At 44.5% G+C, this 144,179-nt stretch overlaps 4 protein-coding genes across 11 annotated transcripts; 2 read left to right on the top strand and 2 right to left on the bottom strand.

Moving 5' to 3' along the window:
* Positions 1 to 43,177: 43,177 nt before the first annotated feature.
* On the bottom strand, positions 43,178 to 44,007 carry LOC123049595 (uncharacterized). Its single transcript, XM_044472488.1, has one exon. It carries the CDS (start codon positions 43,926 to 43,928, stop codon positions 43,464 to 43,466), a length of 465 nt encoding a protein of 154 aa, XP_044328423.1. The 5' UTR covers positions 43,929 to 44,007; the 3' UTR covers positions 43,178 to 43,463.
* Positions 44,008 to 51,919: 7,912 nt separating this feature from the next.
* On the top strand, positions 51,920 to 78,671 carry LOC123053878 (endoribonuclease Dicer homolog 4). 7 transcript variants are annotated; one of them, XM_044477465.1, is made up of 25 exons: positions 51,920 to 52,198; positions 53,127 to 53,304; positions 53,476 to 53,586; positions 53,902 to 54,042; positions 58,671 to 58,743; positions 63,717 to 63,781; positions 64,001 to 64,057; positions 64,250 to 64,378; positions 65,547 to 65,685; positions 66,660 to 66,750; positions 67,058 to 67,250; positions 68,006 to 68,166; positions 68,271 to 68,477; positions 68,570 to 68,835; positions 68,909 to 69,183; positions 69,271 to 69,698; positions 70,182 to 70,282; positions 70,895 to 71,103; positions 71,191 to 71,400; positions 73,247 to 73,690; positions 73,785 to 74,057; positions 74,470 to 74,799; positions 76,334 to 76,688; positions 77,190 to 77,304; positions 78,151 to 78,671. In XM_044477465.1, exons 1-25 carry the CDS (start codon positions 52,119 to 52,121, stop codon positions 78,317 to 78,319), a joined length of 4,800 nt encoding a protein of 1,599 aa, XP_044333400.1. In that variant the 5' UTR covers positions 51,920 to 52,118; the 3' UTR covers positions 78,320 to 78,671. The 7 variants fall into 7 exon arrangements, with proteins under 7 accessions (XP_044333400.1, XP_044333399.1, XP_044333398.1 ...); XM_044477464.1 differs by having other exon boundaries at positions 64,001 to 64,135; positions 70,898 to 71,103; XM_044477463.1 differs by having other exon boundaries at positions 64,001 to 64,135.
* A 713-nt stretch (positions 78,672 to 79,384) lies between these two features.
* Positions 79,385 to 86,512, top strand: LOC123053876 (coiled-coil domain-containing protein 115). The gene is made up of 6 exons (XM_044477462.1): positions 79,385 to 79,670; positions 79,927 to 80,059; positions 80,226 to 80,351; positions 80,434 to 80,498; positions 86,031 to 86,118; positions 86,192 to 86,512. Exons 1-6 carry the CDS (start codon positions 79,482 to 79,484, stop codon positions 86,269 to 86,271), a joined length of 681 nt encoding a protein of 226 aa, XP_044333397.1. The 5' UTR covers positions 79,385 to 79,481; the 3' UTR covers positions 86,272 to 86,512.
* A 909-nt stretch (positions 86,513 to 87,421) lies between these two features.
* LOC123053875 (uncharacterized) lies at positions 87,422 to 95,269 on the bottom strand. 2 transcript variants are annotated; one of them, XM_044477460.1, is made up of 19 exons: positions 94,904 to 95,269; positions 94,738 to 94,796; positions 94,520 to 94,601; positions 94,104 to 94,171; positions 93,857 to 93,926; positions 93,306 to 93,387; positions 92,495 to 92,565; positions 90,992 to 92,041; positions 90,841 to 90,903; positions 90,684 to 90,730; positions 90,504 to 90,549; positions 90,339 to 90,418; positions 89,941 to 90,057; positions 89,405 to 89,486; positions 89,094 to 89,219; positions 88,870 to 88,944; positions 88,504 to 88,629; positions 88,253 to 88,382; positions 87,422 to 88,084 (listed from the first exon to the last, which is right to left on the bottom strand). In XM_044477460.1, exons 1-18 carry the CDS (start codon positions 95,195 to 95,197, stop codon positions 88,335 to 88,337), a joined length of 2,586 nt encoding a protein of 861 aa, XP_044333395.1. In that variant the 5' UTR covers positions 95,198 to 95,269; the 3' UTR covers positions 87,422 to 88,084; positions 88,253 to 88,334. The 2 variants fall into 2 exon arrangements, with proteins under 2 accessions (XP_044333395.1, XP_044333396.1); XM_044477461.1 differs by lacking the exon at positions 94,904 to 95,269 and having other exon boundaries at positions 94,500 to 94,601; positions 94,738 to 94,782.
* Between the last annotated feature and the right edge of the window lie 48,910 nt (positions 95,270 to 144,179).

Raw genomic sequence — 144,179 nt, 5'->3', positions numbered from 1 at the left:
TCTCACTCTCCCTCTCTCTCAACATTCATGTTCCTTTAGGAAGTTCTGTGTTCTGGCCTCTTTTAGTTCCATGACCATTCATCTTCTTTTCCTCCTATTTTTAAGGGGAATATCAACCTTTATTCTTTGAACGAAACGGCCGAACACATCTGACACAAGAGATTGTCCAAGGAATTCTGGCATCGTACCTAGATACTCAACCGGGTCACCCACTGAACATCAAACTTTGCATGATGGAACACATCTTCGAAGAGGTAGACTACGACTCCATTTCTAGGGTCCCACATGTCTAAGATGTTCTATTGTCTTCGGCCTTTGTAACCACTTGCATAGGTGCAACCAAAAATATTTTCCACCATTGTCTAACACTGTAGGGTTTTCATTTGGTTTTTCTTTCAACCGTGGATTTACTTTTGAGGGATGACGTTTGTACCTGCAAGTTTTTGAAACATATACCGATCTATAGGCTACATAATTGTTAAGGTGTTGTTTTCAAGCTCCCAACTTCATTTCCTATGGACCAGGGAATTAAAAAGTATCAAATTTTTGGTTACAAACTTAACCCAGAGAACCACAACATGCAAAGATGCATAACCTTCTACTTAGTGGCAGAGCTACAATAGAATTCCTTGGGGGGGGGGGCACAAAATGTGAACATTTGAGAGGGCAAAATACTTCTTCCAGCTAGGCCCTCTACTTAATATTTTCTTCACAAAATTGTCCAAAGTTGGGGGGGGGGGGGGGGGGGGGGGGGGGGGGAGGGAGGGCATAGCCCCCTATCAGTATATATACTAAGCTTCACCACTGCTTGTACTGCTCAACCCATCTACTCCATGGGAGGCCGGCCGAGTATTTTTAAGAGTCGCGGCCACTGCAAAGTAATTTAATTTCCTACTAAATGTTTTAAGAGCTCGGTTAGGTGCCGGTTAAAAAGAAAAATGGAATTTATCCTCCTTTAATACCGGATGGGGGATCATTAGAAATGCTCTATTTGTGGTATGGGAATTAAAAGTTGATGTCTGCTGAAAACGAACTATCGGTTAGAAGGTTAGTGGGGTGGTTCAGCGGGAGGGGATGTTGGTGAGGCATTTATTAGTGTCTTTGTCATTCTTGAAGCTCCACAACTTATATCTTTACTTGGCTACTATTCTCTAATATAAGATGTTATTACAACTGATATGTCCAGATGGAGGGAGTAATTTATTGCTACTGAGGCTAAATGCAACACAAGGTCTCTTATAGTGTAAGATATACTCCCAATTGAGTAACACAGTAATACTAGTTTTTTATGTTTACTGAATCATGCTGGCGTCCCAATTGAGAAATAATCCCATCATGTATCAATCATTCGATTGGATTCACCACCATATCCCAATTTGAACACAGAAGATTCAAATATGTATGTGACGTAATTGAAGAGGACTTTTGGTGTGAAACAAAATATGTCACGCGAAACGAATCCTGTCCACAAACACCTGTATTTGTAGTCTGTTCTTTTTTGCTCCGGTCAACTGTACAGTGCTCTCTGTTTCATTTGTTTATTCTGGAATCCAGTCTCGCTGCGTTTTTGTTTGTTTGTTTTGTCTGTATATATAAAAGACAAAGCATTTGCAGTCGAGCAATCTCGTTGGCGGATAATCTATTCATCTGGTCCGTTCAAGTACGCAACGGACGTGCAAAACCGGCGGCCGCACAATCCTGCTTCTAGGAGCTTCTCTATCCCTTTCTTGTTTGTTATTATGCATAGCAAATTTATTCCGTTGCTTATTCCTCTACAGACACACTTCAGATTTAGTACAAGTGTTTGCTGCTGTCTCTGATTCATAGTCATCTTCCTCGATCGGACCCGTGTTTAAAACTGGTCTTGTTCCGGCCGCAAACCACGCGACACTGATCATGTAGCCCAGCTTGATGATAAGACCCCGCGATGCAATATCAGTTTAGAGTAATCATGGTTGTCAACTGTTTACATGTTACCGGCAGCCACTAGTTTACGGCGAAAATCATGTTACCGGCAACTAGCAACCACCTAGATCGCCGTAAGCTCCCTGCCGGGGTGGCAGCCACAGGAGGGCGCGTAGAGAAAGGATCCCCAAATGCAGCAAGCAACTCCCGTGGAAACCCGACGCAGTCGGATCGATCCATCGCAAGGTCAGCGCCCAACATGGCGACTTTGTTTATGCACCTACCAATCACACTCGCATCTGACGCTATCAGAGACCAAATTAAACCCGTCGCCTGCGAGAATAGACTAAGTCATCCCTGCTCTTCGAGAAAACAGTGTGCAGCCTGGAGCGTATATTCAGAGTAAGAGAGGCCACCTGTCGCATCTCCGGTTGCGAAATTCGACTTTTGTTGGCAGTTCGCATGATCCGGTGCGCTGGGTTTCTTCTCTTTCTTTTTCCGTTATCTGAACCATGTTGTGTTTTGTTTATATGATATATGATCGCGCGTAGAACCGTCTGTCCGTTCGAGGAGATCGCTGACTTTGCTTTAGTGGTTCAGCAGGTTTCCGTTAGAATAGAGCGCAGCGCCGGCGATGGCATCTTGCCTCCGGAATATATATTGTACGAGACGAGTTCCTCTTTTGGCCTCCTCATCCATTCGCTAGAGCTTTTATGTTACAGAAGATGAGTGTGCCATGTGAACTGAGACTGTACATTTCAGCTCCGTTCCTGCCTGCATTGTTTGCACGCCGCCGTCGTCGTACCTTAGATGATGCTCGGTCACTAATTAAAGACAAGTGGCCCTTAATGACGAATCACCCCAATTACATCTTCTTCAACGGTATCCTAATGTACGCATCCCGGCATGGGCTGTCCGTTCGACCGTTCCTTGTTTATACCCTGACAGACACAACCAGCAGTTGAATGCATGCTTGTCTGAAGCCTTTGCTGCTACTCCCCAGCTGCTATTCCAATTTTTTATTTTCACATTTTCCGATTAGTTTCCGCAACTTGGATGCTCGACATTACTGAATGCTCCAATTAGTTTCTGCAACTTGGATGCTCGACATTATTGAATTCATGCTCCAGCCAACTCATCCAAAAGTCCGAACTGATAGAGGGAGGCAGGCAATATATATATTTCAACACTCCCCCTCACGTTTAGTCTATTTTAGTCCGTCCAAACTATGGGAGAGGGCAGGACATTATACTCCAACCACCCCCCCACCAGTCCAGTTTATGCACCAAACCAGTTCACCCATCAGTCCGAACTGATGGAGGGAGGCGGGCAATATATATATTTCAACAGACATTACTGAATGCTGAATAGAACCTCATTGGTATAATGGTATGGTGTTGCTGTATCCCTGCAATTGGCAAATGTAGTTATGTTAATGCCAAGTCAACACGGCTTTGCTGTGCAAAACTCTGAGCAATTGCCAGAATAATAATGATATTAATAGCCAACAGGGGCCGCAACCCTACTACGAATGATTCATCAAGATTCTTGAGAATGCAGTACCTAAGATGCACCGGGTATACAAATGCTGAGAATCTGAGATACCTAAAGAAACACATTCAAAGTGCCTAGCAAGGAGAAAACGATCGGTCGATTGTCCAAGAGCAGTAGCTGTGATGCCAACCTCCTCCTGTTTGTCAAAAGATACCATCAACTGATTCAGAAACAGTTCATCTGGCCAGAACTCTGCATCAGGCTGCATGTAAAAGTATTCAAGGCTGAGCTAATTGGTCTATTAAAATTAAGACAACACATGGTGTCGCCCTCGGCCTACTGGCAGTGTTTCCTATTTCGAGACTTGTCAGTGCATATTGGCTGGGTTAGCAATTTGGATTCAGTTAAAAGGGACGTAATCGCTAGTATATAGATGCAAAGTCAGACCGATGGAGCGAACGGCGTCGCTAACTGGTCTGACGTTGTCATGTTCAATTGATGACAATGTTGAAAGACGCTTAACAAAGGGAACCTTTTCTTCTCATTGTTTTTCCAAAAATAACAATATCCTCTTCAGAAGTAAAAGAAACTCGTCTTCCATATGAATCCACGGCGCCAGCACAACGAATCTTTCCCTGCATAAGTACTTATTAACAGACGTGTTTACCCGACCTATATATAGCTACAAAAAAAGCCGTCGATAGCGATTCATTTCCGATTCGATGATCTCATAAAATGGATGAACTCTTAAAATGTACTCCTACTACCATATGCTGCGGTCCTGTCGTCCGTTATAGAACAGGGCTCGAGAAAGCGGCAGTTCATCTCTATTTGGCATCCGGGCTCAGTCGCCGGATTAGCCAAAGTACGCGGGTGACAGGGATCCGCATTGATTCCTGCGCGTCATACGGGTAGAAAACCTGGGGCTAACATTATGACCTGAACAGCGGAGACATGGAGCTGCCGCCCAATTTCCTCGCCGGTCCATTTCATGCTGTACGTAACCCTGCGCGTGGCCATGGATGATGGATAGCTTCCTGGAGCTTCAGCAGTTGACCTTTGTGTTGGGAAAACAATGGCGCGAGAGTCAAGGCCGAAACTTGCCACGGGTTTACGCCGCCGGCATGATATTTATGTTTAGTCAGAGCTCAGAGCGGAGGCCGCTGCAGTCTTCCCTCCGAGTCGTTGATGTTCACACTTCACGCTGGGATGAACCTGTCAGAGTTACCTCGCCGGGATTTTTGTGCTGAAGCTGTATGTGGAACTCTGGCTTTTTTTTTTGAGCGATTATTGAGCTGGAGCCTTGGCGGACGCAACTTTATTTTCTTCTTTTTCTTAAGTGTGAGTGGGCTGTGTTCGGTGCCCGGCTGATTGTAATGAGTTGGGGCCCGGCCCGAGTGCCGGAGCTATATCTCGCTTGGGAGGTCCTATTCCGCGCGCAGAGCGCTGGGAAAAGGGTGCAGCGCACACCTCCTCAGGTCCACGCACAGTGCGCGCCAAAATAGGATCTGCCATCTCGCTTGCTGCCAGACATATCCTTCTCTCTCTCTTTTTTTTTTGCGGGGTGAGACATATCCTTCTCTCGCCTGAAGGACTTTCTGGTCAGTACAGGGCCGGCCCAGTATTATAGAACCATTCTTCCACTGGGTTCACTGTTTTGCTTTATTTTTTGGGCTTTTTTTCTTCTTCTGTTTTTCTTGTTTCCTTTGTCTTTCTTTGGTTTTCGTTTGTTTCTGATCTTTTTATAGGTTTTCAAATGGTTTCACAATTTTGCATCGCTTTCTTTGGTGTTTCTTCTTACATTCTCTTTTTCGCTTCGGTGGTATTTGCTTCTTTCCTGATATTCTTCAGGTTTCATTTTTCACTATGTTGCACTGCTTTTTTTTTGCGTGGATATGTTGCACTGCTTTTGACAGGCTTCTTCTTTTTTCCAATTTTCTTTTTTTCTCTTCAGTTTTCTTTGTTTCTTTCTGATTACCCATGATTTTTTACATTTTTACTTACACACTGTAAAAATTTCATATATGGAAGGAAATATATTTTTATACATAGTTATTTATCAATTTTAAAATACATGATTGATTTTTTAAAAAAATATAAATTTTGATGTCTACTTTTTTCATATATACATCGTTATTTATCAATTTATGCTTCTGTTTGTCAAGAGATACTATCAACTGCTTCAGAAACAGTTCATCTGGCCAAAACTCTGCATCAGGCTCGGTGTAAAAGTATTCAATGCGGGGCTAATGAGTCGATTAAAATTAAGACAAGACATGGTCCGTTGGTCCTCGGCCCTCCGATCCAAATCGCATGTGTACGTCAAAATCCTCTGATACACAAGATATGTCCGCCCTGAAGCAGTCGGTTGTGACGCTCCTTCAGCCTTGCCACTCGGATCGTGATGCGCCTTCGTGCGGGGTTCCCTGGGGGCCTCATAGGATGGAGATGACTCGGCCTCCTCCCCATCCTCCATACTCCCGTCCTCGTCGTCATCGTCGTCGTCTTCATCCTCCTCTGAGTAGCGGCGCTCAGAATCACTCACTGCATCCTCGGGCGACCGGTCTACCACCGGGATCTTGGAGATCAGCTTCGAGAAATCCTGAAGGGCAAATTCGTCTCAGCGATTTGAGTTGGACACACGGAAAATAGTACATACATGAACCGACTGACGTCGCATACATACCTCTAAAGGCTGCAAATCTTTGGAGTACGGGGGCACCCTCCTGGGCCCCCTCGGGTTGTCTCGTGCGCAGGTGATGGCCTTGATCTTGGCCCCCACGTCCTTCTCGGCGAGCTCCTCGGGGTGCACTCGGGTGGGGTCACTCGGCCCCTCACACATCCACATCGGGTGGGCCCTGGCTTGCAGCGGCTGTATCCGCCGAGTGAAGAACGTCTCCAGCAAATCCATCCCGTTGACGTCGGCATTCACGACTCCGATGAGGGCAGTGGATAGGGTGTGGACATCCGCCTTCTCCTCTTTCGCCGCTGAGAGAGACGAAGGAGCCCTCACCCTCTCTGAGGAGTACGACGGGAGGCCTGACCGACTGTTAGCGCTGGGGACATCTCTGCAGTAAAACCAGGTTCCCTACCACCCCTTGACGGAGTTGGGGAAGCTCATCTTTGGGAAGGACCTCCCCCCACGAACCTGGATACCCAGACCCCCACATAGCTGGGTGACGTGGGTCTTCTCACCAGTCGATGAGTCTTTCTTGACGGTCATCGACCGGCAAGTGAAGATATACTTGAAGAGGCCCCAATGGGCGGACAACCCAAGAAGTTCTCGCAAAGGGAGACAAAAGCCGAGAGATAGATGATGGCGTTGGGAGGAAGGTGATGGAGTTGCGCGCCGAAGTAGTCGAGGAACACTTGGAAAAATGGGTGGGGAGGCATTGAGAAGCCCTGCTCAACGTGGGTGACGAGCAGGACTCGCTCGTCCTCCTGTGGCGCTGGCTCGACCTCACCCGCACCCGAGCAGTGCCGCCTGTCGCGCGGGATGATCCCCTCCTCCGCAATTTCTTCAAGTCGGCAAGAAGTGACTCGCGACGGGATCTAGTCCTCCGACGCGCCTCCGGCCACCGCACCAGAGCCGGAGGAGGAAGCCTTCCCCGCGTCCTTCGCTTTCTCTGCCTTGGCCGTGGAATCCCTCGCCATCGCTGCGCACTCGAGAAGAGGAAGGAAGCAGAGGAGTCGGAGTGAGGGAGAGGGGATCTGAGGGCCGGACCTCTGCCCCCAAATCTTTTATATCGCCAGACCAAAGCTCCAACCAGATCTCTCGCCGCAGATCCCTGGATCGACGGCCGCGCGACAGGGCTATGCGCAAAGCAGGCGTGGCACGTGGCGAAAGTCGTGCACGAAAATCGAGGGGCCACGCCCCCACTTTCCCACTAACGCACAACATTACCGCTTCCGTGCGCGAACACGCGAGTTCAAATCCCGAGATTTCCGGAACGAGCCAGTCCGATTGATCACCCCGATTCCTTTCCTAAAGGATGCATGTCAGTCCGACTGACCACCCTCCACGGGGACCCTTGCACTCGGCCATGTTAAACACCCGACTGAAGTCCCCTTCAGGACCGTAATGTGGCGAGCTTGACGCCCCTCTGCGGGTTCACTTGGTCCTCTCGGTAGGCTCCAAGGCGCATGACTCGAAACTGGACTCGTAGAAGGCATGCGCCGACGTTCCCCTAGGATAAGGAGTGGCGTCTCTCAGGAGAGTCAGACCACGCACCGGCGTCGCCACTCGAGTTGTAACAGCATGCTCTCACTCGGGCCCCTAGTCTATTTCCTCCGAGAGACAAAATGAATGCCACCGGGTTTTTTCTCAATGATCGACAACACCCGGTCATCTGGGTACCTAAATTCCGAAATCCGTTGCGTTTTCGTACAAGGAACAACGAACCACAATTCGGAAACATATCCCGAGTGCTCCCGCAGCGCTCGGACTAAACCGAAAGATCGGTTTGTTTGTCCTACGAAACCTCAACCGATTCGGGGGCTAATGATGTGGTCATCTATTTCAGGTAGGGTCAATGACCCATTATTTGGGACCCACATAGGGCCCATCACCATCATGGGTAGGTCCCTGGACCAACCTAACATTCGGATGCATACATCAAGAGGTTCGCTCGGACAGCTCAACGGCACTCGGACGATCACATGTCACTCGGCTGATGGATCACCACTCGGACAGAAGAGGGCAAGAGGGCATCCCGGGAGCTGCAACGATCGAAGAATCCTAAGTCATCCACTAAATAGAGTTATAGCTATTGTTACCTGTAACTGTTGTAGTAGAGGCTCATTACACTAGTAACTAACTCATTCAATGTCATTAACTGCCTCGACGGCGTGGGAGACATGGGGCTGTGGCGCACTCTATATAAGCCGCACCCCTCTCCATAGCCAGGGGCAAGTAATCTTTGTAACCATACCCATCAAATCAAAGCAAGCCTCAGGGCACGAGACGTAGGGCTTTTACCTCCACCGAGAGGGGTCTGAACTCGTTAAACACCGAGTGTTACACCTGCACCATAGGTAGGGTCTGCCCCTTATTCGTATCCCTAGTACTCATTGTCAGGATCATAACCCCGACAGTCGCGCCTATGCAAAACGCAAAGGCAAAATGTCGAACTCCCAGTGGGACTTTGTTCCAAAGACCAATGCTAGCACGCGACATATTTGGGTCAAACAAGGCATTCTCATGATGGAATAAAAAGACGTCGCACAACACAATATGACAAGTCAAAATAAAATTAAACAACCTTACATCTAAAATTGTTCAAGTTTTGCTAATTCAAGCCTGAGACCGATGGCGCTGGAACAATTTGTCCTGCTCTTGCTGTTCTGCAGCCTGCCGTGTCGATTTGGTTTCGCTACTACTTCATTCATTTTCTTTATGATTCATGCCGCTTTTGTGTGCTTCCTTGATTTTGCGATTGATGATTGCTAATTTCACCATGTCTCTTTGGCAAATGAATATGATCCAGTGGATCCAAATGGGAAAATCACCATCAACTGGGATTTCCCGTCCATCAATAGTAATGTGTACGTGGTGTGCATAGTTGGGATAGTTTTTCTTCTGAAACACAATGCTCCTCACAGAAATTGTGATTTTCTACCATATCTAAATAATTTTCAAAAAATGTGATATGTAGAACATAACGTGAACACTATTATGGGGTGGGCAGGGGGGCAAAGCCCCCCCCCCCCCGGTGACACACTTCATCATGTTGTATTTATTTAATAGTTGTTTATAGTTTAGTGCATGTATCTTATAATCATCTTTTGCATCGTATAGTCAAAAAATTACACTTTTATGTTTATGCCTTCATATTCATGATATGCAACATATACTAGTAAAATATTTATATTACTGTGTTGTAGTTGGTATGTCCACTGTACCTCATCGCACGAGGACCTCCATAACACTAGGACCAGGCCTGTGACTAGAATTTGGTGGTGCGGAACCCCAACCTCTAGAGCCTGATGCAGCTCTTTAGCTTCAACTACCAACCCCTCATGAGTACTGCATCCATCAGTAAGCACACAATCTTTGACAGGGTTAACTAGTAGTATAATACTATGAAGAAATAGTGTGTAAGAAATGTGTGGTTTGCAGATGACATGAAGATGTTCTAGGGGATCAATAACTACAACACGAAGCTGTTGGGGGGATGGGAATGTGTAGATGGAGATGATACTGGAGAAAGACCCAAGCGACTTCGCCTTATCGGGGGCTAGGCGTTCCTGAGGAGGGTCTACTTTGATGGACACGAGTGCGTCCTGCCACTATCAGATCAGTACCCTTCGCTGGCCAACACCTGGGTGTGCATGTCTTAACCGTGCAGTGGTGGCTGGTCTCTGGCTCTTGCATGCCCTTGCTATCTCTGTTCCTTCTCGTGTAAAGGATACTACCTCCCTTCTGGTTTATAAGACTTAATTTAAAAATCTCACCAACCAAGGTAGATGGTGAGTGGTGGAATAGTTTTTGTAGTTTGTAGAAGTACTCAATTAATGGGCTCGTTTTACTCATATTTTTTACCAATGTATTAATTGCAATGTGTGCATGCGTGACCAATAATTGACCAAAAACTTTTACATTTTATGAGTTTTCTCTTAATCCTTGCATTCATGGATTTAGTGCACCTTGAAATCTGAACATGTGAATGAGAGCAACAAGATTTGGACTTGTAAAATGAGAAAAATTTAGATGCGCCCTAAACCGGAAGGGGGGAGGACCTGACTAACCGTGATGTTGGGCATAGTGTGAGTAACTTAGCTAGTAACATAACACACCCCAAGAAAAATTTGCATGTGTGACAAATAGTTAATGAGGAGAGAGATGTTTGTGGTAACAAAATATGTTACTATAACATAACGCTTCCCAAAAGAAAATGAGTTTACAAGCTAATAAATGAATCCATCTATGACACTACTACTATGATACTTTGCACTATGATGATAGCAACTTAGATTAGTCTCATATGCATGACACTAGTATAAGTTACTCCCCACTATGACCAGCCCGTGGATATGGGGTTTGAGTCTCAGTTTAATTCTATCCGTGTAGTACAACTAAACCAACATATACCTCTTCTTTTAGCGGCTATAGATTAACTATTGCTCAGCAACACATAGTCCCAGCAAAAGGAAATCATAGAAACTTTATATTTGAAAGAATGTCTTTCCCCCAACAATTACATGGTCCTTTGATGCTTGCACGAAGTGCAAGCTAGAGATGGCTTCTTTTTAATTGTTCTTTTTGGTGCGACAATCAACTATCCCTGCTCTATTTAATTTTGTCGTTGACAAGTTCTACTCAATCTAATCTCAATTCAGTCAAGTAATTGGTTGCTAGTACTAAAACATGTTCTACCTATAACTGCATTGGATGAACAAGTCAATCTCCTCAACATCCTATCAAGTTGCCGGCCACACGATGAAGATAGCTCTAAAGCAAGCTCCGTGCCAGGTAAACCTACATGCTACTCACCTTCGGAGGGGCCAATTGGGTTGTTGCACCTTAAATATGGCAGCCTATAATCCCTAGAGCATCTCCAACAGATGATGTAAAAGTTGATGCACTAAAAATGGTTCTAGGTGAGAAGAGAGAAGGGTTTTGGCCATCAACTGTTTTTTTGCCTTTTCTGATGCCCTAAAACTAGTGTACTAATATTTAGAAAGCAATTGAAATGTGAGATCAATGAGTGTCATTACGATTTGGAGGCTGGGAGGCAGAATCTCAATTCCACATGGCTCATTACGGAAGCCGAGTTCTGAAATACCAGAGGTTTCGCTGACTTGGCTAAATAGTGATGTATTGTTGATTGTGAGTGTGACTATGGGTTGGACTTTGTCGCAATCATGGAATCTGGCATACACGACTTCTCGGTGCATGTCGTCGAACCTCTTTGGTGGTTTCAACTTCACCTTGCACTTTCTACCTTCGCGCGATGGATTTGTTAGCATTTTTGGTCGAAAAGTTTCATCTCTAAAATAGATCCGACAATTTTATGTGGAGTTTAGAAGTGGTCTATGGGGTTGCCCGAGATGAGCATAAACCTACTTTGTTCATGAACTGGTTAACCTTGTTAAGAAGAACTCATACCCAATACTTAGGGGGGGGGGGGGGTCTCAATATCCTACGATACCAGCAAGAGAAAAATAATATCCACTTTGACACTCATTGACCTTTCTTATTCAACCCTATCATGAACAGTTCGAGGTTCCTAAAGGCTAAATTTTCTGGTCGTTGGTTGACCTAGGCTAATAATCAAACTTTGCTAACTTTTGAAAAGCTTGATCATGTGTTAATGAATATCGAATGGTAACAACAATTTCCTCATAGTACAGTACACATGTTAGAGCGTATAGAGGTGCTCTATGACCATGTGCCAATTATTCTTTACTCTAGTTCTGCAAATAGCTCCCCCTGCACATCAATCTTTCAAGTTCACACTGGGATGATTGCGTGATGATGATTTTGTGGACTTAGTCAAGAAGTGTGAGAAAGGCATGCGATTAGTTGATCTCTCGTCCAAAGGTGGAATTATAAGATTCAAGCTCTGCGGCATTGATACGTCTGAAACACACACACAATGTTACTATTTATCACCCAGGATGCATAATAAGTTATTATTTACCTGAGGTAATCTTACGATCGTTTCATAAATAAATTATATTTGAAATACAAATAGTTACATTCATGGTGATTCACTACGTAAAATTTGGCATAAAAAACAAAAATATATATCATAAGACGAGAAAAACAACAATTTATGTATATTTTACACTATGTTTTTATGTTTGTAATTTTATATAATATAAAATATTTTTTACGGTGATTATATATTCTCTTACGTTTTCTTTTTATATCTAAAATAAGACAAAATTTACAGAACGTAAAATTATAGTATATTAACGTTAAAATAGAGAGGTGAAGAATAACTATTTCTCAATCAGAATGACAAATAGTCAATCCCTCGTGTATATATATATAACACTATTACGATCACATGGTCATAATATAGTATTATGATCACAACGCCCCCTATATAGAGCCGGCGGGATGTTCCACCACCTCCCGACCCCCCACGACCCATCCCGCGCGGCCGCCGGCCTCCCACTCTCCGGCGAACTGCCTCCCCTCCGCCGCCCATTGCATCCGGCAACCGGCGCCGCCCCTGGCCACGCGCAGAGACCGCTCGCCTCTTCCCGACCACGCCCCCAGGAGGAGGTCCTCCCGAACCCCCAACCGCTGCAGGCCTTCCCCGAACCCCCCGCCGGATCCGTCGCGCGCCGCCCTCCCTGGAACCCCCGCCGCGTGCAACCTCCCCCGCTGCTAGCGCGCCTCCTTCCCCGCTGCCGGTGCGCCTCCTCCCCCGCTGTTGGTTCTTCCTCCTTCATTGTGACCCCCGCCGCCCCCTTCCTTCTTCCTTGTGCCCAACGCCCTCCGCCGTCCTCGCATCGCGCTACTGGCCTAACCCCCCACTACCTCCTGACCATGTGCGCTGCTTCCCATCAAGAGCGCCGACCGCCGACGTGCCCCGCCCTCCGTCCGCCGACGCCGGGGACCCAGCCGTAGACCTCGCCACCACAGCCCCTATTGCTCCTTCGTCGACCAGGACCCCTGTCGCCGCTCGATTTATCCACCTCTGCCCGATTTCTCGCTGCTCTCCACCACAGCAGCTCTCAGGCCATTCGACGCTGCCAAATCCGGCCGTTCAACGATGCAGCACCAAGACGTTCCGCACCTTAGCCACCGGCATCCTGACGGGCCCAATCCCCGTTGGTGCACCATCCCGCGCGACGCCCGTCCTCCTGCGCTTTGGCTGGTGCAGCTTCCAGTGCCCATGCGGCTCCTGCGCCGTCCAACTACGGCCGTCGCGCAGTCCAACCTCGTCTTATACTGCAGGTTGTCCGTCGCTCGCGTGGAGCAAGGGCGTGTGTGATGTGTGCGGTCGTGCGTGCTACCTGCATCTGTCGTTTAGGATGCAGGCAAAGCACTCTTTTTGAAAGGAGTATGGGTTGTTCACACGAAAAGAACTCTTGAATGGATGTAAAATCCTGCCCGGCAGTGATTAGACCCCTAAAATCAGTAATTTCTTGCAATATTAGTCCCTTCAGGAAGTTGAAAGTGTTATTTGGGGAGGACAAATAAGTCCTATTGGAACAGACTGTGGCAGGTTGAGGAACGCGAGATCCAAGCAGAGTGAGGTTTGCTTCATTATGATTTGGCCAAAATAGCCGCATCAAAGGATTTTCTTTTGCTCACTGTTGTCCATGACAGTTGTTCTTCTCGCTCCAAATTCAGATCATAATGTAAAATTATTGATGATTGCTTCTGTACGGGAACTTGGTGGCCCTGATACTCATGAGCCGCCGTCGCAGAATGATTGGAAGGTCAGATGCAAAAACCAATGAAGTTCAAAGATAACATACGGGAATAAAAAAAGGGGAGAACTCTGCAATCAATAGTATTTGAACAGCAGTTCTGTTGCATATGCATAGTTGAATAAATAAAGAATCAGTTTTGCTACGTCTCAGTCGACTTAGACTTCGTTATGTCTCAGTCGATGTTATATTCCATTGATCTTGCATTAAGATTCGTACAAAAATTTCTTTCAGTTTTTTTTTCTTCTCATATACTATATCATTTGAGTGAGACTTGGTTAAGTCTCAGTCGACTGAGACCTAGACACACCATAAAAAATAGACAAACACTGAAAGTGTGTGTGCGATGCAGGCAGAATGCTAGGCCGCCGAGTACTAGCTGTACTCCCTCCGTTTTTATTTACTCCGCATATTAGCTTTGGTTAAAGTCAAGCTTCGTAAACTTAAAAAAAAATTATAGACAAAAATATTAACATATACAATAACAAATCAATACATTTGGATTCATTATTGGATGTACTTCCACATCATATAGATTTGTTATGGTAAAATATTTATATTCTTTTCTATAAACATGCTCAAATTTTAGAAAGTTTGACTTCAGTCAACTCTAATATGCGAAGTAAATAAAAACGGAGGGAGTATTTGGGGGGGGGGGGGATTGAGAGTACTAGTTTGGTGGGGCATGTACTAAGTTGGGACATCTACTGTAGAAGGATTTTTTGTTTTCCTTTATTTCCTTTTCTCAGAGAACTAGTGCTCCACTGACGTCTGTCTGAAACCCCATGACGTCCATCTGGAAATTTTCAAAAAGTTCAAATTTAAAAAAATGAAGTTCAAAAAACTGAAGCAAGTTAATGTATCATGTTACAATCTTTTCTCCATTCATGGGTTGCCAATAAAATGTACACATAATTATTTACCATGGGGCACTAGACCCAATGTTTGAAGATAAAAATTACAAAGTAGTTCAAAAAGGTAAACAAAAATGAATTTTGCCCATTTTTTAAAAAACTAGTAGTTCAAATCTAAATAATAAAGTGGTTCGATGTTTATTACAAAACTCGGATTTCTCCTGTTATTAAAGAATGTACCAGGAAGTTCAAATTAAAAAACTGAGTGGTTCGTTGTTTATATACCAAAGAAGAAAACAAACGTCACCTAGAAAATATTAACTCTCAAAGTTAAAATTTAATAAGTTAGAGAGTTCAAAGAAAATGTTATGGGTGTACAAAAAAATTTCCCATGGATTTTCCTGTTATCGAAAAAAGATACTCAAAAAGTTTGAATTAAAATAACAGAGTCCTTCAATAGTAGAGGCGGCTGGGTGACGGATCTTGTACGAGCCCCTCCGGCCAGGAGGCTGCCGAGCTGCTGGGTCGACGGCCACCAGCAGCAGCAGGTCGTCTTTCCACACCTCCCTGTACAGAATGCTGACGACGCCAAGCTTCTCAGCCCCTCTGCCCTCCTCCAGTGTTCCTTTGCAGAAAACGAGTTCTGGTCCCAACAAGCTAGGAGAGGTTCGTGTATTGTTGCTCACGAGGGAAGTTTATCTAAGTTGACGCAAAAAAGTTCGTTTTGTAATTCATCGAAGTTTGATGCCTATGCTTGTGAGACTGAAACTGTTTTCATTTCATGAAAGCCAAAAAGAAAATTGTGGATGTGTTGTGGGTGTGTGTGTGCGCGCGTGCACGTATTACACTAAATTTTAAAACTATTTTTTGTCATGTTTGTTTTCCATATTGTTTTTATAGTGTCAGTTTTTTGTGTTCATGGAGTAAAAAATTAGGAAGTTCAATTTTGAGAAAGCACAAGTTCAACCAATACGGAAACAATAAAAAATACATTGAATAGAAACTTTTTTAGTGAGGTTCAAATTGGAAAGACATGATAAAAAAATTGTTTCTCTGTTCTTTATAGTAAAATATGTATCATGTATTGCTTGGTTTCCCCAACTAGTTGCTCTCTCACACACATTATGTTGCTGATTTCCTTCTCCTTCATGAAACTGTTACAAAAAAATAGAGCATAGAAGTTCAATATTAAAAGCAAAAAACAAGCGAGCATTTCTTGATGACAAAAAAAAGGTTGATGCAAAGTTCATATTCTCTGCCGTGGATAGTTCAATATATTCGCTTACGGCAAAACACACACATTGGGTATCCAAAAATAAAGAGGCGAACACACAAAAAATCCACGAAGTTCAAATTTCAAAAATAGAGAAGTCTGAAGTTTATTACAAAAAGAAAAACAATTATTTGTTTCTAAAAAATAAAATAAAATGTTCAGGTTTAAATACCACAACAGCTGGATGTCCATTAAAATACTCCTAGCAAAAATAAAAACTAGGAAGTTCAATTTTAAATAATAGAATAGCTTGATGTATATTAAAACCTTGGATTTTTCTCCTTATTAAAAGAATAAAATCAAGAAGTTCAAACTAAAATAACTGAGTAGTTCAACGTATATAAAAAACTCAGATTTTCCCCATTACTAAAACAATAAACCCAAGAAGTTTAATTTATAATATTAGAGTGGTTTGATGTTTTTTTACAAAACTCGGATTTCTCCCATTACTAAAGAATAAACCAAGAAGTTCAATTTATAATAACAGAGTTCAAAATTCAAATAACTCGGTTTTCTATACATAAGCTTTTACAAGCGGTATTATCATACCCCGGCCGCCGGCCCGTGCGCCACCGGCTGTGGGCCCCGTCTAGGCTACACCGCGCCGCCACCTTGCACCTCAGGGCGCCGAATATGGTAAGGATCCACTAAAACTTTGAAACAAAAGCAGAGAGAAGTTCAAAGTGAAAGCAACCGGCGGTTCAACTACTACATGGAGTGTGTTTCATATAAGAAAAAAAGAATAAAAAGACAAGGTCTAAAAACACTTTAGCTAGAAGTTCACGTAGTCGGCCCAGGAAGTTCAAATATTCTTGTCAAGGAGGTTCACCATCTATTTACTTGTGCAAAAACACACACAAAACATTGTGCAACTCTGACGAATGATTGAGGAATTACGACCAAATTTACGTGACCGAAGTTCAATGTGAAAACAACGAGCATTTCAACTATTATACAGAATGTGTTCTCAGTTGAGAATAAAAAGAATACAAAACTAAAAGCCTAAAATGTTTGTAGCGAGAAGTTCACGTGCTCCTCCCTGCATGGTTAAAAAAAGGAAACCGATGTTGTTTTCGCCATTTTATGCTCTCAAACGACAACGAATTTGTAAAACGTGTCTACATGAAAAATTTACTGAAGAATAAAACCAAGAAGTTCAATTTTTAAAAGCAGAACAATTTGATATTTATTTGAAAACTCGGATTTTTCGGTTACTAAAGAATAAGACCAATAAGTTCTATTCGAAATAACGAAGAAGTTCGATGTTTCTAACAAAACTCCAATTTTCACATTTCTAATAAACACACAAAGAATTTCAAATAAAAAGATTAGAGCGGTTCGATGTATATAAAAAACTAAAAAAATTCACATTACTAAAGTGAAACAGAGAGAAGTTTAAAGTGATAACAGCCAGAAGTTCACGTACTACGTGGTGTGTGTTTCATACGAGAAAAAAGAGTAAAAAGGCGAAGTCTAAATTTTTTGTTGCTAGAAGTTCAAGTGCTCCTCCCGCGGAAGTTCAAAAATTCTTGTTAGAGAGGTTCAACGCGAGTTTACATGTTAACAAAACACAAAAAAGATGTGGTGTCTCTTGTTTTAAAATAATTCTCTTAATCCATTACAATTTTTGAACAAAAATACTCTGCATGAAAAAAGTTCTTTTCTATTCGACGACTTTCCAAGGGGTATATTGTATGCTCTATTCAAAAAATAAATGGTTAAAATAAATTGGTGTGTGTTATTCGAAAAGAAAAGTTTAACCATACTAAAAAAGTTGCGTCTTTTCAACAAGTTTATAACGATTTATCATTTGTGGAACTCCGAGGAACGGGTGAGGAATTACACACAAAAAACGTGGCCGAAGTTGAATATGAAAATAATGAGTAGTTCAACTACTATACGAAATGTGTTTCAGATGAGAATAAAAGAATACAAAAGTAAAAGACTAAAATGTTTGTTGCAAGAATTTCACGTGCACCACCCTACATGGTTCAAAAATTATATTACGAGACTCCGACCTTCAATTACATGTTAAAAAAGAGAGACAAAAACAACATCGTGTTTGCCATTTCTTAAACTCCTCTCAAACGGCAATGAATTTGTAACATTTGACTACATAAAAAAGTTGCTCCTATTCATAAGCTTTCCAACCGTATATTATATGCTACATTCCGATGAATGGTTTAAATTTTTTCATGAATATCATTTAAAACACGTTTTTATGTATTTAAAAAATTCTTTTGAACCGTCGCGAGCATGAAAAACTGATCAACACAGAAAAGTTGCGTGTTTTCAACAGCTTTCCATCGGTATATCATTTGCTCAATTCCGTTAAGTGGTTTGGGAGTACATGCAAAAAACAGCACGTCAAAAACAGAGTAAAGTTCAAACAGACATGCCCTAGAAGTTCAACTACTTCACACAGTGCATTTCCATTCGCGATGAAGGTAGAAATCATGATCTCGTCATTCTAAATTACTTAAAAACAGCAGGGAATTAGAGAAAACTTTATATACAAAAAAGTTTTGCATTTTCAGTAGCTTTCCAAGGGTATATTATTTGCCCCATTCCAACAAAAAGGCAAAAATTACGGCCAAAAAAGTTTTGAACCATTTTCAAAATTGACTTAAAACCGTAAAGAATTGGGAGAAGCATTATATACCAAAATGTTTTGCATTTCTTCAAGGTTTTCAATGCCATATCATTTGCTAGATTCTTACGGGCGGTTAAAAATTAACTTGAAAATACGAATTCGGTGGAACTTTGACCTTTTTTAAATTACACTTAAACCGTTCAAAATTAGAAAAAACTTTGTACATGAAAAGGATCCGGCGCCTCTGGCCGCCGTCGCCCCGCCCCGGCATGCTTCCCACCGCTGGCCCCAATCCCTCGAGGCGCCTCTCGCCGCCGTCATCGCGGAGCCGGCGTGCCTCCCACCATCGGCCCCCATCCCCCGACGCGCCTCTGGCAGCCGTCGCCCCGGCCACGGCATGCCTCCCACCGCCGACCCCCATCCCCCGACGCGCCTCTCGCCATCGTCGCCCCAGCCCGGCACGCAATTACTTGGGCGGCGCCTCCCGCCCATGGATCCACGGCGGCGGCGGCCTCCCTCCCCCTTGATCCATGGCGGAGGCGGCCTCCTCTGCTTCCAACGCGAACATTCTACTGCATGCCATAACTTCGTCCAGTGCCGTCCACCTTCTCTCCATCTTGCAGTTTGATTTGATTCTGCCCAACATGTGTGATGCTCGCGCACGCCTCGACCCACCGCTACCAGTGACGGCCACCGCTTAGACCTTCCTCTGCAGGTGTGTTTGAACTACAACATAGGGTATTTGAGCCGCCGCCGGCCGTCGAGGTACGGAGAGGCGTCCGACCCAGGCTTCGTGCCCGACCACCCCAAACCGCCATTTTTCTCACCCCACAACGTCTGCCATCTTCCTCTCCTCGTGCGCCGGCCGCTGCCTATCTCCCGCTCGACGCTGCTTCCTAACCTTCCTCATAGTAGTTTCCTTCATCAAGGCTCCTCCCCGGCGGTGGTGAGCCTCCTCCTCCAATGCGTGTGTCAAATTGGTCCAAAAATAGAAAAGCCCCATTTTGGGAGAAATTGCTTGGTGTCCTGAACTACTCTGTTTATTTATCCTCTCAATTTGTATTGATTTCTGGTGCTTTTGGGAGTAATTAGTCAATTTTGTTTTTGGCTGGATGTAATTTCTAGTAGATATAGCTAGTTTTCTATAGTTGAATGTCTACTTGTTCATTCATATGCTCAAGAAAAATAGTATGGCTGCACACGGTCAACTATTCTTCACCATTTTGTGGAGTAATTAGTATGGCTGACCATTTTCAGCAGTAATTAGCATGACTGCAGTCCACTGTGTCGATTGTCAGCAGGCCAACTTGATTAATGCTAGTGCAACTTAACTTCCACTATCATGGTGACATGTCGTGCGAGTGCAGACATCTTCAGTTAAGTATGCAGTGTTGCTCAACATGTGTGGACTGTAGTGCTGCATGCTCCTGTGTGTTGTTGTTAGGTGCACCATGCGAGCCAGCTCCAATCCCCAAAACATGAGGAGCGTCGCCGCCAGGAGCATGCTCACGCAGCTGCCTGTCAAAGCTGACGAGGTCACAAATTCACTCGATTTTATTTGAAGAAAATGCATACTGCATGCGTCAAGAAGTTCCTATGGAGCTGTAGTATTATTCTTCAGAGTTCATATAACTTAATTTTGGGCCGCTAGAACCTGATGGCCTCGAGCTTGTAAAAGGATATTCAGAAGTTCAAAGTAGACTTAAACAGAAGTTCAAAAATCAAAAGAAGAAGAGTGTTATGTACTCCTGCGTCTGTCCTAAGTCTGGTGTCTCATATGTCTGTGCGTGTGCTCACTGTGTGGGTACTTCGTGTGTCTCGTGTGCTCCCATGTGTGCATGCTCTATTATGTGTGTCGAGTGTGCTCTCATATATACTCCCGTTTGTGTTTGTGTTTGTGTTTGTGTTTGTGTGTTCTAAAAGCCTATGTAATATTTTCTTCAGTCTTCATGTCTTGGTGTTAAACATTGTTTTTCTTTTCACAAGCGAAAAAAAGATTCATGTAAATTCACACAAAAAGTTATGTATGTGTAATAAAACAAAAGTATACAAGCGATAACAAATTACATTTTAAAAAGGGTCCGCTGAAGTACATATTCTCGATTTCGGAAAGTTCATATTTCACCATCCCGAGCAGTGCAACACAAAGGAGCTCATTCAAAAACAAAGTAACAAAAATGAAAAAAAAATCGAGGCCCGTCCGATAAGAAACTTTTTTTATTTCTAGAAAAATAAAACTAAGAAGGTCAAATTAAAATAACATAGCAGTTCAATATTCATAATTTATCTAGAATTTTCTCATTTCTAAAAGATAAAACAGAGAATAAAAACCCGATTTTCCCATTTCAAAAAAATAAAACCAAGAAGTTCAATTTTTTCTAAAAAAAGAGAACTGTATGATGTGTATCAAAACCTAGCATTTTCCCCATAAAAACAATAAGTGAGGTTGGGGAGTTACAGGCCTGGTCTCTATCCATCGCGTGCGGCTTGCCCTTGCATCTCTAATTGAACTTCCGCAGCTCCTCTCTCGCTGCTGCTGCACACACGACATCCAAGTTTTGTATTCATGTGTGATGATCAATTGGAAGACCAGTACACCCATGCAAAATATATGTGTTTATATCTACTTTGTATAAATCAAAATTTTAGATTTGTCTACTTATGTGGATACATTACTTGAGAAATTCGTATGATACTGGAGAATAAACCAAGAAGTCCAAATTGAAAAAACCAAGAAGTTCAATTTTTAAAAATAGAATTGTTCAATGTATATGAAAAACCCAAATTTTCCTCGTTACTAAATAATAACCCAAGAAGTTCAATTTCAAAAAAATGGAGCAGTTCACTATTTATTACAAAAACTCGAATTTTCTTGTTACTAATGAATAAACCAAGAAGTTCAGTTTGAAATAACCAAGAAATTGTACAAATGTTTATTACAAAACTAGGATTTTTTTCCATTACAGATGAATAATACCAAGAAGTCCAAATTGAAAAAACCAAGAAGTTCAATTTTAAAAAATAGAATTGTTCAATGTATATGAAAACACAGATTTTCCTTAGGAAAATAACCCAAGAAGTTCAATTTAAATAATGGTGCAGTTCGATATTTATTGCAAAAACTTGAATTTTTCGCGTTAGTAACGATTAACCAAGAAGTTCAGTTTGAAATAAGAAGAGGTTCATCATTTATTAAAAAACTCCAATTTTTTTATTTCTAAAAATACACAAAGAGGTTCAAGAATTGAAAAACGGAGCGGTTTGATCTCTATAAAAATTTCAGATTTTATTCCTTTGCTAAAGGGTAGCGTCATTTACTGCATTTAAAAGACATTTGGAGCAATTTGATTTTAAAAAAGTAATCAATAATTTCATATTAAACAAACATAATAGTTTGATGTATACAACAAACTCAAATTCTTCTTGTTTCTATGCAAAATTAACGTATGAAGTTCAATTTAAAAAAGGTTGTATGATGTTTACTTAAAATCATTTTTTTTCTTTTATAAGAATAAAACTAAGAAGTTCAAATTTTAAAAACTGAGAAGTTCAAAAATTATAAAAACCTAGGATTTACATGCTCAATTTTGATGAGTGCTTTAGCAATTAGGGCAAAAAAAGTAGAGAACAGTTCAAATAGATAACAGCCAGAAGTTCACGTACTACATGGCGTGTGTTTCATATGAGAAAAAGTTGAATAAAAAGGCAAAGTCCAAAAAATTTGTTGCTAGAAGTTCAAGTCCTTGGCCGGAGAAAGATAAAAAATTCTTGTGAGAGAGGTTGAACAAAAATACGTGACAGAAGTTCAAGGTGAAAACAGCGGGAAGTTCAACTACTATACGGCTGCGTTTCGGATAAGAATATAAGAATAGAAAACTAAAAGCTTAAAATGTTTGTTGCAATAAGTTCACATGCTCCTCCTAGCAAAGTTCAAAATTCATGTGCGAGACGTCCGTCGTTCATTTACATGTTGGAAAAAAAGGCAAAAACGACAGTATTTTTACCATTATAAAAACTGCTCGCAAACGACAACTAATTTGTAACAATTGTCCACAAGAAAAAGTTGCTACTATTCATTAGCTTTCCAATGGTATATTATATGCTACACTGTGATCTACGATTTAAAAGTATCATGTATATCGTTAGAAACACATTTTTACATATTCAAAAAATCTTTCAAAACCGTTGCGAGTACGAAAAAATGGTCAACACAGGAAAGTTGCGTGTTTTCAACAGCTTTCCATTGGTATATCATTTGCTCAATTCCGATAAGTGGTTGGGGAGTTACGGACAAAAAACAGCACATGAAAAACAGAGTGGAGTTTAAACAAAACTGCTCCAGAAGTTCAACCTCTTCACTCCATGCATTTTCGGAGACTCTGTTTTTGCGATGAAGGCAAAACGCATGATCTCGCCGTTTTCAAAATTATGTAAAACCGGTTGGGAATCAGAGAAAAGTTACTATGCGAAAAAAAATCGCATTTTATATAGCTATCCATGGGTATATTATATGCCCCATTCCGATAAAGTTTGCACAAATTATGGCCAAATACGATTTCAACCATTTTCAAAATTGACTTAAAACTGTAAGGAACTGGGAGAAACATTATATACATAAAAGTTTTGCATTTTTCCAAGCTTTCGAACGCCATATTGTTTGCTGCGTTCCGACAAACGATTAAAAATTAACTCGAAAATACGAACTCGGTGGAACTTTGACCGTTTTCTAAATAACGTTTAAACCGTTGAAAATTATAAAAAACTTTCTAAATGAAAAAGAAACGCATTTTCATAGGTTTTCCAACACCATATAATTGGCCTCAATCTGATTAGCCATTTATAAATGGCCTTGAAAATATGAACTTGGCTGTTCGGTTTGTGAAATTCTACAATTTTTCAAATTAGTCTTTAACCATAGGGAATTAAAAAAAGTTCTGCGATGAACTGTTTTTAATTCCCTAATGTTAGAAACAGTTCGCTATAGGGAATTAAATACTAAACATACTTTCATGCTGTTTCTAACCCGCGACACGTTTCAAATTAGTCTTTAGCCATAGGGAATTAAAAATAGTTCATCCCAGTAGACTTGCTTGTAGGCCCCGAGTCTGTCTCCAACAAGTCTGTTTTTTTTCAAATATCTTCAATTCATAAGTTTAGTTTGTGGACAAACGAATGCTATCTTGGCCCTGGATAAACGAGTTGCGTGCAATGTTCTTTTTTAAACTCCTTATGCATCATCATTATAATATTTTCTTCGTCGATCTGAAAGACATGCAAAAAAATTGCTACATTTTAGACATGTACACACGACAAAACATTCAAGGTATGCAGTAAATCCTCATTTCATTGCAATAACAAATTGAGAAATAGAAGGTATCACCAGGTGTAACAGGGAAATCAACGTAAACAACATTTAGAAATTGTATATGCAGCAACGGGAAAAACACATTTACAACATATAAACAATGGCGCGAGAGTCAAGGCCGAAACGTGCCGCAGGTTTGTGCCGTCAGCTTGATATTTATGTTTTTTTTCGCGAATACGCTAAGGATGTGTATCTTTCCATTGATAGAAGGAGAGTGTTTACAGCATGGGATTAGGACGACACACTATGCCATGTACACAAAAGAAAGGCATGGAAGTGGACGTCGAGCAAACAGACGGGGTTGCTCATCCCCAAGAAAAACCCTACCCTAGCGCTCTGGGATGATGTTGGTGATCGCAGCGGCGCCGGCTTGGGCCCAAAGGCGCGCTTCGTCCTTGATGGTGGAGCACAGGTGGGAGACAGAGGGTCGGTCCCCGTCGAAGGTGCAGCTGTTCCGATGCTTCCAGATCCACCAAGCGGTGAGGATGATGAGGGAGGATAGGCCTTTTCGTGTGGCAGCGGGCGCGAGATCGCAAGAAGAAGCCCACCAAGCAAGGAAGTCGAAGTCTCCGGTCGACAAATCTGTAGGGTGATACGTCTCCAACGTATCTATAATTTTTGATTGTTCCATGCTATTATATTATCCATCTTGGATGTTTTATGGGCTTTACTATGCACTTTTATATTATTTTTGGGACTAACCTATTGACCCAGAGCCTAGTGCCAGTTCCTGTTTTTCCCTTGTTTCAGTGTTTCGAAGAAAAGGAATATCAAACGGAGTCGAAACGGAATGAAACCTTCTGGAGAAGTTATTTTTGGAAGGAAAGCAACCCGGGAGACTTGGAGTGCACGTCAGGAAAGCAACGAGGGAGGCACAAGGCAGGGGGGGCACCCACCCCCTGGGCGCGCCCTCCACCATTGTGGGACCCTCCTAGCTCCCCTGACGTACTTCTTTCACCTATATATACCCATATACCCTAAAACCTTCGGGGAACAGAATACATCGGGAGTTCCGCCGCCGCAAGCCTCTGTAGCCACCAAAAATCAATCGGGACCCTGTTCCGGCACCCTGCCGGAGGGGGGAACCCTCACCGGTGGCCATCTTCATCATCCCGGCGCTCTCCATGACGAGGAGGGAGTAGTTCACCCTCGGGGCTGAGGGTATGTACCAGTAGCTATGTGTTTGATCTCTCTCTCTCTCTCTCGTGTTCTTGATTCGGCATGATCTTGATGTATCGCGAGCTTTGCTATTATAGTTGGATCTTATGATGTTTCTCCCCCTCTACTCTCTTGTAATGGATTGAGTTTCCCTTTGAAGTTATCTTATCGGATTGAGTCTTTAATGATTTGAGAACACTTGATGTATGTCTTGCGTGGGATACCGTGGTGACAATGGGGTATTCTATTGATTCACTTGATGTATGTTTTGGTGATCAACTTGCGGGTTCCGCCCATGAACCTATGCATAGGGGTTGGCACACGTTTTCGTCTTGATTCTCCGGTAGAAACTTTGGGGCACTCTTTGAGGTTCTATGTGTTGGTTGAATAGATGAATCTGAGATTGTGTGATGCATATCGTATAATCATACCCACGGATACTTGAGGTGACATTGGAGTATCTAGGTGACATTAGGGTTTTGGTTGATGTGTGTCTTAAGGTGTTATTTTAGTACGAACTCTAGGGCTGTTTGTGACACTTATAGGAATAGCCCAATGGATTGATCGGAAAGAATAACTTTGAGGTGGTTTCGTACCCTACCATAATCTCTTCGTTTGTTCTCCGCTATTAGTGACTTTGGAGTGACTCTTTGTTGCATGTTGAGGGATAGTTATATGATCCAATTATGTTATTATTGTTGAGAGAACTTGCACTAGTGAAAGTATGAACCCTAGGCCTTGTTTCCTAGCATTGCAATACCGTTTACGCTCACTTTTATCATTAGTTACCTTGCTTTTTTTATATTTTCAGATTACAAAAACCTATATCTACCATCCATATTGCACTTGTATCACCATCTCTTCGCCGAACTAGTGCACCTATACAATTTACCATTGTATTGGGTGTGTTGGGGACACAAGAGACTCTTTGTTATTTGGTTGCAGGGTTGCTTGAGAGAGACCATCTTCATCCTACGCCTCCCACGGATTGATAAACCTTAGGTCATCCACTTGAGGGAAATTTGCTACTGTCCTACAAACCTCTGCACCTGGAGGCCCAACAACGTCTACAAGAAGAAAGTTGCGTAGTAGACATCAAGATTTTTCTGGCGCCGTTGCCGGGGAGGCTAGGTAAGCGGCACTCACACCCCGTCAACCAAGCTTTTTCTGGCGCCGTTGCCGGGGAGGTGAGTGCTTGAAGGTATATCTTTAGATCTTGCAATCGAATCTTTTTGTTTCTTGTTTTAGCACTAGTTTAGTTTATAAAAGAAAACTACCAAAAAATGGAATTGAGTTTGTCTCATACGCTTCATCTTTTTAATATCTTTCGTGAGAATGATGGAAATGAAAATTGTGCCAAAGTGTTAGAAGAAGAATGCATTAAAATGTTTGGCACTAAATCTTTGAATGATGAGCATGATTACAATGTTGTTAGTATGAACTCCTTGAATATCCATAGTACTAATGATGATTGCACTAGTCATGATGAAAATATCTCTTATAAGCATGTCAATTTTTGTGGAGTGCATTTGGTTTGCAAGTACACACCAAATAGGGAAGATAGATATTGCAAGAGGCATAAGCATTTAGAAACTAAATGGTTGCAAGAAAGGTTAGATGCTTGTGCTAAAAATTTAAATTTCCTTAGCCGTACTTGTGAACTTTGCAATGAACATGATCATTTCAGTACCCAATGCAAATTGTTTCATGATCATATCGTGTCCAAAAATTGTGATGACTTGATTTCCCTTGCACATCATAATGAACTTAGTTTGCTCTTGGGTTATGAAGAAATGAAACGTATAACTAAGGACATTCCAGAATTTGCCCTTGATAGAGTTCTTCATTTTGATCTAGAAGAAATTTATATGTATTGTGCGGTGAATTGCATTGAAAATCCTTATATTGCCAATTACATAAAGAAAAGAAAACAAATAGAAGATGAAGAGAATACTAATGAAAGGGAAGAGACTTCCCAATATCCTCCTATTATTTCTTATGATGAATCAGGTAACGAGGAGGAGCCTTCTATTCAACCAATCTCATTAATAAGGAGCTCCAAAAAGAGGATTGAACCCACACATGATGTGGTGAAGAAGAAGAAAAGAAAAAGGAAGAGAGGTAAAAATATATCTCTCCCAAATAATGTTGCTCCTATTATTGTTGTGCCTCATGAAAATGAATCAAAAATAATTGTGGAAGATGATGCACTTGATGATGATCTCGTTATGCCTATTGCTTGTTGTGATGATTATGATTGGGAAGATAATGATACTTCTTATGATCTTGAAAATCTTTTTGGCACTTGCTTGGAAGAATATGATAATTGCTATACTATTGGTGCTATCCATACTATTAATGATGAGAGTGATTATGCTTATGATATGAAAAGGCCCAAGCTTGGGGATGCTATGTTTGATGAAGATGATGTTTTTGAGAATATATTTGCTGCAATTAATGTTTGTCCCAAGCTTGGGGATGCTACGTTTAATGAAGATGATATTTTTAGTCTCCCAAGTTTTGATATGCAAATTTATAATGATGATAGCATGCCTCCTACTTATGATGATTATATTGATGAAAGTGGGTTTGGAAGAGTGTCAACTTTAGGAAGTAATGATCCCACTATTTTGGAGGATGTTGAATCTTATAATATTTATGAAAGTGGATTTGGAGAGGTCATGACTTTATTTAGTGATGAGTCCACTATCTTGGAAGAGGTTTCAATCGATTATGATGAGAACAAAGTTGCTACTTATGATGATTATTGTGATGAAACTTATGCTATAAAAAGTAGTGATGATTATATTTATAAAACTTGTCATGATTATGATTACCCTTTTTCTGAACATTACTCTTTTAATGTGGAAACAATTTATAGTATTCAAGTCTCTTATGATACTCCCACTATTCCGAATGAGAAGAATTTTGCTTATGTGGAGAGTAGTAAAATTTCTATGCTTGTAGATCATGAAAAGAATGCTTTAGGTGCTGGTTATATTGTTGAATTCATTCATGATGCTACTGAAAATTATTATGAGGGAGGAATATATGCTTGTAGGAATTGCAATAATATCAAGTTTCCTTTCTATGTGCTTAAAGTTTTGAAGTTATGTTTGTTTTGCCTTCCTATGCTAGTTGATTATTGTTCCCATAAGTTGTTTGCTCACAAAATCCCTATGCATAGGAAGTGGGTTAGACTTAAATGTGCTAGTCATATTCTTCATGATTCTCTTTATATGTTTCAATTCTTATCTTTTATGTGAGCATCATTGAAATCATCATGCCTAGTTAGGGGCGTTAAACGTTAGCGCTTGTTGGGAGGCAACCCAATTTTATTTTAGTTTCTTGATTTTTGGTTCTGTTTAGGAATAAATAATCCATCTACCTTCTGTTGAGATGTGGTTTTATGTTTTAATTAGTGTTTGTGCCAAGTAGAACCTTTTGGAATACTGGGGTGAAGTCTTTATGATCATGCTGTAAAAAACAGAAACTTTAGCGTTCACGAGATTAGCTTCAACTTTTTACTGGAGAGTGCTATTTAGTTGATTATTTTGGCAGATGATTACTAGACAAATTCCTCAGGTCCACCAATTTATTTTAGAATTTTTTGGAGTTCCAGAAGTTTGCGTTAGTTACAGATTACTACAGACTGTTCTGTTTTTGACAGATTCTGTTTTTCGTGTGTTGTTTGCTTATTTTGATGAATCTATGGCTAGTAAAATAGTTTATAAACCATAGAGAAGTTGGAATAAGGTAGGTTTAACACCAATATAAATAAAGAATGAGTTCATTACAGTACCATGAAGTGGTGTTTTGTTTTCTTTCGCTAACGGAGCCCACGAATTTTCTGTTAAGTTTTGTGTTGTGAAGTTTTCAAGTTTTGGGTAAAGATTCGATGGACTATGGAATAAGGAGTGGCAAGAGCCTAAGCTTGGGGATGCCCAAGGCACCTCAAGGTAATATTCAAGGATAACCAAGCGTCTAAGCTTGGGGATGCCCCGGAAGGCATCCCCTCTTTCGTCTTTGTTCATCGGTAACTTTACTTGGAGCTATATTTTTATTCACCACATGATATGTGTTTTGCTTGGAGCGTCGTTTTATTTTCTTTAGTTTTTCTTGATGTTTGAATAAAGTACCAAGATCTGAAATTCTTAAATATTAGGGAGTCTTCACATAGTTGCGTAATTATTTGACTACTCATTGATCTTCACTTATATCTTTCGGAGTAGTTTGTCATTTGCTCTAGTGCTTCACTTATATCCTTTTAGAGCACAATGGTGGTTTTATTTTGAAGAAATAGATGAACTCTCATGCTTCACTTATATTATTTTGAGAGTCTTAAATAGCATGGTAATTTGCTTAATCCTAATATGCTAGGTATTCAAGACTAGTAAAAACTTTCTTATGAGTGTGTTGAATACTAAGAGAAGTTTGATGCTTGATGATTGTTTTGAGATATGGAGGTAGTGATATCAAAGTTGTGCTAGTTGAGTAGTTGTGAATTTGAGAAATACTTGTGTTGAAGTTTGCAAGTCCCGTAGCATGCACGTATGGTAAACGTTATGTAACAAATTTGAAACATGAGGTGTTCTTTGATTGTCCTCCTTATGAGTGGCGGTCGGGGACGAGCGATGGTCTTTTCCTACCAATCTATCCCCCTAGGAGCATGCGCGTAGTGCTTGGTTTTTGATGACTTGTAGATTTTTGCAATAAGTATGTGAGTTCTTTATGACTAATGTTGAGTCCATGGATTATATGCACTCTCACCTTTCGACCATTGCTAGCCTCTTCGGTACCGTGCATTGCCCTTTCTCACATTGAGAGTTGGTGCAAACTTCGCCGGTGCATCCAAACCCCGTGATATGATACGCTCTTTCACACATAAACCTCCTTATATCTTCCTCAAAACAGCCACCATACCTACCTATTATGGCATTTCCATAGCCATTCCGAGATATATTGCCATGCAACTTTCCACCATTCCGTTTATCATGACACGTTCATCATTGTCATATTGCTTTGCATGATCATGTAGTTGACATAGTATTTGTGGCAAAGCCACCATTCATAATTCTTTCATACATGTCACTCTTGGTTCATTGCATATCCCGGTACACCGCCGGAGGCATTCATATAGAGTCATACTTTGTTCTAGTATCGAGTTGTAATCATTGAGTTGTAAATAAATAGAAGTGTGATGATCATCATTTTCTAGAGCATTGTCCCAAGTGAGGAATAAAAAAAAGAGAAAGGCCATAAAAAAGAGAAGGCCCAAAAAAATGAGAGAAAAAGAGAGAAGGGACAATGTTACTATCCTTTTACCACACTTGTGCTTCAAAGTAGCACCATGATCTTCATGATAGAGAGTCTCTTGTTTTGTCACTTTCATATACTAGTGGGAATTTTTCATTATAGAACTTGGCTTGTATATTCCAACAATGGGCCTCCTCAAGTGCCCTAGGTCTTCGTGAGCAAGCAAGTTGGATGCACACCCACTTAGTTTCTTTTGTTGAGCTTTCATATATTTATAGCTCTAGTGCATCCGTTGCATGGCAATCCCTACTCCTTGCATTAACATCAATCGATGGGCATCTCCATAGCTCATTGATTAGCCTCGTTGATGTGAGACTTTCTCCTTTTTTGTCTTCTCCACATAACCCCCATCATTATATTCTATTCCACCCATAGTGCTATATCCATGGCTCACGCTCATGTATTGCGTGAAGGTTGAAAAAGTTTGAGATTACTAAAGTATGAAACAATTGCTTGGCTTGTCATCGGGGTTGTGCATGATGAGAGCATTCTTGTGTGACGAAAATGGAGCATGACTAAACTATATGATTTTGTAGGGATGAACTTTCTTTGGCCATGTTATTTTGAGAGGACATAATTGCTTAGTTAGTATGCTTGAAGTATTATTACTTTTATGTCAATATGAACTTTTATCTTGAATCTTTCGGATCTGAATATTCATACCACAATTAAGAAGAATTACATTGAAATTATGCCAAGTAGCATTCCACATCAAAAATTCTGTTTTTATCATTTACCTACTCGAGGACGAGCAGGAATTAAGCTTGGGGATGCTGATACGTCTCCAACGTATCTATAATTTTTGATTGTTCCATGCTATTATATTATCCATCTTGGATGTTTTATGGGCTTTACTATGCACTTTTATATTATTTTTGGGACTAACCTATTGACCCAGAGCCCAGTGCCAGTTCCTGTTTTTTCCCTTGTTTCAGTGTTTCGAAGAAAAGGAATATCAAACGGAGTCGAAACGGAATGAAACCTTCTGGAGAAGTTATTTTTGGAAGGAAAGCAACCCGGGAGACTTGGAGTGCACGTCAGGAAAGCAACGAGGGAGGCACGAGGCAGGGGGCGCGCCCACCCCCCTGGGCGCGCCCTCCACCCTCGTGGGCCCCTCGTGGCTCCCCTGACGTACTTCTTTCACCTATATATACCCATATACCCTAAAACCTTCGGGGAACAGAATAGATCGGGAGTTCCGCCGCCGCAAGCCTCTGTAGCCACCAAAAACCAATCGGAACCCTGTTCTGGCACCCTGCCAGAGGGGGGAACCCTCACCGGTGGCCATCTTCATCATCCCGGCGCTCTCCATGACGAGGAGGGAGTAGTTCACCCTCGGGGCTGAGGGTATGTACCAGTAGCTATGTGTTTGATCTCTGTCTCTCGTGTTCTTGATTTGGCAAGATCTTGATGTATCGCGAGCTTTGCTATTATAGTTGGATCTTATGATGTTTCTCCCCCTCTACTCTCTTGTAATGGATTGAGTTTCCCCTTTGAAGTTATCTTATCGGATTGAGTCTTTTAACGATTTGAGAACACTTGGTGTATGTCCTGCGTGGGATACCCGTGGTGACAATGGGGTATTCTATTGATCCACTTGATGTATGTTTTGGTGATCAACTTGCGGGTTCCGCCCATGAACCTATGCATAGGGGTTGGCACACGTTTTCGTCTTGATTCTCCGGTAGAAACTTTGGGGCACTCTTTGAGGTTCTATGTGTTGGTTGAATATATGAATCTGAGATTGTGTGATGCATATCGTATAATCATACCCACGGATACTTGAGGTGACATTGGAGTATCTAGGTGACATTAGGGTTTTGGTTGATGTGTGTCTTAAGGTGTTATTTTAATACGAACTCTAGGGCTGTTTGTGACACATATAGGAATAGCCCAATGGATTGATCGGAAAGAATAACTTTGAGGTGGTTTCGTACCCTACCATAATCTCTTCGTTTGTTCTCCGCTATTAGTGACTTTGGAGTGACTCTTTGTTGCATGTTGAGGGATAGTTATATGATCCAATTATGTTATTATTGTTGAGAGAACTTGCACTAGTGAAAGTATGAACCCTAGGCCTTGTTTCCTAGCATTGCAATACCGTTTACGCTCACTTTTATCATTAGTTACCTTGCTGTTTTTATATTTTCAGATTACAAAAACCTATATCTACCATCCATATTGCACGTGTATCACCATCTCTTCGCCGAACTAGTGCACCTATACAATTTACCATTGTATTGGGTGTGTTGGGGACACAAGAGACTCTTTGTTATTTGGTTGCAGGGTTGCTTGAGAGAGACCATCTTCATCCTACGCCTCCCACGGATTGATAAACCTTAGGTCATCCACTTGAGGGAAATTTGCTACTGTCCTACAAACCTCTGCACTTGGAGGCCCAACAACGTCTACAAGAAGAAGGTTGCGTAGTAGACATCATAGGGGAGCGAGCCCAAGCAAGAATATCATACCACACCTGGCGGGAGAAGGAGCAGCCAGCCAGCAGGTGTTGCATCGTTTCATCTTCCTGGTCGCAGAGGGCGCAAGCGGGCTCATGGGGCAGGCCATGTCTTGCGAGACGCTCGGCCGTCCAGCACCTATCTTGAAGAGCAAGCCACATGAAGAACTTGATGCGAAGCGGTGCCCAAGATTTCCACTTGAGCTTCCAGTGTGGTTCCTCGCAGGCACCAAGGAAGAGGGCCTGGTAGCAAGAGCTGGCAGAGTAGGTGCCTGAAGAGGTCCAGCACCATCGGATGGTGTCCGGAGAGTCGGTAAGCTGAAAGTGCCGAAGCGCCCGCCATAGCTTCACGTACTGCACCATGGCCTCCGGGCCGAGAGCACCGTGGATGTCTTGCACCCAAGAGCGCTGGGAGAGTACATCCCGGACTGTGCGAACCTTACGCCGTCTCTTCGGGATCAGTTGGAAGAGTTGAGGAGCGATCTCGGACACCGAACGACCGTCAATCCAGTGGTCAGTCCAAAACATGCACTTGTCGCCAACGCTCCAGGTGGCCAAGGCGCGGAAGATGGCGCTGACATTGGCATCATGCGGGATATGTAAGTGGCTCCAGGGGCGCGAGGGATCAGTGCACTGAAGCCAAAGCCAGCGAGCACGAAGAGCGATGGCCGTGAGGAAGTGAGTAGGGATGGCACATAGGACGTGGCGAATGAGAGCCAGCCGGTCACCACGAGAGAGCATGGAGGCGCGCCATGTAGACAGCTTCCGCTCGAGCTTGAGCACGATGGGCAACAGGCTGGAAGAAGACGGCTTGCGGATGGAGAGAGGTAGGCCTAGGTACTGCACAGGGAACTCGTCACGGGGCAGTGCATTTCGTCAGCGATGAGGGCCGTGTGCGCGTCGGTGCACCTGATCGGAGTGGCGGAGCATTTGGCGAAGTTAGTCCGCAGGCCGGACGCGACGCCGAAAACGCGCAGGATCTCCCTGATAGCCGTCATGTCTTGGCGATCGGGGTGGCAGAAGATGACGACGTCATCGGCATAGAGCGAGATGCTGGAACTGGCATGTCTAGGCGTGAGGCATTGGAGGAGCCCGAGATCGACCGCGCGAAGAAGCATGGAGTTGAGGACGTCGATGACGATAGTGAATAGCATGGGTGAGACCGGATCTCCCTGCCGAAGCCCGCAAGCGTGGTCGATGGGCGGCCCTGGTTGTCCGTTGATCAAAACCCTAGTGGAGGCGCTAGAGAGAAGGATCGAGATCCAGTCCCTCCAGCGGCGCCCGAAGCCAAGGTGTCGCATCGTCTCCAGAAGGAAAGGCCACGAGACGCTATCGAAGGCCCTAGCAATGTCGAGCTTGAGCAGCATGCGCGGTGACTTGAGGTTGTGGAGGAGGCGGGCCGTCTACTGAACCAGGAGGAAATTGTCATGGATGCATCTCCCGGCGATGAAAGCGCTTTGGTTAGTCGAAACCATGGCGCCGAGCTTCGGTGCAAGGCGAAGCGAGAGAACCTTCGCAAAGAGTTTGGCGATGAGGTGGATGAGGCTAATGGGGCGATAATCTGAGAGCACGGCTGCGTCCGCACGCTCGGGTAGCAGGGTGAGGAGTGCCTGGTTAAGCTTTTGGAAGCCACGCCCGTTGGCGGTGTAGAACTTGTTGAACGCGCCATAAATATCTTGCTTTGCCGGAAGAAACTCGGCCGTGAAGCCATCAGGTCCTGGCGCTTTGCTGGAAGGTAAGCACTTAACCGCGCGCCAGATTTCCTCCTCGGAGAAAGGCTCGTCGAGGTCATCAAGGGGGGAGGCGTACTACCGGAGGAGTGATTGGTCGATGGAGAACTCCCGCACCTCAGTCGTGCCAAGGACGCCCGAGATGTGGTGGAAGGCGGCCTCGGCCATGGCGTCGTGGCTAGTGACAATCAACCCTCCAACTTGGAGGGAGGTAATGGCGGTCCGTTGTTTCCTATGAGAGGCGTGGATCTTGAGGTAGGAGACGGCCACGTCGTCGCCGCGAAGCCAGGCGAGACGGACGCGCTGACGCGCGATGGAACGCTCGAGGGAGGCCAGCCCGAGGTAGGAACACTTAAGCTTCCGCCGTAGCCATGCCTCGTCGTGGCTGAGCGGCCGGAAATCTTGGGCGGCGTCAAGTCTAGCGATGATCTCACGAGCCACCTTGAGTTGGAGGGAGACGTTGCCAATGGTGCGCGCACTCCACGATTGGAGGCGACGAGCGGTGACCTTGAGGCGCGCCACGATGCGCCGGTAGGGGTCGGGGTCTGGATGGCCGAAGTTCCACGCCTCGGAGACCACGTGGTGGAACCCGTCGAGTTTCGGCCAGAAGCGCTCGAAGTGGAAGCGGCGAGCGCCGGGCGGGCGAGAGACACAATCCACGAGCAGGGGGCAGTGATTGGAGGCCGCGGAGGAAAGACATTGGAGCAAGCAGTTGGGATGGGTGATCTCCCAACCGGATGTGCAAAGCACGCGATCGATGCGGACAAGCGTCGGAGTGTGACGCTCGCTAGACCAGGTATAACGGCGGCCATGGAGGTAAAGGTCATGAAGCTCCTCGTCGGCAATGAATCGCCGGAATCTGTTCGTGCAACGATGATTGACATGCGGGTTGTTCTTCTCGTAGGGCGCAACAATCATGTTGAAGTCTCCCCCAAGAAGCCACGGACCGATGCGGGAATCACGCACGTCGCGTAGATCGTTGAGGAAGTCGAGCTTGGCCGCGTCCTCCTGCGAGCCATAAACCCCGGTAAGCCACCAATGGCCGCTGCCATCTGACGGGGTGACGAGAGCCGTGATGTGGTGATCTCCAATGTGTGGGTTCGAGATGGAAACGTCGGGGCTACGCCAAGCGAGGATGATGCCGCCACGAGTGCCATCTGTAGGCAGGGAGTAGAACTCCTCATAGAGAGGGGCCGAGAGTGTCTAGAACAAGAGAATCGGTGATGGCCGCAAGCTTGGTTTCTTGCAGGCACACGATAGAGGACTAGGCAGCAGTGATCACGCTACGGACAGCTGTGCGTTTGGCGCCATTGTTCAAACCATACACATTCCATAAAAGAATCTTTTGGTTACACTCCATAAAGAGGGATGGGGGGCGGTGTGCTCCGATGCAGAACGAAGCATCCTATGCCTCGATGCGGCAAGGCGTGGAGGGGGAGCCGGGCACCGCGGACGACGAGGGCTGAGGCAAGCTCCAACCGAAGATATCGGCGAACGCCTCGATGACGTCTTCGGCGAGAGGCCGCTCGAAGAGTTGTGCGTACTTGGCAAGCATCTCTTCGGAGATCGGTGCGCTATCATCGCTGATCAGCCCAAGGCGACGGAGGATCACTCTCTTGGCTTTCAACTCAGATCCCAACCCTCGGTCGGCCTTCGCAATTCGGAAACTGTGGCGAGGGGTGAAATTGGCGGGGATCTCCTTCCGGCGACGGCGAGCCGGAGGTGCGGGTAGGATGGGCTGGGTACGGACTACCAACACATCGACAAACTCGGTCAGGGCGCCCCGATCGGCATCAGCACGAAGGGCCGGGCCTGAGCTGATTACCAGATCAGTGCAAACAGGGGTTTGCATGCTACCAACGTGCGGGGGAGGAGGGGAGGTGAAGATGTGTGCATGGCGTTGCAACTCACGCCAACAGGGGCGGTCGCCACGATTGGCGGGATCGGTGCCACATGCACCAGCTTAGTGGGGCCAGCCAGATGTCCAGCATCCAGAGGCAGGTGGGGGCTGGCGCTGGCGGAGAGGTGGAGGGCCCCTCGGGCAACGGATCCGAGGCGACAACTGGAGAAGAAGGTGGCCCCAGGAGCATCGGATCTGGTGAGGTAGCAGTTTGGGGGGGGGCGCTATCGGCTCGCTATTGGCTGGAGCAGGAGAGTGTCCTGGGAGGGGGTTCGGGACAGCGACAGGGGTGGCATCAGCGGTAGGACCCGATGGAGAGTTGTTGCTATCGACAAGCTGCTCTCCGCGCGCCTCGGGCAGAGGGAGGAGCAGGGCATCAGCGTGTGGCTCAGAAGCAGCCACGTCGACGGCGACCACGTTTGAATTCGAAGCCTGGGCGATCACAGGCGCGGGGGCGGTTGGCGGGGAAGAACGCGTCAAAATGGTCTCCGAAGCGGTGACGAGGGGTGGCACAGCTTTATCCAAAGCGTGCAGAGAGGACGGGCCCATGCGCTCCTTTGCAGGGATCCGGTCGGCAGCAACGGCACCCGGGTGGGGCCCGAGGATGCCCTCCCAGGCGCGGCACGTGGGCGGGGCGTGTGTGCGGCGGCGGTGGCGCCGGCGACCAGCACGGCCAACCGGCGGGTCACGCGGCGATGGGGCAGCAGGAGGGAAATCATGGTGTTGCGGCCAACGTGGGGGAGCGGGGGCGAGTCCAGGTCCGGGCCGGCATCCTCACCGGCCGGAGGCGGCGGAGGAGGCGGCGGAGGGCGGCGGAAGTCATCGCACATCGCGTTGTGGATGCGGACGGGGAAGCGCGCGAGCCCGAGGGTGAGCCGCTCGGCGCGATCCGGGCCGGCGTCGGGGGAGACCGCATCGTCGTCGGGGACGAGCAGCTTGGAGGAGCGCGGAATGGCGTCCGGGTTGGTGGTCCAGGCGGTGACCTTGAAGACCGACATGTCCGCCATGGACCGAGTCTCCGGCGCGAGATTCTCGACCCTGCAGAACGGCGAGAGCACGAACTTGGCGGAGGAGCGATGCCACGCATGGTCGGGGATGCCATAGAGCTCGATGGAGAGGAGGAACGGAGCCGCCACCGGCTCGGAGCCCGCCGTCCGGCCCCAAGGGTGGAAGATGAGACAAAATCGGGGAGTACGCGCCCGGCCCACAGTAGCAACACGCGCGCGAAGCTCTGAGCTCGAGAAACGGATGAGGAACTCCTCGGGAGCATGCTTGTGCACGGAGAAACCGCGTGCAGGCAGATCGAACTTGGCGCGAAGGACGGCAGCCACGTCATCGCAGGAGATGCCAGAGCGGCAGCCGGCCACCGTGACGAGGAGGGCGAGGCCCAACGCTCGCTCCGCAGCAATCATCTCCTCATAGCGAGGGAGGTAGCAGATGGCGACCGCTGGGCGGCGCGCAGGGTGCCCAGAGAACGGTGTGGCGTGTGATACGTCTCCAACATATCTATAATTTTTTATTGTTCCATGCTAATATATATTCTGTTTTGGATGTTTAATGGGTTTTATTATACACTTTTATATTATTTTTGGGACTAACCTATTAACCAGAGGCCCAACCTAAATTGCTTTTTTTTGCCTATTTCAGTGTTTCCAAGGAAAAGGATATCAAACGGAGTCCAAACGGAATGAAACCTTCGGGAACGTGATTTTTGGAACAAACGTGATCTAGAGGACTTGGAGTGGGCATCAACAAACGAACGAGGAGGCCACGAGGCGGGGAGGCGCACCTGCCCCCCTGGGCGCGCCCCCACCCTCGTGGGCCCCTCGTAGCTCTCCTGACCGACCTCTTTCGCCTATATATACTCATATACCCTGGAAACATCAGATACGGAGCAAAAACCCTATTTCCACCGCCGCAACCTTCTGTACCCGTGAGATCCCATCTTGGGGCCTTTTCCGGCGCTCCGCCGGAGGGGGCATCGATCACGGAGGACTTCTACATCAACAACATAGCCTCTCCGATGATGTGTGAGTAGTTTACTTCAGACCTTCGGGTCCATAGTTATTAGCTAGATGACTTCTTCTCTCTCTTTGGATCTCAATACAAAGTTCTCCTTGATTCTCTTGGAGATCTATTCGATGTAATCTTCTTTTGCAGTGTGTTTGTCGAGATCCGATGAATTGTGGGTTTATGATCAAGTTTATCTATAAACAATATTTGAATCTCCTCTGAATTCTTTTATGTATGATTGGTTATCTTTGCAAGTCTCTTCGAATTATCAGTTTGCTTTGGCCTACTAGATTGATCTTTCTTGCAATGGGAGAAGTGCTTAGCTTTGGGTTCAATCTTGCGGTGCTCGATCCCAGTGACAGTAGGGGAAACGACACGTATTGTATTGTTGCCATCGAGGATAAAAAGATGGGATTTATATCATATTGCATGAGTTTATCCCTCTACATCATGTCATCTTGCTTGAAGCGTTACTCCGTTCTTATGAAGTTAATACTCTAGATGCATGCTGGATAGCGGTCGATGTGTGAAGTAATCGTAGTAGATGCAGGCAGGAGTCGGTCTACTTGTCACGGACGTGATGCCTATATACATGATCATACCTAGATATTCTCATAACTATGCTCAATTCTATCAATTGCTCGACAGTAATTCGTTTACCCACCGTAATACTTATGCTCTTGAGAGAAGCCACTAGTGAAACCTATGGCCCCCGGGTCTATTTTCCATCATATTAATCTCCCGTTATTTTTATTACCGTTTACCTTGCAATCTTTACTTTTACTCTTTATCATAAAAATACCAAAAATATTATCTTATCATCTCTATCAGATCTCACTCTCGTAAGTGACCGTGAAGGGATTGACAACCCCTTTATCGCGTTGGTTGCGAGGTTCTTATTTGTTTGTATAGGTGCGTGGGACTTGAGCGTGGTCTCCTACTGGATTGATACCTTGGTTCTCAAACTGAGGGAAATACTTACGGTACTTTACTGCATCACCCTTTCCTCTTTAAGGGAAAACCAACGCAGTGCTCAAGAGGTAGCAGCGTGCGAGAAGGCCGAGCCTGTTGGAGACACGGAGCGCGAGGAGGTCGCCGGCCTGGAGGACACTGGCGCGGCGGGGCTGGAGCTCGCCCGAAACACATCAGTTGCCAGCCCGACGGACACGGGCGTCGGCGAACCAGTGGCTGAGCGAGTGGAGGCCGCGAATCCAGAGGACCCGGGCGTCGGGAGGTCGGGGGTGGAGCGAGTGGAGGCAAAGGAGTGCGCGCCAAGGGCGCCAACCGGCGAACGAACACGGCGACGCAGAGGAGGCGGGGACGAGCTGTCCGACGAGGCGGAGAGCCTGGCAGTGCACTGCTTGGCCTTATGGCCGAAGAAGCAGCAGCGCGCACAGTAGATCTCACGGCGGCACTCGGAGCGTGGGTGGGCGGTGCTGAAGCACCGAGGCACTCCCCGTCGCGGAGCCAGGAGGGACGCTGGCGAGGGCCGTCGCCGAGCCCACGCCGCAGGCGGCGGGGCGCACGTTGGCGGGGCCGCTTCCGCCCGCGAGCAACCTGCCAGGCCGGCTGCTGGGCAGGGAGCTCGTCCGCCGAGCGGCAGATCTCGGAGCGGATGGCAGGTCGTGCGGGCGGAGATGAGGACGCGGCGGGGGACGGAGAGGGGCCGAAGCTGGCCGGGGAGGCAACCAGAGAGGGCGCCGGGGACCGGCAGAGGGCCTCGCGGTAGCTGGCGGGCAGGGAGCCGGCCGAGCCGCCGGAGGAGGGGCTGGACTCCAACCAGCGGGTCTCGCGCGAGCGACCCACGGTCGACGAAGGGGGGAGGACATGGCTGTGGGTGGTCGGCGGGGCCGGAGTGGCCTGCGCTGGGCTGGGGTGGCCGCCGGGGGCCAGAGTGGCCGCCGGCGCGGGGTGGGGGAGGGGCTAGGTGCGGGATCGATATTTATGTTTAGTCACAGCTCAGAGGGAAAGCCGCTGCAGTCTTCCCTCCGAGTCGTTGATGCTCACGCTTTCATGCTGGGATGAACTGTTAGAGTTACCTCTCAAGGATTTTTGTGATGAAGCTGCATGTATAACTCTGACTTGGCTTGAGCGATTATTGAGCTGGAGCCTTGGCGGACACAACTTTTTTTTTTTGAAGTGTGAGTGGGCTGTGCTCGGTGCCCGGCTGATTGTAATGTGTGGCGGCCCGGCCTGAGCGCAAGAGCTATATCTCGCTTGGGAGCTCCTATTATGCGTGCTGAGCGCTGGGAAAAGGGTGCAGCGCGCACACCCTCACTCCCACGTGCAGTGTCCAGCGTTCTCAAAAAAAAAAAAACGTGCAGTGTCCAGCGGCGGGTGCGCGCGGTCGTTAAGCAGCGACTGTCGTGCCAAATAGGATCTACCATCTCGCTTGCTGCGAGATATATGCTTCTCTCGCCTAAAGGACTTTCTGGTAGCCAAAAATAGGGCCAACCCAGTACTATAGAACCATTCTTTCACTGCGTTCACTGTTTTGCTTTATTTTTTTCGGGTTCTTTTTTATTCGTGTTTTTCCTTTTTGCTTTGGCTTTTTTGGTTTTCTTTTGTTTCCGTTTCATTTTATTGGGTTTCTCAATTTTCACATTATTTCACTATTTTGCATTGGCTTCTTTGTTTTTTTTTGTTTTTTCATCCTCTTTCTCGCTTCGGTAGTATTTGCTTCTTTCTTGGTTTTCTTCAGGGTTTCATTTTTCACTATGTTGCACTTCTTTCGATTGGTTTCTTCTTTTTTTCTATTTTTTTTCTTTCTCTTTTTCTTTTTTCCTCTTTGGTTTGCTTTGTTTCTTTCCTATTAGCCTTGATTTTTACGTCTTTTCTTACACAATCTAAAAATATATATATGCAAGGAAATATTTTTTTATACATCTTCATCAATTTTAAAATACATGATAGATTAAAACAAATATGTGTTTAGGTCTACTTTTCTTTCATACATATTGTAGGAACAGTTTTTATACTCATTGTGACATTTTTCAAAAACATAATTAACATTTTTTTCAGATATATGTTTTGGAGTCTACTTTTTTTCATACATATTGTATATTTTACATATACTTGAGATTTGTTTTTCTTATTCAGGTTCAACATTTTCCAAGTACATGATTAACCTTTTTCAGAATTGTTTTTGATGTCTACTATTTTTCATTCGGATTGTACATTTTTTGTGCACATAAGCATTTTGTTTGTACAAGTTTACAGTTTGCCAGTATAGGATTGACATTTTTCTCTATTCAGTTTTATGTCTACACTTTTAAACATATATTGTACTTTTTTTATACATCAGGAATATTTTCTTATACATGTTTACGAACTTTTTTTATACACTGTTAACAATTTTTAGGTACATGATTAACATTTCTCATATATATTTTTTATTTCTATTTTTTTCATAAGCATTTGTACATTTTGTGTATGCATTCAAAATATTTTTCTATACACATTTAAGAAAATTCAAATACTTGATTAACGTTTTTCAAGTACTTGACTAATTGTTTTTCAAATGCTTGATTAATAGTTTTTAAATACATGAACAACTTGTTCATACACATTGTATGTTTTTTGTGTATAATTTTCATATACATGAGAAACATTTTTCCATACACATTTAGCATTTCTCAAATGCTTGATTAAGAATTTCAAAAATATTTTAGTTAAAGTGTTTTTTATAAGATATATATTTAGAATATTTGGAAGTACAAGCAAAAGTAAAAAAGAAAGCAAAGTACGTGAAAAGAAACAGAAAAAGCGAGGTTGTGTCATGTGGCCTGTGGCCTGTCGCGCGCTGGGCAGGGTCATTCCAGTCCTTCTCCAATGAGTCTCCTTTTTTCCCAAATATATTCAATTCCTAAGTTTAGTCTGTTGATAAACGAATGTTGTCTTGGCCCTGGATACACGTGTTGCGTGCAATATTTTTTTTAAACTCCCTATGCATCATCATTGTAATATTTTCAGTAGCGATCTGAAAGACATGCAAAAAATTTGCAACATTTTAGACATGTACACACGACAAATCATTCGAGGTATGCAGTAAATCCTCATTTCATTGCAACAAAAAATTGAGACATAGAAGGTATCAATAGATGCAACCAGGAAATCAACGTAAGCAACATTTAGAAATGGTATATGCAGCAATGAAATAAACATACAACATAGAAACAGCCCTCTCGAAACGCAATGAGAAAACATAGCAACATAAACCCCATGCATTCACAAAGAACACCATACACCCCCCCCCCCCCCCCCTCCCTGAGATGGGGCACACACCATAAATAAAAAACATAAATCCGCTTATCTCGCACCTCCAACATTGGAGGCATTAGCGATCACTGGTTTCGACTCCTTGCTGATCAATATGTCTTCGATCTCTCGCCGCTAACATTGGACGCATTAGCGCTCGTGGATTTTGGATTTTAGCTCAATGGCGACCATTATCTCAATGATCGTCAACATTGGAAGCATTACCTCCCACAAGTTAGAGCTTGTTGGTGATCAGTCTGGCTCGCTAGAGCACTGCTGGATTCGGATCACCCATCCTTTGCAGTATTGACGTCTTCTAGAGATTGATGGTGCAAACCAGAGCTCCACCATGAAATCAACCATCCATGACACGAGCTCCTCGACCATAGAAAGTGAAGGTACCAGATGGTAAAAACAATATCCTAGTGCAACTAAATGAACTTAGTATTTACAGCAGAAAATGTAAATGTACTCACCGTGCGGTCCTTATATGTTTAAAATTAGATCAAGTGACCATCAGACAAAACGGAATACATAGCACAACCATTTAATACAAGCTGAATCAAACAAATCAACTACTCTAGACCAATGATTCAAAAAGGATGATGAAGAAAAAATGATTGCTGCCGATATAGTGAATTTTTTTTATTGCGCTATAGGAGCGCTCATACTATTGAATCCATCGTTTACCAGACTGACGATTTATTCGAAAGCACTGCCGATCGAGATCAGGGACAGTCTGATAATGTGCTCGTTCAGTTGAGCTTCCTTACGGTTACGGTGCTTCCGGTCCTGGGCGAGGGCGAGCCCATCTCCACACGGGCGTTGCTGGCTCCTGCTTCGTCGTCGTCGCTGACCTCGCGCTCGACGTAGCCCTTTGCGTAGTACTCCTTGGCGATCTCGTCTCTCTCTTTCTGGAAGTCATCCTCGATCGCGTTCACCTCCCGGATCATGTTGGTGACGTAGTCGTCCAGGTCGTCCGGGGACACCGGGAGGCTGCCGAGGTCGTCGAGGTTGGTGAGGGCCAGCCTCAGCTTGCTCGCCCTGCGGACGGAGTCGACGGGGATGCGCACGCCCTTGTACCGGATGTAGCTGTCGATCTCCTCCTGCGTCATCCTCCTCGTTTTCCCCTTTGGTTTGCCGCCGGCCACCGTAATCTTACCTCGCTCCGGCAGATCCGCCGCTGCAGGGGAAGGCGCCTTCTCCGACGAACTCGCCATCTGCGGTTTGATTGATTCCGAAAAACTTTTCTATCCGGTACCTGGCGCACGGATCAGGCGAAGATATATATCAGGAAGACTGATTCCTCCGAGAGCCTCACTTCAGAGGGCCCCCGTAAATGGGCTATACGGGTCTTCTTTTTTCGTTTCTCTTTTTCCTAATTTCTTTTCTTTTATATAATCCGATTATATATATTTATTTATTTCAAAAATAAATTTAATACATTTTTTAGCAACGTACATTAAAAATATCTTGAAAATTCCAAAAAAAAGACGTCTGTGTCATTTATAAAATGTTCACACGCTTAAAAATGTTCATGAAGATGTAAACTTTGGTCGTGTAATTTAAAAAAAATGTTCATACCACTAAAAAAATCATGATAGTTAAAAGATGTCCACACATTTTAAAGAATGTTCATAGCATCTTTAAAAAATGTTAATGAATGTAAAAATGTGTTCGCGCAATTTTTCATAAATGTTCATAACGTACAGAAAATGTCTATGTCATTTTTTAAAACGTGTTCACGCAATTTTTTTGATTATACCAAAATTTATCATGAAAACTTACAAGATATTGCTTTACGTGTGTCTTATGAACCATTGTCACCTCTGCAAGGAATGCTGACAACATCTCGCAAAAAGGAAGGAATACTGACAACTCTGGTGGCCTACGAATGATCTACCTGACCTTCGGCTCAAATTTCAGCTATTAAGTTAGTTTTTTTTTTGAATATTTACTGTGAGGCAAAGCCCCACAGCCCTTTATTAAAGAAAGCAGAACTGTACAAACAAATTACAGACTATACAAGGAAGGAAAAAGGAAAAGAGTCTACCTATGGCTAAACAACTCTACCTGCTTTACAACAAAGAAGCAACCCAAGCCAAGAGTTTTGGTTTTGTACAATCCTTCACCCTATGAGCAAGCAAAGAGATATCATGGATGAATTTACACTTCCAAGCACTGAAAGTAGCTCTCTCAGCTCTGAAGGTTCTGCTATTTCTCAAAATCCAAATATTCCATGCATGAAGCTGTGAGCATAACTTCAACGAAGAAAGGGTGCGTGAAGCTGGACCTAGCATGCAGGATACATTGCAGAATATCTGAGCCTCTAGACCAATCAATGCCCAAGTAGCTCCAGACTCTACAGCTGAAGGTGCAGTTAAAAAACAGATGGATTCTATCCTCATACGCCAGCTCACTGCAAATGAGGCATAGATTGTCATCCTGATTTGAGCGCCAGTGTCTCCTAACCAGCATATCCTTGGTGTTAAGTCTGTCAAAGAATAATAGCCAGCCGAACACCTTGATCTTCATGGTGCACTTACTCTGCCATAGCCATTTGCAAGGTTGTATTGTAGGTAGGTGTGAGTGCATGATCATGTAAAAACTTTTGGCAGTGTATCCTCCTGATTGACCAGGCCATATCCAAACATCAGGTATAGTGGGGTCTCTGTCTAACTGCATGATCCAACCTTCTAGCATGTGTAACTCAGCAGCAGCCTCATGAGAAAGAGGCAAATAAAACATAGAGTACAGATCCGGGGAGTGAAGAAATTCCCGCACAGAGATCCTGTCATTATTGACAAAAGAAAACAACCTTGGCAATCTCCAACATAGGGGTCCAGCAGAGCCCCCAATGTGCCAAGAATCTGTCCAGAACAGAGCAGAATCACCCATGTTGATATGAGCTGAGGCTATAGCAAGTTAAGAATCTCCAACATAGGGGTCTAGCTATTAAGTTAGTTAACGCCTATATCAGAAAAATTTTACGGTTAAATTTTTAGCTTCCTCAAAGAAATATATTTCCTTTCAGAAAGATGAATATTCCTCCGACCAATGATCATTCGCACACTACAAATCTAAATTAACAAATATCACTTCTTGGCATAATCTTGAGAGCTCAACATACCTATTCTAGATGCGCTACAAGAAAAGCTAGCATTTGAGAGCCTTGACTTGAGGACATTAGTACTAAAAAAATCTATTTCTTGATTTTGACAACAACCCTTGTTAAAAAAGAAAAAGGAAATAATTACTTAATCACTTAACTTTGACAACGTACATAGAGAAACTTTGGCTAAAGCTGAAGAGGTATGGATATCAAAATATACTAGATAACTGAGCTGGTGTTACGTTGTATGAGTATGTCCTTTCTTGCTTACCACTTGCAGAGTAGACAATGATATGCCTTTGGGCAACAACCTTTATCGGTAAGCTAGATGGATAGCATCATTAGGTTTATCAACCTTAGCCCAACCCACCAGGCCGGGAGTCGACATGAGAAGCCCCTTAGCCGGGAGACCGTCATAAGGTATTATTTTGCTCGGTGTGAGCAGACATAAAGGTTTTGAGGGTGTGTTCAAGAGTTAGACGATTATTGTTGCTCGCTCCATTATAATTGTTTGATCCTCCTTGACTACTAGGATATAGTGTTCTAGGAAAATTAGAAGCATAATTCTGGCTCTTCCAACCAAGATTGTAATTGTCATGAGCAATAAAATTAACATCGCCAGTCTCAACATTAAATAACGTTTATAGAAATTTCTTCTTTACCTTTGATCATACATGTAAGTTCATCAACCTTCACCATAAGCTCTTCATTCTTTTCTTTGGTGACTGAATTTACCTTTCATGTAGCGGATCTTACAGCATGCCACTCGCATGGTTTTCTTGCATGTCATCTAGAAGTTTCTTAGCACCATCAATTGGCTTTCCACTTCTTGTTGCCTTTAATGACTGGACCAACACATCGGGTGTTTAATGACTGCATCGTATGTACACCGAGAGAATAGTTTTCAACTACCATACAAATCTTATTGACAACAAAGTTTGGCATGGCCTTCCACTCCTGTTTGCACTTAACCTCTCCTTGATCGATCCTTGGTGTCCCGGGTACCCGCAAGGCCTTACGACTAGGTAGAGGTACAAGGGACAAAACCATTGCACAACACATTGAAAGAACACTATTACTCAAAATAAACCAACAATCCCATTGCACAACACATGAGCCAGCGATTTTGAGTAATAGTGTTCTTTCAAAGTATCCACTGCTGCCTCATGATACTCCAGCACCCTACTACTTGTGAGTTGCGTTGGGATTTTCCCCAGAGCGGAAGGAAGAAACAATATAGTAGCGGATAGTATTTCCCTCAGTAGAGAACCAAGGTTATCGAACCAATAGGAGATTCATGCAAACAACTATCGACAACACCTACACACACAAGAGCAAATACTTGCACCCAACACGGGCAAGAGGGTTGTCAATTTCCTTATACTCGTTAATTGCAAGGATCAAATCTGATAGGTGTAGATAGATAAATTGCAAAGTAAAATAAAAGTAAATAAAATGTAGCAAGGTAGTTAGGGTTTTAGTATATGATTAAAATAGACCTGGGGCCATAATTTTCACTAGAGGCATCTCTCTCATGAGCATGACATACGGCGAGTAGACAAATTACCGTTGAGCAATTGATAGAAAAGCACATAGTTATGACGTTATTCATGGCAATGATCATGTATATAAGCATTACGTCCATCGACAAGTAGACCGACTCCTGCCTGCATCTACTACTATTACTCCACTTCGCGAGGGCTTTTATGCTTGCCTCTCTACATATTAAGTTCATAACAAACAAAGTAATGCATGAAGTATGATGACATAATGTAGACAGAATAAAATCAAGCAATATGACTTAACCCTGTCATTTTATCCTTAGTAGCAATAATACAAATACGTGCCTCGCTACTCCTCCTGTCATAGAGTGAGGACACCGCAAGATTAAACCTACTACTATGCACCACTTCCACCGAAGACCTAATCATCAACTTGGCCAAAGAAAACTCATATATCAAAAAGCATTACATAGCTATGACAATCACACATAATAAAATTCAGAATATGACCCAATTTAGTTTCAATGAATAATCTGATCATAAGCCCACAATTCATCATATCCCAACAAATGCACTGCATAAAAGTATTACATCATATCGATCTCCGAAGAGAACATTATATTGAAGATCAAAGAGATAGAGAGCCATCTAGCTAATCACTATGGACCCATATGTCATGTAGGAACTACTCACACATCATCAAAAAGGGCAGCAAGGTTGATGTAGAAGCCCCCCCCCCCCCGGGCAGAGTACCAGCGGAGGCCTCTAGATGGGATCACGAAAGAACGGAGGCTTGCGGCGGCAGAATAATTGTTTTTGGGTCTCACTCTGGTGGATTTGGGATTTTAGGGAATTTATATAAGTGGAATTGGGTCAGAAGGAGCTATGAGGGACCCACAAGCTCAGATGGTGCCCCCACTGGGGGCGTGCTGTGTGAGCTTGTGGCCCTCTCGTATATCTTCTGCCCTTCCCCCGAAGCTTCTAGGGTCCCTTCTGGTCCAGAAAAAATTACTGTAAAGTTTGATTGTCCTTGGACTTCGTTTGGTATTGTTTTTCTGTGAAATAATAAAATAGGGGAAAACAGGATCTGGCACTGGGCATAGGTTAGTTCCTAAAAATAATATAAAATTGGATATAAAGTATGTAAGATTGATAAAATAATAGCATAAAACAATCAAAAAATATAGATACGTCGGAGACGTATCACGCCTCGCGCACCCGGGGCTCCTAATCTCCTCCCGAGTCCACTCCGCGCTGCCCACCGCCGCCTCCGTGCCAAGCAGCGATGAATTCCTTGCCAAAGCTTCGAGCGTCGGCGAGCGAGAGAATCATCACTTGACACCTCTTTGCTTCCCTACACCTTCCTCCAGCCACCAGAGCATTCGCTGTGATATCTTATCGGCCATTGTGCTCTTTTTTGCAGGAAACTTTTGATCTATTCATCTTCAATCATGACAGTACACTGAACACAAGAAAAAAAAATTACATCCAGATTCGTAGACCATCTAGCGACAACTACAAGCATTGAAATGAGCCGAAGGTGCGTCGCCTTCATCACTCCTCCCTCGCCGGAGCCGGACAAAACTTATTGTAGTAGACAGTCGAGAAGCCGTTGTGCTAAGGCTCCATAGGACCGACGCAGCAGAAAAGCAACCGCCGCCGATGAAGAAAAATTTAGATCGGAAGGATCCAACCTGAAGACACATGAACAAAGATGAACACAAAACGGATCTGAGCGGATCCACCAACGACAACCACCGACCGAATTCCGCAAGATCCGCCGGAGACACACCTCTACACGCCCTCCGACGATACTGGATGCACCACCGGGATGGGGCCGGGCGGGGAGAACCTTATTCCGTCTTCAAGAAGCCGCCACCCGTCTCGTCTTCCTAAGCACGACAAAAACCCTAACAAAACTTAAAGAAGCATCTAAAAACGAAGCCCTCCCACTGGCAAGAGCCAGGATCCACTGCGCACCCATGGCCCTCAAGCCACAAGAAACATGGCAGATCGGCGGTGCCGCCAGCGGTAGGCAGAAACCCTAGCGCCTTTCCTTGGAGGAGAGACAAAGGGAGGAGAGACGCACAACCATCGTGCTCTTCGACTGGCGACACACACAAGGTGATTGGCAGAAAGGCCATATAATCATTTTCTTTTGAGTCAATTACATCACTGGTGCCACAACTTGGCGTGAAAAGTCAGTTTAGTGCTAAAACTTGCGGCATACATTGAATGTGTGCCACAACTTGACTTTGGCGTGCATATACGGTACAAATCACGCTTCTATACGAACACAATGCTGATTAGGTACGCCAACATGGCATGGGGTCCGCTATCAGCGACTGGACAATGTGTGCCTGCTATTTTGCGAAAAAACCTCAGGATTTTTTTCTCATAGAAAGGCCTTGGTAGTAATCCATATTTTTCTTATAGATGGAGGCGCGTACAGTCCTTCTATCAGCAACCCATAGTATTGTGCAAAAATTGTCGCAGCTCCGGCCAAACCAATACATCAGACAACGTTCCTTGTGATTAAGGATACGAAACACATATAACCATGCATTCTGACTTAATTGGGCTGGAGTCCCAGCACCCCTTTTTGCACTGTTATTTCTGTAAAATACATGTAAACTGTAACCGTGTGTTAAAATAAAATAAACTTAAAATAACAGTGAACACTTTAATATACTACATATTTATTGATTAAAATCTTGAACATTGTAAACTTATATTAGCCTTTATTGGAAATATATATTTATTTGTTATTGAATAGGCAAATTATTACCTATTTTTTTGTAATTTGCAATTTAATTATATGAAACAACACTTGAATATTTTAAAATGTAATATTATTATTATTTAAAAAATAAAAATATAATGCACATATATATTTTATAAATTCCTTCTAAAAAGTAACACTGCTAGGTGGTGTGTCCGCCACTCGCACATGATAACGACATGTCGCTGCTTCTAATCCCAACCAACTATTTTTACATTATATGAATATATGTTGTTTTAAAGCATGAATACTTTTATATACCACATGAATATTTTGTTAAAACTGTGAATACTTTAAAATTTATTTAAGAATTTATGAAAATATATAGTAAATTAAAGACTTTCTTAAAGCAGGAACACTTTATACACTACATGAATATTTGTTTAAAATATGAACTTTTTTAAACTTATATAAGCATTTATTAAAATATATAAAAACACAAATACTTACTTAAAGGCTGAATACTTCTATATTTTACATTAATATTTTATTAATCTGTGTACAATTTTAAACTTAAATAAGTATTTATTGAATATAAGTTTTATTCAATATGCAAATTATTAGATGAACAGTTTTGTAATTCATAAATTATTATATGTACAAATGCTAAATCAGTATGTGATTATTTTATAATTCATTTTATTTCATTTATGTATAACACAACATTATAATTTACATATATTCTATAAATTTCTGAAAAAAACGCAAAATGGGTTGTAGGGGCCGCAGCCCACTTAGTAGTCAAAGAACATATCGAAGCAGCATCCAATTATTACTTTTAAATCTCAAGTGCCTGGTGGTTGGCCTTGCGCTGCCTCTAGCTGTAGGTCAGAGTCGGCTCAAGTCCCCGCGCACGCACCAATTTTTTAATTATTTATGGGACGCTGACAAGTTGACCCTTGCAACCGTGGTATAGTCTTTTTTGTGAGGAAAATTCTGAGGTTTTTCTTTACAAAATAGCAGGCCACAAACCACACGTTCACTTTGCCGTCCAGTCCCTGACAGGAGGCCCCATGCCACATTGGCGTTTCTAATCAATACCTTTTTATATAGTAATGTGATTTGCACCGTATATGCACGTCAAAGACAAGTTGTGGCATCAGTTCAATCTATGCCGCAAGTTTTAGCACTAAACTGGTTTTTCGTGCCAAGTTGTGACACCACTGGTGTAATTGACTCTTGACAACTTCTCGATGCCTACATTTTGTAGGAAACTCCTAGTAAGTGTTTTCTGGAGTTAAGTTTATAGAATCTGTTAGAAATACCATCAGTAAATGATTGCGTTTTCTTAGCAATGTGGGCATACACACATATGTGCCCTTTAGCATTTGAATGATTTGACTTTAATTTTGACATCCCCTCTGGTAGAGGAAGCAGTAAACTGCTGCAGCGGTTGCCCAGTACGGAGCATCGGAGATGCTTTATCACTGACAGAGGTCACAGAACCATCTACTCGCATTCAAGTTTCCTTAAAAAAATTGCTCGCATTCAAGCCAGCAACATCCAACTGCTGGACTTGTACTGTTCTACCGCGGCTCCGCACGCATGACGCTGATCACCTGGGCCCAGATGACTCCTCGCCCCCGCACGGCCCACGGGCTAGATCCTGACTGCGTGTGTGTCGCACGCACACGCCCTGCGAGGACGAGGAGAGCCCAATGACAGTCCCGTCTCCGTCCTGCCTGTGTCCCATCGTGCCTGTGGCCCCAGCCGTCAGCGAGCACGGATTCGACCCGTGGGTCCCACGCCTCCGCTGCGCCCTCTCGTGCTCCGCGAGTACCCTTTTCCCTTTGGACTCGACACGACCCGCTCGGCCCCCTTGCCTTCATCACCATGTGTGCTTTTCGCATCTCCGTCTCGCCGACTGACTCCTCGTCCTCCCCGAGCAGTCCTTCTCCCCCCCGCTTTGCAGCCTCCTCCGCGGCGCCCAGCAGTTGCAGTTGCGCCCCGGGGCACACAAGAGAGAGAAAGAGGAGAGGGAGAGGGAGCCTCTCTTCCGCGCGAAGCTTCCGCCATGGGCGACATCTCGACCGCGGCGGCGAGCGCGGGGAAGCGCGAGCCCCAGCCCAAGGACCCGAGGACGATCGCGCGCAAGTAAGCGCCCTATCCCGACCGCACCCCCGCATCCTCCTTACGTTCCCCACCTCGTTTCCTGCGATTCTGCGGTGTCTCGTGTGCTGCGGATTTGTTTTGGGGCCAAGCAGCGGAGCTTCCGAGCGGAACCAGAGTCAGTCGCCCCTGTTTGTTTCACGAAGATTTCCGCCTCTGGGGGTTGGTTCATGCCTCCGTTGCTGATTTGGGAGCTCTTGGAGGTTTTAGATGGGTTTCAAATGCTTCGTGATGTGCTTGTTGTTTTTGGCTGTTGATTATAGATAATGTTAGATTTAGCAGTTCATGCTCTGCAGTCCACTGTTTCGATTTCTTCCCCATTTCGTGTCGATTTATCTGATTAAATTAAATGACCCATTAGTTGTGATTAATTCCAAATTACTTCCAGTTTAATTGCTATCTATTTGCACAACTTAATGCTCCGTGGAATAGTTGTTCGCAAAGCGATCCCAATTCTTAATCTCTACGATTCGATCCTGTCGCAGACTTGCTTTGGGAAAGCTCTGCCAATCTTCCCAGTGGTCGCTCTTCAGTTTCTATGATAGCGGTAGGTGGGGCATATCAAACCTGTCGCAGTTACACCTTGACAAGGCAGGACGCCTGCTAAAAGAACATGCCGATGAATAAATGGACTAATAATTGACGGAGATTTCGTGGTGTCTCTGCAGTACCTCGCATCCCTAGTCTGGCGACATCCTTTTCTTTGATAGAATCCCCAGTGCTGTACTTTCTGCTACTACGCCTTTATTTGTCAGTGTCACTAGACAAACAATTGGCGGTGTGCTGCAAAGCTTTTGTTGGTCAATGATTACACTGTGTCACTAAGCTATACCCAAGTCGGATAACAACATTATATCTTACTCTGTTTCATTATACAGATTTTGGATAACAAACATCATATCTTGTGCTTTAGGTATCAGTTGGATCTCTGCAAGAGGGCTCTCGAGGAGAACATCATAGTGTACCTAGGCACAGGATGCGGGAAGACCCATATAGCCGTGTTGCTCATATACGAACTTGGCCATCTCATTCGCAAACCCAGACGTGATGTCTGCATCTTCCTCGCCCCAACAGTCCCCCTTGTTCTCCAGGTAGATTACTGTCCAGCTTTGCACACATCACATTTTTAGTATATGTAGTTTGGCACGCGAGTGCATAATTTCTGTCGAGGTTATAACTGCATTTTCCAGACTGACCACAACTGTGCATGTTTAATTAGTGCTCTTCTTCTCTGTAAACAAAACCGCTCTCCTTTTTTACAGCAAGCGACGGTGATTGCAAATTCCACCAATTTCAGAGTTCAAAGTTACTACGGGGATGGTAAAACCCCAAGAGATCATGAGAACTGGGAGACAGAGATGGCGGAATCTGAGGTAAGGTTTACTTGACATTCTCCTTGCAGGTCAATCACAATGACATTCCAGCTTGGAAAATGTTGTCGGGAGCTATTTGCCTTATCATGAATTAGTTATGACACCTGAGTACTTCATAGCAAACTTTCACCCAGAGATTAATGAACACACCTGTGTAATTTCTTCTGAATTAGAGGTCTAATTCTGCGCACATGTAAACAACAGATCCATTAGTCCAATATCTGCACATCCATTTTTGTCAAAGCATGATAGAGTTTTGTTCTACTCCGTGCATAGTTTTGCACCTAATTTGTATCACTTTCTATGTCACTGCAGGTTCTTGTAATGACTCCCCAGATTTTGTTGCATAGTTTGCAGCATTGTTTCATCAAGATGGACTCAATTGCACTTCTGATATTCGATGAATGCCATCACGCACAAGTGCATAAGCGGCACCCATATGCACAAATTATGAAGGTAGTGTCAAGATCTTCTTCATGCAGTACAATTTGCAATGCACAGACTATCTTCATATGATGGAATAATTAGGTTTGTCATTCCTTGGCCACCTAATGGTAGCAGTGCATCATTGAATTTTCTTTGCACTTGAACTCGTCTCAATAAAACTACATCCACATGCCACCATTGCTAATAAAACATTATCGGAGTTTAAATGTTTGGTGCATGCTGATGGGAGAATTCATGCTTGTAGGTCAAGTTTCTAATAAATGGAGAATTAAATCAAAATAACATGTCTATGCTATTGGTTTGATATCTCCATACATTTGGTCATTAACCAATACTTATGTTGGTCGACATATGTGTCCTTGTATGTTTACGAACTAAGGATCACTTTAAAACTATCATCATTAAGATAACACAAACAAGTCGAATACTTGTCATCCGTACTTTTCAACGATAATTATGTTGATGCCTCACAACGATACGATGTTTTTGCATGATTTGTTTGGCCATGGAGTTACGCTCGGGCCACCTGGGATCGCTAGACAATGATTTGCCTATGTTCAGCCGTTTTCGAGACAATTAATGGTCCTACCTCTTGCTTTGCTTGGATTATATCTCGAGATGGTAGTACAATTGTTGTTACAATGAGGGAATCTGTCGAGTTGATACGCAACTTGATGACTACTATGGACGAACTAGGTAATGCACTCTAGATCTCTAGGGTTTCTGTCTGTTGTGGAGATGATCAAGTTGCCGCTCTTTCGTGGTCTTCGCCTCCTTTATATACCTATGGTATGGCGGTGGCCTCATCTCCTTCGAGTAGGCACCCCCTCTGTGCACAAGTAGGATTCTAGACCATTCACGAGTAGGACTCGTGATCTCTTTTCAAGTACCCGCAAGGCCTCCTTCTAGGAACTAGGAACATATCCCAACTAGGTTGGTGATCTCCATGGGCCCCTAGGGCCTGCATATACCTAGGCATGTATATGGCATATACAGTACATGAATACAGTAGAACGACTACCCATTGTTCAAGGAACATGTTGTGCATTGAATCATGAACTCACAAAATTATAATCATCATTATGATTGCCTATTGCATATATCTCCAACAATGCACACATAACACATACATAATAAAGGAATGTTCCTCTTTGGATCGCATGATTCTCAAAAGACAAGTATAGGAAAAACATAGGATTAGAGTGTCACGACTTTTGAATCCTATAGGAAATCGAAGCATAGGAATTTGGAACGTACTCTTTGAATGTTCCATAGGTATCTTGTGAGAATATTGAGAGAAGGCGCATGCAAGATACAAAGGAAATTTTTAATCAAATATATCCTTTTGCTCGAAATCCTATAAAATTGGGGCATAGGGATGCAATCCATATGAAGTTCCTATGGATTGAAATCCTCCAAAGTTCTTAGAAAGATTCCTCCACTCAAAGAAGCACCAACATTCATGTAACAAGCGAGAGTATGTGTAGTAAGTTATACCTATTAGACTTGTATATATTAGCCATGTAATATCCCGTTATATAAGGAGTTTTGTGCATATTGTACCATGCATATACGTGTATATATAGCCTATGGTCTCATGGGAATATACATTGCATATTTCCCAGGCAACTCGTAGTTTGATTAATTTTGGCCTGTTTTTTTTCTGTTCTCTTATCCATTTCGTTGATCTCCACCTGGTCATCATTGCTTTCCATACCGCTCCATGAAGGGGCCATCCTAGTTGTAGATAAAGGCATCACCGCTATCACCTTGCCTAGCTTGCGCCTTATCCAGATCAAGCCTCCTGTCATCTGCTTGCATCCTGGGGCGTGCCGCAGAGCAGGACTCCTACCTTAGGTCGCGCCATCATTGTCACTTCCAGGCCGCTCCCGCCTTCGGACCAGCGGATGCCATCGTCTCGAAGCCCTCGATACCCTCCTTGACCTGGCCTGTGCCACTGACTCCGCTCGCCCTCGCACGGTCGTCGCAATTGTTGTTTCGTCTATGCCTATCCACCAGGTCGTCGTGCCCGTTGCAGCCTCAGCAACCATTGTTGTCCTCCCTTCCCACGCGCTTGACTTCTCCCATGGTCAAGCGACCCCCACTACATGTGTCTTCGTTCTGAGATCGAGTCGAGCCAACTTCACTCTATTCTAGGGAAAAAAATGCAATGTCTTCGTCGTAGGGATTCGTTTCCACCCCTCATTGTTCTATGACTTTCGAAGTGTTAACTACCATAGAGTTTGTTGCCCGCATGTGCATTCACTTGCATGGTCTTTGTCTCTTGGGCGTTCTCTTCGATGAGGTCTCCTGTCGGTTGTGCCATGTTGCTCTTGTCGAGCCTACACTATCAACTCTTGTCCCTGGTGCCACTCGGCCTGAAATTGTTGTTGCCAAGGTTGCTGATGATGTTGTCGTTGTTTACTATCAAAAGGTTTATGAACTACAAGGTGGCTCTACACTTGTCGTTGTTAGGAAATATGCAACTTGTATTTCTAGGTGGCCCTAGGCCAGCACACATGTACAGGTGTGGTACAATAAGCAAAAAAACCTTCTAGAACAGGGAAAATACAATGGGGTACATGGCTAAATATATAACTCTAACACCCCTCCTCAAACTCATGGTGGATCTACGACACTGAATTTGGAGAGATAGAAGCCATGCTATGCTCTAGTCCAGGCCTTCGTAAAGAAATCTGTCAACTGTAACTTGGAAGGCACATATTGAAGATCAATAACCTAATCCGGCACACAAGTGCGCACAAAAAAAGCATTGACACCAGTATGCTTGGTGTGCTCATGCTTCATAGGGTCGCCCGCAATGCTAATAGCATCTGTATTGTCAGAGAAAACCAGAGTAGGTTTAGTGACATAAACCCCAAACTCTTGAAGTAACCACCGTGCCCGATTCACCTTTGCTGTCAAAAGAGCCATAACTCGCAACTCAGCCCTTGCACTCGAACGGGGAACTGCAGTTTGTTTCTTCGTCTTCCTGACAACGAGGGAACCACCAAGAAAAACACAGTAAGCAGAAAGTGAACGGTGATCCGAGGGATCACTAGCTCATGTAGCATCCGAATAGGCCTGAAGCTGTAATGAACCAAAGCGGGGAAAGAACAGACGATGAGAGATCGTGCCACGAAGATATCAAAGAACATGAAGGAGGTGACTACAGTGAACCGAAGTGGGAGCAGAGACAAACCGACTTAAAATATGGACTAGATAAGAGATATCCGGACGAGTGACAACTACATAGATAAGACTCCCAACAAGATGACGATAACACGTCGGATTAGACAAGGGGTCATTATCAGTAGCATGGAGGTGAACACTGAGCTCCATGTGAGTCTCAATAGTGCGCTCTGAGCGCGTGTTTGACCGCGACCGGAGCTCCATGGGACCGCCTGGGCCGCACTCTTAGCACGTGTTCGATCGCTACCGGACCCGCTTTTGGCCATCTCTTTGGGTTCGAATAAAGGGGCGGAGGGCTTGAGCTGTGGATGTGTAGCAATGGAGGAGAAGGCAGGAAGGCAGAAGGGTGAGATTGGAAGTGGAGGAGGAAATTACCCTCTTTTCCCCTTTAATCGCCGTAGTGAGCCGAATTGACGGGTTTTGCGGCGTGACATGTGTCCCATGTCCTCTGCTGTTTTCCCATCCGCAGACGTGGGCGTGGGGATCCAGGCACCATCATCATTTCGATGCGAAACCAATGGGTGCCTCAACGGTCCTTCCTGATATGAGATAGAGGATGTGGCTGGCTTCCCATTCATGGAAGGCTTGACGTCAGGCCTCAGTCTGCGAAGCCGCGACTTCCAAGGAACCCCCATGCTACAACACCGTTGGGGCTGCACCAGCTCAGACGAGCCCCGCAGATGGAGTTAAGCCCGAGGCCTCGCCTCAGCGCAAGTCTTGAGAAAGAGCTCTGAACTCCGGGAGCCCTCGCTATTCGCCCACCATCGACAGAAGACAACGTTTCCTGCTTCTTTGTCGTCATCTCATCATCAAACAGTATCAGTATCATGCAGATATTCAGTCTTACCACGTTGCTAGTTGGAAGTTGGAACAACTAGTTGATCTTTAATTGCTATAAGCAGTTAATTAATGCAGAAATTGAATGACTGCTAATATGTGTTGAATACTATCCCTTTTATTTCCTAGAAGATGTCACTTCTGCATTGCAATATGGCTTTACATTTGCACCATCTAAATCACAACTTGCACCACTAATTTGCATTGCAATATTTCCCTTGAACCTAGCAAAATTATATATTCTGTAGATACTTTTTGAGACAGTTGTAGGCATATGGTTTTCAAGTATCTGTTCCAAATATTTTTTATTGTGAATATACTATGTCTAAAGTGACACCTTTCAAGGAGTATTGTTTAACAAATTCAGTGAACGACAGAACTTGCAATCTGAAAAAGATGTTTCAGAAATTCTACATTAATAACGTTATTTCAGGAAATCATATACCTGAAACATTGTTTTATGAATTCTACTTCCTTTGTCCCAAAATAAGTGTCGCTGGTTTAGTTCAAATTTAGTACAAAGCTGTACTAAATCAGCGAGACTTATTTTGGGATGGAGTACATAATAACTCTGTTCAGTCTGAAAAACATTTGTAGCATTGTTTCAGGGATTCTACAATAATGACATGGTGAAGCCCCCTCGCATTTTTGGCATGACTGCTTCACCAGTAATGGGAAAAGGTAATTGTAATCTAATGTCACCATTTTTGGCATGACTGCTTCATGGTTATGGTTTTTTAATTACCTTTGGTGGCCAACCACATTCTCTGAAATCATGTAATTTGATCTCACCTTTTGTGTTACCTGAGAGTTAGGCCATAGTATTGCTCTCTTTTATGCAATTAAGTTTGGAGCCATAATTTTTTCCTTTAGGAATTCTTTATCCCATTGTAAATGTGGCCAAATTTTCTTTTTGAACGGTCACCGAGGGGGAGAGCTTCCCCACCTGAATATATTACCCCTCAAAGTGGCCATAATGCCAAGAGAATGATCCAGTTTATAAGGGAAACCAGATCGAAAACCTGAACAAAGTGACCCTGTTTATGAGGAAAAGCGGGCCGAAAACCATACAAGTAATAAGGGTAAACGAGATGAGAAAAAGTGGACACCCAAAACAAGGCACACCTAGCTAACAGACATAGGGACCAACACCACGAGAGACAAAGTAGATGTGGGGTGTCGTCAAGGGATCACAATACCAAGAGTTTGCAAAAACCTAATGCACCTCACCGGCGTGCGTACCGAACCTCAGGCGCAACACAGGAGCGTCCACAAACAACGAGTGACATAGCCACGAACCTTGAGTGGAAGCTCCGCCATGAGACATCGGAATGATTAGCAAGTTGGGGAGGCATCTTGCATTATCATTGAGCAAAGATGAATCGAGACAACACCAAGAGCACGAAGCTCACCGCAACACAACAACAACCATGGGAGGGTCTTGAGCATGCATAGCAATAGGAGCGACACCGAAGAACACAACCGAAGGCGAAGACACATGAAGCAATTGGCAGCACAAAGCACCAATTGCCGTTGCCAGGCACCAGAAACACATACCACTCTCGGCCCCATCCACCGGCCGCACCACCACCACCGTCAAACCTGCAGCAAGCAGCCACCACACAATCGACCGAGTTGACACCAAGATGATGCCATCAAGAAGGGGTGCGACGCGGAAGCGTCACCATCATCTGTTCCAGACGCAGCTGAAACATGGGTTTCCCCCGGAGTCTCGAAGAGGATGAAGTCACTAATGACGACGACGCCTCCAAGGAGGTTAGCGGCGCCCAGAGGCGTCACCGCCGTCAGCTCCGGTTCGAGCAAAGCTTTCGCCCAAGTGGGCAGACCTCCTCTCCAATGCAACGACAGATCAAGGCGGATTGCAGACCTGCACCACCACAACGGACCATGGCAGCTCCCCACCGCCCATGGCCAACACTGGGCCGCTGTAGGCCAGATCCGGTCGGATCCGGCCAGCCGACGCCACTCCCAACCAGATCCGTGCAAAGCCCGAGCCGGCGGCCAGAACACGCCCCCAGCACGGCCATGGCAGCAGCACCGCCGCATCTGGAGAGTGGCGCACCACCTCCCGCGCCTCGCAGCCACCACCTCGGTCGTGAAGGACGACCGCCGCCCCAACAAGGCGAGCTCCGAGCCAGCCGGCCGTCGAAGGGGAGGCGTGGAGGAGCCTCCTCTTTGCCCACTGTAGTGCGCGCCGCCGAATTGTATGGAGCTGGCAGGAGCGCGGCCTTCAAGGACATGAGGAAGAGGGGATCCGCGAGCACCGTGACGACCTCCAGCTCGCAGCTCCGTGCCCGCACGCCGAGCAGCACGTTGCTAGAGACGGACCAGGCAGCCGGAGCTGGACGCTTCTGATCGGGTAGATCCGGGCTCCAGCGCCATGGCGACGCGCAGACAAATAGGAGACGACCCGCCGTGCCCGAGAGTCCCCCAGCACCACGAGCAGGGTCCCCCGCCGCCACCGTCGGCCGCGAGGCTTTGCCTTGCGGCGTCCTCCAGCGGCGGCAGAGAGGGGTGGCTGGGATACTGGCGGCAGCGGCTAAGGCTACGACGCCCGCCCGTGTCGCTCGCACGGGAGCGACGCGGGGGCGTTTTCCTTCGTCTCGGTCCGTGTCGCTCGCCCATAGTTATGCGGAACTCCTTGAACAAAAATGCACATCCTGTTTCACTTCAATAGCATTTTTTGTGCACCTTAGGACTTAATAGTGTGCCGTCATGTTGGCATAGGATAGTTATTGTTTTAATTAGCGTAATCCTAATTAATAGTCTTGCGCTTTTTGTCTACCTTTTGTCCTGAGGTCAGTCTTCTATATGTTGATGACATGATCATCTTTGGAGATGAATTTGAGTGCATTGCCTTTTTGAAAGCTCGTCTTGGCGAGCACTTTATTATGTCTGATTTTGGTTCTCTTCGCTACCTTCTTGGCTTGAAGGTTCATCTACCTCCGTTGGCTTCTCCATATCCCAAGAGAAAAGAAGGCTCTTGGTGAGCAGTTTCTTATGTCTGATCTTGGTTCTCTTCGCTGCCTCCTTGGGTTGAGGTTTCTTCTACCTACGATGACTTCTTCATATCCAAGAGAACAGAAGGCTCGCCTTAGTGAGCAGTTTCTTTTATCTGGTCTTGGACCGTTCTTCACTACCTCCTTGGATTGAGGTTTCTTCTACCTCCGATGGCTTCATATCCCAAGCGAAAAGAAGGCTCGTCTTAGTAGGCAGTTTCTTGTGTCTGATCTTGGTCCTCGTTGTTACCTCCTTGGATTGAGGTCTTTTCTACCTCCAATGGCTTCTTCATATCCCAAGAGAAAACAAAGGTTCGTCTTCGTGATAAGTTTCTTATGTTTGATCTTGGTCCTCTTCGCCACCTCCTTGGATTGAGGTTTCTTCTACCTCCGATGGCTTCTTCGTATTCCAAGAGAAGTACATCCAAGACCCTCTTGCTTTTCTTACTAATGAGTGTACGTTAATGGTTGAGACTCCGATGGAGCTCAGTGTCCACCTCCCAAGCTTCTATTGGTGAACCTTTTGCTGCTCTTACTGATGAGTGTATCGTTGACTGTTGAGACCGATGGAGCTCAATGTCCACCTCCAAGCTCGTTCTAAGGTGAGCCTTTCCTAATCCGACTCGTTCTCATCATCATGTTGACAATCTTGCCTATCTAGTCGTCATTCATCCGGATATATCATATCCAGTTCACATTCAGAGTCAACAGCCCCCTTCAGGTTCACTATAGTCACCTCCTTTTACTTTTGCGAGATCTTCATGGTACTACCGCTTGCATCTTTTCTTTCAATGCTGCAGTTCACTGAAGCTTCATGCTATTCAAATGCTACTTAGGTTAGCTATCCGAAGGGCCACCAATCGCATTTTGCTTGCTCATTGTCTGGAAGACAAAGAAACATACTGTAGTTTCCTGTTCGAGTGTAGAGGCAAATTGCGAGCTATGGTTCTCTTGACAGTAGTAGTGACTTGGCTGCAGTGGTTGCTCGAGGATTTTGGTGTTTCTGTAACTACAACGACTTCTCTTTTGTCTAACAATACATGTGTTATCAACATTGCGCGTGAGCTTACCCAGCATATTGGTGCTGATGCTTCATGCAGTCCTGTGCAGGATCAATTGATTGGGCTCTTAGTGTGTGTTTTCCCAGTTTCAGTTGATGGATATCTTCTTGAAGACCCTAACTAGAGCACAACCACTGTTTTCGAGTCGAACGACTAGTCGCGACTAGTCGTCGACTAGTCGATGAGTCGTAACTGGAAGTCGACTCAAACACCTCATCTAGTCGAGACTAGTCAATCGGCAAGGCACGACTCGTCGACTCGAAAACCTTGAGCACAACACAGCTTTTACCTGTCCAAATTCGGTGGTGTTGATCCACCACAAGTTTGAGGGTGGTGGGTTTTAGAGCTGTATATGTTTTTCCATATATTAGCTACATATTCCCTGTTATATACTGTATAAGAGATTTTCTGCATATTTACCACACCTGTACCACTCCCTGATGCCTTTTGCTGATATGTCTCCATCCTTCTGCTCTGCAAGCCTCTTCTCATGTTCCTCTACCTGCTTGTTACAATGTCTATTGCCTAAAGGCACATGACACTTGTCATATGCTGTTGGTTTGTTGGGACTCTTTTTAGTGAGCAATGGTAGGGGAACCCCTTACCTGAAGTGAAAATTTTATTGAACAAAAACTCGATATTTATAAGGAGATCTACGACGCAGCAAGCTAAGAGAACTTATGCCAGACACACGGGAGCACCACTGCTGAGACGATATGAGAAGTAAAAATCCGAGAGGGCGACGTGCTCCAGGATCATCCCCAAAACAGCAAGTGGCGTGAGATGCTCACCATCGAAGACCAATCGGTTCTGGCTTTTCAGAAGTACCGAGCGCAAGGAGGACCAAGGTGTGGCGGATGGAATGGTGCAGGTGTGCTATGGACTGCGCATAAAAGATGCAGAACCGGTGAAAGAGCACACCGGGCTGGGCTAGGACCGATTGTCTGCTGAGATGCGAAGCCAGCAACAAATTAAATAAGACGTGGACAAGATCCTTGTCTGGCACCGTGTAGAAAGGGCTGCAGGCTGAACCAATCCACCACCGTCAGAATAGGAAGCTGTGTATGCGTATGTTGCCATGGCAAGCGAGCCGGAACAAGGTCTACACTTTCTTCAGAGCGAAATGGTCCCAGTTATTGTTTGCCAAGATCTAGGCCTATACTGGAGCGACAAAGAATGGGGTAGGTCGCTGCCCATGACATGCTTGTCGGCTTTGCCATCCACAAGTTGGGTGGACAGCTCAATTGGGTGAGCTCCGCATCAGCCGCTGTGGTGACAGGTGAGGCAAGATTGAAAAGGATTGGTTGAGGGAAACCCCAGCAATCACCTCAGCAATGGCAGCCTTGGTACATCTTTTTAGATTAATATAAAATGCTACAACTGTTACCAGGGATCTTACAAATTAGTTGTTGGACTAGCATTGCACTAACTTGAAATATTAGGTTGGTCTCTAGTGTTGCTTACTCTACTGTTGTACTATCAGATTCGGCTATAGTTGTTCTATCTTCCCTGCAATGTAAGATTTTCTTTACCATTTGTGGTCATGCAACTATTCTTATATTTTATTTGACAGGCGGGTCTAACAAGCTTAATTACACCAAATGTATCAATAGCCTTGAAGAATTATTGCATGCCAAGGTACATACTACTCCCTCCGTCCCAAAATTCTTCTCTTAGATTTGTCTAGATACGGATGTATCTAATACTAAAACGTGACTTGATACATCCGTATTTAGACAAATCTAAGACAAGAATTTTGGGACGGAGGGAGTACTAGTGTTCCCCAAGAATTCTGCTGGGTTTAGGGATATTACTTATTGACATTTGGCTTTGCAAAACTTCTCTCATGTTGGGTAGGTCTGTTCGGTTGATAATGCAGAACTGGAAAGTGTGCTTGCTTTTCCTGATATGGAGGTACACACGTATGTCCCGCTTAGTCAGTCTAATCTTACTGTAACTTACAACAAAGAACTTGATCGCTCAAAGCTTGAGGTAAAGTTTTGTTCTGCTATACAGTGGATTATTATTATTTCAAATTTCAAGTACACAAGCTTATGTTTTCTGTTCTTTTTCATCTCCTTTTTGTTATATATAATTTTGAAACAGAGTGAACGCATACTACGCGAGAGCCTATACGATTTCAAGGATTCTCAGAAGAAACTAAAGTCCCTGGGGAGGTTGCATGGAAATTTAGTATTCTGTTTGCAAGAACTTGGTTCGTTTGGAGCTCTGCAAGTAAGTTGACACTGTTTTGTCAGATACGTTGATAATGAAATATCCTTAAGCCTTTTGTCGGATTCACTCTAATTTGGAACAGCCTTTTTCTTCAGTTAGTTGGTTCAAAAAAATTTCTTTTTCTTTTGGGTGTTGCTTGGGAGCTGTTATGGGATGCTCCTCGCTTTTATGGGAAAGCGTCCATTTTGGGAACTTCGTAAATACAAGATAAGTAATAGATTGTGTTTAATAAAGAATCGTTCTTGAGAATTTGTTCAGAATTAGAAATGGCGCTATTTTTGGGTGAAAGTTTATATTGTTCATATGCGATGTTCACTTAGCTCGTAACAAATTTTCTGAGTCGATTTTATGGTACTACGATCCTATGGTTGTACAAGTGGTTCATACATGGTGTTTCCATAGCTTGCAAGAAGGTTTTTGTTAGTTCTTCGGTGGTGGCAGTGCCCCCCCCCCCCCCTCCTCCCCCGACATGGGGGATTACAAAATGTGCACCTTTTGGAAGACCCCAGTACCTGCCCTTCTCACCTACCGACTCCAAATTCAAAAATTCAAATCCGCCTAAGGTGCTGATTCGCCACTAACGGACTATGAATTCTACCCAAGGCGAAGCTCATCTGAGACGAGGCTGAGGGTGTCGCATGGAGCAAGATGACAACAAGGTAATCTGATTTGTTGATCTATATCAACGCGTGGTAATTAGCTAAGCGTTCCACTAAGGTACCTAAGGTTTTATGTTGGACAGACAGAGTTGCTGCCACATCCCTCTGGTTCCTAGGTCATCCTGAATGTCGTGGACTGCCCTGAGACGGCAAAGCACTGTTCATTGCTTCCTAATGGCCAGGGTGTAAACCTCGGTTCATGCCAAACGGACCAAATGAGGAAGATCACTGCTAAGTCAAAGATTTTCCTCCTCTCCTTGGCTGCTGTTTGAGTGTCTAACCTTTTGAAGTTGGGAGCATAACGTGTACGCAGGCGTGTGCGATCTTGTTTGTCATGGATTCTATATTTCTTCCTTTAATCATTGCTTATGCTTTTATTTGCTATTTAGTTGTAGTGTTCTTGGCTGTTTTCTCCTTTCTGATATGAGTGTATTTTTTTACGTTTTTTGTTGCCTCCTTTTGAGATAGCATCAGATGTGTTATTCCTATTTTGTTTGATTTTAGCGCAGGCTGCAAAGGCTTTCCTCCTTTCATTTGATGGTGATGTTTTGGACAGAAAGGAGTCTGACATGAACGACAATTCTACCAGATTTAAGCATCACTACCTAAACAAAGCAATTTCTGTTCTGAGTAGCAACATATTAGACGGTGAGTTGTTATGCAAGTTCTCACCTAATTGTGCTCCTTTTTTACCCCTACGTTGGTTCCTAGATCTATCTGGTCCACCTTCCCTATAAAATCTGGCAGTGGATTTTTTTAAAGTTCTTGAAAAACTAATTGTCCTGATATCCTGCCTGTAATGCTGTTCACTACTTGAATTTCAGAACGGGAATTCAAAATTTCCAAAGTATGGAAGAGAAATATGAACTCATTCATCTTCCTAAATTAACAATATATCTTACAAAACTTTCCGTGAAAAGATCTCACAAGGCGAAAAATTTGGGAAACATACTGGAGTAGCTTTTTTAAGCATCACACTGGAGTAGTCGACGCCAGGCCTTCACCTGTTCAAATTTCCTGTTGCCTACCATCATTGCATCTTGGCCGTTTCTAGCACCAAAGATCAATATTTGGGGAAAAACTTCAAACTAAAATTTGCAAAAGCAACCTCCATCGAATTGAGGTTCATAGACTGGAGGCGATAAGCTGTCACATCCATTTCATCTTTGCAAATAAAGGGTTATCGTCATTGAATGCTTGCAGCGTGGTGGATTTGGAAGTAGCGAAACCCTGGTGTCTCAACGGTGCAAGGCCTGGCACAGCTACGCTGCTGGACACTACCCATGCAGAGGCAGGACTGTGGGCTAAGGCAGGGGGGCGACAGATTGCTTACGACATTTCCTTCCAAGCTTAGTGCTTATGGGTGGGACCTGTGTTGTGGCCTTGTGGGTGTAATAGGCCTATCAGTAGGCTTGTCCATAAACATGTTCGATCTCTGAATGCATTGTTTTTTATGTGCAAAAGCATGCTTGAATTTTCTGTTTCATTAATAATAATAAGTACTGGAATCGTTGAGGATATGTAGCTTTTGATACGGTTTTTTATTGGAAATAGTTGCCATCTTAAATGCATTTTTTTTTCCTGATTAGCCCTTCATGAATCTGACAAGACATCCTTTCTAGGTACCCATGATGATTCATTTGATCTGGAGATGGTAGAACCTTTCTTCTCAAATAAAATTATGGTTCTTATTAATATTCTCTCGAGATACAGGTGAGCGTACTCGTCAGTGCTACTATCTTTTATCGTAACATCCCTTTATGCTTTGTATTTACACGGACACATTATGGTACTGGAGTATCTGTAGTTAATTTAGGGTGTAACGAAATCTTGTTACTGATTGGGCAGTAGTAATTCCTTTCCACTGGCTTACATTTTCCACATGAAAGTGTAAAAATGAAAGAAGAATCCAGCTGGAAACCACTATTCAAACATTATAATTATAACCACTTGAGAAAATTTCAACATCTATCTGTTCTCATCATCCTGCTTATTTTGCTCTGGTTTCTGCAATAAGCAGGCTAGAGGAAAACATGAAGTGCATAGTTTTCGTGAAAAGAATAACTGTTGCAAGAGCAATAGCACATATCCTCCAAAATTTGAAAGGCCTTGATCTTTGGAAATGTGAGTTCCTTGTGGGACGCCACTCGGGACCAAAGAATATGTCAAGGCAGAAGATGGATGCTATTGTTGAAAATTTCTCTTCTGGCGAGGTATAATAATTGGTATAATTAGGCATTCATACCTTCTACATGAATTCTTCCGAAGACAATAAAAAGTGTTCTTTGGATAACTATTTTGAATATGTCACATCCTGCATTTATGCTTGGCCTGCTCTTTCTTCAAGAGTAAGTTAACATTTTTTGTGATGTAAATATGTAATTGAGCACACCTGGGAGCATAATCATAACTAGGTGGCTCGTACTGATCTTGGTTGTTGTCGAGGTGGATTTTTTCTTTCCAATTGGCGCACACCTAACTATGAATATAACTGGTTGGCATACAACATTGGGGGCAGCATACACAGACTCTGAGATCCACCAGTTGAGTCAGTGAGTCGGCAGTTTTAGTCAAGTATAAGCCAAATTCGGTTTAACTAGGCCATGGGCTAATCGTTTCTGATGGTCGTTAGTGAGTTCCAATGTTATAACGGTTTAAGTAGGCCACTTACAATGTACAAGGATTGACATGGGACAGACTGAAGGATTGGTTCTTGGCTTGTAAAGTTTTGTTTATACTAATAATAAAAGCATCAGATTTTAGTAGATCTTTTTGACTCAAGCAGGGTTCTATCCTGGACCGGACTCGTGGGGCTTAGGGCTTTAGGCCTACATTTGTATTATTTTTGAGTTGGTAATGCATGTTGTAAATTACTTGCGACACACGCCCCAAAATCTAACTTTGGCTTTATACCCGTATATCTACTATGCTTCTTGCATCACAGTTCCTTTGCATTCGCTGTTTGCAGGTGAATCTTTTGATTGCTACCAGTGTAGGTGAAGAGGGTCTGGACATTCAGACTTGTTGCCTTGTTGTGCGGTTTGATCTTCCAGAAACTGTTGCCAGTTTTATCCAGTCCAGGGGACGTGCTCGGATGACAAATTCTAAATATGTTGTTCTCCTGGAGAGGTGATTTTTCCATTAAATAGATAGACAATTGGTGTTAATATTATAGGTTCGATTGTACTTTAGTCCTTGATTTTGGTCCTTATTCATTCTGATACACATACCAGGGGAAATCATTCTGAAGAAAAGTTGCTTAATGACTATATTGATGGTGAAGGCATTATGAATGGAGAGATAGACTTGAGAACTTCAAATGATGTGTTTGATCACCTCGAGGAGAAAAGTTATCAAGTGGAAAAAACGGGTGCTTCCATTAGCACCGCATGTAGTGTATCTCTACTACATCGCTACTGCTACAACCTTCCCAAGGACATGTAAGGACTGCTGTGTACGTCAATGTGTTATGATTGCACATGCTTTTATTCATTAGTTCTTTGTTGGGCTAACATAACTAAACTTCTTGAAGGTTCTTTAATCCTTCCCCGGCATTCATCTACATTGATGACACTGAGGGGATAATCTGCAGAGTAATTCTTCCACCAAATGCTGCTTTTCGTCAAGTGGATGGCCAACCATGCCAATCAAATGACGAGGCTAAGAGGGATGCATGCTTAGAGGCATTGGTGAAATTGTATGAATTGGGTGCTTTGACAGATTTTCTTCTGCCTGGTTCAGGTTCAAGAAAGAACAAGGCATCAACAACAAACGGTTCAGCAAGCAACAGTCATGATGGTATGGTCACTCGCTTGTTCTCACATTGTCATAATACTGGTGATTCGCCTCAGCTATTGTTTGCATATTTCAGATGAAAGTCTAAGAGAAGAGCTTCATGAGATGTTAATTCCCACAATTCTCAAACCTTCAACATGCAAACTGGACTGTCCATTGAACTTGCATTTCTACTATATTCAATTCTTTCCCATACCAGCAGACAGACATTATCGGATATTTGGTCTTTTTGTGATCAACCCCCTTCCTATGGAAGCTGAAAAGTTGGAGGTTGATTTGCATCTGGCTCGTGGCAGGATTGTGAAAGCAGGAATGAAACATTTAGGAACGATATCATTTGACGAAGAACAGGCACCGTCTTGCTCATTTTTTCATATGTTAACATGTGATCTTTTATTGAATGGCGTATAAAATGTTAACATTGTTTTTTCTTGTCAGATGATGCTTGCACGCAATTTCCAAGAAATGTTTCTGAAGGTTCTCCTGGACAGATCTGAGTTCACTGTATCTCATGTTATGTTGTTGGGCAACAGTGAAACACTACAGTTTAATTCAACCTTTTACCTGCTGCTTCCAATCAAGCAGGAATTGTATGGTGATATATTTATGATTGACTGGCCAACAGTTAAGCGCTGTTTATCATCACCGGTTTTTAAAGATCCAACTGGTGTGTCTGCGCATGGATCATATTTGCCAGATGAGTCTTTAAGGCTTCTTGATAATATGTACAGTAAAACTGATGTCGTTGGCAGTCTAATCTTTGCTCCCCATATTAAGACATTTTTCGTCATTGATGTCATTCTGAACGAACTAAATGCTAGAAGTGAATACGATGGTGCTACTTATGAAGATCATTACAAGGAAAGGTAACAAACTGAACGATTATTTGCATCCCCCTGATTCGCTTTCAGTTCTCATGCTACCGTCATTGTGCACTCACTAGGTCATGTATAGCTACATAACCAACCTTAAGATTGCGAGCTATCTGTACCATTTAAGAATATACGAATTTATTTTTAGTATGATAATGTGTATCTACTTCATGTTACGAAAAGTAGGCCATGCAAGTCAAAGATATAATATCATGGGACCACCCCAGTACAAATCCCCATAAGAAGCTTTAGTTTTGGGAAACATGTTAGCAAATATGCTGCTTCTGTCACGGCTTTACAAGTAGTCTATGTGATGGTCGTATGATAGGTCCACTGAACTGATCCTAGTCATCCCTGGTAGCCTTTTCCCGGTAACTAACCAACTTTTGTTAATAAGCAGTTTAAAAGAAATGTTGCGATATTTCTGCTTAAGTGCTTTATTGATGTTCTAATGAACTGATGTACTTTTCAAATCAGGTTTGGTATCAAACTATCACATCCCGAGCAGCCACTTCTGCACGCTAAGCAGCTCTTCAATCTGCATAATTTGCTTCATGACCGATTACGGGAGACCACAGGTTACACTTTTTGTCCTTTCAGAACTAGTACCTTTATAAACTGTTTCCTGTTTTGGACTCTTCTTTATCCAAACATCACTATTTTGCTTAGAATTAAAATACTTCTAAGTGTTCAACTTGCCGTAAAGTGAAGAAATATTTGTGATGGCTGTTTGCAGTTTTTTTAGAGGGCATGCATCTTTTCATTAAGAGGAGAAGCAAAACATAAGTACAATGTTAGGAAATATGCAACTTGTATTTCCAGGTGACCATGGGCCGATCATCTCTGCAGGAGTGTACAATTTTTGCCACACGTGTCGATCTTCTCTTAACGCCACTTGCACCCTGTGATGGTAGTGAGCCAATATTGCTCTATGTAAATTCTTGCTGTCAAATTTTCTTGAACCGCTTGTGAATTGCTTTCAACATTCTGGAACTACTTGTGGATGCATTGGACCTAGTATTTTTCCTAGTTCTTGCTTCTCTGCTTTAAGCTTTTGAGCACTGTTGATTCAAGCCATTTGTGAATTGTATTCTGAATATACTGCTCTACTATGATTCCTTAAATGGACCCTATCTAGGTATAGTATTTCTGATGGTGTTACCTTTTCTGATTTTGTTATTTGTATTTAGAAGGAGGTCGTGAATTGATGGAGCACTTTGTGGAGTTGCCTCCAGAGCTATGCTCTTTGAAGATAATTGGGTTTTCAAAGGATATGTGTAGCTCCCTGTCTTTGTTACCATCGTTGATGTGTCGGTTGGAGAATTTGCTGGTAGCTATTGAGTTGAAGGATGTCATGTTGTCTTCATTCTCAGAGGCTTCTCAAATTAGTGCTTCTGGTGTAAGTCATGCAATTTTCGCACCCTTCATGCTGAACTTCTAGTTTGAATTACCTATCTATGCTGCAAATGATATTGATCTATTTCAGATCCTTGAAGCACTTACCACCGAAAGGTGTTTGGAGAGGATTTCTTTGGAGCGCTTTGAAGTCTTAGGTGATGCTTTTTTGAAGTATGTGGTTGGACGTCACAACTTTCTTACATATGAAGGACTTGATGAAGGGCAATTGACCAGCAGACGTTCTGCTATAGTGAATAATTCACATTTATATGAGTTATCAATCAAAAGAAATTTGCAGGTTAGATAATGTTTTCAGTGAACCTAATATCTGTTTCCCTTCCAAGTTTTGTGTGACCTATGGGTTGTGTTATCTTTGTTTCAAATGTAGACCAAGTCCAGTAGGCTCATCTTCTGCCCATGTTATGCTTTGATTTCTCTGATCATGACCAGAACATGTAGGGAAGGGCTAGATCAGGGTCGTCAAGAGAGACCATGGACAAAGAGAAGAGATAATCATTTTAATTTGTTGTCGATTGATTACACCCTATGCGTTTATATAACACCCTACTCAATCACTTCAGATTCTTGACTGGATACAACCCCTATCGCCAGGGTTTCTGACCTAGTACATCTCATTTAAATAAAAGGGGTTAATCTCAACTGGATTAGTGTCTAACCAGACCTAGGTCACCAGCTCGGCTTGACTAGCTGAGTCTAATACAACGTAAAACGGAGTGATGCAGGATTAGCTCTGCCTCTTGAGGGCCGGTCCTGGGGCGACAGAACTGGTGGCACGTGGCTCCCATGTGGGTTCACCATTGGTACCCTATGCCTAACACAACAGGTTTTTAAGGTTAAAAATGGAGAGGGTTTTCCCGCATCTGGATCGATTCCACAGCCTTCAGTTTTTTTTTTTCAAAATGTTTCAAAAGGCGCCAATGCAGAACAAATCAGCTTAGAAAGGGAAAATAAAGTGACAAACATAATTGTCAGAATGTGTCCAGCTTCTGCGGAGCCAACCATTCAAGCGATGAAATTAAAATCCAAAACTACAACAACCAAGGACTGAAGCTGGTCCAACCAGTGTACAGACGAAAGGCATTCACCCTGGAGATCACATCACCATCTTCCTAGACAAATCCTGCAAGGAGATGACACATGTATGATGATGTTGCGGGATCGAACCATTGCTTGGCAGATTGAGAGTCTGCTATCCAGATAGTAGGTACCACTGCACAAGACCGCTGTACCCTCGTTGTCGGATCCAATCAGTGAAGGCCTGGTCTCAAACATGAAGACAGTGAAGAAGACCGCTGTTGCCAGATCCAACCAGTGAAGGCGCGATCAAGGGTTTCCACCCCGGAAAGGATGAACCATTGCTCTAAGCCGCCGTCTATGACAGCTGGTAAAGTGTAACTACAATCATCAGAAGAAAAGAAAGATTAGTTCACAATCTGCCAGAGAAGGCCTTTTCTAGACAGACTCACCATGTGACTATCGGAACTGAACTTAAAGCTGCATGTTTCTGTCAATGTTGCGAACGATAGCCAGGCATATACTCGTTAGCGTAACTGAACGATAGCCTTACTTGGGAATAGTTACTGATAGTGACATTATAGCCTTTATGAGCTCTGTATTATCCTGCCTGACCATAATTATCTACAGCTGATAAAGTGAACTACAATCACCACAAGAAAAGCAAGATTAAGCCACAATCTGCCAGATAAGGCCTTTTCTGGATGGACTCACCATGTGACTATCGGAACTGAACTTGAAGCCACACTTTTTTGTCAACAGTGCACATGATAGCCATATAATCGTTATCCTCCTTACTTAGGAATAATTGCTAATTGTGACATTATAACCTTGATGAGCTCTGTATTATCTTGGACTGACCATAATTATCTACGACGGTTGCCAAACATTCTGGTTATCCTTATGATCTAATTTAAGTACATCCTCTTACTTAAAACATGGTTTGCTGCCTTGTAACATTTTAGTAGAGGTCCATGATCCTTGTTTCTGTTGCAAAAAAAAATCATTACACAAGATAATGAGTTATTTTCCCTGTCAAATACCTGCCATGGATTCTGTAGCATAACTGAACATCTTTTTTTTTTTTGCATGTCTGTATGTAAACTTAGGTGTACATACGGGATCAACACTTTGAACCGACACAGTTCATTGCACTGGGAAGGCCTTGTAAAGTTGTTTGCAGTGCTGACACAGAAGTGAATATACACACAGATAGCCGAGAAAACTGTAACTTGAGGTGTACAAAGTCGCATCATTGGTTGCATAGGAAGACTATAGCGGATGCTGTTGAATCGCTTGTCGGAGCATTTCTTGTTGAAGGTGGATTCAAAGCTGCATTTGCATTCCTTCACTGGGTGGGAATAGATGTTGATTTCAAAGATTCATCTCTATATAGAGTATTAGATGCAAGCTCCATCAATTTATCTCTCACGAACCACACCGACGTCGATGAGCTTGAGGAATTAATCGGTTACAATTTCAAACATAAGGGTCTAATTCTCGAAGCATTTGTGCATCCTTCATTCAATAAACATTCTGGAGGATGCTACCAGGTCAGAGCTTCTTTTTTCTTGCATTGTCATTGGTGAACTGATGTAGTAATCAATGATTTACTCGGCTGACTATTTTCTTTTCGTATTTGATCAGAAATTGGAGTTCCTTGGAGATGCTGTTTTGGAATATTTGATAACCTCATACCTCTACTCAGCTTATCCTGATCTAAAGCCTGGTCAAATAACCGATTTAAAATCGTTAGCTGTCAGTAATAATTCGCTTGCATATGTGGCAGTCCAGAAAGGTATCCATAAGTATCTTATAAAGGATTCAAATTATCTTTCAACAGCAGTGAATAAGTTTGAGAATTATATTAGACTTCCCAATTCAGAAAAAGACTTGGTAGAAGAACCAGCATGCCCAAAGGTATTGTTATATCCTTGTAACTGCTACGCCTCTTTAGATAACCCATTTTTAGCGTGCACAGTTACTGCTAAAATATAGTGATTATTAAAGTTTTCGATATAAGATGGGATAGTAGGGGTCAGCGGACTTAAAACACAAAACAAGTATTATCATTATCAATAATTGTATAGGAATCATACATTTTTTAGTACTATGGTTATATGATTTTCTTGAGAACTAGTTGTTGCATTTGATAGGAATCATACATTTTTTTGTACTATGGTTATATGATTTTCTTGAGTAACTAGTTGCTGCATTTGATATATTTGATTTCTGTTTGACTTGTAGGATTTCTTTAGCAATCACATACTTTATATGGCATAACATTTTTATGGCAAACACTTATATCCTTTTACTGTAATCTTGCTTGCAGGTTCTTGGTGATATTGTCGAATCTTGTGTTGCTGCAGTTCTTTTAGATTCAGGATTCAACCTGAACTACGTTTGGACGCTAGTGCTTATGCTTCTAGAGCCAGTGTTGAGCTTCTCTGACATGCACATGAATCCCATGAGAGAAATTCGGGAACTTTGTCAATGTCATGAACTTGAGTTGGGCCTTCCCGAACCTATGAAAGCCGATGGAGAGTACCACGTCAAAGTGGAAGTTAACATAAACAGCCAGGTGATAAGTTCTGCCGCTGCAAATCGGAATTCAAAAGTTGCTAGGAAGTTTGCTGCACAAGAAACACTTTCTAAACTGAAGGTATATTTTGGTTACTTGGCCTTCTATTTTTGGACTTGCCACAGAATTGTGACGTTTGAGCCATTGCAGTTGGGTGAACAAAAAGCAATTTCTAAACTGAAGATCTGCCTTTGGTGCCTTTGACTTTTGTTTTGCAATTACCATGAAATACGATAATCTCAATGGTTTCATTTGTTTTTTATGAACTGTCAACATGCATTATGGTATTTGGTTTAAATATTCTGGTCCATCATGGGATGATACCATGATTTTGATGGGATGACACTTCCAATGTATGTAACTAGCATTGTGCTTACGAGGGATGAGGTGGCAATGGACCAACACATTCCATTCCTAAATTCAAACCAAACAAGTGCGCCTCATTCATTTTCCGGTTCCTTGAACTAAACACTTTATATGTTCATGACCGCAGATAAATTGCACACCTAATCACCAAACTATGCTGCACATATCTACCACGATCGCCGCAACGCATCGAAGCTTGCCGCCATATCGAGAACTACATTTTTCATCCCCAAATTATGTGCTTGAAAGACATAAATACATCAAATGCCAATCCTTTTTCTCCCTTTTTGTGTCTGGGTATCACCATGACAACCTCACGACATTGACAAGGTAGAAGAGGCTGGTGATCAGGAACAACGATGGTGTGATTAGGGTTAGGCGGGAAATGAAGCTCTATACCATGTAGGAATTAGAGGAAATAATTATGTGTGTGGATTACAATCCCGACCAGACTTTAATATGTATTCAACCAGCCAGTGGTGGTGCCAGGACTACAAACATGTGATGTCAAACATATTTCTCTCTGAATCTTATATTATTTCTTGTATTTGCACATGTAATTTGTATGTAAAGGTTTTGCTCAAAACCTGTGTAGTCAATTGACTATGCAGTCATAACATGGCCTGGCCACTGCAACCAGTCTCTTTTTAGTTCGTCTTGAACATGCATTTCAGACTTTTCCTTGAACATGCATCAAAATGTTTGCCATTGTTTATTAGAAGAACCCTGGAAAAGGTCTGGAAGTAAAAAACCAACAAAGGGTGGATACAATTGGACTTTTATAGACTGGAATCAGAATACTTTTAATATATCCTAATACTAATTCTCCAACAGATATGTCTCCTGATTGTTTTCTGAGACATCCTACTTGAGGAACATTGCCCGGCTCACAAACTAGTGCCTTGTCATTCCCCCCCCCCCCTTATGGTCATTATGTGATTCATGTCTTGTGAAAATGGTTATTATATACTCCCTCCGTCCCATAATGTAAGACGTTTTTTGACACTACACTAGTGTCGAAAAATGTCCATATTACGGGACGGAGGGAGTATAATTTAACCATGTAAGTTCACTTGCTATGTTACATGTTTTTTTCTGACCAATTGAATATTTATTTTGATTATTATTTCTATGGTGGGGTCAGGCAAATTACTGTAACATGATAATTTTCAGTATTGTTGAATGATTCTGTTACTTAAAAGGCTAAAGCGAACTTACTGCTTTTGTGAATCCTTGTGCACTCATGCAGAATTATGGATACACACATAAAAACAAGTCACTGGAAGAGATTTTGCGAGATGCTAGGAAGAAAGAACCAGAACTACTAGGTTATAATGAAGAACCAATCAAAGTCGAGGCTGACATATCTGCAGAAATGAATAATCTGAAGATAGGTAAAGAAAGGGATGCAAACATCTCTTTCCAAAATACGGAAATTTCTATTCGTGGGACTCTTAGAACCTCTAGCCAAAGAACAGCAGGGAATACCATGTTTTCCAAGGATGATGTCAGTATTGAAAGGAATAATCAGCTCAAGGTTGCAAAGCAGAATGCCTGTCTGCCGAAGGGAACAACTCAGAAAAATATTAGAAAGGAGTATCATGGTAATGCTAAATCTAATACTTTTTTTATGCACCGTAATGCTCTCCATTAGAAAGTTGAAAAAAATATGCACACTGTCGACTTTGACCTCACTTACCTGGTCGCACTGTGAACAGCACTTAAATTTTGGATTAATTAGCCATTTGTTTTGTCTTTTATCCATGATATATATATTCTTATGAAGATACGAAATGTCGGTGGTACTTCTCAAGCACCAAGTTTGCAGTATTTGTGGTGTAAATTTGGTGTTGAAACATTCTACATGGAATGGAAAGGAGCAATTACACATTCCATCTGACTGTTTATTGTGCATTCAACTTGATTGTGTCAAAACAACTTCATCTATTGAGTGGGAGATAACAAATAGACCCAGATATATCGAGTTAATGTTTTAATTGAGTTTGCTAAATTTGCAGGATATACAACTATGTTTTATTATTCACACTTCAAATTTCGTTCTAATTTTAAAGGAAGCGCCTTAACGCTTTTAATCACCTTTGCAGGTGATATGGTAAATAAAACAGCAAAGTCTTTCCTTTTTGAAGTATGTGCCGTAAGTTATTGGAAACCCCCTGAATTTGAATTGTGCAAAGAAGAAGGGCCAAGCCACCTCCGAAGGTAAGCTTGCTTGAAGGAGAACATACATCAAGTTGCCTGCATTACAAATTACAATGAATTATAGCCTCCTTGTACGGTTCCTTTTCTTACAGAGTTTGTGGTTTCTTCAGTGTAGAAAATAAAAAATATGTTTCTTATCCATCATAATATATGTCCATTTCTAAGTTCCTTATTTTTGGTGTTTATCCTGGAAGGAGAGTGGCATGTCAATTCTAGGTTAAATAGTGCTCTAAAAAGGAGGATTAAGCAGAATCTAAGCACAGACACTATTCTTAACCTCAAGCTTTGCATAAGCGGTAGTTTCGGGTAGCTTAAGCTGGCAAGGACCGTCATTATTAAGCAGTTGCTTTAACAGTTTGAGAGCAGTGTACTTTTTTATGGAAAGGTCTCAAGAATATTTGTCAATATCTGACTTGTTTAGGAAAATTGTCAGCAAGTCTGGAAAGGTGTTATCTACTTTGTAGTGGTATTCTGGTATTTGTCATACAAGTTCACTGTGGTGTACTGCTTCAGAGCTAAGCATTTGCTACTAGTCAAATACTATGATTTCAGTGGGTATGATATAAAAAAAATCAAGTTCAGACTATAGTGAACACATAAATTTAAAATCTTAATACATGTTTCACTGTCATTTATTTGGTTACGTGATAATGCTTCTTCGTGATATGCATTATATCCAATTCAGGCGTGAATATAAAATGCAACGTAAGTATATGAGGTGATAAATGTGTTGCTGTCTAGTCACATAGTGTGTTGTACTATTTGTTACAAAATGTTGTGGATACCAATTATTTTACTATCAAGGTGTGTACATGCTCCGCTAACTTCATGCGTGAAATGACACAGATTCACGTACAAGGTTACAGTTCAGATCAGGGGACCCTCGGAGACACTCTTGGAGTGCTACAGCGATGCTCAACTACAGAAGAAGGCCGCACAAGAGCATGCCGCGCAGGGGGCTCTGTGGTATCTCAGGCAACATGGGTACCTACCCAAAGATGAAGTTCGTGTGTAGAAACATCTCTGGATTCCATGGCCCCCGTTACCAGAGTAGTACAATACAACCATGTACTTATGTTGTGTGTGGTGTTACGATAGGATGTGTTGATAAATGTACAGCCCATGTATGGCGTATGGGTGATAGGACTTTATAGTTATTCGGTTCATTCATGCTCTGCTGATTTGTAAGATGACAATAAAGCTAGCGACAAGGCAGAAGCCAAATCAAACCGCAACAATGAATAAACAACCAGCAGTGACAAGACGTTGGTGTCCAAGCTAAGCATGTGAAAGGGCGTGCATTTTGATGAACTGATTAAAATGCTACATTGAGCAATTCTTGTTAAATCATTTGTTTTTTTTTGCTATTATGTGAGTTTTTTGTATTGTTTTTGCAAATCCTTTTGGAGAAATACGCACTTAACGACCTTGGACCGGTTACAAAACTCAGGGCTACCTATTTATGTTGTATTTTTGCTACCATCATGACCACATGGACAAAAATTGCAAAGTCAGCATTACAAAAAACCCAAAAGATCATGAATTACGTGCTTTTTCAAAAAAGATAAAAATAAATAATGGATAACAGAAATGCATGAAATGATGTGGGAAATAATTAACCACGTAACAAAGATATTGTAGAAAATGAAAGCTAACAAAATTCAAATAAAATTCAAGAATCCAGTAGTTAAGCTTATCAAGCTAAATTTATCTTCAGGAAGTCTTAATATATATATTTTTTCAAGCGCTGAAAGGTACGGCATTCGGCAAGTCGTGAACAAAACTTGATGTCTCCTCGGGAATGCCCTTGGAGTGAGGTAACATTTTTCTGAGAGAACGTCGAAACTTTATTAATCAAGCAACATATACAAATAGTCTTTCGGATTCTAGAGTAGAACGAAAATATTAAATTGCCGAGGAATATATTTGGAGATCACAGAAGAAAAGCACGAAGTTGCGAGTATTTATTTAGGAATAGAGGATTGTTATTGTAAGGGGGAAAAACCTTGAATTTTGAGGTCGTGCTATAGGTACGGTCAATATCACCGTCTTGGCACGGATCTTGAAGCAACACCGAGTCTCCTTGGAAGTCACCTCGGCCAATTCGCTGGCAGATCCCCAAACCGATCATTTTTTCTCACCGCAGCAAAGGGGTTGGGCGTGTCAGGATTGGATCGATGGCCGCGGCGACGGCGGCGGCAGAGGAGGTGCTGCAGCACATGGGACCGGTCCCTCGAGTGGAAGAGACCAATAATGCGGCGGCGGCGGAGGAACTCGGGGGAGACGACGAAGAGATCCTGCGATTCATGGACTCGGCGGACGGCTACCTCCTCCTGATGGATTCGCTCTCCTCCGCTCTTCGCCAGGTACGAAAAAACTGTTATGCAATTTCAATCTTCAGAGTAGAAAGAAGCAGTGGCTGAGCAGTAGTAGTTTGCTCTGATGATTTAATCCATGTTGTATTGGTACCTAGCATCCGGATCTAGGTTTTTTTGCATCTAGTTAGAAAGTTGATATGTGAGAGTGCTTTTGTAAGAATGTTACTGGAGAGCTGTTTGCCTAATGCAGTACTGTACTGTTGCGATTCAGAAATAAACGTGAATGTTATTCTTTATTTTCTAGGGTTGGCTTGATCTGGCAAGTGCCCGCCACTCGATGGGTGCATCGCGTGTTTCAAGTACGCTGTTTGATCATAAAGAGCAATCTGCAGCCACTAAGCTGCAAGTAGTTTATCCTGCAGACTTGCAAGCATCAGGTAACCACCTGTGTATTATTTCAGCTGACAATCGTTATCGACAACTCAGAGCTGCTATGACAATCATCCTTGTTTTCTCATGGAGTCTAATCTTTGTATCCTCTCCAAACTACTAGAGTGATAGTTCCATGTGCAAGTCACGAGCTGTTCTTTAATCACGTTTCAGAATCAAACCCACATTTTTCTCTATCAAAGTGGTGTTTGCAAGAAGAATCAAACTCCAGTGATATTGTCAGTGCGCAGGATAGCGCTACAGCAAAACTAAGGTACAGAGGATCAGCTGCGACGCCAGGTGCACTATTTCTACTTTTATAGTGTTCATATGTGTTAATTAATTTCCCTTGCTCACCTTCGAATCTTTTTTGGTTAGATAGATAGTAGCAATGGATCAGATGCTAGAACTGCAGAGTCTTCTACTGGTGTCGACGTTAACAGTCAGGTAAAGTGAAATATAAATGCCTGTTATCTTTTGAAAATATGGCAGGCAAAGGCAACATATGCAACTCGTATAAATTAGACTAGTGTTGTTTTATCAAAGTGAATGCGCCAAGTCTAGGTAAATATAAGAGAGAAATTTCTGGTGAGACTGCTTAAAAGCAACATAAATAGAGCACCAGTTATGATGAATCGGTGTAAGTCAATGAAACCAGGTTTTATGTCTTTGAGCGGTTAATTTGGTCAAGCCTCACCCCGATATGCCATAGGCCTGACCTGTTGGCACATCAAAATGAAGTCTCAAGGCATGAAAATATTGTAGTATAAAAGTGGACAGGTCTGAGATGTTTTTTCTGAAGTTAGTCTGGTTGGATATAATTCATTAGGCATGACATTATAGGATCGTAAGCCTGGCATTAGATCACCTAATTGCACAATGCGCAGAGGGTGGTTTAGGATCTTACCATGAATGGGAGCAGCCATTGGCGTTGACGATGTGATGACCCGTGCCTGCTTGATGCAAGCTTGGCGTACTTGATCGCAGTGGATAGCGGCGTCCCTTCGGGCGCCAGCGGCACTGCCCTCGCATCGGAACAGAGGTCGAAGGAGGTATTCCTGTCGCAAAACGCTCCTATAGATCAGATTAGGGGTTTTGAGATTGTAGGGGGCAGAGTAGACGCACGTGAACAAGTCAGATCGTGCGTGGCCGGTTGCTACCTCTCTTTATATATGGTGCCGACAATCAAGGGACCTACACCACAATTGGTTTGGGTCGTCCCCTACCATCAAGGAACCCACACCACAATTGGTTTGGGTCGTCCCCAACCAGGGCGCATTAGTTAGGCTCAAAGGGGTACAAACGTTGGTTCGTGACCACCTCGCCTTAATGTTAAGTTACCCTTCGGCCCATTGGGCCTAGATCAATACCAACATTCTCCCCCTTGATCGTTAGGCTCAACTTTTGGCCCATTATCCATAGGAATAATATAGCAAAGTAAGGTGTTGCAACAAACCAATGAAATGCAATCAAACCGCAAGTTGTCCCATAATTCCAGGATCCAAAGACTTCCAGTAAACCCATGCCGACCACATGCTCGAAAAATACTGGGTGGTAAGCCTTTAGTAAGCGGATCTGCAAGCATATTTGTCGTACTGATATGCTTAACATTAATAGTTTGATCTTGGATTCTATCTTTCACAACATGATACTTTACGTCAATGTGCTTGGCAGCAACACTTGACTTCTTGTTACTCACCTAGAAAACCACGAGTTCATTATCACAATACAATGTTAGTGGTTTGAAAATGTTGTGTACCACTTTAAGTCCATGAATGAAATTCTTCAGCCATATAGCTTGTCTGGTGGCCTCATAACATGCTATAAATTCCGCCTGCATCGTAGTTTGTAGATGAGGCACTTATCGTTTGCTTGGAGCTTTTCCACAATATGGTTCCTCGAGTGAGTGTAAACATATAATTTGACATGGATTTCTTACTATCCACACACATGGCAAGATCAGAGTCTGAATAACCAACAACTTACAGGTTATCAGACTTTATATGTAAGCATGAAATTCTTAGTGCCTTGCATGTAATTGCCAGACTTTCTTTGCGGCCTTCCAATGGTCCAGTCCTGGATTAGATTGGATGGAATCTACCAAGCATCCCGGTTACGAAAGCTAGGTCCGGGCGTGCACATACTTGAGCATACATGATGCTTTCGACAGCTTAAGCATAAGGATCCGACTTCATCTGATCAGTTTCATTCTGGTTCCTTGGACATTGGAATATCCCAAACCTATCACCCTTGAATATAGGGGTATGCAAGGAAGAGCACTTATGCATATTGTTTTTCTTTAGCACTCTCTCAAACTATGCCTTTTGAGATAGTCCCAATGTTCCTTTGGACCTACCTTGATGAATCTCAATGCCAAGGACATACGAGACTTCACCGAGATCCTTCATATCAAAATTTGAAGACATAAACCTCTTGGTTTCATGCAGCATATCCTTATCGCTGCAAGCCAACATAATGTCATCCACATATAGGACTAAGATTGTGAGCCTACTATACCTTTAAATTTACCATATATGCAGTCGTTCATTTCATTTTTCTAAACCAAATGTTTCTATAACCTTATCGAACTTGAGGTACCATTGCCTTGAAGCTTGCTTCAAGCCATATATGGTTTTCTTTAAACAACATGCCATATGTTCTTTTTCTTTCACGACAAAACCTTTCGGTTGAGTCATGTAAACATCTGCGTTAAAGTTGCCATTCAAGAATGTCATCTTAACGTCAATTTGATGTAGCTCTAAATCGTAATGAGCTACTAGAGCCATGATGATTCTGAAAGAATGCTTTGTCGACACAGACAAGGTCCCATTATAATTGACCCCTTCCCTCTGTGTGAAACCTTTTACTACAAGTCTCGCCCGAACCTTTCGACGTTCTCTTTGGAACCATATTTGGTTTTGTAAACCCACTTTTAGACCCACTTGCAACCTACCCTTTTGGCTCCATCAGGAACTTCTACCAAGTCCGAAACATCATTGAGCTCATGGACTTCCATTCGTCTTCCATGGCGGGCAGCCATCTGGATGATTTTCCACTTTTAGTGGCTTCCCTATATGAGGTCGGATCTTCTACCTTCCCCATGTCGCTTACATCCTCACTCATGTAAGCGACAAAGTCGCTCGGGATGGTTCCTTTTCTTTCCCATTGTGTGATCTTCTCACATGCTCATTAATTTGTACAATTCTTCTTGCACGGGAAGGGCAAGGATTAACACCGGGTTGTGGATCGTCATTAGATTGAGAATCCTCATTATGCCGAGGATCCACATCAGGTAGGTGTCTCATGCATATTATCTCACGCTATTGGGGATCATATTTGCGTACCAACCCAAGACATGCTTATCGGGCTTTATGTATTAACGATTGGAAAGTGTCGAGGTATTTGTGCAGTAGATATAATAGTTGCAGAAACTATCCAAATCTAAAAGTAAATAATAATAATAATGATGATGACGACGACGATGATGATGGCTGGAACATACACCTGTTTGTCCGCAAGATCAATTCCCCTAACGTCAGTGACTTCATTACCCTAAAAAAAACCGCTTGTCTGGTCTCCACAAACTTGGTGGTATGACCTAGGCAATAAAGACGGTATCCTTTTCCGCTATGAGGGTACCCAATGAAAAATAATTAACTCTCTTTGGGTCCAACTTAATTTGTGGATTGAATACTTCAACTTCAGCAGGGCAGCCCCCCACATATTAGTAATCTAAGCTCGGTTTCTTTCCCGCCCACCTCTCATAAGGTGTGCTCGGTGCTGACTTGGTTGGAGCAAGATTCAAGATGTGCAGCTGTTTTCAATGCCTCCATCCATAGACTTACTGGAAAACTTGCATTAATAAGCATGCTCCGCACCATATGCATAAGGGTGCGGTTGCGATGCTCGGCTACTCTATTTTGCTGAGGTTCACCAGGCATTGAATAGTGTGCAATATAGTTCCATTTTCAAACAAATTTATGCCATCAATGTCTGTCATTTTATGGCATAATTGTGATGTCTCTTGGTAATATCAATAAATGATGTGTTAATAATGTTGAAAAATTGATATTGCACTTGAGATTAATGTGATCATCATTGTAATTCCGACCAACGTTGTTTTGCAATTTTGAATCACCCTCCATTAATTCCTTACTTATTTCTGCTCAACGGTGATATATTGGAATTAATTTTGCATGCATGATCAAACCAACGTAGGGTTAATTTTCGTGCAATTTTATTCTGTTATGTTTTTACCTTTACTTATGAATATTTTGAAATTATGACAACTTCCGAACCTCATGGTTTCAAGAACATCGAGCCACTTACTAGAAACAATGTCCAGACATGGAAAGACTCACTGTTGTTGCACTTCGGCTAGCATGAAGTGGACCTCGCTTTGAGGGAAAGTAAACAATGGGAACTAAAAAGGATGCCACTGGGTATGCTGACCTTCAAAAGGCTTATGATGTTAAGTTGAGAAATGGACTCCTTGAGGGAAAATAATTCATAACGAGGAGTCCCATTTCTCAACTTCAATATCACAAGCCTTTTGAAGGTCAACATACCCAGTGGCGTCCTTTTTATGTTCCCATGGTTTACTTTCCCTCAAAGCGAGGTCCACTTCATGCCAGCCGAAGTGCAACAACAGAGAGTCTTTCCATGTCTGGAAATTGTTTCCAGTAAGTGGCTCGATGTTCTTGAAACTGCAAGGATCAGAAGTTTTCATAATTTCAAAATATTCATAAGTAAAGGAAAAAAACTTAATTGAATAAAATTGCACGAAATTAACCCTATGTTGCTTTGATCAATTTGTATTCAAAATTAAATCCAATTATATCACTGTTGGGCAGAAATTAATGGAGGGTGATTCAAAATTGCAAAACAATGTCGGTCGGAATTACAGTGATGATCACATTAATCTCAAGTCTAATATCATTTTTCCACATTATTAATACATCATTTTTTGATATTACAAGAGACCTGATAAACATTGACATAGACATTAATTGCATGTTCTTTTTGGTTCCATTCTATTGAGAATACTAAATCATAGTTTACGACATATTTTCTGGCTATTTTCAATTTATGACAGTGCAAAAACATTTTGAGAAAAATCATAATACAAAATTAATAAATAAAGAGAAAATCGCATGGAACATCAATTTAGGACCAATAACCCATTATTGCCCATTATATATTCGGCCCAGCAGGAAAATTCTTAAAAGAAAAAAACAATCCTTCCGGGTCAACACAACCTGGTTCTCAGCCCATGGCCAGAATTGGTCTGTTACTTTAACATAGGGCGTTAATCAATAGGCATTAACCATTAGACTTGAACAATAATCATTAATATTTTGTCATGATTATTAACATTAAATACCATCATTAGGGATCTAATCTAGGCATAAGTAGCTCTGACACCATTGTTGGATATAATCCATTAGGCATGCATTATAGGATCGTAAGCCTAGGATCGTACCACCAATGGGAGCAGCCATTGATGTTGACGATGCGATGTCCCGTGCCTGCTTGATGTAGGCATGATGCAGGCTCGGTGTAGTCGATCGCAGCAGATAGCGGCATCCCTCCATGCGCCAGCGACATTGCCCTGATTCCGGAGCAGATGTTGGAGGTCTTAATGTCGCACAATGCTCCCCCGAACGTGAACAGGTTAGATCGTGCGTGGCCGGCTGTCACCCCTATATATATGGCCCTGGCCATCAGGGGACCTACACCACATTGGTTTGGGTCTCCCACCGATCAGGGCGCGTTAGTTGGGGTCAAAGGGGTACGAACGTTGGCTTGTGAGAACTCTACCTAAATTTGACATTTGTGCTAGTAAACTTAGAATTTGGCACGTATCTGAAACGATGAAAAACAACAGATTCAGTCAGGCACCAGAAACTGAGCCGCACAACACAGCTACATTCCTAAATTCTGAACTTCTATTGATTCTTCTTCTGCTTTGTACCTAAGGTTCAAAAGGCGAGATCAAAAGCATTATCAGTCTTTGGAGCATTGGTGTCTCCAAAACTACGAACGGCCCAAGTTTCTTTTGAAACAGGTTCTGTTTCTAACAAAGAACAAACTATGCTTTAATCTTTATGTTGATCTAACTGATATTTTTGTTTATGTAGCACTTGAACTAATTGTGGAGTTAGCAAATGCAAGATCAGCCATCCTCTCTAGTTTCTCCCAGATAAATCGTGAAGCATGATTTGCTACCTGAGTTTGAGGTTCTGCACCCTTACACACCATCTATCCTATTTGGTGTAGCAGCAATTATGCAATCAGCAGTGGTTGTAGACAATACCATAATACTATCTGAACTGTTGATGTACGTGGGAATGTATATTTTTGTCCATTTGTTTGTTGTAGTTTGACTTTCCTTACAACCATGGGAACGAAGACAGCAGTTTTTTTTTTGTACGTTGATATTCATTGACTAATTTAAACTCTCTGATGATCACAACTGCAAATTTTGGTTTTTAGGGTTGAAACAGAGACATAAATATATTTTGGTCTCAGGATTAGTCGGAGGCTTCAACATGTCCTTGAAACTAAACAAGGTTAATTCTGGTCGAGGCTCCAACTTGCTACCAGAATACTCATCGTTTTAGGTCCTATGATTTGCCTTTTAGGTCTGTTGGAGATGTTTCTGTATTCTCCTCCAGTTCTTTCTTTTATCACCTGAGTACACATTTTCACACCCAGTACTGGAAAGGCTAGAAGGCAACAACACACGTTGAGTTGGTGACTTGGTGGGAAGCGTCATCACTCGTTTTATCGTGAAAGATAGTCTTCCCAGAATGGTCTACACCTTCGGGTTTTTTCTGTTTCATCCTGCTTGAATCTTTGTTAAATACTCCCTCCGTCCCAATAATGTAAGACGTTTTTTGACACTAGTGGACGGAGGGAGTATTTCGCAGCATGCTGTACCGGCCTGTTGAATCTCATGGGCAAATACTGGGTCTGCAGAGATGATGGATTTCCCGCTCGACCCTTAAGTAGGTACATGAAAGAACATCAGATAGTTGGATCTTGAATCCAGGGCCTAGGACTGTGCCTCCCAGATAACAAGTGAAGCATATTTTCTTACCTGAAGCAGCAAAGCATATTGGTCGCATGAATTTAGTTTCACGTGACAAAATGGTAGTGTGAGGCAGCTCTAGTTAATATAGCTGTGGGAGTTTGCTGCTGCGATCTAGGCGCTAGTTACATTGCTTAAGCGTCCCAGAGACTGTTAGTGTTTGGCTTATCAGGGTCCTTTTTTGAGCCTCTATGCCACGTAGCTTCACTTGTATTGCACGCAAAAGGGTGTATCTTATCAGTATTCTTCTCTTGCTCGTGTTCTGGATACTCTGAAGTTAGTATTTACCGCACATCCATATTTGTATCCCAACTTCATATCCAAGATAAACAATTCAGTCAGGATACTAGAGGTCTGTTATCCGACCGGTTTTCATCATAACTACTCCCTCCGTTCGGAATTACTTGTCAAAAAAATGAATATATCTACAACAAAAATACATCTAGATACATCCATTTCTTGGACGAGTAATTCCGAACGGAGGGAGTACTTCTGAAAGATACATCGGGGGTCCCTTAACCGAGAATTTTGAGCTTCTATTGTCATGATTCAAAGCACTTGGGAGCAAAAGGGCATTATTTACATGGCTTTTCACATGAATGTTCGAGCAGACAAATCACAGCTGAGAAGCATGAACGCCGATAAGGATTGGCCAAGCATATTCACATTCATAATATGTAGACCAGATCCATCTGATAGCTGTCCAGCTTAGTCGAGGCTTTGTTATAGATGCACCTTGTGCCTTGTAAATGGCGAATGCACGTCTTCAGAGCAGACATCCCCAATTGGTTACACTCACCAGCCAGAAATATGTTGACATGGATTAGGCAGGCAACAATATGCCGACCAGATTTTGTCTTCCAGATCAGATTACCTTTGGTTGCGAATGCTGCATTAAAAATAAACATAGCCGTCGAACGAAGCTGAACACTTAGTAACCCTGCAAGCACAAGTGCAGGATCAGACAACATAGTGAGAACAAATACATTTTTGTTGCGGGGAAAATGAAGGGAACAAAAAACCGAAGACTAGTCTGAATATGAATGATTAAAGCGCAATACATGCACTCGAAAATGTGCAATATGTGCATGCTTTGATTCAAGGGTACCTTAATATCCTGTTCCTTCCTGTGCGAATCAGGTCTGGGAAGTTCCAGCACACAACTTTAAGATAACACGGTCAATTTGGAGCTATTCTTGGCTTGCATCATCAACCAATTGGTACCTTGATCTCACAGTCTGCATCAATTCAATTGTTTTTGTTATTATGTTCTCTTGGAGAAGCTTTTGGCATAAGTTGTGGAGTAAAAATAGCAGAAATAGTTCTTAAGCAGAAGGCAAACTAAACGATGCAAGAAACCTCTAGAAGTGTGACGTAGTAAAAGTCTTCCATGTGCTGCATAAGGGCTGAGCCATCCCTGATTGAGCGGAGTAGATTTATCTCCGTCTGGAGTAGTTTTTCCACAAGCTGCGTCTCTCCTTTCATCTGGAAAGAGTTTAATGTGCCCAACTAGTCAAATACAATTTGAGCAACATCAATTTCGTTTAGCTATGCATTTTTTTTTCCTTTCCCAATGTTTCATGCTTAAAATAACATGACTCTTTATAATATTGCTAAAAACTAGAATTCGATTCTTCTTGTGGCATTTCCTATACAGGTAAACATATCAACTTGTAGTCGGTAATCTGCAAGCAATGTCACTATGGTGAGGAGAAGAAGACTCACAAATTCACTAACAAGCACGTCAGGAGTGTACTCGCCTATCTCATCACCTTGGTCTTCATCCAAAATTTCCTTCGCCTGTGTCAGAATACAGATGCAGTTCTAAGTTCGTGTGAGAACTTAAAGATCTGAAGGATAAAAGCAGGGAATGTTGACAATACTTAACCGACTATACTATCAGAACAAAAGAGGATTGGAACTAAAAAGTTATACAAAACAATTTTTACCAATGCATCTGTTAGATCTCCACATTTAAGATAAACTGGTGTTTCCACATGGCAATAGCCCATAAGTCGTGGCACTGTTGGAATGATATCTCGGTGATTGACAACTCTCCAGCTATCTTTTACTTTCTGCATATATTATCCAAAAGAAGTTCAAATTCAAAAACAGGCTGTGATCACAATCTGCATTACCAACTTAATTCATATAATGGTACATTTACATATGATTAACAGTTGAATTTTAGCCTGTTTCTATTTAGTAAATAGTCTATGAATAGAGTTTGAGAGTTCTTGTGTGTTGAAAATTCAGTTACCGCATTGTAGACATCAGCAAACCTTCTATTTCCGACTCTAGGAGAGCCAAAATTGTACACAGTCACGAATATAACACCATTCCTATACAAGGCGACATGAAAAAAATATGAGCATCCACCGAATATAAATTTTGGAAACTGCCGGACAAGAGGTAACTAGCATACATACATATATTTGGTGTACTATGTTGACACCTTTATAACACAAGCAAAAATAAGTTGGAGCCAAGTGTTAGTTGTGCACTGTGTGACTGTCAATTCTATTAAGCACTACGCATTTAGCAAAACTTAAAACAAAATGAAAGAGCATCCTGACGATGCTCTCTTTCTTTGTTACATGGGCTAATAGTGCTAGGAAAGGACAGTTAAAACTTCGTCAAAGCATTTTAACTAAGTATCTGCTATCACTTAACTAAGATTATCTCATGTGTTAGATGTTTGACTGACACTTCTTTTCACATAAACCCTGGACTGGATGGTATCATATTGCCTATATGAAACAACAAGGTTATGGATCAAGATCAAGTCAAGCTTACTTGGCCATTTGACTTGATGAAAGTTCAAGAGCGAGAAGGGTTGCCAGTGCTCCACCTAAACTATGTCCAGTTACGTAGACGTGCCACCTAGGTATGGTTTCTGCATCTTCTTCATCCCTACAGTGGAGAAATGAGATGCTCCATGAATAAGGTTAGCGAGAACTAATTGAAAAAAGGGATTGATATACACCGAAAGCACAAGTATTTAAGCTTCCAGCCTGGACAATTGTTTCTCGCAATAGTTTCTCTTGCATGATAGCAGCCAACATTTCTATAAGGAGAATAATATGAATATGCACAAAAGGTACAACTTGAGTTTTTCCTGCTGCATCATGTTGGACTAACTGCTACATTAGTTTACAGTAGAAGAGATGCTTATTTTGTTACAAAATACCCACATATATCCGATGGCGTGTCTGACAAGAGCCATGATCCTATTCCTAACAGAGTCATACGCGCTTAAGAATCCACTGTGAACCTAAAACATAATATGACATGAAGCTGGTAAGCTTACACTGACAGCAAACAGATAAACAAGTGAATGCAGAGAATATATTACTAACTTGAACTTCTTGTTTGAAGTCACCACCCAACCTCTCAGGGTTTAGTCTGCAATCAACTTCAAAATATGCTGTGTTAAGCAAACATACAAAAAAGTAAAACACATTTTAATACTAGTAATTCTTAAAATGAAAAAGCAGACACTAATGGAGGGGAAAAAATTGTGATGTGTTAACTCTTACCCAGCAGGGACAAGCATTAAGTCAGTTACCAAATCCTTCCACCTTGTCTGAGAGAACATACAGAAACCAAAGTAAATAAGATGGTGGATGAAAAAATTAATTAGTACATATTTTATTCAGAGAACACAAGTGGGTGCTTCATGTTATTATTGCATACTTGCTCAGTTCCTCGAAAGGCAACAACCAGTCTTCTTCGTGAAGAATCACGCCAAATGGCAACCTGCATTGGTTTGTTAACTTATGCAACACAACACAAAGGCAAGGAGACAGCAAAACTCACTGATACCACAATGGCTAACGTTACTCACCTGTGTGTCCGTTGAAACATTATCCAGAAAACATATCTTCTCAAAGTCTGATTTTATAAAACTGGAACGCCCCATTGAAGTGGCAAGCATAGCCCATGCCTCCACAGCAGTCTCGGCACTTGCAAACAGTTGACGTGTATCATCTGTTTTCTGTGTATTTATGGACACTTCTGTGGTTGAAACAGCAGCACCATCCTTATCAACAGAATCTGCAGCATCTTGTTCTTCTCCATTTGAATTATCTTTCTGGTTTGCTTCATTGATCGTTACTGAATCTTTGCCTTGAGATGAGAAGTTCTTAGAAAGAATCACTAAAGCTCCTAGTACATTCTCTGTTTGAGACAATACATCCCGAGATATTTCATTAATATTTGGAAAGGAAGCCTGCACTGCCTCTTTAGTTGGCATTCTGCTATCTTCATTGTCAACACTGACTTCAGGAATTGTTTCGCTGCCATCACTGGTTGATGAATCTGCTGTCGCCAGTCCAGATTCTAAATATACCTGTTCAGCCATTTCACGTGATTTCGAACCAAGTGAACTTAACAGGTCAAATCCATCCAATTGCTTAGCCTCTGGAAGAGAATATCCAAAGTTCTTAAGAACATTTTGGTTGAGTGTTTTGGTGAAAGCACTCCAGAAATACTCATCAGGTTCCTTCATATCGGTTGATGTTTTCCCCTCACTATTAACAACGGCAGCAGTGTCTGCAGGTTCACTCTGGGAATCTGCGTTTTCTCCAAAAGCTATCGAATCAATCTTCTGCTGTTGCAGTTCATCTGATCCAATAGAGTTATCCACGGATTCTTCAGGCCTTTCAGAAATCTCAGCTTCACTATCAGAAGACGATGGCTTTAGAAGGTTTGTGTCAGTTAAAGAACTCAGTTGCCCAAATGCAGATTGGACGAACTGGCTTGCATTTACAGTTTCAGATCCAAGGACCGTCCTAAGAGCAGATCCTAGGCTGCTCTTTTCGAGAAAGTCAGACACAAAAGGTGTTCTCCACCATTGTTTATCACGCTCAATGTCATCATAACTCTTGTATTTGACCTAATGTGTTAATAATAAGAATTAAGATAAACCTGAAATCAAGTCTATGGCATTGTTTAAGGACTGAACTATTGATATACAGAAGATAACGTGTAGGCTGTCCGTATACCATCTTACCTGTTTGTGCTAGGAGAACAGCAGCAATGCATAATAGATGGGGATCCCTGATAAATATAAAATGCAGTAAACTACCAGCGAATTTTGCCTATGTACTCCTCGGTATATGACTATACGTCATTAGAAAGACCATTTTACCAATGAGTAGCCAACTGTGAAAATCATTCTTCTGGTTTTGCTTTTATAAGGATGAAAAGAAAAAAAGGGAGATTTTTCTTTAGGAAGGTACTTTGTATCCCTCTGGGAAACAAGGATCAGTTCACTCTGGCATACACATTCCAAGGGAGTACAGCGACGACCAGACTAATTTTTTTCTTGTAGAGATCTTATTCTTACCTCCAAATCAATAGTTCCACCACCATCAGCACCAAGGCCTTCTAATTCGACAGTGATGTCATGTTTATTTCCTAAAAAGAACAAGGTTATCCAAAAGTCTCCAAATGAATTCATATAATCATATTAAATATTATTGGAGAACATAATCTCTGATTGCACTAAAAGCAATGTTATCACATGCACTTGCACTGTGAAAAATGAACTAGCACGGCAAGAAGTTACCATGCTAGAGCTATACATATTTTCATTTGGTCAAACTGCTATAACTGATAAAGTAGTTAGAGTGACATGGTTCCTCTAGGAGTTGCATACAACCATACAGTGGTATAGATCAGCAACACTGAATGCAATTGAGCAACATGTGCAGTCGTCACCACAGGTCCAATAACAGTAACTGTATCTGATACAAGGAGTTCTAACACAGTTGGTAGATTGCATCTTGGACGTTTTCAAATGGGTGGAATTAGTAAGTTACTCTGATTTTTCAACTGAGACAGGTTTACTAAAATCTGCACCCAAGTTGGTCTGGTTCCAAAATGTAGCATTTTTCTATCCGATTAAGAGTCAATACTCCATAAGCACACACACACACAACAGATGGAAACTGTGTACGTCTCAAATTTCTTCATAGATTGGAAATTGGTCAGCTCAATTCCTGTATCGATTTTGGATTGGGGTCTGTACACACGACACAAGTTCCACTCAGAATGAGTAAAACAGCATCCATGGCCCCATATTGAAATACCTTATAATCACGAAAAGAAGTATCAAAGAACAAACTGTCATTTTTTGGGTCAATACAGAGAGTTACCATCACAAAGTGTTTCAAGATACAACCCAGCATTTCCCATTCGTTTGTGTGGGGTGATAAGGTTTGCATCCCAAGCCTCAACCTATTGAAAAAAATGGCACCAGATGCAAAAAAAGAAAGGCACAAATATTATCTGCGGTGATACCAGAATATAATGAAGTAGGTGATTAGAAGGAAAATTACAAGATGCATACAATTGGTTGATATGGCTATGTCACTTGCTAAAATGTAATGTATAGTTTGCTCATCTACTTGTTGATTAAATAGAAGAAATTTCGAATTTGCACCATGTACTCCAGTCATCTGATACCTCTGATTCTGAGTTAACCCCACAACAGAGAGCTGAGATTTGTATTTTAGTGTGTTATTAAACTTAGCAACCATGGAAACCTCACTGGTTCACTCTAAAGAACCAGATTCGGGATTATCGTAGACCTGAACAGTATTCGCTGACTTCCAAGATGCAGAACTATACAACAACAAAGATATTGTCTAGTACACAGCTTAAAGTGAGTCCAATATCACTATGAGCTCACATTACTTCTTCATACCTGGAGTAGATTTTCTAGAGAAGTCCTAATGTTAAATGTGAAATCTTGATTCCAGGTTGGCTCCTTCGTCCTACATTAATCAACTGCTGGAATCAGAAACTCCAGTGACGATGGAAAAAAATAGCGATCTCAAGTGTATCAAATATTTTATCAAGAAACCACTCCCATTAGGCGTGATATATATCGCATACATTATTTTCATAATATAAAGAGGAAATTTACAACTCAAAAAGAAAGAGTTACTCACCCCCATTTAATTTGGCTCTTTGCAGTTTGACCGTTAAGTTGTAGAACTACATAAGGATCACTTGTACCCTGAAATGGAAGGAGAAGGAAGTTGTTGATGAAGTAGAAGAAAAGAGCTTCATGTAGCTTCATGTAATGGTAGTTAAAATGTGTAAACTACTTATTCATTCAGTAAATATGGAAGCTCTCAAACTTCTTGGGCCACTTATATTAAAACTGAGAATAGTATCCATAGATTGTTCCAGATATCTTGGATAACTAGGTTCAGCAACTGACAGTATATTTTTACTATACCCATCAATTATTCAATATTCTCTGCAATGAAATAACTGAAGGGCCATGAACAAATACATATGCAGCATATATATTACTGAAAAAACAAACAGTGACTACTCACTAGCATATTCATCACCATACCCATGGGTCCATTGCAGGAAGACTGTTGCCTTTCTTGAGCCTCACAACTAGTTGGCCATCGTATACTTCACGGAGAAACACACTGCAATATCCACCCACCATTCACAGCATTTAGAGTGACGACAGCTTTCAGAATTGCATTGCCCTAGTTGGTCCGAAACTCGGAACCAAACATTATGATTCGGTCTCCGTGGGGGAAGGATACGGCCACAACTTACTCGGACAGGAACACCGTCTGACACTCGGCCGCGTCCGTCTCGCGCCAGCCCGCATCTGCCTGCCAAACAGGACGAACAGAACGCTTGCCTCCATCAGCTCCCGGGAACACACACAGGATTAGTGCAGTTGAAGGATGATGGGTAGAAGGGGAGACAAGGGGCTCACGGGTGGGGTGCTGTAGGCCTCGAACGCGAAGCCGGCGAGCACGACGGCGAGGTTGAGGTCGAACTGCGGGTGCGGCTGCTCCTCGTCCCCGACCGACCCGTCGTCCGCGGGGCTCTCCGGGCCGGGCTTCACGGCGGAGGGCTGGCCGCCCGCGCACCTCGCCCTCAGCCCCGCCGACCTCCGCCGCCTCCCCCTCCTCGCGCTCCAGCACCTCACGGCCCGGTAGCTCGCCGGCGACGAGCGCCCGGAGACGGACGCGATGGGGCACACGCTCGCGAGGGCCGCGGAAGCCATGGGATGGAAGAACCTTCTCCACTCTGCTGGTTTCGCCCGTGGATTCCAGTGTGCGCGCGCTCGTTGAGAGTGGTGATAAAGAGGTGGGGAGAAAAGCGCGCCACGTCTTCACTGCACCGCTCGGTGGCTGCTCGCTGGGCCCCATGATTTGCCAGCTTGGAACTACGCGTGCTGTGTGTGTGATCTGTCGTGCTCGCGAAGTCGGCAGGGCGCACGATTCTCCTGGCAAAAAGAGCAACATATTCTTCCAGCTTGTCTTTGTTAAATCCTACTCCCTCTGTTGACAAGAACAACTTCTACAGTATTTGTGAACGGATGGAGTACTTGTTTCAGCCGAAGCAGGCATGGTTCTTGGAGATCATGATGGGGGCATCATATTCAGTTCATGTCAGCACTTGTTTTTCAAGGATGATGTGCTGGAAACGGAGATATTGGCTACAAAGGAAAGTCTCATCGTATGGGATGGGATTTGTGGCACGCGGGTGCGGGGCACGCAGATTGTGGGCCGTTGATCTGCGCTATATATGATTTGTAATTTTGTCCGTATGTTTTTGTGTATTTGCCTTTCTATATTAGTACGTACATATCTGTATTCGCATTGTAAATTGAAACTAAAAGTAGTATACCTGTTTCTGTGGGACCGTTTTCGAATGTACTTAACAAGTGTCTAGTAAAACGGTAGCCTTGTGTTAAAACCGTTCAATGTGTTCTTCTCTCCGTCTATTCTTGTTGTACCTTCTGCATCTCTTCTTAAAACTCTTGAAGTACCATCTGCTCCTCTTCTTAGAACTCTTGAAGTACCATCTGCTTCTCTTCTTAGCAGTGTTCTAGACAAGAAGGATCCAAGCTATTCTGTTGTGAGTCACTCAGAGACGACAACGACAGAATAACAATACAAGACGTATTACCGAAAAAGGCTTTCACCCCGCTTTATAGATAATAAAGGAAACCACCACACCCACAAGGTCCAACCGATGTTCAAACCGCACGCGCACACACACGCAACCACAGTACAGACACACAAACACATAGTACAAGAGGGTTCTGCTGAAGCACAACAAATCAACAAGCCCTAAAGAAGAAGAAACAAGTGTGGTGGCCAAAGCCTCGAATAATGGCTAATCCGGCTCTGGGAGTGGTGGAGGAAGCGGTGGCACCAAGTGAAGAGCCATCGCGTGGAGATCTGCAATGATGATGTTGATGGCGTCTCGGTCTTGGGGCGGATAAGCGGCCTTCAAAGCTGCAAGTAACCACATAATTTGAAAATCGCGTCAGTGGCACAACAGAGGGGAACACGCTGGATGACTAGATGACTGCAGACGGTCCAGAGCGTCCACAAGAGGACCCCGATGCCCAGCCACCTAATGTGGCGAGCGCGGTGGGGAGTTGCCTCGATTTCCTCGAGGAGGTCGAGGAAGTTGGTGTTGCACCAATGCCCACCCACGACATCGCGGAAGTAGCTCCACAGGAATTGAGTCGACACACACAAGAAGAAGATGTGATTCGAGTCCTCGACTGTCCCACATAGGGGGCATAAGCCGTCTCCAGGGCCATTGCGCTTGCCTCCGCGCCAGAGGGAATACGACCCTAGATCCACTGCCACAGGAATATCTGAATTTACAGGGAGAATATATTCTCCCAAACCTGGGTAAAGACCGCGGGTGCTGGTGAGGGCGCAATGGCCTGATAAACAGACTTGGTGGGGAACCATCCGGAGGGATCTAAGCGCCAAGAGATATGGTCGGGGGGTTGATCCACCTCCGGGGGGTGGAGAGGGATGCAATCCAGAAGGTCCTGCCACTCGGCTAACTCTGTTGGACCAAATAGCCTTCTGAACGCAAGATGTCCTAAGTCAATAAGGGCCGTCTGGACGGACACATTAGGAACACTGCTATGGAGAACAACCCTGAGAACCGGGCGGCGAAGGGGTGATCCATTGTCCACCTGTTGAACCAGAACAGGGTCGAGGAGCCCGACCCCATCGTAATGGAGGTCCCGATGTGAAGGAATGGGAGTAGCTGAATGATGGATTGCCATAACCGTGACCTGTGAGCCACCAGACCACTGACAAAAGGCATGCGGCTGTCCGCGGAGATATTGGTTCCGGATGATGTCGAGCCATAGGCCGCCCTCCCCATTTGCAATCCGCCATAGCCTGCAGGTCAGGAGGGCGATGTTCATGCGTTTGGAGAACATGATCCCAAGTCCGCCCTGGTCTCTAGGCTTGCAAATGCCGGCCCAGCTCACCATATAATTTTTCTGCTTATCTCCTTCCCCAGTCCAGTAGAAGCTCGCCTTATATTTGGCAATCTCATGATGGAGGGTCTCGCGGAGGCTGTAGAAGCTCATGATGAACAGGAGCGGGCTAGAGAGGGAGGAGTTAATGAGCATCGTCCTCGCCGCCTTAGACAGCCACCGGCCCTGCCAGGCTTCGACGTGCCTTTACAGCTTGCTCACCGTCAAGCGGAGGTCGGCGACAGAGAGGTGCGAGTCACTAATGGGGATCCCCAAATAGGACGTGGGGAAGGTACCCCAATTGGCAATTGAGTCGATCGGCAATATCCTGGGCCTCGGCAGGCAAGTATCCCATCACCATCACTGCACTCTTGTCAAAGTTGATCGAGAGACCCGACATCTGTTGGAAACACAGCAGGAGGAATTTCAAGTTTGCGATGTCCTCCGCGGAGCCGGGACACCATGATAATGGTGTCATCAGCGTACTGCATGAGGGAAACCCCTCCCCCTCCAACTAGGTGAGGCACAAGGCCGTGTATGTGCCTCGCTGCCTTAGCCTTGTCGAGGATGGCGACAAGAGCATCGACAACCATGTTAAACAGGAATGGGGAGAAGGGATCGCCCTGTCTCACCCCACATAGGATGGGGAAGAAGGGGCCGATCTCACCATTTTTCACCACGGTACGTCTGCAAGACACCATCTACATCACGTGAGTGACCCATCTATTGTCGAATCCCTTACAGAGGAGGACCTCCCGAAGGAAGGACCAGTGGACAGTGTCATAGGCCTTATGGAAGTCAATCTTTAGGAAGACCGCCTTCTGATGTCTAGCGAGAACCTCATGAAGGAGTTCATGAAGAACGAACACCCCATCCAGAATGTATCGACCTTGGACAAAGGCCGATTGGTTCGGATGGGTGATGTGGTCTACTAACTGGGTCACCCTATTGGCGTATCCCCATAGCCAGGATACGAAAGATCACATTGATCACCGTTATAGGGCGGAACTGGTGAATGTCCGAGGCCCCAGCCACCTTAGGGATAAGAGTGATGATCCCGTAGTTCAACCGAGCCAGATAAATCGCGCCGACGCAGAATTCCTCAAAAAGCGCCATCACCTCCGGTTTGATGACATTCCAGAAGGTCTGGAAGAACTTGACCGAGAGGCCATCCGGGCCCGGAGCAGATGCTAGACGTATTCCAGAAGCTTATCTTAAACTGGTTAGTCGATGTTGTATCTTACTATCTTTGATGTTCTGTGGGTTTCGTCTTCGCACAAGTTATGAATATGGTTGCTGGTATTCAATCTTTTTTTCTTTTAGGTGCTTCTACTACTAGTTTCTCCTATTTCAGAAACTCGGATCTTTGGCTTATCGAATCTTGTTAGTAAGGAAAATTTTGGGCTCGGATCTTCGAACACAAATACTGATGTACATATGTAGTTTACAAACCTAGGATGTGATTGTAAGTACCGAAAATTAAAACTTAGAAACTTTGGGGCAAGTATGTTAGTTACAGACACTGAAACTTAGGATATTATGTTATAGTTACAGAAAGTGAAACTTACAGCACATTTATACTCTGGTGCCCTTAGAAGAATGTGGATGACGAAATAGGGTTTCCCCCCGCTTTGTATTACAAAGCAAACATCACCGATACAACTAGATAGGTGCTGGGGCGGAAGCAGCACAGGCACGCCCAAAAGAAACAAAAGAGAAAAAGAAAAGAAACAAATGCCGACACCGGCAGATCAACAAAAACGAAGAAGCTTCGCGACCGCCGCGCCCACCGGGATCCTCCACTAAGCTCCTATACTCTGGAGCGCCGGTACCAATCAACACCTTCAAGAAGGGACGCGACGATGAAAACGATGCTGCCAAGGGTTTCCCCCGATACGCGACGAGGGGAGAGGAAGGGTACCCCCGACGCCCTCCAGGAAGGTTCGGTGGCACCCTCAGGCACCACCGCATCGGAGTCGGCTCGGCCGACAGGGATTTCTCCCATCCCAACCTTCACCTCGGGCGATCCGGAGCACGCCACCAAACAAACCACCACTCTGCGCCAAAACGGTCTTGAAGCTTCCGCCCCGTCTCACCACGGCACCGCGAAAGGGGCCTGCTCAACGAAGAAGAGGAGCCAGGACTCGGGACAGCAGCATCGTTGGCACGCGGGAGGGCCCAAGCTCCACCGTCAACGACGGTAACCGACCGGACGTGACAGCAGGAGCATACCGGTCCCGTGGGCCCACAAGTCCGGCCGGGTCCGCAGATGCCCGTAAAGCTCCCGCCTTTACGCTGCAGAAGGCATGCCATCGGCGCCACCACCTCGAGTCCGAGCCGCTCCTCCTCCGCGCCACGCAGAGGACGTCGAAGCCACGCCAATGGCCAGCCCGCTAGGACCCAGATCTGGGCCGGGGGCGCGCCGCCGGCCACCGCACGTAACCACGCCGCCCTGCCGCCAAGGGCAGCACCGCCACCTCGCCCACCGCTGGCGACCGCCGCCGGGTCGCCGGGCCGCCGCCCAGCTGAGCAGCACCGCCGCCGTCACCTGCCCAGGGAAGGGGACGAGCGCGCGGGGCAGAAGGGTCCGCCGCCGTCACCTGGCCAGGGAAGGGGACGAGCGCGCGGGGACAGAAGGGTCCGCCGCCGCCGGCACCACCCGGGCCAGCGCCGGGGGCACCCGCCGGCGGCGGCGGGGGAGATCCAACGGAGGTAGAGGCCGAGAGGAAGGGGAGGGGGCGCGCCGCCCCGGCCACCTCCTGGGGAGGCGACGCAGGGGCGAGAACGGGAGGGGGGAGGGGGAAGAAGGGGCGGGATGGGCCGGGGCGCGCGCGCCGGCGGCCGGCGGCGTCGGAAACCCTAGCGGGAGGGAGCAGTTCTAGAAGAATGCGGATCACGCGGTTATTCAATATTTGTACAACAACAAAAATTGAATATGGATTATTACATTGAAAATAAAAATAGATGTACTTAGATATGCATGTAAAATTGAGTTTGCGATTTTTTTAGTAAATTTAACATGATTATTACATACAGGAATATAATTACATTACGAACTTAATTTCTGAAACTTTAATTGATTTATAGATATACTACATAAATTTTTGACAGACTTGAATGACTGATAGTTCGCTGTAAAATCAAATGTATGCATTAGTTATAAAATTTTCAAGTTAACTTATGCACTCGTATAGCACGTGAATGTATTTCTTAAGTTACATGGATCAGTAAATAATTTAACTGCTTGTTTCGGTCACTTGATTCTAGTTTACTTGCCATGCTTGGATAAGGAGGCAGGCTTTGTCGTATTTTTAGCAATCCAACGCTACAACACGCTCTGCCCCTAGGGTCTTGTTTGCCAAAAGCGTTGACGTAGATCGCGTCGTCAGTACAGGTGATCGTGTTAGCTGGTTGGTAAGACTCGTAGCGCTAGCGTACGAACATATGGCAATGCTAATACCTTCTAGCAATAGAGGGATGATTGAGCCTGAGGAGGGTATCTTTTACCTTTGCGTCGGGCTCAACAACTTTTGTGATTACATGATTCGCCGACAGCGATCGGCTGCACGCGAGAGGGATCGGATGGCTCTGGCGCGCCTCAAGGCGTATCAGAAGGATATGGACGTTCACGACATCATGTGGATGGAATTTGATCTAGCTCCCCTCTTACATGAGGTTTGTATGCACGCCTTCAGAGTAGTGAAGTGTTGCGAGTACAAGGAGATCTTAGACATTTCATGGAGGATTGGCTGGATGCCTGGATTAGATGTTTGTCGTGTTATCTTAGTATGTGACGGCTTGGAGGAAAGGTTGTTTTGGACCGACTGACTATAGCATACTGCACCTGGTTGCTTTTCTTTTTTCCATTCTTCTGTTGTCTTGATGTTGATGGTATCCGATCCTATTTTACGATCATAAGCTGAATGTTTATGTTTGTAAAACCCATGGTTGGTTCATCGCTAAGGTCCTTTTATTTTCTCATCTGTCAGAGATGCTCTAGGAATGCTAGGCTGTCATATTTAAGGTGCAACAATCCAATTGGCCCCTCCGAAGCTGAGTAGCATGTAGGTTTACCCGACACATAGCTTACTCTAGAGTCATCTTCACTGTGTGGCTAACAACTTGATAGGAGGTCGAGGTGGTTGACCAGTTCAGCCGATGCAGCTACATGTAGGACATGTTTTGGTGCTAGCGACCAATTGCTTGACTGAATTGAGATTAGGCTGAGTAGAAGTTGTCCAGCACAAAGTCAAACAGAGCAAGGATAGCATCTTTGAATATTTGATTGTCGTACCAATGATCCCACAACAAAGAAGCCATCTCCGAGCTTACACTTCGTGCTAGCATTGAAGGACAATGTAATTGCTGGGAAGAAGACATTCTTCCCTAATATGAAGTTTTCTATGATTTCCTTTGCTAGGACCATGTGTTGCTGAGCAATGGTTAATCTACTGCCACTTAAAGAAGAGTTATAGTTGTACTACAGGGAGAGAATTAAACCGAGACTCAAACCCCATCTACTCAGGGTTAGTCAATTATCCTTTACACGAGAAGGAGCACATATAGCGATATCAGGCGAGAGCCGATGACCAGCCAGACTTGCACGGTCGAGACACACACAGCCCAGTACGCGTTGGGCAGCGAAGGGCTGATCTGACAGTGGCATGACGCACTTGTGCCCGTCGAAGTAGACCCTCCTCAGGAACGCCCAGCCACCCAAGGAGGTGAAATTGCCCGGGTCTTTCTCCAGTATCATCTCTGTCTTCATGTTCCCATCCTCTAGTAGTATCTCGTTGTAGTTCTTGATCCCCCAGAACATTCCTGAGTCATCTACAAACCACACAATTCTTACCCACTCTTGCTTCATAGTATTATACTACTAGTTAACCCTGTCGAAGATTGTGTGCTTCAGTGGCAGAGCTTGACAGAGATTGTTGAGGGGGCAAAGCAGAGTTAGTCGGTTAAGGGGGGCCAAAAGGACAAATTATGCTTAAACCATGATAATTGTTAAAATTTTAGTTTAATAACTAATGATATTTCACATAATTTCTCTAGGGTAGGGGGGCATAGCCCCCCTAGGCTCTAGTGAAGCTCAGCCACTGGTGTGCTTACTGATGGTGATAATAATGATATTTCACATAATTTCTCTAGGGTAGGGAGCCATAGCCCCTAAGGCTCTAGTGAAGCTCCGCCACTGGTGTGCTTACTGATGGTGTCGTACCGGACGAGGGGCTGGTAATTGAAACTGAAGACCTGTGTCAGCCTACGAAGATTGGGCTGTTGCACCACCAGATTCCATCTGTTAACCGCATCGTAGTTCATGACTGTCACTGATAACCCACAAGTATAGGGGATCAATTGTAGCCTCTTTCGATAAGTAAGAGTGTCGAACCCGACGAGGAGCTAAAGGTAGAACAAATATTCCCTCAAGTTCTATCGACCACCGATACAACTCTACGCACGCTTGACGTTCGCTTTACCTAGAACAAGTATGAAACTAGAAGTACTTTGTAGGTGTAACGGGATAGGTTTGCAAGAATATAAAGAGAACGTAAATAAAAACTAAGGGCTGTTTTAGGTAAAGATGCAATAAAGTTAGTATAGCGAGTGTGGAAAAGTGGTGGTAGGAGTTGCGAAATTGTCCCTAAGCAATTGACTACTTTACTAGACCGATAGCAAGTTTTATGTGGGAGAGGCCACTGCTAGCATGTCATCCCTGACTTGGAACTCTATGCACTTATGATTGGAACCATTAGCAAGCATCCGCAACTACTAACGTTCATTAAGGTAAAACCCAACCATAGCATTAAGATATATTGGTCCCCCTTTAGTCCCGTATGCATCAATTTCTATGCTAGGTTGAAGCTTCTGTCACTCTTGCCCTCCAATACATAGTCCTATCAAACATACAACTAACCCTATGGTGTGATCCACGCGCACGCTCATATGATGGACACCAAAGGACATCAACATAACCACAAGCAAATTAAACCAATCACAGCAATTCACCAATTACCGATAGGACAACGAAAATCTACTCAGACATCATAGGATGGCAACACATCATTGGATAATAATATGAAGCATAAAGCACCATGTTCAAGTAGAGGGTACAGCGGGTTGCGGGAGAGTGGACCGCTGTAGATAGATGGGGGAAGGTGATGGAGATGTTGGTGAAGATGACGGAGGTGTTGATGTAGATTGCGGTGATGATGATGGCCCCGGCGGCGTTCCGGCGCCACCGGAAGAGAGGGGGAGAGGGCCCCCCTTCTTCTTCTTCTTCTTCTTCTTCTTCCTTGACCTTCTCCCTAGATGGGAGAAGGGTTTCCCCTCTGGTCCTTGGCTTCCATGGCATGGGAGGGGCGAGAGCCCCTCCGAGATTGGATCTGTCACTCTGTCTCTCTCTGTTTCTGCGTTCCCTGATTCTACCCTTTCACCGTTTCTTATATTCCCGGAGATCCGTAACTCCGATTGGGCTGAAATTTGGACACGAGTTTTATCCAGATATTGGCTTTCTTGCGGCGAAAGAAGGGCACCAACCGCCTTATGGAGTGGCCACGAGGGCCCAGGGCGTGCCTGACCCCCTAGGGCGCGCCCCTCACCCTCGTGGGCCCCTCAGGCATCATCTCGCATTGATTCCACTTTCCAAAATTCACATATATTCCAAAAACAATCTCCGTCAGTTTTTATCCCATTTGGACTGCGTTTGATATGGATTTTCTGCGAAACAAGAAACATGCAACAAACAGGAACTGGCACTGGGCACTGGATCAATTTGTTAGTCCCAAAAATAGTATAAAAAGTTGCCAAAAGTATGTAAAAGTTATAGAATATTGGCATGGAACAATAAAAAATTATAGATACGACGGAGACGTATCAGCATCCCCAAGCTTAATTCCTGCTCGTCCTCGAGTAGGTAAATGATAAAAAAGATAATTTTTGATGTGGAATGCTACCTAGGATAATCTTGATCATGTAATCTAATCATGGCATGAATATTAAGACACGAGTGATTCAAAGCAATAGTCTATCATTTGACATTAAGACAATAATACTTCAAGCATACTAATAAAGCAATCATGTCTTTTCAAAATAACATGGCCAAAGAAAGTTATCCCTACAAAATCATATGGTCTGGCTATGCTCCATCTTCACCACACAAAATATTCAAATCATGCACAACCCCGATGACAAGCCAAGCAATTGTTTCATACTTTTGATGTTCTCAAACCATTTCAACTTTCACGTAATACATGAGCGTGAGCCATGGATATAGCACTATAGGTGGAATAGAATACGAGGATGGTGGTTGTGTGGAGAAGACAAAAAAGGGAGAAAGTCTCACATCGACGTGGCTAATCAACGGGCTATGGAGATGCCCATCAATTGATGTCAATGCGAGGAGTAGGGATTGCCATGCAACAGATGCACTAGAGCTATAAGTGTATGAAAGCTCAAACTGAAACTAAGTGGATGTGCATCCAACTTGCTTGCTCATGAAGACCTAGGGCATTTGAGGAAGCCCATCGTTGGAATATACAAGCCAAGTTCTATAATGAAAATCCTCACTAGTATATAAAAGTGATAACTCAAGAGACTCTCTATATGAAGAACATGGTGATACTCTGAAGCACAAGTGTGGTAAAAGGATACTAACATTGTCCCTTCTCTCTTTTCTCTCATTTTTTATTTTTTTCTCCTCTTTTTTTAGGCTTCTTTGGCCTCTTTTTTTGGGGGCTTCTTTGGCCACTTTTATTTTGATAACCTCACATGGGACAATGTTCTAATAAGGATGATCATCACACTTTTATTTACTTACAACTCAATATTACAACTCGATACTAGAACAAAGATATGACTCTATATGAATGCCTCCGGCGGTGTACCGGGATGTGCAATGATCTAGCGTAGCAATGACATGAAAAAACGGACAAGCCATGAAAACATCATGCTAGCTATCTTACGATCATGCAAAGCAATATGACAATAAATGCTCAAGTCATGTATATGATGGTGATGGAAGTTGCATGGCAATATATCTCGGAATGGCTATGGAAATGCCATAATAGGTAGGTATGGTGGCTGTTTTGAGGAAGATATAAGGAGCTTATGTGTGATAGAGCGTATCGTATCATGGGGTTTGGATGCACCGGCGAAGTTTGCACCAACTCTCGAGGTGAGGAAGAGAAATGCACGGTACCGAAGAGGCTAGCAATGATGGAAGGGTGAGAGTGCGTATAATCTATGGACTCAACATTAGTCGTAAAGAACTCACATACTTATTGCAAAAATCTATTAGTCATCGAAACAAAGTACAACGCGCATGCTCTTAGGGGATAGATTGGTAGGAAAAGACCATCGCTCGTCCCCGACCGCCACTCATAAGGAAGACAATCAATAAATACTCATGCTCCAACTTCGTTACATAACGGTTCACCATACGTGCATGCTACGGGAATCACAAACTTCAACACAAGTATTTCTACAATCCACAACTACCCACTAGCATGACTCTAATATCACCATCTTTATATCGCAAAACTATTGCAAGGAATCAAACATATCATATTCAGTGATCTACAAGTTTTATGTAGGATTTTATGACTAACCATGTGAATGACCAATTCCTGTCAACTCTTTAAATAGATATAAGTGAAGCAAGAGAGTTTAATTCTTTCTAAAAAAGATATTCCCACGCTCTAACAAATATAAGTTAAGCAAAAGAGCATTCTACAAATGGCGGTTTTCTATGCGAAGAGAAACAGGCAATCCAAACTTCAAATGATATAAGTGAAGCACATGAAGCATTCTATAAAGCCATACTCAAAAGATATAAGTGAAGTGCAAAGAGCATTCTATAAATCAACCATGGACTATCTCATACCAGCATGGTGCATAAAAGAAAAGTGAAAACTAAATGCAAAAGACGCTCCAAGATTTGCACATATCACATGAATGAAACGAATCCGAAAACATACCGATACTTGTTGAAGAAAGATAGGATGGCTTCCGGGGCATCCCCAAGATTAGACGCTTGAGTCTCCTTGAATATTTACTTGGGGTGCCTTGGGCATCCCCAAGCTTGAGCTCTTGCGTCTCCTCCTTATCCTCATATCGAGACATCCTCGGTCTTCGAACACTTCATCCACACAAAACTCAACAGAAAGTTCGGTAAGATCCGTTAGTATAATAAAGCAAATCACTACTCTAAGTACTGTTGCAAACCAATTCATATTTTGATTTTGCATTGTAGCTACTGTAATATAACTTTTACATGGCTTAATCCACTGATAGAAATCGATAGTTTCATCAAAACAAGCAAACTATGCATCAAAAACAGAATCTGTCTTAAACAGTACAGTCTAGTAATCTGAACATTCACCATACTTCTGGTACTCCACAAATTCTGAAAAAATTACGAAAAATAAACAATTTGTATAGAAAGACAGTGCAAATAGTTTCAGAACCGTTTGACGTTCCAGTAAAAAATGTAAAACGCGCACTACAACCAAAGTTTCTGTTTTGCACCGCACAAACCAACAAGCAATGTAAACATATGTGACGCCCGGATAATTTAGCTATAGTAATCCTTTGTTAATGATGCCATGTCACCACTGTTACTCTTGCTGAACCTCACTTGTTTGAAACACAAGTAAAATTCTTATTTCTTCCAATTGTCAAGCAAAAATGTCCGACGGTTGAAAATATTCGCTAACTAATTGTCATGAATGATTCAACATCATTTGAGATATTTAATTTCCCTTGGAAATTAAAACAGTTCCAAATCAGCTTTTTCTTATACTTTTCCATTTGTGAAAAACCTGAATCAATTCGAACTCCTCCCAAACTTTTTGTGGTAGTGCCAAATATTGTAATGTATTTATGTTGCCAAGTTCCACATTTTTACAAAGATCAATTGGCAGCTGAAAATATTGCAAACAGATTCCGCAAACAGAATAAAAATAAAATAAAAAGAAAAAAACAAGGCAAAAGAAAAGAGAGCCCCCTTTCCCCACTGGGCCTCGGCCCAGCTGGCCGAAACCATTCAGGCCGGCCCACCCGGTGCCCCTGTATAACCCCCTCACACCACAAACCCTAACCGCTACCACCCCACTTCCCCTCCCCTCGATCCCCCTCGCCCCTCTCCCCAACCTGACCCAATCTGGATCGGGATCGGGCGAACCGCCCCGACCCATCACCGTTGCCCCTCGCCACCACCTCGACCCTGCGCCCCCTCTCCTCGCGCGCGGTGCCGCCTGACCTGAAGCCGCTCGTCGCCCCGACCCCTTCGCCCCCGCCGCTGTGCGCCGGCGATTCGCCCCGACGTCGCCGTCCTCCTCGCGGCCCCGTCCCCTCTCCCTCGTGGCCAGACGGCGTCGAGGTCGCCGCCGCCTCGCGCCGTCGTCGGACCCCGCCGGACTGCCTCCTCAACCCCGTCCCCGCCTCTCCTTCGCCGGTCCTTCCCGCGCCTCGCCGCCCTCTTCTCGTCAACGGGGGTGAGCTCCCTGTCGGGCCCCATTATTCTCCCCCCTCCGAACGCTGCGCCGCACGCCGTCCCGTCGTCGCGCCCGCCTCTGCGTGGCCGCGCCCCGTCGCGGCTCCTGCACAGCCGCGCGCGCCCAGGGCGTTCCTCGCCCCTCTGTGCCCGCCGCCTGGGCCGGCTCTCAGCACTGCCACTGCCTCCGCTCGCCGAGACGTTGTTCCGACCACCCCCGTCTCCAGCCGCTCGCACTAGTGGTGGCGGCCACCGCCCGTTCGGTCGCCGGAGTGTGTCTCCGGTGGGCCGCTGTTGCCTCTGCTGGTCGCCGACGTGCACCAGCACGCACACGCGTTAGAACCCGGCCAGTGTCTTATGACGCGCGGGCCCGGGTCATTAATTGTTTAGTTAAGCACTAATCCAGCCACTAACTCCCACTGAAATCGAACCCCACCGCGCTAATTAAACCTTGCTAAATTAAAAATCTGTTTAATACTACCACCAATGACATGTGGGACCCGCTGACTCATTAGTGAACTTAAAACAATATTAGTTAATTTCAATGAAAGTTTCTGTCTATGACAGGTTGGCCCCACTTGTCAGTGGACCGGTCAACAGTCATGGTTGACTGCTGTCTGGGCGGTTGACCAGGTCAACTGTCCCCACCTCTCAGCCTCTAATACACTTTGTTGTGTACATATACTGTGTGCACTTACCAATTTAACTATTTATTTTGAAATAATAATAAATTCAGGAAAACATTAAAACCTTGGAACTCATATAAAATAATCTGTAACTCAGATAAAGAAACTTTGTACATGAAAGTTGCTCAGAACGACGAGACGAATCCGAAAACGCGGCCCGTTTACCTGTCAGATGCCTCTAACTATCTAAACATGGAACATTCCCCCTCCGGTCATCTGTCTGACACCAGTCCGGAACCGGGAATACCTTCCCGGTTGAATTCCCCCTTCACCTATATCGTGTAGCCATACGTTAGGTCACACCCGACACGGCATATTGCCATGTTATGCTTTGTGATGCTATGTTTGCTTTATATTTACTGTTTCTTCCCCCTCTTCTCTCCGGTAGACCCCGAGACCGATGCTGCCCCTATGATCGACTACGTCAACGACGAGCCCTCGTTGCCAGAGCAACCAGGCAAGCCCCCCCTTTGATCATCCTGATATCGCCCATTCCATTCTGTCATGCTTGCATTAGATTTTGCTACTGTTATTGTTTGCTCCTATTCTGATGCATAGCCTGCTTTTGTATCTGCTGTTGTACCTTACTTGCTTATCCTAAACTGCTTAGTATAGGTTGGTTAGTGATCCATCAGTGACCCCCACCTTGTCCTTGTTGCCCCCGCTTCATCATCGAAGACCCGATCAACGGGATCGAAGACCAGGCCCCAGCACCGCACATCACTTTCCCCTTAGTTGCTCGACACTACTGGGTTACTATCGAGTGCCGAGGGCGAGACCTCTTCAGCACTCCTGATGTTAACCCTGTAGTGTAGTTATTCGGTCGTGGTCATCGAGGGTGATTTCCTCCTTAACCACTTCCGATACGACTCTGTCGTGCAACCCCTCAAGTGTGAACCTCGGGGGTGATTCCTCTTACGTTCACCTTGATGATTGCATCGAGTGGAATTCACCGGGGGTGATTCCTCGGGTTTTCCCCTTGATGTTTGAACACACAGATACCTGGACTTTACAACTGTTACTTGGAAGGGCGGGTCGACCCTGAGGGGTACCCGCGAGTGATGTGGAGACAGGTTGACCTGGAGGGTGCCCGCGAGATAATTACGAGGCGTGGCCGGGCATTCCTAGCCCTTGCCGCAAGTCCTCGAGACGGGGCAACGGGGTCACATCTTTCGTGAGTCTCTGCTTGTTACCGCATGCTCCTAATCCACTATGATTTGGATATTTGATCCGAGGGGCTTCTGGCCTGATAGCACTAACCATCAAGTGGGCATAGTGTTGGAAATATGCCCTAGAGGCAATAATAAAATGGTTATTATTATATTTCCTTGATCATGATAATTGTCTATTGTTCATGCTATAATTGTATTAACTAGAAACCATAATACATGTGTGAATACATAGACCACAACATGTCCCTAGTGAGCCTCTAGTTGACTAGCTCGTTGATCAATAGATGGTTATGGTTTCCTGACCATGGACATTGGATGTCATTGATAACAGGATCACATCATTAGGAGAATGATGTGATGGACAAGACCCAATCCTAAGCATAGCACAAGATCGTGTAGTTCATTTGCTAAGAGCTTTTCTAATGTCAAATATCATTTCCTTAGACCATGAGATTGTGCAACTCCCGGATACCGTAGGAATGCTTTGGGTGTACCAAACGTCACAACGTAACTGGGTGGCTATAAAGGTACACTACAGGTATCTCCGAAAGTGTCTGTTGGGTTGGCACAAATCGAGACTGGGATTTGTCACTCCGTATGACGGAGAGGTATCTCTGGGCCCACTCGGTAATGCATCATCATAATGAGCTCAATGTGACTAAGTAGTTAGTCGCGGGATCATGCATTACGGAACGAGTAAAGTGACTTGCCGGTAACGAGATTGAACGAGGTATTGGGATACCGACGATCGAATCTCAGGCAAGTAACATACCGATTGACAAAGGGAATTGTATACGGGATTGATTGAATCCCCGACATCGTGGTTCATTCGATGAGATCATCATGGAACATGTGGGAGCCAACATGGGTATCCTGATCCCGCTGTTGGTTATTGGCCGGAGAACGTCTCGGTCATGTCTGCATGGTTCCCGAACCCGTAGGGTCTACACACTTAAGGTTCGATGACGCTAGGGTTATAGGGAATAGATATACGTGGTTACCGAATGTTGTTCGGAGTCCCGGATGAGATCCCGGACGTCACGAGGAGTTCCGGAATGGTCCGGAGGTAAGGAATAATATATAGGAAGTGAGGTTTTGGCCACCGGAAGAGTTTCGGGCGTCACCGGAGGGTTCCGGGGGTCCACCGGGAGGGGCCACCAGCCCCGGAGGCTTGCATGGGCCAAGAGTGGGAAGGGACCAGCCCCTGAGTGGGCTGGTGCGCCTCCCACCAGGGCCCAAGGCGCAGCTTGGAGGGGAAAGGGGGAAACCCTAGGCGTAGATGGGCCTAAGGCCCACCCTAGGGCGCGCCCCCTCTCTCCCCCTCTTGGCCCCCATCCCATCTAGGGTTGCCGCCCCCCTAGGGGTGGGAACCCTAGAGGGGGCGCACCCTCCTCCCCTCCTCCTATAAATAGTGGGGGTTGTGGGGCTGCAGAAGACACGAGTCTCCCTCTCTCTTGGCACAGCCCTACCCCTCTCCCTCCTCGTCTCTCGCAGTGCTTGGTGAAGCCCTGCTGGAGTGCCACGCTCCTCCATCACCACCATGCCGTTGTGCTGCTGCTGGACGGAGTCTTCCCCAACCTCTCCCTCTCTCCTTGCTGGATCAAGGCACGGGAGACGTCACCGGGCTGCATGTGTGTTGAACGCGGAGGCACCGTTGTTCGGTGCTTAGATCGGATTCGGCCGCGATCTGAATCGCTTCGTGTACGACTCCACCGACCGCGTTCTTGCAACGCTTCCGCATCGCGATCTTCAAGGGTATGAAGATGCACTCCCCTCTCTCTCGTTGCTAGTTATTCCATAGATTGATCTTGGTGATGCGTAGAAAATTTTGAATTTCTGCTACGTTCCCCAACAGTGGCATCATGAGCTAGGTCTATGCGTAGTTTCTATGCACGAGTAGAACACAAGTTGTTGTGGGCGTTGATTTTTTTCAATTTGCTTACCATTACTAGTCTTATCTTGATTCGGCAGCATTGTGGGATGAAGCGGCCCGGACCGACCTTACACGTACTCTTACGTGAGAGAGGTTCCACCGACTGACATGCACTTGATGCATAAGGTGGCTAGCGGGTGTCTGTCTCTCCCACTTTAGTTGGATCGGATTCGATGAAAAGGGTCCTTATGAAGGGTAAATAGCAATTGGCATATCACCGTTGTGGCTTTTGCTTAGGTAAGAAATGTTCTTGCTAGAAACCCATAGCAGCCACGTAAAACATGCAACAACAATTAGAGGACGTCTAACTTGTTTTTGCAGGGTATGCTATGTGATGTGATATGGCCAAAAGGATGTGATGAATGATATATGTGATGTATGAGATTGATCATGTTCTTGTAATGGGAATCACGACTTGCATGTCGGTGAGTATGACAACCGGCAGGAGCCATAGGAGTTGTCTTAATTTATTGTATGACCTGCGTGTCAATGAAAACGCCATGTAATTACTTTACTTTATTGCTAATCGTTAGCCATAGTAGTAGAAGTAATAGTTGGCGAGACAACTTCATGAAGACACGATGATAACGATCATGATGATGGAGATCATGGTGTCATGCCGGTGACGAAGGTGATCATGCCATGCCTCGAAGATGGGGATCAAAAGGCGCAAGATGATATTGGCCATATCATGTCACTTTATGATTTGCATGTGATGTCTGTCATGTTTACATCTTATTAGCTTAGAACGACGGTAGCATAAATAAGATGATCCCTCTCTAAAATTTCAAGAATGTGTTCCCCCTAACTGTGCACCGTTGCGAAGGATCGTTGTTTCGAAGCACCACGTGATGATCGGGTGTGATAGATTCTAACGTTCACATACAACGGGTGTAAGCCAGATTTACACATGCGAAACACTTAGGTTGACTTGACGAGCCTAGCATGTACAGGCATGGCCTCGGAACACAAGAGACCGAAAGGTCGAACATGAGTCGTATAGCAAATACGATCAACATGAAGATGTTCACCGATGATGACTAGTTCGTCTCATGTGATGATCGGACATGGCCTAGTTGACTCGGATCATGTATCACTTAGATGACTAGAGGGATGTCTATCTGAGTGGGAGTTCATTAAATAATTAGATGAACTTAATTATCATGAACATAGTCAAAAGGTCTTTGCAAATTATGTCGTAGCTTACGCTTTAGTTCTACTGTTTAAGATATGTTCCTAGAGAAAATTTAGTTGAAAGTTGATAGTAGCAATTATGCGGACTGGGTCCGTAAACTGAGGATTGTCCTCATTGCTACACAAAAGGCTTATGTCCATAATGCACCGCTCGGTGTGCTGAACCTCGAGCGTCGTTTGTAGATGTTGCGAACATCTGACATACACGTTTTGATGACTACGTGATAGTTCAGTGCGTAATGTTAAAACGGTATAGAATTGAGGCACCGAAGACGTTTTGAAACGTCGCGGAACATATGAGATGTTTCAAGGGCTGAAATTGGGATTTCAGGCTTGTGCCCACGTCAAGAGGTGTGAGACCTCCGACAAGTTTCTTAAGCCTACAAACTAAGGGAGAAAAGCTCAATCGTTGAGCATGTGCTCAGATTGTCTGAGTACTACAATCGCTTGAATCGAGTGGGAGTTATCTTCCAGATGAGATAGTGATGGTTCTCCAAAGTCACTGCCACCAAGCTACTAGAGCTTCGTGATGAACTATAACATATCAGGGATAGATATGATGACCCTTGAGCTATTCGCGATGTTTGACACCGCGAAAGTAGAAATCAAGTAGGAGCATCAATTGTTGATGGTTAGTAAAACCACTAGTTTCAAGAAGGGCAAGGGCAAGAAGGGATACTTCATGAAACGGCAAATCAGTTGCAGCTCTAGTGAAGAAACCCAAGGTTGAACCCAAACCCAAGACTAAGTGCTTCTGAAATGAGGGGAACGGTCACTGAAGCAGAACTGCCCTAGATACTTCGTAGATGAGAAGGCTGGCAAGGTCGACAGAAGTATATTGGATATACATTATATTAATGTGTACTTTACTAGTACTCATAGTAGCACCAGGGTATTAGATACCGGTTCGGTTGCTAAGTGTTAGTAACTCGAAATAAAAGCTGCGGAATAAACGGAGACTAGCTAAAGATGAGATGACGATATGTGTTGGAAGTGTTTCCAAGGTTGATGTGATCAAGCATCGCATGCTCCCTCTACCATCGAGATTGGTGTTAAACCTAAATAATTGTTATTTGGTGTTTGCGTTGAGCATAGACATGATTGGATTATGTTTATCGCAATACGGTTATTCATTTAAGGAGAATAATGGTTACTCTTTTTATTTGAATAATACCTTCAATGGTCTTGCACCTAAAATGAATGGTTTATTGAATCTCGATCGTAGTGATACACATGTTCATGCCAGAAGATATAAGATAGTAATGATAGTACCATATACTTGTGGCACTGCTATTTGAGTCATATTGGGATAAAACGCATGAAGAAGCTCCATGTTGATGGATCTTTGGACTCACTTGTTTTTGAAAATATTGAGACATGCGAGCCATGTCTATTGGTATATACGCATGAAGAAACTCCATACAGATGGATCATTTGGACTCACTTGATTTTGAATCGCTTGAGACATGCAAATCATACCACATGAGCAAGATGACTGAAAGGCCTCGTTTTCAGTGAGATGGAACAAGAGAGCAACTTGTTGGAAGTAATACATTTTGATTTGTGCAGTCCAATGAGTGCTGAGGCACACAGTGGATATCGTTATGTTCTTACTTCACAGATGATTTGAGTAGATGCTAAGTATATTTACTTGATGAAACACAAGTCTGAATTATTGAAAGGTTCAAGTAATTTCAGAGTGAAGTTGAAGATCGTCGTGACAAGAGGATAAAATGTCTATGATATGATCATAGAGATGAATATCTGAGTTACGAGTTTGGCACACAATTAAGACATTGTGGAAATTGTTTCATGACTAATACCGTCTGGAACACCATAGTGTGATGGTGTGTCCGAACATCATAACTGCACCCTATTGGATATAGTGCATACCATGATGTCTCTTATCGAATTACCACTATCGTCTATGGGTTAGGCATTAGAGACAACTGCATTCACTTTAAATAGGGCACCACGCAATTCCGTTGAGACAACACCGTATGAACTAGGGTTTAGAGAAACCTAAGCTGTCGTTTCTTAAGAGTTTGGGGCTGCGATGCTTATGTGAAAAAGTTTCAGGCTGATAAGCTCGAACCCAAAGCGGATAAATGCATCTTCATAGGACACCCAAAAACAGTTGGGTATACCTCCTGTCTCAGATCCGGAAGCAAAAGGGATTGTTCCTAGAATCAGGTCCTTTCTCGAGGAAAAGTTTCTCTCGAAAGAATTGAGTGGGAGGATGGTGGAGACTTGATGAGGTTATTGAACCGTCACTTCAACTAGTGTGCAGCAGGGCACAGGAAGTTGTTCCTGTGGAGTCTACACCAATTGAAGTGGAAGTTGATGATAGTGATCATGAAACTTCGGATCAAGTCACTACCAAACCTCGTAGGTTGACAAGGATGCGTACTACGTCATAATGGTACGGTAATCATGTCTTGGAAGTCACGTTGCTAGACAACAATGAACCTATGAACTATGGAGAAGCGATGGTGGGCCCGGATTCCGACGAATGGCTCGAGGCCATAAAATCCGAGAGGATCCATGTATGAAAACAAAGTATAGACTTTGGAAGAACTACTTGATAGTCGTAAGGCTGTTGGGTACAGATGGATTTTAAAAGGAAGACGGACAATGATGGTAAGTGTCACCATTAAGAAAGCTCGACTTGTCGTTAAGATGTTTTCTGACAAGTTCAAGGAGTTGACTATGATGAGACTTTCTCACTCGTATCGATGCTAAGAGTCTGTTGGAATTATATTAGCAGGTACTGCATTATTTATGAAATCTTGCAGATAGGATGTCAAAACAGTGTTTCCTCGACGATTTTCATGAGGAAAGGTTGTATGTGATACAACCAGAAGGTTTTGTCAATCCTGAAAGATGCTAACAAGCATGCAAAGCTCCAGCGATCCTTCTAAGGACTGGAGTAAGCATCTCGGAGTTGGAATATGCGCTTTGATGAGATGATCAAAGATTTTGGGTTTATACAAAGTTTATGAGAAACTTGTATTTCCAAAGAAGTGAGTGGGAGCAATATAGAACTTCTGATGAGTATATGTTGTTGACATATTGTTGATCGGAAATGATGTAGAATTTCTGGAAAGCATATAGGGTTGTTTGAAAAGTGTTTTTCAATGGAAAACCTATATTAAGCTACTTGAACATTGAGCATCAAGATCTATAAGGATAGATCAAAGCGCTTAATAGTATTTTCAAATGAATACATACCGTGACAAGATTTTGAAGGAGTTCAAAATAGATCGGCAAAGAAGGAGTTCTTGGCTGTGTTATAAGGTGTGAGTATTGAGTAAGACTCAATACCTGACCACGGCAGAAGAGAGAAAGGACGAAGGTCGTCCCCTATGCTTTAGACGTAGGCTTTACAGTATGCTATGATGTGTACCGCACCTGAAGTGTGCCTTGTCAAGGGGTACAAGAGTGATCCAGGAATGGATCATAGGACAGCGGTCAAGGTTATCCTTAGTAACTAGTGGACTAAGGAAATTTTCTCGATTATGGAGGTGGTAAAAGAGTTCGTCGTAAAGGGTTACGCCGATGCAAACTTTGACACTAATCTGGATGACTCTGAGTAGTAGACCGGATTCGTATAGTAGAGCAGTTATTTGGAATAGTTCCAAATAGCGCGTGGTAGCTGCATCTAGGAGATGACATAGAGATTTGTAAAGCACACACGGATTTGAAAGGTTCAGACCCGTTGACTAATAACCTCTCTCACAAGCGAGATATGATCAAACCCAATGGGTGTTGGATTCATTACAATCACATAGTGATGTGAACTAGATTATTGACTCTAGTGCAAGTGGGAGACTGTTGGAAATATGCCCTAGAGGCAATAATAAAATGGTTATTATTATATTTCCTTGTTCATGATAATTGTCTATTGTTCATGCTATAATTGTATTAACTGGAAACCATAATACATGTGTGAATACATAGACCACAACATGTCTCTAGTGAGCCTCTAGTTGACTAGCTCGTTGATCAATAGATGGTTATGGTTTCCTGACCATGGACATTGGATGTCATTGATAACGGGATCACATCATTAGGAGAATGATGTGATGGACAAGACCCAATCCTAAGCATAGCACAAGATCGTGTAGTTCGTTTGCTAAGAGCTTTTCTAATGTCAAGTATCATTTCCTTAGACCATGAGATTGTGCAACTCCCGGATACCGTAGGAATGCTTTGGGTGTACCAAACGTCACAACGTAACTGGGTGGCTATAAAGGTACACTACAGGTATGTCCGAAAGTGTTTGTTGGGTTGGTACGAATCGAGACTGGGATTTGTCACTCCGTATGACGGAGAGGTATCTCCGGGCCCACTCGGTAATGCATCATCATAATGAGCTCAATGTGACTAAGTAGTTAGTCGCGGGATCATGCATTACGGAACGAGTAAAGTGACTTGCCGGTAACGAGATTGAATGAGGTATTGGGATACCGACGATCGAATCTCGGGCAAGTAACATACCGATTGACAAAGGGAATTGTATACGGGATTGATTGAATCCCCGACATAGTGGTTCATCCGATGAGATCATCGTGGAACATGTGGGAGACAACATGGGTATCCAGATCCCGCTATTGGTTATTGGCCGGAGAACGTCTCGGTCATGTCTGCATGGTTCCCGAACCCGTAGGGTCTACACACTTAAGGTTCGATGACGCTAGGGTTATAGGGAATAGATATACGTGGTTACCGAATGTTGTTCGGAGTCCCGGATGAGATCCCGAACGTCACGAGGAGTTCCGGAATGGTCCAGAGGTAAAGAATAATATATAGGAAGTGAGGTTTTGGCCACCAGAAGAGTTTTGGGCGTCACCGGTAATGTACCGGGACCACCAGCCCCGGAGGCTTGCATGGGCCAAGAGTGGGAAGGGACCAGCCCCTGAGTGGGCCGGTGCGCCTCCCACCAGGGCCCAAGGCGCAGCTTGGAGGGGAAAGGGGGAAACCCTAGGCGTAGATGGGCCTAAGGCCCACCCTAGGGCGCGCCCCCATCTCTCCCCCTCTTGGCCGCCCCCTTCATCCCATCTAGGGATGCCGCCCCCTAGGGGTGGGAACCCTAGAGGGGGTGCACCCTCCTCCCCTCCTCCTATAAATAGTGGGGTTTTTGGGGCTGTAGAAGACACGAGTCTCCCTCTCTCTTGGTGCAGCCCTACCCCTCTCCCTCCTCGTCTCTCGCAGTGTTTGGCGAAGCCCTGCTGGAGTGCCACGCTCCTCCATCACCACCATGCCGTTGTGCTGCTACTGGACGGAGTCTTCCCCAACCTCTCCCTCTTTCCTTGCTGGATCAAGGCACGAGAGACGTCACCGGGCTGCATGTGTGTTGAACGCGGAGGCACCGTTGTTCGGTGCTTAGATCGGATTCGGCCGCGATCTGAATCGCTTCGTGTATGACTCCACCGACCGTGTTCTTGCAACGCTTCCGCATCGCGATCTTCAAGGGTATGAAGATGCACTCCCCTCTCTCTCGTTTCTAGTTATTCCATAGATTGATCTTGGTGATGCGTAGAAAATTTTGAATTTCTGCTACGTTCCCCAACACATAGTATGGGCGTTCTGCGTCGTATGCATCAGCCGAAGCTTAATAGACGTCAGCGACTGAGCGGCGCACGCCGAGTTGGACTGGTAAGCTCCTGCCTTTTTTAAGGAGGTAGTTAGGTCTGCTCACCGGCCGCGTACGCAACGTGCAGGAGTTCCCGGGGAGATGGCCCATGACCCCCGGGGGAATAGGTTTAGTCCGGCATGCTGACCTCTCTATTAAGCCTAGGTCGGGTTGCGGCATATTGGTTGGCCGAGGCCGGGCATGACCCAGGAAAGTGTGTTCGGCCGGAGTTAATCGAGCGTGGTGGGTAAGTTGGTGCACCCCTGCAGGGAAGAAAACATCTATCGATAGCCTGTCCTACGGTAACGGACACTTGGAGTTGTATCCCGATCGATACAACTAGAACTGGATACTTGAGATGAGACCTGGATATGAGAAATGGATAGTATGGCTCTGGGATTGCTTTCTCGCAGGGAGTCGAGAAAGGATCTCTGGCCGAGGTTGATAACACTACTACTACTTTACTTTATGCTACTCTACTCCCTCCTGTTGCTGCAAGATGGTGGTTTCCAGAAGATGCTAGTCTTCGATAGGACTAGGCCTTCTCTCTATTCTGGCATTTCTGCAGCCCAGTCCACATATACAGCCTTCCTTTGATAATGTTGCATATGTAGTGTAGATCCTTGCTTGCGAGTACTTTGGATGAGTACTCACGGTTGCTTTGCTCCCTTTTTTTCCCCTTTTCTTCTTCTTTCCGGTTGATGCAACCAGATGTCGGAGCCCAGGAGCCAGATGCCACTGTCGATGCTACTACTACGTGGAGACCGTCGACGACCAGGAGTAGTTAGGAGGCTCCCAGGCAGGAGGCCTTGCCTTTTCGATCATAGATGCTTTTGTGCTAGCCTTCTTAAGGCAAACTTGTCTAACTTATGTCTGTACTCAGATATTGTTGCTTCCGCTGACTCTTGTGTATTCGAGCCCTCGAGGCCCCTGGCTTGTAATATAAAGCTTGTATTATTTTAATTTGTGTCTAGAGTTGTGTTGTGATATCTTCCCGTGAGTCCTTGATCTTGATCGTACACATTTGCGTGTATGATTAGTGTATGATTGAATCGAGGGCGTCACAAGTTGGTATCAGAGCTGACTGCCTGTAGGTAGCCCCCTTTCCAACTCCTTGGCCGAAGTTGAGTCTAGTCACTGAAAAACTTTTACTAACATTGGCTGTGTGTCTTACGGGCCCACGTCGCCATTGGGTGGTGTTAGGATCTTTTTATTCCTCGTCTATACTCTGGGATTCTGATCTCTTTTCTATTCAGGTTAAACATTTTACTAACTCTGACATTAGGTTCTCGTACCCACTTCCTCCCGGAGAGCCTTGACATTACCGATGATCGCTTGCTTCGGCAGAAGATTCTGCAGATACTCCTCGATGTTTCTCAAGACCCTGTGCCCACTGCCTTGCAGTTCCTGACCACAGATAATCCCCGTGAATAACATTCTTGCCGCTTGTACCTTCATACCCAGTTGCTCCTATTATTACAAGATGTACTCTCCGTTGTTTCGAGAATCCTTTGTGCCTTCTGCTTGGCGGCTTCTTTTTGCACTACGGATAATTCGCTGAACCCGTTCATCCCCAGTTGTTCATATGCTTTCCAAAATACTTGGAAATACTACGTGATCTTCCGAAAATCCTCTGCAGCCTATTGCTCTTGATTCTCCTTGCCTGCTTGCATTACAATTAATTCCATATGTCTAGCAATATTCTTTAAAATTCTTTGTGATTGTCATTCTGTTCCTATGGATTCAGCGTGTGTGCGAATACTCGCAATCATCAATTAATCCTTGGAAATTTTCTTTCCGGCTCAGACATCCTTCCAGATATGAGCTGGTTCTTGCCCAATCCAGATTTGATCGGGTGCACCTCTAAGTCTATTCAGCTTATTCATCTTTTGTCAGAGCCTCTGCTTCTGATCCTTCGTCTTGAAATCATAATTCCTTTGTACCCAAGCATCGAATCATTCAGACGTTTCTATAAGCCGATGCCTTTGCATCCCCTTCTTCATTTGATTGATTACCGATAATCACATCAACTCTGTCGTGAATCGCCAGATCCATTACTGGGTTGTTATCCGACAGTGTCCTTCACATCCAAAATCTTGTGAGTTTTTCCCTGATACATAATACCTTCAGTAAATTGTATCATCTGCTTTGACTTTGATACTCTGCTTTCGAAGTCGTATCTTTTGCTTGGTTGATGGTTGTAAGATTCGTAAAAATGCCCCGATGGGTTGAACTTATGCCTGCCATAATCCGTATGAACCCGAGAGTTCTCACGAGTCTTACTCTTTTGGTACTTCGCCAGATAAATCTTCTGCCCTACAATTTCTTCGAAAACAAGAAGTGAATTAAAGGTTATGCATTGAAGAAGTGGGAGTCGACCTTGAACTTTGTGTTCATGCCCATAGACACGATGTAGATCTTATCATGGAAGCTTCTCTTATCAAATGGTCCCTTGGTATAAGCTCATCTTGCATCTGTAAATTGATTCTTTGCAATCATGGTCCCGACCGTGATTGTTCTTCTTTGATTTCATTTCTCGGACAAGTTAAAGCACTTGTCTTCTGTAGATCAATGCATCTCTGCAACCTCTATTTTGATCTTCCTTCGTATATTACCCTCCGATATCTCGATAAGGACAAAGCCTTATGTTGCTTCCTATGAGTATTCATCTAGTATGGCTTCTCACCGATATCAGAATTCCCCGGGTTCTGAGTTATTAGTCACTCGAGAACACCGATAAGTGAATTGATTCCACACCCCGATTCTATAACTCTAAGAAATTTTCGTTGCTTGCAAGTTTAATAATCCTTCAAGTCATTCCTAGCCTAATCAGCTATACCACTATCATGCTAAATTTTAATTGTGCTGCTTGGTCCTTTCTTCCCGGAGCACAATCTTCGATGATGAGCTAAGCTTACGTCGATCTTCCTCGTCATATCGTTTCGCCTTGAACAACAAGCTTGATTTCCAGTCTGTATCGTACCCGTGGTTCCAATAACCTTTCGCTTTATCATTCCTTTGACTTGATGTCATCGCCGATTGATTACATCTTCATGAAATCTCTCGACAAATGTGTCGTGATCATCATCAACATTCTGAGCTCTTCCAGGATATCGATTGAATTCATGATGAGGAATACCATCCTTGCCCCTCGATGATTTGTGTTATCATCGACAACATTCTTGCCTCCCCCAACACGAATTTGTTCATATAAATTTTGGAAATATATCCTTTTTGACATGTTGATGGATTTTTGCTGAAACCATCGGCCACCTCCTCATCTTCCTTGATAAAATTGCTTGAGGTGTTCAAGTAATTCCCGACGGATCCTTTGTGTTCCCAAGGTCCGGCCTTTACCTGATGACCATGTCAATGCTATCCAAAAGTATGACTGCGTTACTCCGAACATCATTAAGAACATTGGAGACGCAATGCTAAATGTTTCTTGATCAATTATCCAAACACCGATGTATGGGTAACATCATGAATTCCCTCGCCCCTTTACCTAATTAGTTATCTACTTGCTGTCCTGTCATGGATGGGAAAGATATACTCCTGATACTAGGGTATAATCACATTTTCCTTTCCATTGTTTTGTTTAACCTGTCTTGTGATCTATGCTATAAGCAGTAATATTTCCTTGCTTATGTAAACACCTCGGTGCACAAACTCTGTCGGTACGACCTTGTTACTATTGTTCATGACATTCCGGTAGCCGCCGATGGACGAGAACTTTGCCTATTGGTCCGCCTCGTCTTAACGAGCAGGAAAATGGTTCTCTTCGTCCCTCGCCCTTGGTACCAACGTTGTTGCCAACATAATTGACAGACTATATATCCTCTGACCTGCCTTGTTTCATGACCATGCAAAGTGATTAGCACCTTCCTGCCGTTAACCCACATGGTGGGCCCATAACCCACAGTTCCACAGGATCGAAACCTGACTCTCCTGTACATCCCTGTCTTCCAAAATTGTTCCTCGCGCTTGGCTTCGTATGTAATTCACGAGCCACCTTCTTGTGATCTGTTCTAGTATCAGACGCAATACTTATTCCCATTGCTCTGAACCCCTTTCACCCTCTGTTCCAGGCAACGAATGATTGCCTACCCAGTTGAAGCTTCTTATTGCACCTTCTTACCTTGCTCTCGATGACTTTCTTGATTTTCAACTCGAGAGGTGCCTCTATGCCACATTCGCCAAGTTAGCCCCCAGGTACCTATCTTGTGTTGAGCTCTGTCCTTCCCGAGTCTTTCCCCCCTTACTCCACCCCTTAAATCTTGGGACGAGATTTCTTGTAGTGGAGGAGAATTGTGACGCCCGGATAATTTAGCTACAGTAATCCTCTATTAATGATGCCATGTCACCACTGTTACTCTTGCTAAACCTCACTTGTTTCAAACACAAGTCAAATTCTTATTTCTTCCATCTGTCAAGCAAAAATGTCCGACGGTTGAAAATATTCGATAAGTAATTGTCATGAATGATTCAACATCATTTGAGATATTTAATTTCCCTTGGAAATTAAAACAGTTCCAAATCAGCTTTTTCTTATACTTTTCCATTTGTGAAAAACCCGAATCAATTCGAACTCCTCCCAAACTTTTTGTGGTAGTGCCAAATATTGTAATGTATTTATGTTGCCAAGTTCCACATTTTTACAAAGACCAATTGGCAGCTGAAAATATTGCAAACAGATTCCGCAAACAGAATAAAAATAAAATAAAAAGAAAAAAAACAAGGCAAAAGAAAAGAGAGCCCCCCTATCCCCACTGGGCCTCGGCCCAGCTGGCCGAAACCATTTAGGCCGGCCCACCCAGTGCCCCTGTATAACCCCCTCACCCCACAAACCCTAACTGCTACCACCCCACTTCCCCTCCCCTCGATCCCCCTCACCCCTCTCCCCAACCCGACCCAATCTGGATCGGGATCGGGCGAACCGCCCCGACCCATCACCGTCGCCCCTCGCCACCACCTCGACCCCGCACCCCCTCTCCTCGCGCGCGGCGCCGCCTGACCTGAAGCCGCTCGTCGCCCCGACCCCTTCGCCCCCGCCGCTGTGCGCCGACGATTCGCCCCGACGTCGCCGTCCTCCTCGCGGCCCCGTCCCCTCTCCCTCGTGGCCAGACGCCGCCCAGGTCGCCGCCGCCTCGCGCCGTCGTCGGACCCCGCCGGACCGCCTCCTCGACCCCGTCCCCGCCTCTCCTTCGCCGGTCCTCCCCGCGCCTCGCCGCCCTCTTCACGTCAACGGGGGTGAGCTCCCCGTCGGGCCCCATCCGTCTCCCGCCTCCGAACGCTGCGCCGCACGCCGTCTCGTCATCGCGCCCGCCTCTGTGTGGCCGCGCCCCGTCGTGGCTCCTGCACACCCGCGCGCGCCCAGGGCGTGCCTCGCCCCTCTGCGCCCGCCGCCTGGGCCGGCTCTCACCACTGCCTCCGCTCGCCGACGACGTTGTTCCGACCACCCCCGTCTCCAGCCGCTCGCACTAGTGGTGGCGGCCACCGCCCGTTCGGTCGCCGGAGTGTGTCTCCGGTGGGCCGCTGTTGCCTCTGCTGGTCGCCGACGTGCACCAGCACACACACGCGTTAGAATACGGCCAGTGTCTTATGACACGCGGGCCCGGGTCATTAACTGTTTAGTTAAGCACTAATCCAGCCACTAACTCCCACTGAAATCGAACCCCACCGCGCTAATTAAACCTTGCTAAATTAAAAATCTGTTTAATACTACCACCAATGACATGTGGGACCCGCTGACTCATTAGTGAACTTAAAACAATATTAGTTAATTTCAATGAAAGTTTCTGTCTATGATAGGTTGGCCCCACTTGTCAGTGGACTAGTCAACAGTCATGGTTGACTGCTTTCTGGGCGGTTGACCAGGTCAACTGTCCCCACCTCTCAGCCTCTAATACACTTTGTTGTGTACATATACTGTGTGCACTTACCAATTTATCTATTTATTTTGAAATAATAATAAATTCAGGAAAACATCAAAACCTTGGAATTCATATAAAATAATCTGTAACTCGGATGAAGAAACTTTGTACATGAAAGTTGCTCAGAACGACGAGACGAATCCAAAAATGCGGTCCGTTTACCTGTCAGATGCCTCTAACTATCTGAACATGGAACATTCCCCCTCCGGTCATCTGTCTAACACCGGTCCGGAACCGGGAATACCTTCCCGATTGAATTCCCCCTTCACCTATATCGTGTAGCCATACGTTAGGTCACACCCGACACGGCATATTGCCATGTTATGCTTTGTGATGCTATGTTTGCTTTATATTTACTGTTTCTTCCCCCTCTTCTCTCCGGTAGACCCCGAGACCGATGCTGCCCCTATGATCGACTATGTCGACGACGACCCCTCCTTGCCAGAGCAACCAAGCAAGCCCCCCTTTGATCATCCCGATATCACCCATTTCATTCTCTCATGCTTGCATTAGATTTTGCTACTGTTATTGTTTCCTCCTATTCTGATGCATAGCCTGCTTTTGTATCTGCTGTTGTACCTTACCTGCTTATTCTAAACTGCTTAGTATAGGTTGGTTAGTGATCCATCAGTGACCCCCACCTTGTCCTTGTTGCCCCCGCTTCATCATCGAAGACCCGATCAACGGGATCGAAGACCAGGCCCCGGCACCGCACATCACTTTCCCCTTAGTTGCTCAACACTACTGGGTTACTATCGAGTGCGGAGGGTGAGACCTCTTCAACACTTCTGATGTTAACCCTGTAGTGTAGTTATTCGGTCGTGGTCATCGAGGGTGATTTCCTCCTTAACCACTTCCGATACGACTCTGTCGTGCAACCCCTCAAGTGTGAACCTCGGGGGTGATTCCTCTTACGTTCACCTTGATGATTACATCGAGTGGAATTCACCGGGGGTGATTCCTCGGGTTTTCCCCTTGATGTTTGAACACACGGATACCTGGACTTTACAACTGTTACTTGGAAGGGCGGGTCGACCCTGAGGGGTACCCGCGAGTGATGTGGAGACGGGTTGACCTGGAGGGTGCCCGCGAGATAATTACGAGGCGTGGCCGGGCATTCCTAGCCCTTGCCGCAAGTCCTCGAGACGGGGCAACGGGGTCACATCTTTCGTGAGTCTCTGCTTGTTACCGCGTGCTCCTAATCCACTACGATTTGGATATTTGATCCATGGGGCCTCTGGCCTAATAGCACTAACCATCATGTGGGCATAGTATGGGCGTTCTGCGTCGTATGCATCAGCCGAAGCTTAATAGACGTCAGCGACCGAGCGGCGTTTGCCGGGTTGGACTGGTAAGCTCCTGCCTTTTTTAAGGAGGTAGCTAGGTCTGCTCACCGGCCGCGTACGCAACATGGAGGAGTTCCCGGGGAGATGGCCCATGACCCCTGGGGGCATAGGTTTAGTCCGGCGTGCTGACCTCTCTATTAAGCCTAGGTCGGGTTGCGGCGTATTGTTTGGCCGAGGCCGGGCATAACCGAGGAAAGTGTGTCCGGCTGGAGTTAATCGAGCGTGGTGGGTAAGTTGGTGCACCCCTCCAGGGAAGAAAACATCTATCGATAGCCTGTCCTACGGTAACGGACACTTGGAGTTGTATCCCGATCGATACAACTAGAACTGGATACTTGAGATGAGACCTGGATATGAGAAATGGATAGTATGGCTCTGGGATTGCTTTCTCGCAGGGAGTCGAGAAAGGATCTCCGGCCGAGGTTGATAACACTACTACTACTTTACTTTATGCTACTCTACTCTCTCCTGTTGCTGCAAGATGGTGGTTTCCAGAAGATGCTAGTCTTCGATAGGACTAGGCCTTCTCTCTATTCTGGCATTTCTGTAGCCCAGTCCACATATACAGCCTTCCTTTGATAATGTTGCATATGTAGTGTAGTGTCACAACCCCAGATCAGCCCTTGTTTGACTTTTGCTTGTTCCTCATGTCATCATGTTTAATTTTCAAAGAAACTTGAAATGGGGATGTTGAAACCCTAGCACCAAATGCATTCAACTAGGTTCAAGTAAACAATATTTTCAATGAACCCAAATGCCCTTTAGAAAAGTTCATGATTTTTGTTAAAGGTGAAAACCTCTGCCAAAAATGATGCACCTATTTCTAGGCCATCCTGGATTCTTGAATTAAATCTTATTGTATTTGACTTTTGGGCATTTAAATGCTATAAATAATTTAAATGTTCAAATAATGCTGGACCTATTTTTGGGCCACTGAAATAATTCAGCAAGTGTCCATGAATATTTTCAGGATTTTAGGAAATGCCTTGGTATTTTTCCTAAACTCAAAACAGAGGCAAATAATTAGAAAACAAAAACAAATTAGAAAAACAGAAAGCAGAGAGAGAAGATACCTACCTGGCACCCACCAAAGCCACCTGGCCGGCCCAGCTGGCGGCCCAGCCCACCAGGCGCTCTCCTGTCGCCTTCCTCCTCGCGCCAGCAGGCGAGGGCGCGTGCCCGACGCGCGCAGCTACACGCCGCGGCCACCTCCTCCCTCCCTGCCTGCCTGGCTCCGCCTCGACGCGTCTGGACGATGCCACGCGACCCCCAGAGCCGTCCGGCTCTCCCTCTCTCTCCCCCGAACGCTCTCCCCCTCCTCTGTTCTTCCCGCCCGAACGCCTCCGTCGCCGCCGCTCGCCACCACCGCGGACACCGCCATCCCGGCGACGCCCTGAGATGCCCAAGAGCTCCGCCTAGTATCCCTCTTCCTCCTTGTCGAGCTGTGCAATGCCGGACGCCCCCGAGTGCCTCCACATCGTCGTTTTCAACCTCCCAACGCCGGAGATCCCTCTCGCCGCCCCGCTCGCTCCGGTGCTTCCCCGAGCACGCCGAGGCCACCTCTGCACTCACTGTGAGCCCCTGAACCGTTTCCCCTACTCCCGTGCTCGATTTCGAGCTCTAGCTAGACTAGCCACCATGCCCGAAGCTCGCCGCCGCATGAGCTCGTCGCCGCCGTGGCTCCGGCGACCAAATGGCCCCGCGCGTGCGTCCGTTGCACTCGCGACGTCCCGTAGAGCAACGCTAGCGCGATAGGCAGTTGTTTGCAAGCCGCAGCGCTAACCCCGCACCCACCCGAACTCCGGTGGCCGCAAAAGAGCCCGCCGTCGTCAACTCCGTCCACCCCAGACCCTCCTGCTTGCACTGCTAGCTGCGCACGAGCCTCAGCTGCGCGTAGCACCAATCCGCTGTCCAAATGGTCGCCGGTGGACGATTTCCGACGTGCTCCGCCGCGTCTGGACTCGCCGGCGTCGAGTCGCCGGCGTGTTTGACCCGTTCGACCTGGGGTTTGACCCCCGTCTGACCAGAGGTTTGACCTCTCTCTCTCACTTACCTGCGGGCCCCGCCCGACTAACTAAGCTAGTTAGGGCTAATCCTATTTAGGTTAGTTAGGTTAGCCGCTGACTAGTGGGCCCTGGCCCCTGTTAATTAGCTAAGTGTTAAATTAACTTAAGTTTAAACACACAGCCACTGACGTGTGGGTCCATGGACTAATTAACTTAGATTAGCACTAACTAATTTGGTTACTTAGCTGAGTCACTGACCAGTGGGCTCCACTGGTCAGGTTTGACCTGGACCAGCCGCTGTTGACCAGCTGACGTCACAGTGACGCAGTGCTGATGCAATAACTCATTTTCTGGATTTATTATTATTCAGAAAATTCCAGAAAATGGTATAAACTTCTAAAAATCATATAAAATCAACCGTAGCTCAGAATGAAATAATTTATATATGAAAAATTATCAGAAAAATGCAATCTATCCATCTGTATCATTTTCATGCATGTAAAACTAAGTTATACCTGCTGTATAGGGGAAAACATGATAATGACATTATAAATGCTAAATATGGAGTTTGCATATGAACCCTTAGTTCATATGGACCTCATTTAAACTGTTGCTAGATGCATTAGTGTAAATCATAACATTCTTGACATGTCATGACCATGCATCATATTGTCGCATTGCATTGATTGTGTCCTTCTCTGTTTGCCGGTAACCGTCCCCTCTCAGTAGTCGATGCTCCGATGACGTGATCGATGACACCGATGAAGAACTATAATATCTTCAGAAGTGCCAGGCAAGCAAAACCCCCTTGTCCATTCCGATACAAACCCACTCTCTCGCTCCTGCTCTCTTTTACTGCATTAGGACAACAACGATTCATCTGTTACTTGCTGCGGTAGCTGAACCCCTTATCCTCTGCATGACCTGTCATTGCCACAGTAAATAGATGAAACCCACTAGCATGAGTAGGAGTTGTTTGAGCCCTGGTGTGCCTACTCATTCATGCTTGTTTGTCATGCCTGCTATTGCTTAGAGTTGTGTCAGGTCTGATTCATCGGGGATGAGTTGGAATGGTGATGAACATGTCCTACTGTGTGTGAGCTAAGTGTGTGAACACGATTTGGTAAAGGTAGCGGTGAGAGGCCATGTAGGAGTACATGGTTGGTTGTCTCATTGTAGCCGTCCTCAGGAACTGAGTTCTGTGTTTGTGATCCATGATACAGTTACTACCACGCATTGGGCCCGAAACCAATGGACCCTCTCGGCTTCTTAATCACCCTTGTCCTCTGTCCAGGAGTTGCAAGTAGTTTCTGGTGTTTGTAGTATGCTGGAGGCCGTGGGCAGCGCTGACCGGAGGGGTGGGCTGTGATGCGGTAGGCACGTGGCCGGGCATGCCGGGCGCCCGTTTGGTGTCTCGAAACCCCGCACACATCGTTCGGGGCCGTATGTGGAAACCTCGGCCGGACTCCCTGCGGATGGAACCTGAATAGGCGATAAACCTGGACTAGAGACTTGAGTGTTTAGGTAGGCTGCGGCCGACACCCTCGCTGGGCTTCCGCTTGAAGGTTGCCGAGTACATGTCGTGTGAACGGCGGTAAGTGGTGAGAGCGTGTGTGTCGAAGTACACCCCTGCAGGGTTAATATGATCTATTCGAATAGCCGTGTCCGCGGAAATGGACTTCTGGGTTGCCTATAACAGTTCATAGACAAGTGAAAGTGGATACTCTAAAATGCGCAAGATAAGCGTGAGTGCTATGGATGGCGTTCTCGTAGGGAGACGGGAGCGGGTCCATAGTGGAGTATTGATATGGTGAATATGTGGACTCGTGTGCGCCACCTCAAAAGAGTTGCTTGCAGTCGTAGTTCAGGTTAGCCACTGAGTCAAAGCTGGCTTGCTGCAGTTAAACTCCGCCACCCCTTTTGTTGATACCGATGCATATGTAGATAGTTCTGATGTAAGTCTTGCTGGGTACATTTTTACTCACGTTTGCTTATTTTATGTTTTGCAGAGAGACGTCAGTCTCGCTAGTAGTCCCGTGTGGACTTCGACATTTAGCTTGATACCTCAGCTACGATCTTGTGCCCTCGGCAGGATCTGGTAGATAGTCAGGCTTCTCAGCCTTTTCATTTGTAGATGTCTGTACTCAGACATGTTAAGCTTCCGCATGTGTTTGACTTGTATGCTCTGAATGTTGGGTCATGAGACCCATGTTTGTAATATTTGGCTCTTCGGAGCCTAAGGAATAAATACTCTGAGTCGTAGAGTCTTGTTGTGATGCCATGTTGTATTTGCACATATCGAGCATATTGTGTGTATGATTGAAATGCTTGGTATGTGTGGGATCCGACAATCTAGTTGTTTATCCTTAGCAGCCTCTCTTATGGGGAAATGTAGTCTAGTGCCACCTTGAGCCATAGTAGTCCGCTACAGCCCGGTTCACCGGAGTCCTGCTAGCCCAGCACTACTGCTCTGGACGCTTGACTGGCCGGCATGTGTTTCATATCGTTCCTGTGTCTGTCCCTTTGGGGAAATGTCACGCGGTGACATCCGGAGTCCTGCTTAGCCTGCTACAGCCCGGGTTCCCGGAGTCCTGTTAGCCCAGTGCTACAGCCCGGATTCGCACGCTGCTGACTGACACGTTCGATGTTGATTCATGTATGCCTGTCCCCATACGTTAATGCCGCTTTGGGTTCACGACTAGCCATGTCGGCCCGGGTTCTCTGTCATATGGATGCTAGCGACATTGTCATATACGCGAGCCAAAAGGCGCAAACGGTCCCGGGCCATGGTAAGGCGACACCCGTGGGAGTACCGTGCGTGAGGCCGCAAAGTGATATGAGGTGTTACAGGCTAGATCGGTGTGACTTGGAATCGGGGTCCCGATAGCGTTGGTATCAGAGCCTGACTGCCTGTAGGATTACCAAGCCAAACTGGTCGAAGTTGAGTCTAGAAATGCTTTAGTTATATAAGGGAATTGATTGTGGAAGGGAACGTAAGGCTCTTTTTACTCCTTTACCTTAGCCCTTCTGATCTGAGTCACCCTCTTCTCTTCTACAGGGATTAAGAACTAGGCCTTCTCATCTTTCTATCAGGATCACGTGTTACTAATCCGTAGACTCGTAGGATTGATGGTCTCAAGCCTCAGTTCGGTTCCTACTACTTCCATGTGTTCTTAGTTGATCTCAGAACATTGATATTGTGATGTTAAGTGGTTATGCCACCATTTCTTGTAGGATGTCTCAAGTCCTTTGAGCATTTACAACCGTTATGCTGTCCGGGTCATCCCAGGCTTCTAAATAATCTGATGCATTTGCAAATCCCTTTTTTCCGTTCCCGATGTTCCTTGGGCCAGATTAATCACACTAACCAGTGTGTTGAGGTACTCCGTTACCTCGTCATATATATTGGAGCTATTATTATGACCCCAGTCGTCTTAGAGAACCACTTAGTAATCTAGCAATGCTTGCATCCCCAGTGTGATGATTCTGGCCATTATTCTCGAAAGCATCCCGTGATGCCATTTAGTTAGTAGGCATTCTATTCCTGGGTTTAAACCCGAGATTCACTCCACTCACCTCCTGTTGATAGTATTTGCTAGCTCCCTTAAGATATTAGTAACCTTTGCGATAGTCCTCGAGGTCCGTGGTATTTCCTTCTTCCAAATACCATCAACCATTATGGCAGAAGTTCTTTTAACCAAAAGATCACAACCAGGGCGCTCTTGAGGAGTACTCCATTCATATTGTGACTCTGCCAGTCCTTCCTCTTCTGCATGGGTTATCCGGAAGAAATATGTTGAATTTGTTCGACATACTAATCCATGCATCCACAACTCAGAAAAACATATGTTCCCTTGGGTTGTCCCTCTTTAGTTATTTTTTGGCCCTCGTCTATCAATTGATAGTCAGGAGCAATTGTGCATTTGTGTTATCGATGCCTATTATTCTTGTGGTCTGTCAAGCCATTCTAATTCGGAATGACTAGGAGAAACAAACTCCAGTACCTCGTCCATCTCTAGGATTGGGTGAAAGTAGTTGTATTCCGCAGATCAAATGCCTAACCAGCTTTTGTTCTGTTCTACCTTGGAGTGTTACCATATTTATGTCAAGAGTGTCATGAGAATTGCACCACCTCTTATGAATTCTTGATTTAGTGATACTCCTCGCCATCATCGTTCATTCCTCGGTCTCCGTGTTATTATAACCAGAATACCGACAAGCGAACTGTGATGTGTGAAATCAATACTCCTAGCAACTCCGTTACTTGGTAGTTAGTGGACAATATTCTCATTCTTAGCATGTTCGTTACTGAATCATATCCCAAGGTTGACCGTGCTACCAGTCCTTATTTCCGGTGCACTTTTCGATCAATGAGTTAGGATAGTGTCAGTCCTTGCTTGATCGGTCATATCGACTTGCCCTGAAAAGCAAGATTGTTCTCAATCTTAATAACATGTCGGTGGTACGTGATTTTCCGAATATCTTCTCGGAAGTATCACCAGGTTGTCACCTGACCGCTATGTTGAATTCGTGATCAAGTTGGTTTCCTGTAAACCACCCCTTCTCCAAGAATCCGTGTTGGATACCCCTGAGCTAGTTGGTCAAGCTAAACAACAACTTGGAGAGTTGGAAGATAAAAGCTTGCCAGCTTAGTTCATTTCAAGGGATATATCTGCGTGTGTTGAAGATAGATGATATCTTCATCGATTGGTCCCTGTGATCAGTTGTTGGACCTATTGTCGTATCAAGACTTTGACTTGAGTATGGGCTATCATCAAATCAAATCAGAACCAACGATGTTCATAATGTTGTCTTACTCGTGGTTGATCCCTCGAGCATACACCATTATATCTTTTGGGTCTGACCAATGCTATCACTTGTTCACATAATTATGGAATTCCATCTCCATGGAAACCTGGATGAATTGTTGTTGAGCCCATCAGCAACACTGCTACCTTCTTCATGACTCGTGTTGAACATCCAGCTAGCATTGGAAACTTTGTAAGCATTGCCTTCATGTTCTGCTCATGAGGTATACGTTTGGATGAAAGTAGTGACTTCCTCTAATCCACGTGCATTTGATGTAAGTTGCCGCCATGGATTCGAGAAAGTTTGTTTCGCTTCCTCTGGAATCATCCCAAATCAGTCATGCACAGGTGCGAAGTATTCTGTGGTTCGGAGACTTGCAACCCTCGTTCTATATGTGTTCCTAGCACACCAAGCCACTGATTGATTTGTTCAAGGAAAAGGAGTTGTTGTGCAAATCCTAGGTCATGCACAAGACTTCGTTACCCTAGATGATGGTTCCCCACCTGAACTCGGTAGTGTTTTATCATAAGACTACTATGTGGTCATGCTTGTCTGGGACAGCGTGTTCACATGTGTTTGTAGCAGAACCAGCTCATGTTTTGGAGCTTGCTATCGTAGTTCATCCCCTGAGAATCTCGCAACGTCATCTCGTCGATTTGTGTTGCAAACTTTCATTTTCCTTCTAGACTTGATGAGTCTGGAATATCCTGACACCAACCAGATCTGAATCTCGGGCAGATATGATGGTTGGAACATTTTCCAAGAATTATAATATTGGTCTCTCGATAACCGGTAAAGTGGATGTCGTGGCCAACACACCCAGCCGGAAGACCTATTATGGTAGTATCTTGATTGAGTAAGTTGGCCACCTCCCCATAAGGATTTCTTAGGATTTATTCCACTAGTTATTCCTTATGGATTTCTGCGCACCCGAAGTCCGACCTACTACTTGATGTTCAAGATACCAAACCACATCTAATGGGTTACGCTAGAACATCAAGGAGAACATTAGAAGCGGAGTGCTAAATGTCTCTCGGTCGATCATCCAGATTTTGCTTCCTTGGCCTCGCTAACGACCAGGAGTAGTTAGGAGTCTCCCAGGTAGGAGGCCTTGCCTTTTCGATCGTAGATGCTTTTGTGCTAGCCTTCTTAAGGCAAACTTGTCTAACTTATGTCTGTACTCAGATATTGTTGCTTCCGCTGACTCTTGTGTATTCGAGCTTATGTATTCGAGCCCTCGAGGCCTTTGGCTTGTAATATAAAGCTTGTATTATTTTAATCTGTGTCTAGAGTTGTGTTGTGATTTCTTCCCGTGAGTCCTTGATCTTGATCGTACACATTTGCGTGTATGATTGAATCGAGGGCGTCACAACATCCTAAAGGCAAATCTTGGCACATTATTTTTGTTTTTAAACTTTATAAAAGCACATAACAGAAATAACTGACTCTCTAAAACTTCCGGGTTGTCTCCCTGGCAGCGCTTTCTTTAAAGCAATTAAGCTAGGCATATAGTGATCAAGTAATGGATCCACCCGGATCCCAAGGTATATCAAAGCCAATTTTAATTAACAATGATTTGTGATTTAGTAGTGAGCACAAAGTAACATATATCATGCAAAAACGAAGTCTAACTCTCTTCCTATGCAACGGCATGTCATAAAAGAACAATTCATGCACACATAGTAAAGGCCAATACATAGCATAAGCAGTTTCTTGCAATTTTATCGTGTGGGAAACATAGAGAGGTGGAGATATATTTCCTCTCTCATAATAGTTGCAAGTAGGAGCAGCAAGCACATGCATATTATATTCATCAAAATCATCATGTGCAATGGTAAAATGCAACCCATCAATATAATCCTTAACAAGAGCAAACTTCTCTGATTTAGTGTAGTTGGGAGAATTCAAAAAGATAATAGGACTATCATGTGTGGGTGCAATAGCAACAATTTCATGTTTAACATAAGGAACTATAGCAATTTCATCTCCATAAGCATAATTCATATTGGCATCTTGGCCACAAGCATAGCAAGCATCATCAAAAAGGGATATTTCAAAAGAATCAACATGATCATAACAATCATCATAGCATTAATCCTTCGGTAAATTCGAAGGGAAATTAAAAAATGTATGGGATAAAGAGTTACTCTCATTAGATGGTGGGAACGGGTGATCAATCCGCTCTTCCTCCTTTTGTTCTTCGCTCTCCTCCTCATCTTTTTCATCCAATGAGCTCACAATGTCATTAATTTCTTCTTCCATAGACTCCTGCAAAATATTAGTCTCTTCTTGGACATCGGAGGAGTCCTCAATATATGTTTTAATATAAGGATTAGAAGCATAATTATCATAGCAATATTTAAGTATGGCCAAATTTTCAGATTTGTAGAGAGTAGTATCACACTCTTCAATAAAAGAAGCAATTTCACAAGTACCCCTGAAAGCAACAAATTCTTCAATTTGTTGAACATCATAGTAATTATAAACACCCTTAGTATACGAAGATACGATTCCATTATCACTAAACTCACATTGGTAAGGAAGGTGTTTCTTAGGGTCTTTAGAACAACAAGTACAATCATATATTTCACATAAATTCCAAGCATAACACTGCAAACGATTAATTTGATCCAGTAAAAGTTTCCCTTATTCAGATATGTGGTGTTGCACATAACAAGCATGCTCATCTAAAGATTTTCCCTCAACTAAGCTAGTTGGGGTTTCAGCCCGAGCACATAGGGATCGAAGATGATCCAAGTAAAAAGCTTCAGTAGTGTGACAGATTTTGAGTGGTTCTTCAACCATTGGTTTAGTAGGTACCACTATTTTTTTGGTATTTTGCGTTTCCTACCCATAACTAAAGATAGAAAACAAGAGCACAAAATAAAAACTACTTAGTGATAAAGCAAACAAGCACACACGAGAATATTCACCCCACGCTATAACTCCCCGGCAACGGCGCCAGAAAAAGGTCTTGATAACCCACAAGTACAGGCGATCAATTGTAGCCTCTTTCGATAAGTAAGAGTGTCAAACCCAACGAGGAGCTAAAGGTAGAACAAATATTCCCTCAAGTTCTATCGACCACCGATACAACTCTACGCATGCTTGACGTTCGCTTTACCTAGAACAAGTATGAAACTAGAAGTACTTTGTAGGTGTAACGGGATAGGTTTGCAAGAATATAAAGAGCATGTAAATAAAAAACTAGGGGCTGTTTTAGGTAAAGACTCAATACAGTAAGTATAGCGAGTGTGGAAAAGTGGTGGTAGGAGTTGCGAAATTGTTAGACCGATAGCAAGTTTTATGTGGGAGAGGCCACTACTAGCATGTCATCCCTGACTTGGAATTCTATGCACTTATGATTGGAACTATTAGCAAGCATCTGCAACTACTAACGTTCATTAAGGTAAAACCCAACCATAGCATTAAGATATATTGGTCCCCCTTCAATCCCGTATGCATCAATTTCTATGCTAGGTTGAAGCTTCTGTCACTCTTGCTCTCCAATACATAGTCCTATCAACATACAACTAACCCTATGGTGTGATCCATGTGCACGCTCATATGATGGGCACCAAAGGACAGCAACATAACCATAAGCAAATTAAACCAATCATAGCAATTCACCAATTACCGATAGGACAACGAAAATCTACTCAGACATCATAGGATGGCAACACATCATTGGATAATAATATGAAGCATAAAGCACCATGTTCAAGTAGAGGGTACACCGGGTTGCGGGAGAGTGGACCACTGTAGATAGATGGGGGAAGGTGATGGAGATGTTGGTGAACATGACAGAGGTGTTGGTGTAGATTGCGGCGATGATGATGGCCCCGGCGGTGTTCCGGCCACCGAAAGAGAGGGGGAGAGGGCCCCCCTTCTTCTTCTTCTTCTTCTTACTTGACCTTCTCCCTAGATGGGAGAAGGGTTTCCCCTCTGGTTCTTGGCTTCCATGGCATGGGAGGGGCGAGAGCCCCTCCGAGATTGGATCTGACTCTCTGTCTCTCTCTGTTTCTGTGTTCTCTGATTCTGCCCTTTCACTGTTTCTTATATTCCCGGAGATCCGTAACTCCGATTGGGCTGAAATTTGGACACGATTTTTATCCAGATATTGGCTTTGTTGCGGCAAAAGAAGGGCACCAACCGCCTTACAGAGTGGCCACGAGGGCCCAGGGCGTGACTGACCCCCTGGGGCGCGCCCCTCACCCTCGTGGCCCCCTCGGGCATCATCTTGCGCTGATTCCACGTCCCAAAATTCACATATATTCCAAAAAAATCTCCGTCAGTTTTTATCCCGTTTGGACTCCGTTTGATATGGATTTTCTGCGAAACAAAAAACATGCAACAAACAGGAACTGACACTGGGCACTTGATCAATATGTTAGTCCCAAAAATAGTATAAAAAGTTGCCAAAAGTATGTAAAAGTTGTAGAATTTTGGCATGGAACAATAAAAAATTATAGATACGACGGAGACGTATCAGTCACCTTCATCCTTGAGTGTAGCTCTGCTTCACGTGCCTGGGCACCCTGATCAGGTACATGTGCTCCGTGCAGATGATCTGCCATGTCACTGCATGCCACCAAGCTAAGAAAGAGTCATCGCTCTGGCTCGATGCACAACGCGTCACACGATAGTGGAACATTGGTAAGAAGAATGAATAAAATGCTTATGCGGAACTTGTTCGTGCCGCTGCTCGTCGACCTTGGACATCATCGCGGGCACATTGGTGGCGTTGATGCAGGTGTAGCCCAGCACGCCGATGCTGAAGGCGTTCGACATCTTGGGACTGTCGTGCTCATCGAGGGCGAGATTGATTATCCAGTTGTTCTGTGTGACGGACAACATCTTGCCTCCACGACAACAGCTGGTGGACTACCTGTTGTATGATGCTCCCGGCGGTAGGTCCACCATGACCGGTTGCTTCTCACAGAAATATGGAGGGGCGCCATTGGTAGGATGGAAGCTAGTGCAGTTGCCCTTCTCCTTCGTCTCTGCGTCAGTCATGAACGAGATGAACTCACGCCCGGCCCACAGCCAGCTCAACCGCCACCCTCGGTGCTCAATGTGGCGGTACAACTGGTAATTGTCTTATGGGGGATATAAGGTTCATAACATGGTGTCTTATGAGCGTTATATCAAAGACTGGTATACTACAATGTAGTGGTATCCTGGATCGCTGCAATGCGGTTCGAAATAACAAACCACATGCGACGGTTCGAGCATTTGAGGCGGTTTGAGAAACTGATGTCCACTGTGCCAAATATTAGCGACACAGGCTTTGAGGCAAATTTCGTAATCGTTGCTAGTCCATGTACGAAAACCTCCTACAGAGCCAAATTACGTACTAGGGTGTTATAGTTACCAGACAGATCATGCTAAAATTATTAGATTTCCCCATGCAAAAGTTACTAGACTACTCATACTAGAGTTACCAACATAGTGTGTTGTAGGGTGGTGTTGGTGTCAAAACCAGCGGATCTCGGGTAGGGGGTCCCGAACTGTGCGTCTAAGGCGGATGGTAACAGGAGGCGGGGGACACGATGTTTACCCAGGTTCGGGCCCTCTCAATGGAGGTAATACCCTACTTCCTGCTTGATTGATCTTGATGATATGAATATTACAAGAGTTGATCTACCACGAGATCGTAGAGGCTAAACCCTAGAAGCTAGCCTATGGTATGATTGTTGTTGTCCTACGGACTAAACCCTCCGGTTTATATAGACACCGGAGGGGGCTAGGGTTACACAGAGTCGGTTACAAGGGGGGAGATCTACATATCCGTATTGCCAAGCTTGCCTTCCACGCCAAGGAGAGTCCCATCCGGACACGGGACGAAGTCTTCAATCTTGTATCTTCATAGTCCAACAGTCCGGCCAAAGTATATAGTCCGGCTGTCCGAGGACCCCCTAATCCAGGACTCCCTCAGTAGCCCCTGAACCAGGCTTCAATGACGATGAGTCCGGCGCGCAGATTGTCTTCGGCATTGCAAGGCGGGTTCCTCCTCCGAATACTCCATAGAAGATTTTGAACACAAGGATAGTGTCCGGCTCTGCAAAACAAATTCCACATACCACCGTAGAGAGAATAATATTTCCACAAATCTAATCTGCTGACAGCTTTTCATAACATGACGTACTGCCGTGGTCTGGTCATGACGAACCGTTTTTCCGAGCCTGCCACTGCACGTGTTGCGAGGCGGTTTTATTGGCACGTCCTGTCGAAGCAGAGATCGTGTCCCTTTTTTCACGGGATTCTCATCAATACGGGCGTGGGTAACCCCATCGTGCCTGCTGGTATGACTCCTCGATTTTAGGCAAGTTCCAAACGGCCACGCGGAGGACGCTTGATATTCACCCTCTTTATAAAGGGGCCAAGGCCTGTCCTTTTCTTCTCGCACTCAATCGAATCCTTCCCCCACCTCGAGTTCCAACACCCAAGGCTCAGGCTAGGCGCTTCGGACCTTCAGTCATGTCCGGATCCAACCTTCAAGGTCGGTGGATGCCCTCCTCTGTCACAGAGGAGGACATCAAGAAGCTAAGAGAAGCCAGGTATCTGACCGCCGAAATCTCGCACAGGCTGCCTGCTCGAGGGCAGGTCATCCCCACTCCCGAACCCAACGAGAGTGTCGTATTTATTTCCCACTTCCTCCGAGGGCTAGGCTTTAGTCTTGATCCCTTTGTCAGAGGGCTTATGTTCTACTACGGGCTCGATTTCCATGATCTGGCTCCGGATTCCATCCTTCACATCTCGTCGTTCATCGTCGTGTGTGAAGCCTTCCTCCGCATCACCCCACACTTCGGCTTATGGCTCAAGACCTTCAATGTGAAGCCGAAGATGATTGAGGGGCGACACGCAGAGTGCGGAGGCGCCATAATAAACAAAGGCGCCGATGCTCCATGGCCAAAGGGTTCCTTCCCGGAGACATCCAAGTTATGGCAGCGGGAGTGGTTTTACATCACCGCTCCCCGAAGCGCTAAGTGGGTAGCTGCCCCCGCCTTCCGTCCGGGCCCCCCGCCACAATTGGCGTCATGGGTCAACAAAGGGCTGGACTGGGGGCCAGCTAATGATGTGCCGACGTTGCAGAGCCGCATCCGAGATCTCTTCAAGGGAGATGTCAGCCTTGTCAAGGTAATGCAAGTCATGCTAGTTCGTCGGGTCCTGCCATGCCAACGTCGACCTCTCCGTATGTGGGAGTTCAACCCGGAAGGACCGCGAACTATTCAGCAATTCTTCGGCGCGACGCTCGAAGAGATGTATGGATTGTTCTTCGGATCACGAATAAAGTGTCCGGACACCACCGAGGATGCGGGTCTGAACTGCAATCGTCCAGACACCCAAGTAAGTAATTCCGCGGCCGAACACGTTGTCTTTTAATTTACCACAACATCATTCTGAAAAGTCGCCTTTTGACCAGGGCTGGATAAAAAAGGCGAAGATGATCAGGTGTTCGGCCCCCCTTCCCGAGGGCTCACCGGATCCTGTACTAGCCAGGATGCTTGAGCTTGCGCCTTATCAAGCGCCATCAGGGGAAGATAAAGGGAGGAACAAAGAAGCCGAAAGCGAGCCTCACTCATTATTCATCCAAACCGGGGGAATTAGTGCCTCCGCGAAGGAGGATAACCGGGGAGAAGAATCTAAAATTCCCTCTCCCCAAGGAAGGAAGAGGGCCGCCTCTGAAGACTTGGAAACAATGGTTTTCAAACGAGGGAAGAAACCTTTGTCAGAGGGCCCTACCCCGGAGGGCATCCTTACCGCACAGTACCCGCAAGGGGACCAGCCCTCCACCGAGCTGTAAGTAAACAAAAGTACTTTATAGTAAATATACCCTGCTTCATTTGTGAGAACAATAACCGAGACGTATGTCTTGTAGTTCGGATCGTAGCCTTTCTCGACAGAGTTCGTCTTCGGGGGATCTTCTTCCGGAGATGATGGAGAGCGAAACACCTCCCCGTGCCTCCCCGCCTCGTGACGCGGACGACCCTAAGGTGTCGTCATGGAGGATTTCTCCTGATCCGCCAAGGCCAGAGGGTAACCCTTCGGCCACCCGAAGTCCGGAGTATTCGGCTCCTAAGGAGAGCAACAGAAAGAGTCCGGGACTGTCCGGTGCGCGACCAGACGCACTGATGAATCTTCTGGAGCAAGCGGCTATCTCAGAAGCACACCGTACGTTAATGGGTACGGTAGTTGAGAGGATTTCATCCGCCGAAAGCGGGTTGCATGAAGCTTTTATGAGCCTGCTGAGAGGCTTTGAGGTACGCAAAGTAATATGTGTATTTTTGACGGTACCGCACACGCCAGGTGTGCCCTATGTAGATAGTAGCCCCTGAGACTCTGGTTGCTGTTGAAAAAGACGACAAATAGAGGATCATAGTCCCAGGTAATAACCATGCTGCTTTCACGTGCAGGCGGCTGAGGGTCCGGTGGCTAGCCGGACTGGTGAGTTTGCCGAACTGAAGCGGCAACTTGATGCGGCAGATGCCGACATCGTGCTTGTAAACAAGCGGCTTGACGAGGCACATGGTACGTATTCTCCTATGATCAACACATATTAAGAGGAGCATGATGCTAGTATCTGTAATATGCTGTGACTACAGATGGAGCTGCCGCCGTGGAGACCCTTTGGGCGGAACTTGCTCGAGCCAAGGAACAAGCCAGGAGGAGTGATGCGGCCGCCCTAAAGGCGGTCGAAGAGCTAAGAGCCGAACAGGCTGCGCATTGCCAAAGCAAAGAGAAGATAGCCAAGATGGCTGTTGAGCTGAAAGGTGCCGCCGACCGTTATGAGCTTCTTGAAAAGGAAAGCCAAATGAAGACAGCGGACCTGGAGAAAGCCACAGTAGCAGCGAAGGAAGCCCGCTCTAAAATCAGAGCGGCGAAGGAGGAGCTACGTCAAGCCGGAGATATCGCGGCTGGAAAGCCCTTTTTGTTGCGGACGAAGTTCGGAGATCCTAAGTATGCCCTTCTAGATCAATTATGGAGTTCTGCGGACGCGTACCTGGATTTGGCTGCAAGTGCTGCTGATGCGACCAAGTTTTTCAAAGATAAAAAAGATCACGAAGTTGAAAAGTTGTTCTGGTCGCAGTTCAATGCTCCGGCGCGTCCGCTGCTGTTAAATGAGCAAATGGCCGAGTGGGCCGAGCTCCATAGGTTGTCCGGGCTCGCCATGAGGTCTGTTGTGGATCATCTTTGGCCGGAGGGACCAAGGCCGAATAGTTATTTTGGCTTAGTGCAACTATTCCTTGGTGCTGTGCCGCATATCGACGCTGTGAAGAGGTCGGCGTGCATAGAGCGTGCACGGATGGCTCTTGCCCGTGTCAAGACATACTGGGCAGAGATGGAGGCTACCGCTATTGCAACCCAGAGTTCGGCCGTAGGCCGGATATCGGCTGAACACTATTTTGAAGAAGTCTTAGAAGGCGCTCGTTTAATAGAGGCTCAGTGCTCGAAGAGTATCATGTTCTAGTGACATGTATCCCAATTGTAAGAACAATGTTATTTGAATTATAAAGGCTGTGTTTATACTTTTGCCTGAAAGTATTATTATGCCTCCTGTGCGGTCGTTTATGTATATATGTATATAACCTGAAAGTTTGCAGTCGTCGGCTTCAGCCCCCACGCATATAATGCGGGGGTGTTCGCAAAAGCGCGTCTTCACACTTGATCCAACGTCTTGGTCCATTAAGGAGGTGGTAGCGCGGCGAACGAGGCAATCGGACTATATTGCTTTAACACTTTCACTTAACCATAGGAGTTTGACAGTGGGGCTACTATATAGCCCCTGGTATTTCCGCGGCTATCCGAATACGGTGCGCGTACGTACATGACCGGGAAAACCGGTCCTTCGTTAATGCGGAGGAATCCCGAAGATTCCGCTAAGTCATCGAGTGGTTGACCAGTCTCGCGCTTTATCATGACAGTCAGTTTTCGGCTTTCTCTACTGAGGTGCTCATCCGGATGAACCAGGGCACAATCGCAGTAGTTCTCCCGGTGCCACCTTAGCCGATAGAGCGGAACGTAAGGTAGCAAAACGCGGGAGCCGGGCAAACCCAACATTTGACCAAAGACATGATTCGGAGCTGATGCATATAAGGCCAAACTCGCGACGCCGAACACTCCCTAAGGTATTCGGTCTTTACAACATATACCGGGCTGAGTAACGCCCTTGATAATGAACCCCGAGTGTCCAGGTACGTGCATTATTCTGACGTGGCGAAATGCCAATAACGTCAGCATCCCTCTCGGTTGTATTGAGTATCCGGAGGATGTGAAGCAACAAGAGACACTAAAAAAGGTTTACACAGGGTCTTAATCTAAAAAGAAACCTTTGAGCGGGGCCCTGCTGCACGTCTGCGCCTGTGTCTCCGTTGTGCCGTATCCTGGAAGGGTGTAGCACGATTATCATCTGCAAAAGAGAAGAACTTAGGTGAAAGTTGTCGTGCAAAAAATTGGTTATTCTTAATAAACCATTAAAATTCAAGATAAGTAAGCTCGAGCCGAACTATAGTCCTTTTTACATGCGGGAAGCCCCTGGTACCGCCTATGGGGGTATATCCATCAAATTAATCTCAGGTTTATCTAAGCTGTTACAGCTAGTGATGCGCCGGACTCGTCTAGCCGTGTCCGCGGTCTTGACGACCGATCATTTATTCTGGTTGGAGGGGCCGTTTAGTGTTCGGCTGCTAAAGCCGCCACACGTTCCTCCCGCGCAAGGAACGCTCAACATTTCCGCTAATTGTGATGATGTCACGTGGTCCAGGAATCTTAAGCTTAAGAGAAGCGTAATACGGTACTGCATTAAAACGAGCGAAAGCTATTCTTCCGAGTAGTGCTTGATAGCCGCTTCGGAATGGAGCGATTTCGAAGGTTAACTTTTCACTTCGGAAGTTGTCGGGAGAACTGAATACAACCTCTAGTACTAGAGACCCGTACAGCGGGCCTCTGGGCCTGGTATTACTCCTTTAAAGGTAGTATTGCTGTGGCTGATTCTTGTCGGGTCTATCCCCATTTTGCGGACTGTGTCCTGATATATCAGATTAAGACTACTGCCGCCGTCCATGAGGACTTGGGTGAGATGGTATCCGTCGATAATTGGGTCTAGCACCAAGGTAGCCAATCCTCCATGCCAGATACTTGTCAGGTGATCCCTGCGATCAAAAGTGATCGGGCAGGCCAACCAAGGGTTGGACTTAGGGGTGACGGGCTCTACGGCGCGTATGTCTCGGAGTGCATGTTTGCTTCTTCTTTTTGTTACGTGAATCATGTTCACTGTTTTGACCTCTGGTGGGAATTTTTTCTGTCCCCCAGTGCTTTGCTGGCGAGGCTCATCCTCGTCTTCACTTGGTGTATCCCTCCCCTTGTGTTCGGCGTTTAACTTGCCGGCCTGCTTGAAGACCCAGCATTCTCTGTGGGTGTGATTTGCAGGTTTATCGGAGGTGCCATGAATCTGACATAATTTGTCTAGAATTTTATTTAGGCTGGACGGTCCATCTCTGTTGCCTTTGAAAGGCTTTTTCCGCTGACTGGGTCGAG

The sequence above is a fragment of the Triticum aestivum genome, chromosome 2D (genome assembly GCF_018294505.1).
Source record: "Triticum aestivum cultivar Chinese Spring chromosome 2D, IWGSC CS RefSeq v2.1, whole genome shotgun sequence".
NCBI classification, from domain to species: Eukaryota; Viridiplantae; Streptophyta; class Magnoliopsida; order Poales; family Poaceae; genus Triticum; species Triticum aestivum.
This window is presented reverse-complemented; position numbering and strand designations above follow the sequence as displayed.

Excerpts from the sequence above, each read along its gene's own strand:
- LOC123053878 (XM_044477463.1), top strand. The coding sequence starts at position 52,119 with ATGGGCGACATCTCGACCGCGGCGGCGAGCGCGGGGAAGCGCGAGCCC. Across the intron at positions 67,251-68,005 it reads AAAATTTCTCTTCTGGCGAG|GTGAATCTTTTGATTGCTAC; the intron begins GTATAATAATTG and ends CGCTGTTTGCAG. Across the intron at positions 76,689-77,189 it reads TATTAGAAAGGAGTATCATG|GTGATATGGTAAATAAAACA; the intron begins GTAATGCTAAAT and ends TCACCTTTGCAG.
- LOC123049595 (XM_044472488.1), bottom strand. The coding sequence starts at position 43,928 with ATGGCGAGTTCGTCGGAGAAGGCGCCTTCCCCTGCAGCGGCGGATCTG.
- LOC123053876 (XM_044477462.1), top strand. The coding sequence starts at position 79,482 with ATGGCCGCGGCGACGGCGGCGGCAGAGGAGGTGCTGCAGCACATGGGA. Across the intron at positions 79,671-79,926 it reads TCTCCTCCGCTCTTCGCCAG|GGTTGGCTTGATCTGGCAAG; the intron begins GTACGAAAAAAC and ends TTTATTTTCTAG. Across the intron at positions 80,060-80,225 it reads TGCAGACTTGCAAGCATCAG|AATCAAACCCACATTTTTCT; the intron begins GTAACCACCTGT and ends ATCACGTTTCAG.
- LOC123053875 (XM_044477460.1), bottom strand. The coding sequence starts at position 95,197 with ATGGCTTCCGCGGCCCTCGCGAGCGTGTGCCCCATCGCGTCCGTCTCC. Across the intron at positions 92,566-93,305 it reads TCTTGAAACACTTTGTGATG|GAAATAAACATGACATCACT; the intron begins GTAACTCTCTGT and ends TGTTCTTTTTAG. Across the intron at positions 90,419-90,503 it reads ACTTCAAACAAGAAGTTCAA|GTTCACAGTGGATTCTTAAG; the intron begins GTTAGTAATATA and ends ATTATGTTTTAG.